Here is a 138,505-nt window from a genome sequence, read left to right on the forward strand (position 1 = left end):
GCTTTTTCCTACATGGAGCTACTTACCTCGGCCAATAGGAAAGTTTTGCCATAAAATAATGATCCATATCCAGTTTCTCTGAGGTTCTGTCTGGCTGATGGAAAGTTCTGAAATTCTACTGGCTACCAACTGAAGTCCATTTTATTTCAATATCCTGTGAACAACCACTAGATTTTCATTACTGGATCAATATCATCAGTATTCTTTTTTATGCCCTGCCTATTAAACTAATAGTGGCAAAGGTTATAGGTTTGGGTTAATTAAATACTTTTTCCTCCTTTCTAAATTATGTATTTTTTATCAGCATCACTGATGAACTGCAGTGCAAATAGTCTTCCCACTTACTCTTATGAGAGTCTATTTACTACAACAGAATCTCGTCGCAGCATTAAAAACCCCAGAGAACGCCTGTATCACAATTCCTTTATTTATCAGTATCAAATTACATAGTAAATTACTTTGGAGAATGCGTTGCTTGAATACTGTAATACAAATAAAGATCTTTCCATTATTTGACGTACCTTATTGTCTTAAAACTGTGCGTTGAAATAAAACATTTTGGCATGTCCCAAAGAAATAACCTGCATGAATTTTCTGTACTCGATTTACACATAATACATTTATACTTTTTTGAGATGCTGCCACGGGTTCGTAAGCAGCCCATATCTATTATGGGCTTTACTTATCATAACATCCAGATCCTGTTCTGGGAAAATGAGATTCCTGAGCCAAAATCCAAGTTAACATGAAGAATGAAAGTCCTACCTCTCATCTGAGGAATCCGTACCCAATTTCCTACCCCAGATCATACAATCTTGGATCACCCCGGAAATCATGATTGTATTCCTCATTACTGCAAGAGGACCAGGATTCAGCTGGGAAGGTAAGTAAACTACACCAGGGATCAAGGCCCAACCCTTAGGCTTGTACCGTTAGTCTACTTATTTCCCAATTGAATTCTCTTTTGGCCGAGGCGAACAGCGTCGGCCAAACTTCATTGGATACCAGAAGGATTTTGGCATTCCCTTGAGATCTCTCTCTCTCTTTCTCTGTGAGATGTACAGGGCACCAGAAACTGCACCCTGGATGATCTTGCAGTCTGAAATGATGATGATGATGATGATGGGGGCAGAAGGGCATCCAAGAGAGATGTCCAAGGTCCAAATGAACAGAAGTACAGAAACGCCAGTGCAGGGTCACGGGTGGGACAGGAAGTAGGCAGAATTTCCTGTTGAGCCCTCAGCTTGTCAGTATCATTTGAAGTCAGGTTTCTCCGGGAAGGTGCAACCGGAACGCTTGATGATCACACTGGCAGCGTAGTGCCCGGCCCGGATACACTCAGTCAACGGCCGCTCATAGACCAACTGAGACAGGAAGCCTGAAGGACAAGATGAAAGGGAGGAGAAAAAAAACAACAACACACACACATAAAAAGCTGAGCACACCTGATGACCAGGGAGGGGAAGTCTGCAGAGCATGGCTTCTGGGATTCTTCCAACCTCTTTGCCACCAGCGGGCAGGGACAGCTTTTTTCGTGTGTCTGCCTAATTTGCTTTCTCCTTATGGTGCATCTCTGCGTGTTGGCCACATACACAGGCTTTGGGTAATGTGGCCAGCCAGATTAGAATGGAGTAACTGGGGGACTTTCTGAGCTACCCAGCTTTCCCTGGCAGAGATGGGTCCATTTTTTAATTTGGCCTTTCCTTTTGCTAGTGTCTTCCTACCCCAGAGTGTAAAGAGCACAAGCAGCTCATCTGGTGTTTCCCAGTACACCAGGGGTCCCCAAACATGGCAGCTTTAAGACTTGTGGACTTCAACTCCCAGACTTGTGGACTTCAACTTGTGGACTTCAACTCCAGCCAGCTATGCTGGCTGGAGATTTCTGGGAGTTGAAGTCCACAAGTCTTAAAAGCTATCCTGTTTGAAGACCTCTGCAGTACACACTTCTACACAACCGTACACACACTTCTTCCTATGGCCACTGCTGGTCAAAGGTTGAGGAAGAATTCCAGAAGTCTTGTTCCGCAGGCATTTCTATTATGTCTTAAATGCAAATGTTCTGTTTAATATAATAAAGAAACGCCAACAGAAGAGATTATTTGTAGCTCAGGATTGAACGGTGGAGTCTGGCAGAGTCTGGCAGTCTTGCTGGCAGACTTTTCATTACCCTAATAGAGAACATCATCAATGCCAGAGAGTGTGGAGTTTGAGCTCTGTTTATATAGAGCCTTGCCAGTGTTGGTTTGTGTGTGTGTGTGTGTGTGTGTGTGTGTGTGTGTGATTTTCCCCTTGGTAGTTCCTTGATTAGGGTATTGTTTTCTGGTTGATTTGTCTGGTGTTAATCCCTGCTCATCTTAACCACACCTCTACAAAATTACTGTATATAAACAGGGAGAAAAACCCCCATTCACTTGCCCTGATGATGTTACCTAGTTTGGTAATGAAACGTCTGTAAGCATACAACAAAGAGCACCAAACCCCCCCCCCACTATTTCTAAAAGGCAGATGTCTCATGGAGCCAAGCCATCTTTTCCTGTTTATTGATGACTTCTTTACTATGATGATCCACTCTGCCGTTATATCGTATTTTAATACCCTTGGCTAAAAATGCTGCAGAATGGGATAAAGTAACTTCTGTGGGGCTAACAACACCTGAATAGGTTTCTTAGATGGACCAATGATGAAATGTGTTTGAAGCCAAAAGAACCCACACAGTGACTGACTGCTAAGTACGTCTGTTCTTAGACTGCACAATTTAAAAATAAAACCAATCTTCCAAGATAGCATTTCACAGTGCTTTACAGCCCTCTCTAAGAGGTTTACTGCCTCCAACAATCTGGGTCCTCATATTACCGACCTCGGAAGGAAGGATGGAAGGCTGAGTCAATCTTGAACTCCTGGCAGTGGGCAGAGTTAGCCTGCAATACTGCATTCAAACCAGGGGTGAAATCCAGCAGGTTCTGGAGAACCGGTAGCAGAAATTTTGAGCAGTTGGGAGAACTGACAAATACCACCTCTGGCTGGCAACAGAGCGGGGTGGAAATAGGGATTGATTGATTGATTGATTGATTGATTGATTGATTGATTTATATGCCGCCAGTCTCCCGAAGGACTCAGGGCGGCGAACACAAGTTAAGAAACAAGTACAATAAAATCCCATTTTTTTTTAATTTGATTTATATGCCGCCCTTCTCCGGAGACTCAGGGCGGCTTACAGTGCGTTAAGCAATAGCCTTCATACTTTTGTATATTTTATACAAAGTCAGCTTATTGCCCCCACAAACTGGGTCCTCAATTTACCTACCTTAGAAAGGATGGAAGGCTAAGTCAACCTTGAGCCTGGCAAGATTCGAACTTACTTTAATTGCAGACAGCTGGTGTTAAATTACAGTGCCTTTGTCTGCAGAGCTATCCAGGCTCCTTTTAAACCAAATAACTAATTAATAGTAAATAATAAAACCTGGAATCAGAGTCAGCCTATTTGTTTGAACAGCCAAGTCTTCAGTTCCCGATGGAAGGAACAGAGATCAGGAGCCGTCCAGAGCTCGGGGGGGGTAATTCATTCCAGAGGGTGGGAGCACCCACAGAGAACGTCCTACCCCTGGGCACAGCAAGACGACATTGGCTCGCCGTCGGAACCCTGAGGAGAGCGACCCTATGTGAGCGAACAGGACGGTGAGAGGCAGGCAGGAGAAGGTCCTGCAAATATCCTGGACCTAAGTCATGTAGGGCCTTATAGCTGAGAACTAGCACCTTGAAGTGGACCGGGAGAACCACTGGTAACCAATGCAGCTCACGCAGGAGTGGTGTTATATGGGAGTAACGACCCGTGCGGCTGCATTCTGGATCAGCTGGAGTCTCCGGGTGCATCTCAGGGGCAGGCCCATGTAGAGGGAATTGCAGTAATCCAAGTGGGAAGTAACAAGGGAATATTTTGCAGTATCCTTCCCCCAGGAGTGGGGAGGGAATGGGGATTTTGCAGTATTCTTCCCCTGGAGTGGAGTGGGAATGGAGATTTTGCAGTATCCTTCCCCTGCCACGCCCACCAAGCCACAGCACGCCCACCAAGCCACGCCCACAGAACCGGTAGTAAAAAAAATTGGATTTCACCACTGATTCTAACCACTGCACCATCAGGGCTCCTGGTTTCTCTTCCTTATATTAACAGTAAGTTTTGGCCAAAAGAGTTAAGTCCAATCAGAAGAAATAAATTAGCATACATCTGTCCCCTCGTTGTATTTTCAAACCTCCTCAGAATATATTTCAGTAGTTTCGTTATATCTTATTATTTCTGACACGATCAGAATTAGGCTCAACTGTTCCTATTCTAGTCAGAGCAAAGCTTTGCTTCAGAAGTAATCTAAGGATGCTTTAAGCCATGTGGACTTCAACTCCCAGAATTCCCCAGGCAGATCTAAGGCACTTTTGCCATCTATTTCCCAAGTAACATTGTACAACCATGCCCTGTTTAAAAATTCCATATTTGGAGTGGATAATACCATAATCCGGATTGTTCCCTTCATTTTATCACTTCTCTTTGAGGCAACTCAAATTAAAAAACCCTCCTTAATGGTGCTTCGAGAAAATTTAAACTTCTAAAAACATCATAAAAGCCACTGCAAAGCTGTTATTTTTTTTTTTTTTGATATGATAGAAATGTAAATGAATACCAAAAGATAACAAAGATGAAACTAGAAAGTCCGTGGGTAAAACGTGACATGAAATCATGCTCCTTATCTCAAAGCTAGTGGACAATTTTTTTTTAAAAAAGATTTTTATTAGTTTATTATAATACAAAATACAAATGAAAATGATGGGAAAGTAGAGGAGGGAAAAGGGAAGAGAAGGTGTAGAGGAAAAGGAAAAAAAAACAACAACAGCATTGACTTCCAAATCTTTTTTAGTGCAGTAGAATAAGATAATAATAGAGTGCTAATTTTGTACTCAAATACTTTGAAACACGTCGAATTTGGTATTCAACGCATTTTGACACAAAAATTTTGTCACAGTACTCATTGTTTGGTACACAACGCACAAGCTAGTGCTTGTTGGTGTCGGCTGCCTTGTTACTCACTACATTATTCCTTTATGGGAAAAAATTGTTTGGTACTCATCGCGCCTCCCGGAACCAATTAATGATGCGTACTGAGGTACCAATATTACCGTATTTTTTGGAGTATAAGACACACCTTCCCCCCCCCAAAAGGGGGTGAAAATTTAGGTGCGTCTTTTACACCGAATGATTTTCCCTCCAAACCATGGAATTTTCTTTCAGTGGGGATGATATATATTTTATGACTATCCTATTTACCATATTTTTCGGAGTATAAGACACACCTTTCCCCCCCCTAAAAGGGGGTGAAAATTTAGGTGCGTCTTATACACCGAATGTAGCCCCCAGTGGTGGGATTCAAATAATTTAACAACCGGTTCTCAGCCCTAATGATTTCTTCCAACAACCAGTTCACCAAACTGCTCAGAAAGTTAACAACTGGTTCTCCCGAAGTGGTGCGAACTGGCTGAATCCCACCATTGGTAGCCCCACCTACCGACTGGGCCCCACCCTTTGGCCTCTGCCTCCCAGCAGTTACCTCCTTGCAGGAAGCAAAAACAGCTCCTTTCAGCTTCAGCACAGCCTAATTAGCACAAGTTGATTGGATCGGCCTCCCAACTCTCAGCTGATTTGCTCTCAGCTCTTTTGTGCAGGGCTCTGCTGCTTGCTGCAAAGAGGTTGCTGGAGCAGATTTTTTTTTTCCTTGTGCTAATCGAGCTATGCTGAAAATGAAAATGAAAGTAAAGCAGGCTGTTTACTGTTTGCTGCAACGAGGCAAAATTGCTGGGAAGCAGAGGCAGAGGGAGATTTCTTTTTCTTCTTTTCCTCACCAAAAAAGGTAGGTGCGTCTTATACTCCAAAAAATACGGTAGTATATATACTCAGCTAGTAGACAATTTTTTAAAGGATGATCAACATAGACCTGCGCAAAAGGGTCTTAAAGTAACACCTAATTGTAGGGAAAGGACAAAGTTTGCTTGGATGATAGAAAGAGAAACGAAGCCAAGGAACTTGCAGAATCAACAAAGGATAGAAATTAGGATGGCTCAACGCCAAAGGCTTCCAAGGATGAATTTAAACCCATATAGAATACCAACCGTAACTGAAGAGATATGGCTGAGACTCATATGGTAAGTCCCATGACTACAGTTTTTTTGGGGGAGGTGTCTTTTAATGACCCCGTAATCCCTTGCATCGGGGTGGAGTCGGAGCAACTGAATGGAGCTGAGTGTTTACTGGCCGGATGCCCTTCCTGTCACCAATACAGAGTTCGCAGCTGGTATTTACTCATTGTGCCCTGCTGCTACCTAGGATCGAACTCACAGCCTCCTGATTGTGAGGCGAAAGCTCCAACTCTAGGCCACTGCACCACTCAAGTCCCATGACTACAATATGGCAGATGAATTCTGCTTCCCAGCGCTAGATAATTCAACTGACCCCAAATAGGAGCAAAAAATGTTAACGATAGGGAGAGGTATCCAATTAGATTGCATTTCATTAATTTAATAAGATCTTTAAGATACCGGATCAAATATCTCTTTGTTATGGGCCCATTGGTTTCATCTTCTTTTTTAAAATGCAACCCTCAATCTGCAACCTGGTCCTCGTTTTAAAACAGATTATGAATTCCTTGACAAGTCTTTCCCAGATCTATGATTGTTCCTCGTATATTTTAATTAGATGCTTAGAATCGTGAACAATTAAGAAACGTAATTTTCTTCTCACACTTTAGCGATGATGTTCTTAGAATTTTGACAACTGGTATGATCCACCAACTTTGGTGGGATTAGCCTGGAGATGCCCCGAGTTCTAATTTTGTAACTATCAGTTTGAGTCTCACTATCAAAGAGATGAAATGTTTGATGAAGCCAAAACAGCAAGGTATCATCACGACATGCACGTTAAGAACATTCGGAGTTTTCGGTAATTAATGTCATAGTTTCAGAAGAAATGTACAAGGACGCCAGGCAATTTCACTTTAATATAAAAAAGGGAAGCAGTTTTGGAAGTTCTTATTATTCAGGTGGAGTTTTGTCAACTCGCCGACTAAAGAAACGTTGGCAGATTTAGCACAGGTTGAAGGGTTCAGATTTTGTTCTCACGAAAGCAAATAATAATAATAATAATAATAATAATAATAATTTTATTTCTATACCGCCCTTCTCCCGAAGGACTCAGGGCGGTGTACAGCCTATTTAAAAACACAAAAAACACGACAACAATTAAAATTTAAAATCATTAAATAATTAGGCTCCAATTAAAATCCCAGAAATTTAAAATACCCCAATTTAAAACATTATATTAATAGCCCTGCCTGGCGGAACAACAGGGTCTTCAGAGCGCAGCGAAACACCCGGAGGTCGGAAATCTTTCGTATTTCGGGGGGCAATTCATTCCACAGGGCTGGAGCTCCCACAGAGAAGGCCCTCCCCCTGGGTGTCGCCAGCCGACATAACTTGGCTGATGGCACCCGGAGGAGACCCTCTCTGTGGGAGCGAACTGGTCGGTGGGAGGCTATTGGTGGCAGAAGTCGGTCTCGAAGGTACCCGGGTCCTATGCCATGGAGCGCTTTAAAGGTGGTAACCAACACCTTGAATCGCACCCGGAAGACCACTGGGAGCCAGTGCAGCTCGCGCAGGAGGGGTGTCACATGGGCACAACGGGTTGCACCCATAACCACCCGCGCGGCCGCATTCTGGACCAGTTGGAGCCTCCGAGTGCTCTTCAAGGGGAGCCCCATGTAGAGAGCATTACAATAGTCCAACCGGGAGGTGACAAGGGCGTGAGTGACCGTGCGCAAGGCGTCCCGATCCAGAAAGGGCTGCAACTGGCGAATCAGGCGAACCTGATAAAAGGCCCCCCTGGCCACGGCCGTCATATGCTCTTCTAAAGACAGCCGTGCATCCAGGAGGACACCCAGATTGCGAGCCCTCTCTGTGGGGGGCAAAGATTCACCCTCAATAGTCAGCGATGGCACCTGCTGACCATATCGGGGCGCCGGAAGCCACAGCCACTCGGTCTTGGAGGGGTTGAGTCTGAGCCTGTTCCTCCCCATCCAGGCCCGCACGGCCTCCAGGCAGCGGGACATCACATCAAGGGCATCGTTGGGGTGGTCTGGGGTGGAGATGTACAGCTGAGTATCGTCAGCGTACAGATGACACTTCACCCCGAAACCACGGATGATCTCACCCAGCGGCTTCACATAAATGTTGAACAGGAGAGGCGAGAGGACCGACCCTTGTGGCACTCCCCATGCGAGATGCCTCGAGGTCGACCTCTGTCCCCCTGCCAACACAAACTGCGAGCGGTCGGAGAGGAAGGAGGAGAACCACCGCAAAACGGTGCCCCCTATTCCTAACCCCCTCAACCGCTGCAGCATGATACCATGGTCGATGGTATCAAAAGCCGCCGAGAGGTCTAATAGGACTAGGACAGAGGAGCAGCCCCTGTCCCGAGCCCTCCAGAGATCATCCACCAACGCGACCAATGCCGTTTCAGTGCTGTACCCCTGCCTGAAGCCCGACTGGTACGGGTCTAGATAGATAGCTTCATCCAGGTGCCGGGGAAGTTGTCGTGCCACCACGCTCTCAACAACCTTCGCCACAAAACGAAGGTTGGAGACTGGACGATAGTTGGCTAATTCAGCCGGGTCCAGGGAAGGCTTCTTGAGGAGGGGCCTCACTACCACCTCTTTCAAGGCGGCAGGAAAGGCACCCTCACTCAGAGAAGCACTTATAATCCCCTGGAGCCAGCCTCGTGTAACCTCCCGGGAGGCCAGCACCAACCAGGAGGGACACGGGTCCAATAAACACGTGGCGGCACTAATCTTACCCAGAACCCTGTCCACATCCTCGGGAGTCACAGGATCAAACTCCTCCCAGATAACATTCTCAAGACCTGCCCCCGTCTCCTCCCGTGGACTCATCCAGTCGGAGTCCAAGCCATCCCGAATCCAAGCGACTTTATCGTGCAGGAATTGCACAAAATCCTCAGCGCGACCCTGCAAGGGATCTTCCCGCACTCCCCCCCGGAGGAGGGAGTGGGTCACCCTAAACAAGGCGGCTGGGCGGTTCTCTGCAGATGCGATAAGAGCGGAAAAGTGGTTAGACTTTGCCGCTTTTATCGCCACTAGGTAGGTCTTGATATAAGACCTCACCTGTGTCCGGTCGGAATCGGATTGGCTAGTCCTCCAAATGCTCTCTAGGCGTCTTTTCCGACGCTTCATCTCTCTCAGCTCCTCAGAAAACCAAGGAGCCAGTTGAGATCGGCATCGGGTCAGAGGCCGCAAAGGCACGACGCGGTCCAAAGCTCCAGCGGCCGCCCTTTCCCAGGCGGCCACCAGCTCTTCAGTCGAGTCGTGTGCTAGGGTCTCAGGACACGGCCCAAGCTCCGTCAGGAACCTTTCGGGTTCCATCAGGCGCCTGGGACGGAACCATCTAGTTGGCTCCGTCTCCCTGCGGCGGGGGGCGGCGGTAGGAAAGTCTAGTTGGAGGAGCGAATGATCTGTCCATGACAAGGGTTTAATATCTAGGTCCCCTCTACCAAGATCATTCAACCACTGACCAGAGACAAAAATCAGGTCCAGAGTGTGTCCCCCTATGTGAGTGGGGCCTTGAACTAACTGGGTCAGGTCCATGGCCGTCATGGAAGCCATGAACTCCCGAGCCACCTCTGACGCCTCACCCGCGGATGGAAGGTTGAAATCCCCCATGACAATAAGTCTGGGGGTATCAACCGCCACCCCGGCAATGACGTCGAGTAGCTCGGGCAGGGTCGCTGCCACGTGGCAGGGAGCCAGGTACGTAGTCAGCAAACCCATCTGCACCCCACGGCCCCACTTTACACAGAGGGACTCACATCCGGCTATCTGAGGAACAGTGGTCTCCCTCGGACAAAGACTTTCCCTAATAATCACCGCCACTCCCCCACCCCTCCCCTGGGCCCTTGGCTGATGAAATGCACGGAAACCTGGCGGGCACATCTCAACGAGGGGGACCCCCCCCTCCTGGCCCAATGGCTTCTGATGATTGAAAGTTTGGTTTTCTCCAGCTCCAAGAAACGCCAAACAATGGGAAGAAATACGGTTTGTCTTTACCGTTCCATACGATTGCTTAAAATTCGATTTCATGTATCGTGTAGGTCATCTGGAAAGTTGTTACTGGGTGGCTGATGGATAGCAAACTTTTTTTTTTTTTGAATTCCATAAATAGGTAGTCATATACAGGTAGTCCTTGACTTATGGCCACAATTAAGCCCGGAATTCCTGTTTGCTAAGCAAGACAGTTACCAAGTGAGTTTTGCCACATTTTATGACCTTCCTTGCCACAGCTGTTGAGTGAATCATGGCAGTTGTTAAATTAGCAACAGGGCTGTTAAATCAATTTGGCTTCCTCGTTGACTTTGCTTGTCAGAAGGCCACAAAAGCAGATCACGTGATCCGTCATAAATACTTGCCAGTTGCCAAGCGTCTTGAGTTTTGATCACGTGATCCTGGGGATGCTGCAACTGTCCTAAGCGTGAAGAACTGTCATAAGACACTTTTTTTTCAGTGCCATTGTAACTTCAAATGGTCACTAAACGAATGGTTGTAAATTGAGGACTACCTATATAAGTACAAAGATTTAGGAATGTATACAGAAGATAGTTGCCTTCAATGGAAAACATTCAAGCGCCAAAGAGATGAAAATGGGCAGAAATGGCCAGGCAGGGGGGGAAAAAATACTCCAGGGGAGAAAATGCCACAAAAATCTCAGTGTTTTGGACATTAAAGATGGCATTTCAAAAGCCTAGCTTTTTTTTTTTTTTTTTTAAATTTGATTTATATGCCGCCCTTCTCCGGAGACTCAGGGTGGCTTACAATGCGTTAAGCAATAGCCTTCATACTTTTGTATATTTATACAAAGTCAGCTTATTGCCCCCACAAACTGGGTCCTCATTTAACCTACCTTAGAAATGATGGAAGGCTGAGTCAACCTTGAGCCTGGTAAGATTCGAACCTGCAGTATTGCAGGCAGCTTAATAACAGGGTGCATTAAACCACTGTACTACCAAGGTGCCTCAAAGCTTGGAAGTAACCAGTGAAGGAGTCTCTGAATAGGTAAAGGCAGGGGTGAAAGGCTACCGGTTTGGACTGGTTCGCCTGAACCGGTAGTAATAACAGCTACCAGTTCGTCCAAACCGGTATTTCCCATAATCAGCTGTGCCGCGTGATTTATATTTGCTAGAAAGTAGAAAATCCTGCTTTCTAGTGAATCTAAATCGTGCGGCACAGCTGTTTCCCCCCCCCTGCCGTTCTACTTACCTTGGAAAAGGCTTCTTAAGCCTCCTTTTTCAATGCTGTGCGGTAGTGCCTGCGGATGAAGGGCGCATTTGGCGCGCACCATGCATGCGCACCCAACAAACCGGTATCAGACTTTGGAGCATTTCACCATTGGGTAAAGGTGCTAAGAAAAAGACTTTAAGTGGCCGTCCAAGAGGATCTCCATTGAATAAAGGAAGATCTCCACTGAATAAAGCTGATCCTTAAAGAGAGAAGGGCCATAAGACTATGCTTATTTCCCTTATGAGTCCTAATGGATCCTGTGGCTTCGGGGTATCCATATGGATTGAGATTTGAACAGGCATCGGTAGAAGAGGGCACCTGTAAGTAGATCTGTTCAATACAAGATACCTTTGAAGCAACTAGATCTGCTAGTCACATATACAGCCTAGGAATGGTAGAAACTGAGCTGTAAAATTCCCCTGCGGATGCTTGCAACATCAACAAGTTCCTACAGCTGGAACCAGCTCTGTGTTTCATAGCTGGATATAATAAACTGCAAAGCTCTGTCAAATTTAGCATCATAGCAAATTTGATGACACATACTTCAAATTCACCCAGGCAGATCTAAAGAGTGGGAAGGGAAGTGTCGGATATTAGAGAGTGTTTGTAACGTTGATGGGTGTATTTGGTTAATTTCTTTGCTCCTGACAATGTTAAATTGTAATTGTTGCCTGCATGCTGGAGTTATGTTAACAGGGAATGAGACAGCCAACTTGCAGATTGCGGGCCAAGGATTACACAACGCCAAGTCTATTGGAAAGGAGAAGTGCTTCATCAGGGTACTGATGACAACTAGGTCCAAGCCAACAAATGATCCTCCTTCTCAATAGCTTCAGAGAGATTTAATTAACAGGGGAGACAAGATGTGGGATTCCCAAGGGATCAAATCCACCATAACCACTTTGTCGTTGAAAAGATGGGAGTAAAACCATCAACAGAGAAGGGTACCTCCAAACCCAATTCCCTTAAGTCTTCCAACTGTTCCTTGGTAGGATGAAGAACAGTACAAAGATACTGTTTTGAAAAGCTCCCAATTCAATCTGAACTTGCTTTGTTCTAATCAGAGGGAGGGGAACCAGACCAGGAGCTGTGCAGAGTTCTAGATTCAAGGAACAGAACGTGATCTAAAGCACATACAGCATCTGCCAGGAATAGCTTTGTTGTTATTGTTAATCGTGAAGTCGTGTCCAACCCATCGCGACCCCATGGACAACGTTCCTCCAGGCCTTCCTGTCCTCTACCATCCTCTGGAGTCCATTTAAGCTCACGCCTCCAGACATGTGTGCACCCCACCCCCCGCGCACCCCTGGCCTGTTTTTGGTCCAGGAGGCTTCAGGGAGGCTTGCTAGCCCAAAATGGGGCATGGGTGGTGTGCCGCATCTCCCCGGCCCCCCTTGTATGCATGCACGACCCCCCATCCCAATCCCCTCTGCAAATGCGCGTGCATCTCCGCAGACCAGTCAGCTGGCCGGCGGGAGGCATGTGCGCATGTGTGGTGGAGCTGACCTAGGACGACGGCTCGTGTGCCCTCAGAGATGGCTCTGCGTGCCACCTATGGCACCCGTGCCATAGGTTCGCCATCATGGCCCTATGACATAAAAATCTTGAAGTAGGAGTTGAGCAGGCTGAGCTGCTGGCGGAGTTAAACGTGTTATAAGTTTGGAATCTTTGCTTTCCCACAAGAGATCTACAGTAAGTCCAGCCCTCCCCCCCCGCCCCCATGAATTCAATTTAGCTTTGACCGTTAGTTTATCAGGATCTTGTGTTTAGGCAGCAGTAATAAACTCTTCAGTGCTTTGAACTCCGTGGATGTTCCTGGTTCTTTGCTTTATTTTATAGGTGACAACTACCCCTTGAATTGCATCTGAAAGTTGAGTGGTAATCAGCAGAGCTCACCAAGCATCAATGACACGAATGATTTTCTGCAGCAATAGTCAGCAGCAATGCTTGTAAGTGAATCCTTTTGATGATACATCTGTTCTCCACCCAAGGATCAGAGTTCTAGAATCTGTTTGGCCAGGATGTGGGCGCAACTTTTTTGTGACTTTGTCCAGATTATGCAAGTCTTTTGTCCTGGGAGATCTCCCTGTATTTCCACCCTTTGTTCAGTTAATTGGAGTTGATTTTCTTTTATATCTGCCACCATATTCAGCAATTTTTAATTAAAATCTTTTACATTCTGTAGTAATTTAGCTAAAAATAATTATTTGATAACGATAAAATTTTTAGCAGTGTTTTCCTCAACTACTAGCACTATTCATGCTTGATCTTCCTGATGTGATATCAAATTTTTTTAAAAGACCGCTATCCTTGATTTAAAAAAAACAACATCTTCAGCCATATATGGCTCTGTGCTTTAAGCTCACTAAATCATGGCAGCAGAAAAAAAAAATCCACTAATTTTGTTTCTGGGACCTTTAGATTTTACACAGTTACTTAACAATGTGGACTGTTTTCTGCGAACATTTTTAAAAAGTAAATAATAAAATCAGCCCTGTGTCAACTCGCGAAGCATTCTTGACTTGCTCTCGAGTTACCATAGGCAGGGGGATGGGGAACCGAGCCTCGCAGCTGCATAAAGGAACTTGTACATCAGTCAAAACAAAGCACATTCTAGCCTGCGATTGTCAAGGCCATCTCCAAGGAGACCCACAGTGGCAGAAGGGAGTGACTTCTACAGCCCGCAAAATTGCTTCGTTGGGGAATGTGACTAATGACACACCTTGGGGAGAAGGGGGGAACAGGGTCAGAGCCAAGGCACGAAGTGAGGTCAGAGTTGGTTCGTGCCAACATGGCGCTCCTAATAAATAACTGGATTTCTTTTGAAGCTTGGCTTGAGGCTCATGATTTAATTAGGGCATCGGTTGGAAGCCTGCCACCCTGGTCACCCAAGGAAAAAAAGTCCACCTCGCAGTCTCTGAATATGCTAGGTTTAAAAACAAGAAAAGCGGGTTGACGTCAGAATCATCCTCCAAGGACTTGGACATATTTACAGTAAAGTCTTTGCTGCTATTGACCCCAAAGGCCCATGGTCAGGTGGGGCCACCTCAGTCATTGTAGGCTGAGATCTATTTAGACATAGCCCTACTTTTCTCCCTTAATCAGCGGTGAGGCAACAATTATGATCTATCAGATTACAGGTAGTTCTTGATTTACGACCACAATTGAGCCCAGAATTTATGTTGCTAAGTGAGAAATTTGTTAACTGAGTTTTGTCCCATTTTACGACTTTTCTTGCCACATTGGTTAAGTGAATCACTGCAATTGTTAAATTAGTGACCCGGTTGTTAAGTAGATGTGGCTTCCCTGTTGACTTTGATTGTCAGAAGGTCGCCGAAGGGGATCACGTGACCCCGGGATGTTGTGACCGTCATAAACATGAACCACTTGCCAAGCATCTGAATGTAAATCACATAACCCTGCGATGCTGCGATGGTCAGAAGGATGAAAAATGGTCGTAAGTCACTTTTTTCAGTGTCATTGTAACTTCGAATGGTCGCTAAGCGAACTGTTGTAAATCAAGGACTACCTACATTCACATAAGAAATCCTCAGGCAGATTCTGGACCCCCACAAGAGGAAATCCACAGTGAGTTGAAGAAAAAGTCATTGTACAAACCAGGGGTGAAATCTAAAATTTGTTACTACCGGATCTGTGGGCGTGGCTTGGTGGGGGGGGGACAATGTGACTGGGTGGGCATGGCCAATCTTTTTTTTTTTTAACTTTTAAAAGCATTTTTTCTACAACCTTAAGTGGTTGCGGTAAAAAAAATGCTTTTAGAAGCCTCTGAGGATCAGGCAACTCAGCTGGGATCGCCAGAGGCTTTTAAAGGCATTTTTTCCCTACAACCTCGCGCAATCATCAGAGGCTTTTTTTTTGTTTTACTCTTAAAAGCATTTTTTCGGCCGAAGAGGTTGTAGAAAAAAATGCCTTTAAAAGTAAAAAAAAAGCCTCTGATGATCGCGTGGCTCAGCTGGGCATGGGTGTGCGTGCAGGGATTTTTGCTACCAGTTCTCCGAACCACCTGCCACCATCGCTACTGGATCGGGCGATCCGGTCCGAACTGGAAGCATTTCATCCCTGGTACAAACCAGGTAGATTGGTGGATGGATGGATGGATGGATGGATGACTCTTTGTTGATGCTCATATCCATAAAAGAATTGATGCTGTGTTAGCTATCTAAGCAGCTCGCCATGCTTGGCTAAAAGTAATTTTATGCACCTAGTTCCTTCGATGTATTGTATTCATTTTTGTTTTGAAACCCACAAATTCGACACAGGATAGTGCCACTGAAATTTTCAAACAAGGCACCCATTTTATAACAATATATTACGTTAAGTGAATCACTGCAGTTGTTGAATTAGTAACACCGCGAAGGTGGCTTTGCTCGTCAGATCACAAAAAGGGAATCACATAACCTCGGGACACTGCAACCGTCATAAATATGAATCAGTTGTCAAGCATCTGCATGTAAATCATGCGACCATGGGGATGCTGCAATGGTCATAAGTGTGAAAAATGATCATCAGCCACTTTTTTCAGTGCTGTCATAAGTTCGAACAGTCACTAAATGACCTGTTGTAATTTGAGGACTACCTGTACAACAAAATTGACTTAACAGTCACTGGGAATCGGGAGAAAGTGGTATTTCTGTCTTTTTTTTTTCCCCCATCTGGAAGCTACATACATACATCTAAAAATATGCTAAAAGGAGCATCGGTGTTTTGTGCTGAATAAAAATGTTCAGATGTTTTAAATTATACCATTTTAGTCTTTAAATAAAATTAAAATAAGCCTTGGCAATTGTCTAAACTTTGGAGCTAAAAACTCTTTTGTTATTTCAGTCAAAAGACTTTCCTTCAGAAGTCAAAATAAGAATAGCGAAGTAATTTCTTCTTAACCCACATAAATAGCGAAGTATTTTCTTTTTTTTTAAAGCCACAAATAAACGAGGCTCCGCTGAAAAGAAAGCTGTGGGGGCCTGCCTGTTTTTAATAAAGAACCTTTCCCCCAAAACTGTACATTTTGTTCCTGCACCTTTGATTTTGCTTCCTTAGGTTCGTTTGCTGAAAGCTAAGAAATTGCCTTCCTGCTCCAGGACCCGTAGCTCTAGCTTAGTGTGCAGGAAATATATCAGAATGATTTGAGTCGTAAAATAAGATGTTTTTTTTAAAGCAGGAGGATATTTTAAAAAGGGAAGGACTGCGCTACCTTTTAATGCACTCGCTGGCTTTTTATGTTCAAGCCCAGCAGCTGCTCAGCGCAGCCAGCGATGTGTTATTTACAGAGGCCCTGCTGTTATATTCAGTCACTGCCCAGCTCGTCGTCAATAATACTGCACTTTTTTCTGAAATATCGCGTGGCTGATGGGAATGCCCAAAGGCTAGTCAATTTCAGTTTGCTTTTGGGCAAAGCAGACACACAGGGCTCTCGCCAGATGACTCACAATCACAACCGAGGAAGACGCGAAAAAGAAGGCTTCCCAAAGATGATACTTAACTCTGTAGCAGGCGACAATCAAGATTTGCAAGGGATTTGCTTTCTTAAAACGAAAGCACGGTTACCTGGGGATGGAAGCTTGTTTAATTCAGAGAGCCTTTCAAGAATAAACTAGACTTTAATTTTGTACTAACAGACATACCACACACTTTCTGCATCAGACCCAGAGAGTAAATTGGTAAATTCTGAACAGAATCTGGGGCCAGCAACATATCCAGCCATTCAACCCTATTTCCTACAGGTGAGGACAGGTTCGACATTTTTTCAAGAGTACAGAAGCTCCCTGGGACATTTCCCCCTCTGTGTGTGTGTGTGTGTGTGTGTGTGTGTGTATCTGTCTGTCGATATCAGGGGTGTCAAACTTGATTACATTGAGGGCTGCATCAGAGTTGTGTTTGTCTTTGGGGGTCTGTTTTATTAAAAGACGGATTTCTTGACCGAGGCATTGTTACGGATGGGACAAAAAGATAAATCAAAAAGCTAAAAAAGGAAACAAAAAAGAGCAAAAACATCTCCTCACCAGCAATCAACACCCAAATGAACACTAGGCCAGGGGTCTCCAAAGCTGGCTGGGGAATTCTGGGAGTTGAAGTCCGCCAGGCTTAAAGTTACCAAGGTTGGAGACCCCTGCACGAGACCAACAACCATGCCGTAAAAAACACCCCAATCAAGGAAACACCAACTCAGACGAACAAATCCAACAGTAAACAACAGCGTAATCAAGGAACCACCAAGAATCACCAACACATGGACGTGGAAAGCCACTTATATATAAACAGAGAGCAAACCTCACTTCCTTCGAGCACTGATCACGTTACATAGCTGGGTAATGAAATGTCTGCAAGAAAACAACCAAGCTCAGAGGACCTCTTTTCTCTTTTAGCTACCGACCGAATCTATCACTCAAGCCACTCCGAGACGGATCTTCTTGAGAACCTTTGTTAGATGCAACTCTGGAAAACAAGCAAAGCAGAAGCATGGGGCCGGACAGAAAATACGGGGCACAGCTTTCTCTCTTTATCCTTGGGGTTCTACGCACCCTTCACCTGCACAATGACATCTTTGACAAGTTGGCCATCTTGTTTCTGCCACAGACCTGGATGTGTGAAAGAGAAAAGCTTCCGTGGTTTTCCAACACTCAGATTCGGGGCAAGTAACATTGTGTTCTGTCCCCGTCCCACACGCACACACACCAACAGACGTTCAAGAGTTAAAGACCAAACCAGCCGGCAAAATCCTTTTCCTTATGATAACGGAACTTGGCAACAACCTAGTGGCTGCCTGCCAAGAGTTTATTATTTACGAAGAGGAGAGATAACTTCTCCCCACTCCTGGTACATCAAAAGAAACAGCTTAATAATTATGGAGTCAATCAAGTCCAGAGATAATCCAGCAAAGTCTATAGCAAAAAGTCCGGCAATGCAGAATGGCGTGGAAGCTTTCAGCTTTGTTCGTCACAAGGTTTGACTGGCCAACACGCTCCCTTTTATATCCTGTGGGGTGTGGTCCAGTGACTCAGCCTAATCTGGGGCACGCCTTTTCTTCTGTTGCGCGCGCTTATCTCTGTGACGCTGGCGTGGATCCAGCCAAGACTCATTACCCTCATCACTGTCCACCTGTGGCTGCGTGGATATGCTTGGCTCCGGCCCTATCTCTTGCCCTTCGGCGGACACCGAAGGCATTGCCAGAGAGGAGGGTCTTGGAGAGGGAGGCCTTGTCAACTCCTCTCCTTCACTCTCGGAGTCCTCTCCTGCCGATGACACAGGCTCAGGTAACGGAGCCACAACACATTGCGTGATTAACCTCCGTGTGCATCATGAGCTGGTAGGATGCGTTCGTGCCAATCAACGTAAGATTGCTTTGAAAAGAAATTAGACAAGTTCACCAAGGACGAGTCTCATTAACAGCTACCGGTGGTAATAATGAAATGAAACATCTATATTTAGGGCTAGCAGGCTCTGAGGACCGAAGAAGACAAAGGAGGGCATTGGTTTTCAACTACATTTGCCTTCCAGAGGGATTTCTGCCATTGCTGATAATGGAGTGCTGGAAGTATCGGCATGTCCAATAAAGATTTGGAAGTCAGAAGTATGGCGATGTGTGAATTAGTAGAGTTGCTTTTCTGGGAGGCTCTGGTGTGAGCATGTTCACAACAGAGGCTCACAAGTTGCACTTGGCAAGAGCTGATCATAGAATCCTAGGGCTGGAAGGGACCTTGGAGGTTTTCTAACCCAATTCTCTGCCCATGCAGTCCTTATACCAGGGCTCTGCAACCTTAAACACTCAAAGAGCCATTTGGACCCGTTTCCCACAGAAAAAAAAACACCGGGAGCCACAAAACTCTTCCCATGCCTGACTATTTTTTGAGAGGCCATAAAACTAGCATATGTAGTTGAGTTAAATGTTCCATTTTCTTCTGAAACTTTTCTTTTCTTGGATTTCTCCATGGCTGGCCTACTGGGGGGTTGAAAAGTTCAATAAATCATGTGCTGGTGGGTGTTGCATATTGGTGGTTGTGATGCATATTTTGAGTGACAGGGAGTTGCAGCAGAGGGGTGAAAGAGCCACATGCGGCTCCAGAGCCGCAGGTTGCTGACCCCTGCCTTATACCATTCCGGACAAATGGCTGTCCAATCACGGCATCATTCCCTAGATTCACATAAAAACAGTTTGCAAACCAGGCATCAGATCCTATATTGTTTTTTTTTTTAATTTTGATTTATATGCCGCCCTTCTCCGGAGACTCAGGGCGGCTTACAATGCGCTAAGCAATAGCCTTCATCCTTTTGTATATTTATACAAAGTCAGCTTATTGCCCCCACAACTGGGTCCTCAATTTACTTACCTTAGAAAGGATGGAAGGCTGAGTCAACCTTGAGCCTGGCGAGATTCGAACCTGCAGTAATTGCAGGCAGCTGGTCTTAATAACAGGGTGCTTTAAACCACTGTACTACCAAGGCTCAGTTTCGGCTCCTGTAAATACTCTTTTTTTTGGTTGCTCCTCTCCTGTTCCTCTTTCTGTCCCTCTTTCTTGCTTTGCCCCACTGCTCTTAAGTCCCCACTTCCCCTTGGAATAAAAATCAACCAGGAGAATCCATATGCATTAAAAGTTACTCCACTGTCACAATTCATCTCAAGCTCCTAATCTGGGCTGCTTTCTATTCCTGAGCTGAGCTGATGAAACAAAGGGAAATGCGGTTTTAATTTTGACTTTGGGTGCAACTGTGGTTTGTAAACCATCTCCTTCCACTTATGACTGTATGACTGTAATTTTGTTGCTTGTATCCTTACGATTTATATTGATATTGTTTCATGATTGCTTATTTGTACCCTATGACTATCATTAAGTGTTGTACCTTAGGATTCTTGATGAACGTATCTTTTCTTTTATGTATACTGAGAGCACATGCACCAAGACAAATTCCTTAGGTGTCCAATCACAAAGAAGAATAAATTAAATATTCTTTAATAGATTAAAGAATAAAGAATTCTATTCTATTCTATTCTATTCTATTCTATTCTATTCTATTCTATTCTATTCTATTCTATTCTATTCTATTCTATTTTTGTGTGAATCCAGGAAAAATATTTTAGTTGTTAAGCCCTGGTCAAGTGCAACTTTTATTACACGGTGGATTTTTTTAAAAAAAATGTTGTAAGCCGCCAGGAATCACCGATGTGGCAGCTATGTAAATTTGTTTAACAAATGAAAGGTTCTGAACCTCTATTGGAGGGGTGTCAAACTCAATTTCATTGAGGGCCACATCAGGATTGTGTTTGACCTCGGTGGGGGGGGGCTTGGCCAGGGTGAACGTGTCCACCTCCTGCCGCCCTCTGCCAGCAAAAACGGAGCTTGGGGTGTGTGCGTGAGGGCCAGATCCAGTCCATGGGCCTTGAGTTGGACACCCCTGTTCTATTGCGACCTGGGCTCCCTAGAAAAGCACACTGGAAAAGCAACAGCCTCATGTGAAGACATTTTCTACTTCGTCCTCCTTACCGTTTCTTAAGAGCTCTCTGTTTTAAGGGCTTCGATTTCAGCCCTTCTGATTTATATCTCCCTGCAGCTTTTGCTGAATCTTCCCCATTTAAGACAGATGGCAAGGAAAACAAAACAAAACAAAACAAAAAAACCTCTGCAGCTCTGCTCATCTACCTTGATGCTAGGCTAAAGACCTGCTTCCCTCAAACCAAGTAAAAATCAATGTGAAGTTTGAGGAAACACATCCATGGCTTGATTAGGATGTTTCGCTTGTTCTGTAACAGCTCCTTGAAGCCGGGGTAGAAATTGATTCGACTCCGTTAAATCTAAAGAGCTGGGGAAAAAGACCCATTGATGCGGCTGTTATAAAAATACCTCCGCGGGAGACTCAGAAGCTGGAACAAACAGCCTACCAAGTGTCAATAATTTTTACTCCATATCTATATTTTTCATCTCTTGAGAGTGGAAGAAACCCATGAGTGTACTGCTTATCAAATACCCCACGTGCTGGCTATTACTTATTTCATAATCAAATTCAATTCCACCACAACATTTTCTTTTCTTTTTTTTTGCAACCCATTCAGTGCATTCATTACAGTTTGCCTAGCTATTCCTAGCCTTCTTCTTCCTGAAGGAGGACAAACATAAACCATAAAAACAGCATAAAATCAAAGGACTACAAGAATGTCTTCTAGCTGTGAATAATATATTTTCAAACACGCAGACACGTAAGTAGAAAAGGCAACAGACAATTAATGGCATTTTTGACCCTAGAATAACCTTAGGGACCTTAGAGGTCTTCCAGTCCAACCCCCTGCTTAGGCAGGAAACCCTACACCACTTCAGACAAATGGTTATCTAATCTCTTCTTAAAAACTTCCAGTGTTGGAGCATTTGCAACTTCTGGAGGCAAGTTGTTCCACTGATGAATTGTTGTAACTGTCAGGAAATTTCTCCTTAGTTCTAAGTTGCTTCTCTCCTTGATTAGTTTCCATCCGTTGCTTCTTGTCCTGCCCTCAGGTGTTTTGGAGAATAGCTTGACTCCCTCTTCTTTGTGGCAGCCCCTGAGATATTAGAAGACTGCTATCATGTCTCCCCTAGTCCTTCTTTTCATAAGACTAGACATATCCAGTTCCAGCAACCGTTCTTTATATGTTTTATCCTCCAGGCCCCTAATCATCTTTGTTGCTCTTCTCTGCACTCTTTCTAGAGTCTCAACATCTTTTTTACATCGTGGCGACCAAAATTGGATGCAGTATTCCAAGTGTGGCCTTACCAAGGCATTATAAAATGATATTAACACTTCACATGATCTTGATTCTGTCCTTCTGTTTATGCAGCCTAGAACTGTGTTAGCTTTTTTGGCAGTTGCTGCACACGGCTGGCTCATATTTAAGTGATTGTCCAAGATCCCTGTGGAAATGCTTGTTTTGAAAATCTCCTGGAGAACAAACACATCTTAGTTATTATTTTAAAGCAGGGGTCTCCAAATTTGGTAACTTTAAGGTTTGTGGACTTCATCATCCAGAATTCCCATCCAGAGGGAGAGAAGAGAGAGAGAGAGAGAGAGAGAGAGAGAGAGAGAGAGAAAGAGAGAGAGAGAGAGAGAGAGAGAGAGAGAGAGAGAGAAAAGAGGGAGAGAAAGAGAAAGAGAGACCAACAAAATCTAATTAGGCATTTTCTGAATTTTTGACAAGCTAAGCCCGAAGGGTTTGGTCATTGCTGTTCTAGAGCATGAGAAAGAAGATAGAGAAGGACTCATGAAAAAAATAGAGAGATTTGGAGAATCAGGAAGAAGAAATAGAATTAAGATCGTCTTTGCCTTACATAGTGGTTTTCTTTTTTCATATTGGAGAATGTGAAAAATATTTTGAAATTATGTGCATATGAAAGAGCAAAGGGCACTATGGTATAATTTGCTATTGAACATTCTCCAGCTAGAGTGTCAGGACACAAAGGTATGTTTTGTGTTTACGGGTCCCACTTAGTATTTGAAAACATGTCTGCAATATTCAAAAAGCTGATACTCACCATTATAACTAGATCAAAACCTGTAAGGCAGTCAAAACATCTCTTTATACAAAGAATAATTTTTCTAATACAATAAGAGGGAAATCCGTCTAATTTATGTTAGAACTCTCTTCCTCCTCCTCCTTGGGGTAGCTGTCAATCAAAAGGCTGAGGAACTGAAAATAGAATTTTCTTTCCTCTGTCTCTTACCGAATTGCAAGAAGAGATAGTAAGGGTTAAACCAGACACCCGTGTGGAGCTAATCTCTTTTACACTTATCTTCGGCTGGAAGGAAAGAGGCAATAGCTAAAACATTCTTCACCTCAACAGTCTTTATTTTTCACTCTGCTTCATTTATAAAGATTTCACAAGGCACCATTCATAAAGCAATGGAGTTTCAGAAAATCAGCTATCTTTTTTTAAACAATGAAGTTACTCTAGCAATCATCTGAGGCGCATATTTTACAGCTGTCAGATGGTGAAGGCGAAAACCAGATTTATCCTAGGGGACAGGGAAATTAGGATAGGAGGTGAGGGAAATAATCTGTGACAGGTATTTTAATTATGATGATTGTCTTACTGTCGTGTTTTTTTATTCCATAAAACTTCCTAAGGCTTGGGGGGGAAAAAGCTAGAGGTATCTTACTTGGTATTGCCCTTGTTTTTGTCTCTCTACCAAAATATAAAATAGAACAATATTGTACATTTCTTTATTTGCTGGTTATTATCATGAAATTCAGGTTTCTTGAAGTAAAGTTGAGGTTATCCAATAGGTGGGGAGATCTTATCACAATTGAGCCCAACATTTGGGGCTTAGATTTATTTTCTTAGCAATATTACATCTAATTATGATAATGGCTTGGAGTCAAAGGTTAAAAAAAAAACAACAACCTGAAATTATGTTCAAACAGAGAGAGAAACGATTGATCAGCAGAAGATCAAGAGATGGTGGTCATCCTATTGGAAGAGGATATATTTTCTGTGAAAAAATGGGCTTCTTTCCAGATGGCCCTGATAGCTGTCACTCATCATGAGAATTCTAGGTGGGAATATGCTGGAATGGGTGTTATAAATGAAGTAACAAAATGGAGGTGGGATGAAGGCAAAATTATGTGCCTATGAATTTTTGAGGAAGTAGAGGCTGTTTTGGAATGTTCTACCATTCATTTTCCAAATATTGTATGACATGACATGATAGCAGTGTTCCAATATCTAAGGGGCTGCCACAAAGAAGAATGGATCGACTTATTCTCCAACTGAAAGCAGGACAAGAAACTAATAGGTGAAAACTAATCAAGGAGAGAAGCAACCTAGAACTAAGGAGAAATTTCCTGTCAATCTGAACAATTAACCAGTGGAACAGCCTGCCTCCTGAAGTTGTTAGGTGCTCCAACACTGGAGGTTATTAAGAGGAGACTAGACATCCATTTGCCTGAAATGGTATACGGCAGTGATGGCTAACCTTTTTGCCATCGTGTGCCAGGAGCGGGGTGGGGGATGGGGGGTGTCGCGCACATGCCCACACCCATAATTCTATGCGTCCTGGCCCCGCACATGCGTGCACAACCCCCCACCACTCCTGGCACGGGATGGCACAGTAGGCCCGTTTTTTGCTCTCCCCAACCTCCAGAGCCTTTCTAGGAGTCTGGGGAGGGTGAAAATGGCCTTTCCCACCCACCCGCAGAGGCCCTCCGGAGGCAGAAACAATCTGTTTCCCTACTTCTGGTGGGCTCAAAAATCAGCTGGCCGGCATGCGCATGCACACCGGAGCTAAACTCTCATGCCCACCGATATGGCTACGCTTGCCACCTGTGGCACGCGTGCCATAGGTTCTCCATCACGGGTATAGGGTTTACTGCTTGAACAGAAGGTTGGACTAGAAGACTTCCAAGATCCCTTCCAATGCTGTTGTTCTGTAATTCTGTTCTTCTATTGCTCCTAAAATTTACTAGCTCTTTGGAAATTGGTATATTTGGAAGAACAGATATGCAGCAGCAGGGGGACAAATTAGATGCAGTCAGTTATAGCCAGCTCTATCCCCCCTTAACGTATCTCCAACTAAATCTTGCTTTCCTCAAATTACATCAGCCCCAAACCTGCCACTAAAATTCCTAATAAACCATCTACTGGATGGCGAGAGAGAAAAAAAATTATTTCCATTATTATGCTATAGATTAGATTTTGTGCATGAGAAGGAAGTGGAGGATTGACGGGAATCTGCTCGAGAAAACAGTTACTCGTTTTTGTTCAACTTGGGTTTCCAGGCAGCAAAATACAGGTAGTCCTCAAATTACGACCACAATTGAGCCCAAAGTTTCTGTTGCTCCGTGAGACATTTGTTAAATGAGTTTTGCCCCATTTTACAATCTTTCTTGCCACTGTTGTTAAGTGAATCATTGCAGTTGTTAAGTTAGTCACACAGTAGTTAAGTGAAACTAGTCTCCCCACATAGCTGGGAGTTGAAGTCCACAAGGTTTATTAGCAGTAAAGAAATTCAATTGTTTATTCTAGAATTAAAATCACCAACCTTGGTGGCTTTGCTACACTTTCCATTTCTTGACTTCTGCTTGGTTCAATCATGTTTTCCTATAATCAAGATTTTTTTCTCCTATTATTTCTCCTAATCTGTCTGGGTTTTTCAAAGATCAGAAACTTGTGGTTAAATGCAGGAAATAAGTTTTAGGTTTGCAACTCGTGATGGAGGCAATGTTGTCCTCAGACATCCTGTTAGATGAGGCATATTTCTGTCTCTACTTTTAGTTCTTACTCAGGATGCGGCCGGTCCTCACCAAGTTTTACCCTCTCACGCACAATCTGCCAGAACTTTTTCTCTCTAGCTCTCCTACTTAACTTTCTTTCTGTGCCATCCCTGAAATGTAGAGACAGTTCTTTCTCCTGAGTCCGCCTCACACAAAGGAAGAATGGAGAATTTGTTCCAGCAATTCTCTTCTTTTCCAAACAGTCCAACCCTCCAAATATTCATTCTTAAAAAACAAACAAACAAACAAACAAACAAAAAACAACAACACCTATTTGGTTGCCAGCAAAATATTCAGACGCAAGCACACAGAACTAGGTAGATTTTCTCTGCTACACTCAGTGCCCTTTATGTAAAATTGTTGCTTTCCATCTGTTAATGCTATGTAAATATTGTCCTTTGGAAGTTGGATCTAGAGAGGTCAGCTCTCCGTAAGCTACACAAATTTCGCAAGTCCATTAGGAAGCCTCCTACTGTTTACCTCCAGGATGGAGTTTGGCTGAAAATGCATTCAGAACAGAACATATTTAGAAATCAATCCCAACTCCTTGTCTGGCTTTAGCCTTTTCTAATTGTAACCTCAAACAATGCTTTTGAGGGATCAAAAATGCCTAGATGTATGGAAGAGAGCTTCTCAGTTCAGGGGTGAAATCCAGCAGGTTCTGGAGAACCGGTAGCGGAAAGTTTGAGCAGTTCGGAGAACCGGCAAATACTACCTCTGGCTGGTCCCAGAATGGGGTGGGAATGGAGATTTCGCAATATCCTTCCTCCAGGAGTGGGGAGGGAATGGGGATTTTGCAGTATCCTTCCCCTGGGTAGGGTGGGCCACGCCCACAGAACTGGTAGTAATGGAATCTGGATTCACCATTGTCTCAGTTCCACTCAGAAGTTAGTTCCTCAAGCATAATTTTGTCAGATTTCTTAAACTTTTAAACCTGGAGTGGAGACGGAAAGATAATAGCTAATGCTGTACAGACCAAGATCAAAGCATCTGAGACAGGGACGAGCCTAACATGAGAAGAATGGGGGAATCTATGATTCCATCTCCCCAATTGGTTCTCATCGTGTCTTTTCCTTGATACAATGCTTAGGGAATAGAATGAGCTCATCATCTGATAATACAGGTAAATGCTTTTAGGATAACTTCAACCAACCGTCCTATGGTCAAGAGAAGGAGGGAGGGGGAGGAGGAGGAAGAAGTGGAGGAAGAGAAAGAGCAAGAATGGAAGGAGGAGGAGGAGAAGGAGGAAGGGGAGAATTCTGTTTCTGTCACATTTGGGCTAATGCCCAAACAACCACCAGAGGGCGGCCAGATTTGTGTTTTCTGAACTGTGTTGTTACCACCTAGGGACAGTCTAGAGTTCTGCAACAAAAGTGCGTATAGTCAAGGCTATGGTTTTCCCAGTTGCAATGTATGGCTGTGAAAGTTGGACCATAAGGAAGGCTGAGTGCCAAAGAATTGAGGCCTTTGAACTATGGTGCTGGAGAAGACTCCTGCGAGTCCCTTGGACTGCAAGGTGATCAAACCGGTCAGTCCTAGAGGAGATCAACCCTGACTGCTCTTTAGAAGGCCAGATCCTGAAGATGAAACTCAAATCCTTTGGCCACCTAATGAGAAGGAAGGACTCATTGGAGAAGAGTCTAATGCTGGGAACGATTGAGGACAAAAGAAGAAGGGGATGAGGTGGCTGGATGGAGTCACTGAAGAAGTAGACGTGAGCTTAAATGGACTCCGCCTGGGGGAATGGTAGAGGACAGGAAGGCCTGGAGGAATGTTGTCCATGGGTCGGACACCACTTCGTGACTAACAACAAGAGTTCTGCAACGCAGACCTGATAGTACAAGATTGGTGGCTCAAGATAAACCTAGATTGTAACATACTTGAGCCAAGAAGTGAAGACTCTCATATATTCTCTTCTTCTGATGTGGCAACAACAACTGTAGTCATACAATAAGAACAAGTCCTGTATTTTGAGAAAAATAAGGAAAGTGTTTAAGGCTTTTAGCACGACCATTTTCAAAGTGAAAGAGCCTGTGGTTGCAAGATGCAGAGATTTATGTTCAATAAGGTAACTTTGCAGCTACACAAGGTTTTGATTTATTTGAGGCATTTTAAACAATGGAGACTGAGAGTTGTATCTTTCATCCCTTCCCAATATTAAAAAAAAAAAAAAATTGAGATCAGATATAAATCAGAGCAGATGTTCTGCTATTTCTGACTCTTAAAGCCTATCATTTGGGGGAGGGGCATTTACACACCATCAGCCTAGGAAACAGATGCGCTAAGGGAAAAAAAAAAGTTTAAGGTTCAAATGTTAAGTTATTTTCATACTCTGCAATATTCACCACAACCTGCTTTTAAAAAAAGAGCAATGTGCTTAGATTTTAACACCAGGGTAGAATTTGGAGGACTGTAACAAAGCATATTTGAGGCAGTTCTGTTTATGCAACATTCTGACAGGCACAATTAATCTTGTGAAAACAATGTAGATGTTGCTTAATAGCACATGATCGGTAAAGGTACCAACACGTTTTCCCCCCCGAGAGAATTAACAATCCATTAAAACAGACTCTTAGGATGCAAATGAAGGCTTGCAAAGAACAAGCTTGATGCTCTCTGATGGGAAGAAACAACACACCAACCCTTGTCATCGCATTGTCTGATGAAGTTGCCGGATGTTGTGGCTCCGTTACCTGAGCCTGTGTTATCGGAGGGAGAAAGCTCCGAACATGAAGGAGAGGAGTTGGCCAGGCCTCCCTTTCTAGGACCCTCCTCTCTGGCAATGCCTCAGGTGTCTCCTGAAGGAGAAGAGATTGGCCAGAAGCCAGGTATCTCCTCGCAGTCGGACAGTGATGGAGATAAGTCTTGGCTGGATCCACGCCAGCGTCGGAGAGACAAGCGCGCGCAGCAGAAGAGGAGGCGTGCCAGAGATTAGTTTGAGTCACTGGACCACACCCCACAGGGGATAAAAGGGGGTGAGGTGGCCATTCAGACTCTGTGACGGACAAAACAAACTACTACCGAGTCACATTGTATCTTTGAAACAACATTATCTGCCTTGGATTTAATACGGACTGGACTTGACAATTCTTGAACTGTGTGTATCTTGTTTGGGTTTATCTGTCGGAGGAACAACCCCTCCCTCTATGACTAAAGTTCTTGGCAAGCAGCTACTGGGTTGCTGCCAAGCCTCTTATCGAAAGAAATTGTTGTCTGCCAGTTTTATTTAAAACCTGACTATCTGTTTGTGTGCGTGTGTGAGACGGGGACAGAACACCGGATAAGGAGAGGAACGGGGAAGAACAGGAAGATCTCCAAACAGAATCACATACAAAAGGTACTTACCACCTACAAAGGCATCTCCGGCTCCATTAGTGTCAATTATCTCACTCTGGTCACTAATTAAGACTGGGAAAACTCTTACTTCATTTTCTAAAAGGAAAGAAAAAAAAAACAAGCCATATTTTATGACATGATTTTATCACATTCTGAAGGGCTGCTCTCACTTTGTAAGTGGACTCAGCCAAAGAGTTGGCTTTTATGGCCTCCTAACTGGGGCCTTTCCTGGAGACAATCATGAGCATGACACCCAACCAAAGACAGTACAACCCATTGCAAGTTGAGCATTGAAAAAAGCAGGAATGGGAAAACTCCAGAAACTCCAGGTGTTTCTGGTATCTGTAAATCTCAACCAGTGTGGCTTATGGTTAAGGAAAGGACAACTTTGGAAGAACCACAGGTCCCTTCGTCCTAGAAAGAAGCGCTTGGAATTGACAAATACAAACGAAATGTAGAGGAGAGGAGGAGGAGGAGAAGGAGAGGAGGAGATGGAGGAGAGGAAGAAGGAGGAGGAGATGGAGGGGGAGGAGAGGAAGAAGGAAAAAGAGGAGGAGGAGGAAATGGAGGAGGAAGAGGAGGAGGAGATGGAGAGGGAAGAGGAGAAGGAGGAGAGGAAGAAGGAGGGAATGTAAAAAAAAATCCCCTAAATGATAGCCATTTTCCTTAAAAAAAAAGAAGAAGAATCTGGATGGTAGGTTTTCTTTGGCATGGTAGATTTAAAGGAAACGTTTTCTAGTTTTGCTTGCATCCTTTTTTTTTTTTTTTGCAATTCTGCTCAATTTCCAGGAATTCTTTCAAGGGATTTAAAAACGTTGTATTCAAACATGCCATTATCCACGTAACTCATAATGTATGGGGAAATGGGTTTAAAGTCACAGAATAGATGCACAGCCTTCATGAGTGGCGATGTTTTTTTAAAGGGCCTGATGTCATTAACACCTTTTTTGATGTGCGAATTATGAAAATTAAAAAGCCTGCATGTCAGACAACACTCATACTGTATAAATTACAATAGTCAGATGAAGGAATAAACCTATTGTAATAGGTGATCCAAAAAGATTTACAACAACTGTGTTTATTTTTAAAATCTAAATAAATAAACAGGGTAATGTAATAGGGAGCAACAAAAGAAAGAGTTATCAAAACGTTTATGGAAACTGTGTAAGCAGCGTGTATGTGAGGGCCAGATGGATCCAGGCTGAAAACAGTCAAGGGCCCTACAGTAACCATGGCCAGATGTTGGCCGCTTTTCCCACTAGGAAACTGAGTCTCGGTTCATTTAGGTGCTCAGGCAGGACTTGAACCTGGGCCACATATAAATATGAGCCAAAAACTGCAGAAACTCTGTTGTTTTCTAATGTGTGTAATAAAACCAGTTTATCAAAGAGCTGTGATCTTGAATCTCTCTGCCTGTGAAATTACAAGTTCAGGAACATGTTTGGATAAAACCCCATTGTTACAGATAAATATAGGGAGATCCTCCATTCATATAGTATAGGGAAAGCAAGAATAGAATAGAATAGAATAGAATAGAATAGAATAGAATAGAATAGAATAGAATAGAATAGAATAGAATAGAATAGAATAGAATAGAATAGAATAGAATAGAATAGAATAGAATTCTTTATTGGCCAAGTGTGATTGGACACACAAGGAATTTGTCTTTGGTGCATTTGCTCTCAGCGTACATAAAAAGAAAAAAAATACATTCATCAAGAATCATAAGGTACAACACTTAGTGATAGTCATTGGTTACTAAATAAGCAATCAAATCATACTAGGAAACAAACAGAACAATATAAATCATAAAAACACAAGCAACTTAGTTTGGCTCTGTCATCAGTGCAACTATTATTTTTATTGTGAAAGAGTAATTTATTGCATAGCCTATTGGTTGCAGTGTAATGTTGACGTACATTATAAACCTGCTTTAGGCCTGAATATTGTATACCTTTCTACAGATAGTCAATTTAAATCATTCATTTAGCAAATGTTCAAAGTTACAGAAAACTGGTTCTCACACATGGTCACGTGATTGTGAGTTGGGTGCTTGGCAACAAGCATGTATTTACGATGGCTGCAGCTTCCCTGTCAAGGTGATAATTTAAGAGCTGACCAGCTCATGCAATGAGGGGAGTGAGTCAGCAGGGTCTTTGGCTGTTATCCCTTTAAGAGCCTGTGTAATAAGAAGAGGCCCTGTTGGCGTGTTGGTTGATTCGTAGTGTTTCTTCCCTGCTGTAATTGCTGTTTGTTTAGATACTGCTTGTAGTATGTGTATGTATAGTATTCCTATATTCCTATTGTAGATAAAAACCACTATTTGATACAAACCACTGTTGACTGTACTTGTTCCCAGTTTGATACATGTGATAGACCTGTGCATGTTCTGACATTCCCAAAGTCAAATAAATTTGCATTTGCAACCTTTCCAGCTGGTTTCTGACAAGCAAAGTCAATGGGAGAACCTGGATGTGCTTAATGATGAATTATTTTAACAACTGCTGTGATTTGCATTAACATAAATGTCATAAAATTGGGAATGACTCATTGAACCACCACCTTGTTTAGCAACATAATTTCTGGTCCTCATTGTAGTTGTAAGTTGAGCATTACCGGTAGCTCTGATGATAAGATTTCCTTAAAAAAAACAAATATCTGCTATGTGTTTGCATGCATGTGAACAGACTACAGGTGCAAAGCGAGCATTATAGGTCTCTCAAATAATTTCTTTTCAAAAACAATCTTTCAAAAGGCTCATGGATCCAAACATTTTAAAAGTGGGCCCTGGTGGCGCATGGAGAAATGAGAGAAAATTAAAATGTGGGCATGAATTGAAGGCTGGCTACAGGTGCACAGAAAATTAAAGCACCGTTAACTAACAGATTAAACGACGGTTCTTTTAACTAGTTACAAACTGAATCATGCAATCCACTTAAGGTACTAATATCAAATTATCCTCCTCTATGTGTGCTTCTATTATTTCTCTGTAATTTTCAAGGGCCGTGGCTCCTCACCCTGCTGATAACAGAAGCTGAAGTACTTATGCTGGTTTTCCCACCCACCCCTCAACATAAATTGTAGCACTGAATAAAGCTCAACTGGACATACGTGACTTCCAAAGTGTAAAACAGGACCATTTATACATCACTTTCCGTCTCAGTGTGCCATTTGCAACAAAATGCAAATGGTAGAGGTTTGCAAAATGTAATGTATTATCTTACATCTTGAAATTCAGAGTTTACATTTACTTTTGTTCACGGTTATGCTTTGCTGTCACAGTAGCTTAACCATGTTTTCTTGTTAGACTTTGGAATATAACCTTAGAACAGGAGTGAACAAGATCAGGATCTATAAGGGAAATACCAATCTCTCCCAGTAGATCCCAACCCCTAGATTCCTGGCTTTCTTGCTTGCTTGCTACATGGGGCTCCCCTTGAAGAGCACTCGGAGGCTCCAACTGGTCCAGAATGCGGCCGCGCGGGTGGTTATGGGCGCACCTCGTTATGCCCATGTAACACCTCTCCTGCGCGAGTTGCACTGGCTCCCGGTGGTCTTCCGAGTGCAATTCAAGGTGTTGGTCACCACCTTTAAAGCGCTCCATGGCATAGGACCAGGATATCTACAGGACTGCCTTCTGCCACCAACAGCCTCCCACCGACCAGTTCGCTCCCACAGAGAGGGACTCCTCAGGGTGCCATCAACCAAGTTATGTCGGCTGGTGACACCCAGGAGGAGAGCCTTCTCTGTGGGAGCTCCTGCCCTCTGGAATGAATTGCCCCCGGATATTCGTAACATCTCTGATCTCCGGGTTTTTCACTGCGCCCTCAATACCCTACTGTTCCGACAGGCGGGGCTATCAAATTGATTGATTTTAAATTGGGTTTTAATTTTGGGTTTTAAAATTCGGCCAAAACTATTTAATGATTTTAATTAATTTTAACTAGATATTGTATATTTGTATATTTGCATTTTAATTTTGGCTGTACACCGCCCTGAGTCCTTCGGGAGAATGGGCGGTATATAAATAAAATTATTATTATTATTATTATTATTATTATTATTATTATTATTATTATTATTATTATTATTGCTTGTTTTGTAAGCAGCAGCAGTCTATAAAACGAAGATGAAAGGCCGTTTTACTCCTTTTAGCCAATGAATGAAGGTTGTGCACACTCTCTGGAGAAGGTGATTTTTCTGACTTTCTAAACATCTTCAAGAATTGGACAATGGACGCAGATAAAATCCATGTTGCATACTCTACAAGCTAGACCAGTTTGACTGAGCCGTAGAGAGTGGTCTGTAACAATCCTGCAGAATAGTCCAGTGTTATTATTGTATTGCCTTGTCCATCTTTTCTTAAAAGGAAGAGACTGTGTTGAGCTGCAGCTGACTGCAGTAGAGGGTGCAAATTTAGGAAAGACTGGATGGGTTTGAATACACATCATCAATAAAGCTCCATGCTTTGTCTTCTCTTGCAAGCAATGTGACCTCTGGTCATCAGAAAACAGGGCTCTCTCTAAGATTATTTAGTATTTATCTTAGAAGAACCACTGGAAACGGGCCCTGAGTTAATGGGAGTAATAGAAGAATATGGGCAAGGTGCAGGATTGAAAAATAATACAGATAAAACAAAAATTTTAGCTAAAAATCTTACAGGATAACAGAAGAGAGAACTGACAAAGAAATTAGATTTACAAATAGTTAAGAAACTTAAATACTTGGGAATATATTTAACAGCAAGATGCGTTACAATCAAGGAAGATAATTATACAAGACTGCTACAACAAATTAAAGCAGATTTAGATAAATGGAAAAACTTGCACCTATCAATGATAGGGAGAACTGCAACTATAAAAATGAATATCTTGCTGAAGTTCCTGGTTTTGTTCCAAACGATTCCCATAAAAATAGGAAAAAAAAATACTTTGATGAACTAAACACTGTAATTTTGAAATACATTTGGCAAGGAAAAAAACAAGAATAAGACTGAAAATGTTGCAGGAGTCCAAAAACAATGGGGGCTTTGGACTACCAGATTGGGAGCTCTATTATCATGCAGCTGCACTAACATGGGTGAGGGAATGGATAACGTTTGGACATAAAAGATTATTGCTTTTAGAAGGCCATGATCTCCAATTAGGATGACATGCTTTTTTATGGTATAACAAAAGCAAAATTCATAGATATTTTCAAAGACACTATATAAGAAATGCTCTACTTTCAGTATGGGAAAAGGTGAAAGCAAAAGCTTACATTAAAATTCCAGTTTGGCTCTCAATAATGGAAGCATTTATACATCCAAATGTAGTAAACCTGGAAAAAATATTAACCTATAAAGAGATTCTAAATGTGGAAGGGGAACTTAAAACCCAACAAGAACTACAAAATCAAGATGTGGGTTTATCATGGTGGCCGCGTATGCAAATAAAATCGAGATATGAGAAAGACACTAAGGGTTATGGTTTTTACAAAGAACCTACAACATTTGACCAAATAATGCTAGGAGTAGATGAAAAATTGATAAAGAAAATATATAACTTTTTGCTAAACTTAAAAATGGAAGATGAAACAATGATAGTATGGGCAAAGAACTTTGGATATACTATAGACTTAAATGAATGGCAAAAACTTTGGGAAAGAAATTGTAAATTGACAATGGCAAGTGCATATAAGGAAAATTTATATAAAATGTTTTATAGGGTTGCATTTATTACCGGCAAGATTAGCAAAGATGTTTAAAAGTATGTCTGCCAAATGTTGGAAATGTAATCAGACATCGGATTCACTTAACAACCCTCTTACTAACTTAACAACTGTAGCAACTAAAGTCAGATGGTGGAGCAAAACTCACTTTAACAACTGTCTTGCTTAGCAATGGAAATTTGGGATTCAATAGTGGTCATAAGTCAAGGACTACCTATACTCTCAAAAGTCCTTGAGAGTCCCCCATAAATTTGGATGACCCTTGCCAAGGGATAACAATGTTCTGTGCATTCAATATGAGGTATGATTAGTCATTTAGGATAAAACCAGTGGTAGGTTGCCCCCGGTTTGGACCGGTTTGCAAGAACCGGTAGTAAAACCGGCGGGAGGCTCCGCCCACCGACCCGGATGTCATCATAGGCGATCTGTGCATGCTGTTGCGAACCGGTAGTAAAGGTAAGTAGAACCCATCCCTGGATAAAACCCTGCATAAACTCAAACTGTGAGTGAGATTTATGCTCAGTTAAACCTGTAATAGTTGCACTCCTTAATTCTTTATTTATGATTTAGGAATGAATGAATGAATAAATAAATAAATAAATAACAGGTTCCACCAATTGCTCCCCATAGACTTTAGAAACTCCCCCCCGGCCTTTAGTTACATTCTTCAAAGGTTTCTCATTTTGGCTGCTTCTTACACTGCTGTCTTCTTAACTGGGTTTTTATTAAGAATAATGGGTTTTTAAAATATCTTTCTGAGGCACAATGAGATTTGAAATTTATGCTAATCTCCAAAGGTTACATTCTGTTCTTAACTATACTCATGAAAATACAGGATAGATCATACCGCTCTCAATGGAATTATCTTGGAAACACGACGGCAGCAGGAGAAACTACAGCAGTATCAGCCTCTCCAAATGAAATAAATTTATTCATCCTAAATGAGTTGTTGATTGTTCCTCTGATAATTAAGTACACAAGTCTATGATCCTTTAGGATCATCCAATTAGTATCCACATAATTTCACTTAATTGCCACCGTAATTGGAATGTATAGGATTTACCCCCTTTCAAAATAATTGCATGCACATTTTAATATAAATTATGTAACGGTTTAGTTTATAGATTATTTTCCACATATGGAGCACAACTCATTAGGATGCCAGTTATTATAATCGCAGTTGTGACAGGCATTTCCTACCCAAAGCTTCTGAATCGCATGTTTGCATACCAAACCTTTAAAAGCGTGACGTGGAGATAAAGATACTCATAAAAAAAAAAGAGAACATGGCTTAGACACTCACTGTCATCTACAGTAGGCAAAAAATAAAATAAAATAAAATAAAGAACTCTAGCTATAAAGAACAGCTCATTATGAACACAATAATAAACATGCTAGAAGGCATAAATGGAAAAAAAAAAATATCCATCCTGCATATTTCCTGAACGCTGTCAGGTTTATGCCACAACTTGTCATTTTTAATTACTTTTCTTTGAAAGCTTTCCTGGGCTCATGCTTTGTTTTAAATCTCCAAAATAAAATATTTCAGGCAGTTAAAAGGACAAAAAGGAAAGAGAGGAAACATTCTGGCAAACACCCTTTGCCGCAGCTCTAGAAATTCTTTCAGGCTGAAAATCGCAAATTATTATATTTTTGGGAAAAACAAACCCCTAATAAAAATGGATCACCCGTGCAAGCAGACCTCCATTATCTGGTTGCATTCAGAAGCCAACAGAACCGTATCCTTTCATTTACAATGGCTTCGTTGTTGACTTAAATAGGACTTACATTGGCCAGCTATTGAAGCCTAAAGGAACTGAGATGATATTTTGCACACCCAAAATCTAGACAAATGTACCAAAAACCCCTAAAGTTGACTACAAAAATAATGGATTTTTGTAATCAACTTTAGGGGTTATTGTTGTGGCTCCGTTACCTGAGCCTGTGTCATCGGCAGGAGAGGACTCCAAGAGTGAAGGAGAGGAGTTGGCAAGGCCTCCCTCTCCAGGACCCTCCTCTCTGGCAAGGCCTTCGGTGTCCGCCGAAGGGCAAGAGATAGGGCCGGGGCCAAGCACGTCCACACAGCCACAGGTGGACAGTGATGAGGGTAATGAGTCTTGGCTGGATCCATGCCAGCGTCGCAGAGATAAGCGCGCACAACAGAAGAAAAGGCGTGCCCGAGATTAGGCTGAGTCACTGGACCACACCCCACAAGGTATAAAAGGGAGCGTGGTGGCCTGTCAAGCCTTGTGAAAGCTTCCACGCCATTCTGCATTGCCGGACTTTTGCTATAGACTTTGCTGGATATCTTTGGACTTGATTGGCTCTGTAATTATTGAGCTGTTTCTTTTGATGTACCAGAAGCGGGGAGAAGTTATCTCTCCTCTTCGTAAGTAATAAACTCTTGGCAGGCAGCCACTAGGTTGTTGCCAAGTTCCGTTATCATAAGGAAAAGGATTTTGTCAGCTGCTTTAGTCTTTAACTCTTGAACGTCTGTTGGTGTGTGTGCGTGTGGGACAGGGACAGAACAGTTATAAAGGAGAGATGGTTGTGTAAACGACATCTCCAAGAACTGTTTAGGTGAAGAAGAAACTTGTCTACAGAACAAGGAGAACAGACTCTGTCAAAAAGCTGTGTGAGATATGTACATCAAGACGGAAATGCCAGATTACACTAGATCCATGATGGCGAACCTATGGCACGCATGCCCGAGGTGGCACGCAGAGCCATCTTTCCGGGCATGTGAGCTGTTGCCCAACTCACTTGCAGCTGCGCATGTGCGCACGCCCCAGCTGGTGTTCGGGCCTCCGGTGCACATGTGTGCAATTCAGGGGACCCAACTGGTCTTTGGAGCTCTCCTGAGCATGCACGCACGTTTGTGCATGAGCGTGAGAGTACTTGCATGCAGCATGCGCATGCCCAGATGGCGTTCATGCACATGCATTGCACATGTGAAAACTGTGCGCATGTGCAGATGGTGAAATTGCATGTGCAGCACACGGAGCTGTGCAAAAGTGCAGATGTTGTGGTTGACGCGCAGCGCACGGGGGCGCATGAAAGCCATGCGCATGCGCAGATGGTGTGGTTGCACACACGGATATGGGGGAGGAGCCACGTGTTAGCACTTGGGGAATAAAAGGTTCGCCACCACTGCCACCACTAGATATTTGGATGAAGCTGTTATTCTATGGAGGTCTGGAAGGGAAGTCAAACACGCAGTGATGGAAGGATGATCCATCTCTTAACAAAGCTGAGGGATGAATGGGAATCTACAATTCACTCAGATACATGGCCATCAGAGAGGCCACCTTCAAGAGGGAACAATCTCAGGACTGAAATGGCAGGCATATGAAACGGGTTATATCTGACAGATGCTAAATCTAATGGGGGCAAAAAATGATAGGAATGGAGCATGAGATAAGATAATCCCTAGAGAGACTGTCTGGCCAGAGGATGAGAAAACAGGAGAGTAATCAGCCTGGGAACCGGCCTGCTAAAATCACGGGTGAACCAAGAGCTTGAAATAAAATTACCTATTGACCTGCTTAGGTCCCCAGGATAGATTAGAACATAAGACCCACTTTAAAGCATTTTTGCTTTTGCATTTATTAATTGAATAATTAACCCTAATTGAATCATGCCTGCTGCAGCAGTGTGTGCCTGATGTAATGTTCCCCATTACATAATCAGATTCTCCATCCAGAACTTCATTTTTTAAAAAGGGAGGAAGAATTCTAACTTAAAAAAATCAGAGATATAAACTTCTTTCTCTGGACAAGAATAATTTCTCTTTTAGCCTCGCAATGGAACTAGAAAATGACAAGACCATTTGTTCCACTTGTGGCTTCTTCTTAACCTCCCTCTTATTCCTTATTTTGCCCAATGAAACATGTTAGTGATTTGCAAACTGCTCCCTATTAATCCTTAAAACTCAGATACCAACTAACCACACTGGAAGCAAATTATCTGATCTTGGAATTGAACGAGACTGCAGAGCCCTAACCCCGCTTCATGCCAAGGAAAATAAAATTCAGTGGAATAAAACACTCCCCAAAGTGATTGCCAGACTATCCAGCTCCCACAATTGCTTAGCTCGCAACGTATGGACCAGTTTTTCGAAGCAGCTTGGAAAAAGTGAACTTGGGGAGAAATTGGCATCTTGAGGGAGAAGTGGTCAGAATTTAAAAGCAAGGATGGGACTATAGACTGCCTTATATGTCTGAATGATCTCTATTATTCTTCTGCATATTTCCAAGCTAAGTGTAATTTGTGTAACTCTGGCAAGACGTTACATCTGCTATTTCACGGATTGCTTCCTGAAGCTTGTTGTTCAGAACAGAAGCCTCTGCTACCCGTCTAATGACACCGCTAACTTTTTATTCAGCAATTTCCCTCAGAAGCCCTGAACAATCCGTTAGCCCCTCAAGCCATTTTCACCTAGTAAAATTTGCCCAATATTAAGATTACGTTTTTCTCCTTTTGTTGCAAATTAATAAGGCAGACGATCTTTTATTATTGGCCACAGAATTTGGGAAGGCTCTCATTATGGACATTTCCCAGACTCATACTCAATTTTGCTTTTAATTGTGTATCACAATCGTATTTCAACTATCCTCAATATTTAATTAACTGCTGCATTATCTTGCTTTCAATGGACATTTTATCTCAGTAGTTGTTGCTGGTAGTTATTCTGTATTTTGAATGGTGAAGTTCACCATTTCATTTTTCGTCAGCCAACTTGGTTTTATGTAACAGAAAAGAATACAGTCATCAATTTCTCTACAGAAGGGGACTATCTCACCTGATTTCATGGTTATCAATTGAACCAACCAACCAACCAACCAACCAACCAACCAACCAACCAACCAACCTGCCAGCCAGCCAGCCATCAAAAGTATGAAAATCACATGAATCAAATCACATGAATCAAATCAAATCAAATCAGTCTTTATTTCAGCCATTGATCAGCCTAAGGGGGGACAGTTCAGCCATTAGGAAACAACATGAAAACATTCAAAGTAAAAAAATACATGTAAGTGACATAGAACAGGGATCCCCAACCTGGTCCGTGGCCTGTTAGGAACCGGGCTGCACAACTGGAGATGAGTGGTAGGCGAGTGAGCGAAGCTGCATCTGTATCTGCAGCTCTTCCCCAGCGCTAGCATCACCGCCTCAGCTGCACCTCAGATCATCAAGCGTGAGATTCTCATAACGGAACAAACCCTACCGTAAATTGTGCATGCGAGGAAGCTAGATTGTGTGCTCCTCCTTCCCCCTCCCAAATCCGTGGAAAAATTGTCTTCCATGAAACCGGTCCTTGGTGACAAAAAGGCTAGGGACGGTTGACGTAGAAGGTATAAAAGAGGTATAAATGTGACTCTAAAGAGGAGAGATAGGAATACAAGATAGGGCATAGGGAAGATGTATGTATATAGATTTATGTATAAACTAGAGGCCTACTGAGTTGAGTCTACAGTCTTGAGTCACAAGCAGAAGCCCAAACTCTCATCCAATGAATGTTGAATGCTGCTGTACAGTAGTTGGAAAGCATGTAGGTTGCAACAGGGTTTAAAGAATTACGTGACGTTTGATATGAGAACACAGAATTCTTGTGAGGTAAAAAATTCAGCCATTTCCCCCCCTTTAAAACTGAAGGACAGTAAGTGCCATCTAGTGGCATTAAAGCTTCTACAGCGCTCACGCGCACCAAGTTGCTGGTCCTCAATGATCAGATAATTTAGCTCCTCTCATTCCCTCACACAATTCACCTTTCCAAATATGCAGCAAAAGGCACATAATATATTCACAAATAACCACTGAGATTATTTATTTAGGGCACATTTTATTTTCAAGTTTTTAAAGTTTAAATATAGCTCCTATCTTGTGTAAGCAAACGCCTCAAATATAATGGTTAGGATCTTGACATATTTAGAGTGTATTAAAATCCACAGTTAACGCTGTAAAAAAAAAAAAGTCACCGCAATTGACAAGCAAATATTCCCAGTTGTCATCAGAAAGACATTAAAAAGGAGTGAGCTGAATAGTTCGCTGAAGTGCCCACAGATGGAGATACGAACAAAAATCAATCATCTACAATAGATACTCAAATCTAATACATCATAATTATACAATTATTGATGGACTGCCTCTTGACAAACAATACATGCATTAGGGTGCTATTCTTTTCTTACACGTGATTAAGAAGCTGTTTATCCCTCTTCGGCTACATACTTGGCTAATAGGTTCGGCGCTGCGGATGTTCGTGTAGGCAGCCCTGATGTTTAATGGTGCATGATGTTCTAGGTGGCTTCCCATAACCTCGCTTTGTCTGGGATGAGCTTAGTTAATTGATAGGATAATAAAGATAGGGCACTACCACAAGCTGGGTTGGGTGTTCCCAATTCTTCACAGCGTTTACATTTGCCATTATTTGATAACCGATTGCTTGCAGAATTCTTCCTCCATTGGTGGGGACAACAACCCACAAATATTATATAGCACCATCAAGTTTGTGCAGGAGGAAGGAAGAGCATGGAATAATTAATTTATTGCATTTTTGTTATTATTGATATGTATTGAATTCCGCTACTTCTTCTGAGAATCGTTTCTAACATCCAATGTATTTATCATTGGACCTATGAGGATTGAGCAGGCAAGCACTGGAATGAGGTTTAGAATATGCTTTCCCACAAACAATTCACTCTTGAGTTTAAATCAAAGAATTGCCAGATTACAAATCATGGGCCGGGGTCTATTTTCAGATAAAATTAATGCAAAAACGTCTAACATCTGTTTCAGTTCAACAGACACGGCTCTGTTTTCTTGCTCTCCACCCAAAGTCTCCGGGACCGGAGTAATGGCAGTCAAATTCCCCGCCAGTGTGCAAACTGAGACATAGAAAATAGAGGTCCTTTGAGGATTCTGAGTTCGAAACAAAATATGTGCGTTTGGGGAGCTTTGTTTTGAGATGAAATCACAGTTGGAGCAAAATGCGACATTTTAAGCACCGCTTTTCCAAGTGCTTCACTATACAAAGCAACTCTAAAAGGGACATTTCAGCTGCAAATGTTTGAAAATGTAGGCCAATTGCTGAGTGCTGACTGTGTGTCCACTTCCCCGGCCATCAGAATTTTTGAACTGGGTTGTCAGTACTTTGGGGTGGGTTCGTCGTAATTTCAAAGTCACTAAGCAACTGATCATAAATTGAGGTTTACCTATATTCAAGGAAGCATGGCATAGGTCAGGAGTGTCAAATTCAAGGCTGTAGGCCGGATCCAGCCCGTGGGGTGCTTAGAAACAGCGAAAGACTGGCCCATGGTGCCTCTGCCAGGAAAACGGAGCTGAGGAAGGCCGCAGGCAGCCCTCCCCAGCACCGTTTTTGCTGGCAGAGGGTTGCAGGAGGCAATCGCAGCCAAAATGGAGCTTGGGAGCCCATTTTCGCTGGCAGAGCACTCAGGCTGCCACAGGCGCCCACAACACCAGTGATGTCGAGCTGGTCACGCCTATCCCAGTCCCCGGTCATACACAACACTGATGCGGCCCACAATGAAATCGAGTTTGACACCCCTGATCTAAACGATTGTAGGAAAATGGACTGTGTTCTGTTTATAACCTATGTGATGGAGATACCCGACTTGTATTTCTATCTGGAACACAGAGAAAAGGGACTGTTTACAGCCATGGAATTTAAGGCTTTAAATCAGTTATTTCTCAGATTATTGTACAAAATTGATCCCAAAAAAGAGAGGAGAAAAGAAAAATCAGCTCAGCAAGATTAGTCTGATGTAAAAATAATTTATTGCAGTACAGAAAAAAGAAGAGGAAAAAAAGAACTCCAGTGAATCAGGGAGCTGCCTGAACTGCTTCTGAGTGTTATCTGGATGCTCCAGACTTAAAAAATACTTTAGCCCCCTTTGACTTAAACAATGGAGCCTGTGGATCTCTATCAGGGCCATCTTCCTCCCTCTATACACCAGGGATGTCCACCACCCTTGGCAACTTTTAAGATTTGTGGACTTCAACTCCCAGAATTCCCCAGCCAACATGTCTTAAAGTTGCCAAGGTTGGACACCCCCTGCTCTACACCATTGTTTAGGAGCAAATAATGTCATACACAACAAGAGCCAATGTGATGTAATAGGTGGAATGCTGGAATAAGACTGGAGAAACAGGGATGGCCAGGTCCCCTTATTACCGTATTAGTATTTTCAAATTACTGTTGTTTTGCATTGTGAGTTTTTAACTCTTATTTTAGCCACCTAGAGTTGCTATTGTAAGATGGGCATCCATCCACATAAGTAGAATTAAATAAATAAGTAAATAAGCATTATCCTGAGCTTCTGAAGAGTATAAAATAGCAATTAAAATCAATAAAGAATGAAATATATTCAAGATACATGGATATCTGCCTTCATTGCCCACTGTATATCAAAGATAAATTAAAATGCCTATCTATCTATCTATCTATCTATCTATCTATCTATCTATCTATCTATCTACCTACCTACCTACCTACCTACCTACCTACCTACCTAAAGCATCTGATGATTCATTCATGACATCGTATGCTCAATACATATTTTAATTTTTAGGAGCCATAAGACTCTGTCAGTTTGCTATCACAAATGAACATGCTAAATCTGTTATGATAAATGCTAACTGAATTTTTAAAATTCATGACGACTTGAGCGAAGAGACACTTTGCTTAATAGGATGACTACTGATTCCCATGGATTAAATCCAAGACAGTAAATAGCTATCTTCCTGAATGTATGTGTGAGACAATCATTTGAAACTACACAATTATTTTACACTAAGCCTTCATAGCGTGGGGTGGTCTGCTTAATCATGGCCAAATCATAATAATCACGCATCTCAAGGCCAAACAATATTGCAAAATACCTCAGACTATTAAATTTTTATTTTTCAAATCTTATTAAATATTTGCGTGGAAGAAATAGACTAAGAAATCAATTTAATGGCTTGCCACAAGGTCTACATCCAGAAATGGCCAACATTGCCAAAAGCTGCAAGTGCCTTTAAAAGTTTTGAGACCCCCCTCAAATTGTCCCTGAATTCTAATCTTTAATAGGATAGGGCAGGGGTCGGCAATTTAAACACTCAAAGAGCCACAAAGGTCCTAAATGGAAGCCCCCCATTCAATTCTGGAGCCGACCGGAAGTCCGGTTTCCCCACCATAGTCTCCTCCTAGTGCGGCATCCTTTTTCCTCTGCTGACCGGAAGTCCACTTCCCCTACCATAGAGTCTCTTCCTAGCATGGCGTCCTTTTTCCTCTACCTCTCCTAACCAAAAGCCCTATGAATTGTGGAGCCGACCAGCAACAGGGAGCCACAGCAGAGGGATGAAAGAGCCACATGTGGCTCCAGAGCCACAGGTTGCTGACCCCTGGGATAGGGTAAGATGATGAAATATGTCGGAGGGAATTGTAAAATGTTAATAGTACGTAAGGTTGGCTTTGCTCCTTGCTAGTCTCATTTTCTGCTCTTTGTCCGCTGGTTTAAAACATTATGAAAAAGGGCAATAATGTTTAGGAAAGGGTGTGTGTGTGTTTGTGTGATAAAAGACAAGATGGTGGCTGTGGTCACATAATCAAAGCTCCGCCCCCATCACACATGTAACACAAAACATGACATAACTTCAACTGTTCAGTTCATGGCTGATTTTAACTTTTTTGACCCCTGCACAGATGCCCCTGCAAGGGTGCGCCATGGTTAATGATGCTTAAGAACCGGAAAAGTAATCTAGATTGATTTGGTTTGACCAACCATGGCTTGCTTGCACAGTTTCATACTGCCTTCCCTCATCTTTATCCGTTTCGCTCTGAGGCAACCCAACTTCTATCCTGTTCCATAGGCCATGACTCAGCTTGGACTCTAACACTTAGCGGCTTCTTCCAGGCCTCCACATTCAGGATGTATCCTTTCTCTGACCTCAAAAGGCAGTAATACTAGCAGCTTCTCCTGCACCACTGCAGGAAAGTTTGAAGGATGACTCTGTCCACCTCTTCTGTGATGGGACTTGGGTCCCCTTTTCTCACTTACCATCTCAGAAACTGTCCTGGCCATCAAGTCCAGGAAGAACTCTTGATTTTGATGTCTACATGGCTCCCCTGGCAGTTTCTGAACCCTCGGCCAGTGGTGAAATTCAAATTTTTTTACTACTGGTTCTGTGGGTGTGGCTTGATAGGCATGGTATGGCTTGGTAGGCATGCCAGGGGAAGGATACTGCAAAATCTCCATTCCCACCCCACTCCAGGGGAAGGATACTGCAAAATCCCCATTCCCTCCCCACTCCTGGAGGAAGGATATAGCAAAATCTCCATTCTCACCCCACTCTGGGACCAGCCAGTGGTGGTATTTGCAGGTTCTCCAAACTACTCAAAATTTCCGCTACTGGTTCTCCAGAACCTGTCAGAACCTGCTGGATTTCACCCCTGCCCTTGGCATATGGAAGAATCCAATTTTATGGATTGTCTTTCAGAAGCCAAGCGTTTCTCCCAACCTAGGCCACTGAGCTTCTGTAAGAAATTCCAGTCATTGTACTACATGGCAAATTAAGACACATACATCTCGTTTTCATTAAATATTTTATAATAAATGATGTGTGAAGAGAAGGATGCTTGATATTCCAGAGTGGAAGGATCTATAAGAACATGGCAAAAACAATAATACTCGGGTACGTCTTCTGACAACTACCCATGGGCCATACATTTTTACATTCTTAATCATTATTAAACGACTTCATGTCATACACTGCCTGGTGAATAGCTGTATCCTGATACAGAAATGAATTATAAATGAAATGAAAGATCAAGCAGTCTTAGAAGAATTACCTCTGGGAAATGAAAATCTTTAATTCTCTTTTATTATTGACATTTATTTGGCTACCATGAATAATAATACAGCACAGAGATTCAGCTAAACTTATGTATGAATAGCTTTCCTGGACTCAAAGTCACTTAACATTTATGTTTGCTTATGTAACTGACCTTGTAGTGTAAGCTCTTCTATCTTGAATTTACTAAGCATATAAATCAACACATCTCCTAATTTAATTTACACATGGAATCAAAAGTGCAATCAGTCCTCAAATAATTTCCTTACCACACAAAAACCTCTAAGATTTGATAGTTAGATTAGCACAGGGGTGTCAAACCCACGTCGTCATGTGATGTATCGGGACTTTCCCACCCTTCGCTAAACCGGGCTGGGGGGAGGGAGCACATGACGCATCTGGCCCGTGGGCCGCCAGCTTGACACCCCTGGATTAGCAGCTTTACCGTGAATGAAAGCAAAATATCATAGAAGCCATTGAAAAGTACGCTCAAATGATGCGTCATCATTTTAACATTCAGCTATGTGTGCTTAAATCTTGAGTTTATTAAAATTACGTCACCAAGTTTACAGCCTTTTGGCAATTGACAATAAAACTTAAAATTAAAACTAAAAACTGGGATATTGAAAACAATTTAGAGAAACAATTAAAAAGTATTAAAACCAACTACTAAAAACTATTTTAAAAGGTACGTTTTTAAATAGATTTTTTTTGTGATTACCACTGTTATCTGTATTATTATAATAATTATAATAATCATAATAAAGTATTTTATGTAATTTTATTGCATTTTTATATCTTTCTCTTAAAGTTTAACTACTAATAATTACAGGTTTATGCATTTTATTGTTGTACTCTCTGACCTAAAGACTGTAATAAAGGTTTGAGTTGATCTGATGAATAGATTTTAATTTATCAACTATATGGGATTTTTGATTGTTGCTATAAGTTTCTTATAGCAACTGCTGACAAACTTGTCAGACAATTTCAATGAACAGAAGTGGGTTGTGGGAGGAACAATTTCTTAAATACTTGGAGCAAAGCTATATTGGAGTTTATAGTTAACAGCTACTGGCATTTTACCCAAAAATAAACTGGCAGCCAGTGCAAAACTTCTAACACCGGTACAACAGGGTCCCTTTGGGAAACCAAAAAGCAACCTGGCTGTTAAGATCCCTAGAAGTTGGTGAACTATAATTCCCAGCAACCCAAGACATAAGAAATAAAGGTTGAGTTAGGATGGGCAGGATCACAAAGGATGACGTCACTCTTTGAGTTTCCATGGATGAGAATGAACTGGGACCTATTTTCCCAGAATTAACCCTACACATTTAAGTCCTATTCCCCTACCCTACCCACACTGTCATATTATGGAAGAGAGCATTGTCTCCTCCAGTATGATCAGGTTTCTCTGGAACTCTTTAATCAGTTGGTTGATGGATGGCTGGGACCACAGTAGGTTAAGAAGAGTATGAAAAGGACTATTCTTCTACAAGTTCCTTCACTTGATTTGACTGAATCGATTTTGCCACTCTGGGCATGCAATCAATGGACAAGTTTACCAGGCTTACTGACTGCTGTTCACAAGTTCTAGAATATTTGTTTGCAAAGCCACATTATTTAGGGTTCCATAATGGTCATGAATAGGAATGCGGTGGCTCAGTGGCTAAGTCGATTGAAAGGTCGGCAGTTCAGCGGTTCGAATCCCTAGTGCCGTGTAACGGAGTGAGCTCCCATTACTTGTCCCAGCTTCTGCCAACCTCGCAGTTCGAAAGCACGTAAAAAATACAAGTAGAAAAATAGGGACCACCTTTGGTGGGAAGGTAACAGCGTTCTGTGCGCCTTTGGCGTTGAGTCATGCTGACCACATGACCACGGAGAGGTCTTTGGACAGCGCTGGCTCTTCGGCTTTGAAACGGAGATGAGCACCGCCCCCTAGAGTCGGGAATGACTAGCACATATGTGCGAGGGGAACCTTAACCTTTTTAAAGAGAAGAACTAGATGTAGTACACCATTACATATACCTTGGCCAATGGATCTCAATGGAAGGTGATACAATAAAGGAAATTGAATGGTGTGTTTAATATGGTTGACAGACATTCGGCAAGCTAAGCATAATTTTCAAGAACAACTTCCCCCTATGCCTGAAGAGAAAAGTTTTGGATCAGTGTGTGCTACCTGTTCTAACATATGCCAGCAAAACCTAGCCTCACAATCGATACAAAAGCTAAGAGTGGCACAAAGAGTGACCACGGGAAGATACATGCTCGGCATTACAACACAAGATAGAAAGACCTGCACATAGATTAGAGAACAAAGGAAAGTATATGATATCATCAAAAGAGTAAAAGAATTGAAATGGAAATGAGCTGGTCGCAAAGCAAGAAGAACTGATGGCAGGTGGATCAAAGGGAGTTGTAGAACGGATCCCACTCGATCAAAAGCATGAAAGAGACCTAAAACAAATTGCAGTGACAATGTCAGCAAGTATTGTGAGCCCAATTGGTAAAAGAAAGCTCAAAACTGTATAGGTTGGAAACATGTACAAGAGACCTTCGTTCTGCAGTGGATAGACAATGGCTACAATGATGACCATAAGAAAAACCATAAGGAAGGCTGAGCGCCGAAGAATTGAGACCTTTGAACTCTGGTGCTGGAGAAGATTTCTGCGAGTCTCTTGGACTGCAAAACGATCCAACCAGTCAGTCCTAGAGGAGATCAACCCTGACTGCTCTTTAGAAGGCCAGATCCTGAAGATGAAACTCAAATACTTTGGCCACCTAATGAGAAGGAAGGACTCACTGGAGAAGAGCCTAATGCTGGGAAAAATTGAGGGCAAAAGAAGAAATAGACCACAGAGAACGAGGTGGCTGGATGGAGTCACTGAAGCAGTAGGCGTGAGCTTAAATGGACTCAAGAGAATAGTAGAGGACAAGAAGGCCTGGAGGAACGTTGTCCATGGGGTCACGATGGGTCAGACACGACTTCGCAACTAACAACAACAGAATGATGAATGGCCATGAAGACATACATACTTTGTTAAGTGTTGATTTCTCTCCAAAACAAATAAACAAACAAAAAACAGCAGCAGCAGCAGAAGATGGGGATGGCCTAAATAATCTTAAGATTTTCCATAGAAAGCTAGAGTTCAACACTCAACGTTACGGATCCTGCAAATGACCAGTTCAACATGTGGAGGAATCTACTGCAGGATTCTTGTGAGGCCATCCAACTTCTGCTGAAACTCCTTCAGAATCCACACTGCCCAAGGCCCTTTGTTCCTATGATTAGGATTATTTTTCCACAATGTCCGCACTCGTTACGCACGGTCACTCATGCCCTCGTCACCTCCCGTCTGGACTACTGTAACGCTCTCTACATGGGGCTCCCCTTGAGGAGCACTCGGAGGCTCCAACTGGCGCAGAGTGCAGCTGCGCGGGTGGTGATGGGAGCGACGTGGCGCTCCCATGTAACGCCCCTCCTGCGCGAGCTGCACTGGCTCCCGGTGGTCTTCCGAGTGCGCTTCAAGGTTTTGGTTATCACCTTTAGAGCGCTCCATGGCTTAGGACCTGGTTATCTACGGGACCGCCTGCTACCACCAATAGCCTCCCACCGACCAGTACGCTCCCATAGAGAGGGGCTCCTCCGGGTGCCGTCGGCCAAACAATGTCGACTGGCGGCCCCCAGGGGGAGAGCCTTCTCTGTGGGGGCACCTACTATCTGGAACGAGCTCCCCCCCGAGATACGGAGGATTCCGGATCTGCGTACCTTCCGTCGCACGCTTAAGACGTTCCTATTCCAGCAAGCCGGCCTGACCTAAACTTCTCCGCTTTTAAATGGGAATTTTAAATTTGGTTTTAAATTATTGGGGTTTTAAATATGGTTCAGCCAAATTTATTTAATTTGTTTTATCTCTATTTTAAATTTTGTATTTCCATGTTTTATTTTTATGGCTGTTCACCGCCCTGAGTCCTTCGGGAGTAGGGCGGTATATAAATTTAATAAATTAAATAAATAAAATAAATAAATAAAAATAAATGTCCGACTGAAATCTGCTTATCATTTAAATCCTTATAATTTAAACCAGTTCTTTCTTGTCTTGTCTCGTGGAACAGCTCTGAACAATTCTGGCTCATGTTCTATATGACAGCCCTTCAGGTTCTTAAGATCGCTATGATCTGTCCCTGCAGGCATCTCCTCTCCACCCTAAACATACTCAATGTCTCCAAATCTTCTTTGTAGGTTTTTAAACAAAAACAACAAGACACTGTTGGAAACTGTAAGCGTTCTGACAGTTTATTTGCGTCTTCTTTGTAAGGTTTTCCTTCAAGACCTGTTTACTGATGTTCTTCCAAAAATAGAGGGCTTAGAACTGATGCACTTTTCTCCATCTAGTCTGACCAATGGAGAATTAAGATAGACAATGAATTTTCTTAAGATTGACTCTATACGTTTGCTGATGCAGCCAAGAACTCTATGGGCTTTGTTTGCAATGACAACATGCTGCTTCTTGTGCGTGTGATCTGTTGCAACTGTTGTCACATCCTACTGTTCATTGAGGTCTCTTCCGTCTTTGATTTTTCCTATCCAAAATGCAGGACCCTGCATTTCTTACTGCTGCATGCTGCTTAGCTTCTTTCTAATCTTCACATTTTCCTCTAAGATGCTACTCCCCATTCCCATCTCCCCTATTCTCTGCAAATCTGACAAATCATATTTTCTGACCAAGGTCATTGGTAAATATATTGAACAGCCCCAAAGCCAAGTAATATGCCGCTCATGACCTTCATATTTGATCTATGGGCACTCGATGTGATTGTTCAACCAATTCTACACCATTGTCCACCCCACATTTTGCCATCTAAAGATCGTATTATGTGAGGCAGACTAGACCAAGAAATAGATCCACGTGAATTATGGAGGTCTTTGCCTGAGCCATTTTCATAATCTTCTCCCATTGTTTGGATTTAAGCTATGTTTTCTTTTTGGTTGCTTTTGTACTGACCTAGGCTTCCTTAGAAATTAAACAGCACAAACTTAGTCCTGGCAAACCTCTTTAATTCATACGGCTGTAAATTACTTTCATTTACAGTCCGCAAGGCTTAGTAAACAGTCTTTCAGAGGAAGGTTATCAACACCCACCTATCTCACGTGGAACACTGCCAAAGAGCTAATTTCCAGACGCAGGGCAAGGCCAAACTTGGCACAGAGTCACAAACAGAATTTTCAAATCTTGATTCGGCCAGATGAACTAATTGCTTCCTGCAAAAGCTCACGTCCCGTTCGCTTCTCTTTTATATCTTATGGGAGGGGCCAATCATCTCCAAGCCTTACTCCCAAGTCGACCCTGTCTCCTTAATTGTTCCTGTCTCCTGGCAGCTCTGTGCAGGCACACACTGGGAACAGGCTCACGCTGTTCTTCTGCCTCGCTGATGTCAGACTCCGGAAACTCTCGAGGCAGCAAAAAACTGTCAGATGGTCTTAGCCCCCTCTCTGCCTCTGACTCAGAGACATCATCCCAGCCTTCCCCAGACTCCAGGACTGGCCCACGTTTCTCCCCAACCTCCTCACTGTCTGAATCTGCTGCCAGCTCTGCTGGCCGCTGGCGGGCCACAATAGCTTTGTTAATGGATCATCCCTCTTTCCATCAAGGTCATCCGCTTGACCCACTGTACATGCTCAGCTAAAGTAGGCACATTACTAAGAAGAAAATCAGGGTAGTTTATCCTGGTTTCTTTGTGGGGAAGCCAGCTCCCTCTAAGCTATGCCTTCCTTTCTAAACGTTCATAAACCAACACATTGTTCCAAAGTTTTGTCCATCACTGGCATCTCATTAACCCATCCACAAGTTTCTTGGGTCCTCTTTTCCTTCTTTTGAAGAAAGGAATATCATTTCCCCTTCTCTAGAACTCTGCCATTAGGCCCATCTTCCATGACTTTTCCAGGTTTCTTCGATAGCGATAGCAATAACATTTTGACTTATATACGGCTTCATAGTGCTTTACATACCTCTCTAAGCGATTTGCAGATCAGTCTATTGCCCCCAACAATCTGGGTCATTTTACCCACCGCGGAAGGATGCAAGGCTCAGTCAACCTTGAACCAGTGAGACTTGAACTGCCGAACTGCTGGCAGTTGGCAGAATTAGCCTGCAATACTGCAGTCTAACCACTGCACCACTACGGATCTATTTTTTTCTGAACACCTATATTTTTTCAAGTTAGCCAGATATTCTGTAACAGAGGTGTGGGAAACTATGGCCCTTCTTTGACTTGTGGACTTTAACTCCCAGAATTTGAAGTCCTCAAGTCATAAAAGGGCCATAGTTTCCCACCCTTGTTCTATAGCCATCTTTACCTTGGGTTACCTTGAGTTTCTTAAGAAACTCTTTCTCTGCTCTAATTCTCACTCAGATTATTTAAATGTCCTTGTCTGGATGCACATTCCTGAAATTAAAAATACCATATTTTTCGCACTATAAGATGCTCCAGACTATAAGAGGCATCTAGCTTTTAGGGAGGAAAACAAGAAAAAAAATTGGCCTCCCGGAATACCGCTGATCAGCTGTTCCAGGTTGTGGGCATAGGTACCGCCCATTGCCACTGTCGCCGCCCATTGCCACCCCTTATTGCCACGTCTGTGAGTCCCATTTTCGGCCTCCATGTGTCTGTTCCAGGCAGTGGCAATCGAGCAGAACAGGCCGAAAATGGGACGTGCGGAGGCGGCAATGATCCCCGCAGTCTGGAACAGCTGATAGGTGGTATTCCAGGAGGCCGCTCCAACCGCCAATCAGGTGTTTGTGCTAAATCAGGCTGTGCTTAAGCTGACCAGGCTGTTGCTGCAAGGAGGCAAATTGCTGGGAGGCAGAGGCTGAAGAGTGGGGGCTGGTGGGTGGGTGGGGCTTCGGCAACATTCGCTCTATAAGACGCACAGACATTTCCACCCACTTTGGAAATTGCGTCTTATAGACTGAAAAATACGGTATATGGCAGAATCATAAAGCTGTGAGGGGACCTTCTTGCTCAAAGCTTCTTAATATTCAGCAGCAAGATCAGTACCGGGCTTCTATACAGAAACCGATGAAGCAAATTAATATGAATCAGGCTGACATCTATGGTAGGTGATTGCAACTTGTTCCTGGGCTCATGGGAACGGTGGATTACATTGTGATGAGTTCAGATAATCCCAAGACCCCTGGGAAATATATCATCTTGGCTAGATAAAACTATACGCATCCCAACGATTGTGAATCATAATTACCAGCCTGGTGGTTCTCTCAATAATTTGAGAGAATTATTGGTCTCTCCCAAATCAGGAGCCGATTTCTTTCTGTATGGATATAAAACCAAACTCTTAAATGGCAAGAGTTCTTTATATTTACTATCCATATGGCTGAGATCGAAGGTTTCTTGTCAGAAAGAAAAAAGAGAGGAAGGAAATGGCATTATGGGAGGAGAGGGCTTTCTACCCCTCCCCATCTATTCCTCCATTTCTCAATTTTCCCTCACCTGCTCATATTTTTTTTAAAAAAAGATTTTTATCCCACTTTTTTCATATATACCTCAAGGTGGTGAATGTACCTAATGCAACAACCCTGTGAAGTGAAGTTGGCTGAGAGAGAATGACTGGCCCAGATCATCTAGCCATTTTTTCATGTCTAATGTGGGACTACAACAACTCACAGTCTCCTGGTAATTGGCCCAAAGTCACCCAGCTGGCTTTCCTGCCTAAGGCAGGACTAGAACTCACTGTCTTCTGGTGATTGGCCCAAAGTCACCCAGATGGCTTTCCTGCCTAAGGCGGAACTAGAACTCACTGTCTTCTGGTGATTGGCCCAAAGTCACTCAGCCGGTTTTCGTGCCCTAAGGCGGGAATAGAACTCACTGTCTCCTGGCGATTGGCTCAAAGTCACCTAGCCAGCTTTCATGGAGAAGGTGAGGCTAGCACTCACCATCTCCTGTTTCTAGACCAGCGGCTTCCAACCTTTTGGGCACCAGAGACTGGTTCCACAGAGAAATGTTTCTCCACAGACCAGAAGGAGTGTGGTTTCATGTGCGGCCTGCATTCTGCAGACGGGGCTTCACTTGTATGCATGGACTGGTTGCTGTCATGCCGACTGGGGCCGGTCCACGGACCAGGGCTTGGAGACACCTGTTCTAGACCAACAACTTCATCACTACATCAAACTGGTCGTCTTTTCTGGGCGGATGGAGCAAAGTGTGCCTAGGCTGGCCAGTCTTCTTTTCATGGGCTCTTTGGCCGAGGAGTCTGTTGAGAAGTTACTTCTAAAAGACTGAATGGAACCTCCAACCGGACACTTTTATTATTTATTTATTTATTTATTTATTTATTTATTTATTTATTTATTTATTTATTTATTTGTTTGTTTGTTTATTTGTTTGTTTATTGGTTCAATTTATATGCCGCCCTTCTCCGGAGACTCAGGGCGGCTTACAATGCATTAAGCAATAGCCTTCATACTTTTGTATATACCTGCTTAGTGGGGCTTTTTGGACCCCCCCGAGTGGTGTTCTTTTTTATACAAAGTCAGCTTATTGCCCCCACAATCCAGGTCCTCATTTTACCTACCTCGAAAGGATGGAAGGCTGAGTCAACCTTGAGCCTGGTGAGATTTGACCTTGCAGTAATTGCAGGCAGCTGGTGCTACTTAATAGCATTTTAGTCTGCTGTGCCACCAAGGCTCTTGAGAGAAAACTACAGAATCAGGGGCATATTAAAAACCAGCCAATTTATTAAGGATTTTGTGAGGTAACTCCACAACTGCCTAGTCCTTATTCTACAAGAGATCCTGAACACTTAAGCCAAAGTACACTTATGTATGTGGCAATGATATCTGTGAACAGGAAATACGGCACTGAATATCTCAACCCTCTCTCAATCTCAAAAAACAACTCACACTGATATGCAGTTGGCTTTGAATACAACATAGCCCATTTTGCCACTCAGCTCAACAAGCAATCATAAAGTCTCGTGCAGGGGAGAAAGGATAGTAGAGTTCCAATATTTGAGGGGCTGCCACAGAGAGGAGGGGGGGGTGTCAAGCTATTTTCAAAGGCAATGGAAAGCCAGACAAATAACAATGGGCGGAAACTGATCAAGGAGAGATTCAACCTGGAAATAAGGTGAAATTTTCCGACAGTGAGAGCAATCAACCAATGGAACAGAAGTTGCCTTCGGAAGTTGTGGGAGTTTCATCACTGGAAGTTTTCAAGAAGAGATTGGACATTTGTCAGAAATGGTGTAGGGTCCTCTTGCTTGGATGGGAGTGGGTGGGGTTGGAATAGGTGACCTACAAGGTCCCTTCCAACTCTGTTAATCTGTTAAAGTGTGGTTTTTGGGAAATCCTCCCCTCAATATATCTTGGGCAAAGAATAAAAGAAATGTCTCATCAGATATCTACTAGAAGGACTAGGCATTTCTGCTGTGGAGGGAAACAGCTGTTGGAGACAGCTGAGATTCAGATTCAAACTCCTTCAGTGTGCTCTGATGAGGTTACCTTGTTTGGTAATGAAACGTCTGCCAGAAAACCACCAAGCTCAGAGATATCACATTGGCTATAACAACAGAAACTTACAGGTCTGGTTGTGCTGTAACTCCCTGCCCATTTCTTATACTCCAAAGAATCATGTTATGAGGAATTAAAAAAACCTTTCAGACTCCTTTACCTGAGTGATAGTTCTTACGTATTTTTATTAAGATAATTTTCCTCAGTCTTCCCACCATTCCTTCTACATGGCATCTTCCATTCCATTCCTCAAGATGGCACCCATACAATCCTTCCCTCCAGGATGATGCAAAATCATGTATAGGCATTAAACAAGTTCAACCAGCTGCAAATTCACAGGACTATCTAGCCAACATTTTTCCATTCTTGACCTTGTAAGAGATCTTGCCAAATGCTTTATTGAGGTCAAAGTACTGTACAATGACAGTATGTCCTTGGCCTGCTAATTAATGGAAGGAAGGGAGAGAGGGAGGGAGGGAGGAAAAAGAAAGGAAGGAAAGAAGATAGAAAGAAAGAAAGAAAGAAAGAAGGAAGGAAGGAAGGAAGGAAGGAAGGAAGGAAGGAAGGAAGGAAGGAAGGAAGGAAAGAAAGAAAGAAAGAAAGAAAGAAAGAAAGAAAGAAAGAAAGAAAGAAAGAAAGAAAGAAAGAAAGAGTTTGTTTCAAACCCATGCTGGCTCCTGATATTAGCAGAGTTCTTTCCAAAACATTTGCAGACCTGCTGGTTGACAATCTGTTCCAAAAGAGACTTTAGCTTAAGTTCAAAGCTATGGAGGAGGCAGTAGAGAACTGAATTAAGTATGTTGCTTTAGACAAAAAATGCATGATAGATTCCCCCCCACCCCCCACAAAAGCCCTATTTAAATCAAGAAATGTAGACAATGTGTCCAACTGCAGGAAAAGTCATATTTTAATGATTAAAATGGCATATCATAGATCACTTCATTCCTACACAAGCTCCTTTTTCACTTTTGTTCTCTAAGGACCAAAAGTTTTCAAGTGGGAAAAACCAAAAGTGGAATTTCCTGCTGTATTAAAAAAAAAAAAACAGCTGGAAATTCACTTCACAGTATATCAAATTTTGTATTCTCTGTTACAACTTACATGAATTTAATCCTTACAGCATCTGTTACTTGGTGAGCTTTGATACAGATAATCAAGTAGAAACAACTCAAGAGAAAATCTAAATGCAAGTTAAATAATTTAAACCTTTTCAAACACAGTGCATATTAATGCATAGGCATCAGATGAACTAGAAAATATATCTTTAACATTTTGGAATCATATCAATGTGTAAAATTATGTTTAGACCTTACACCAGATAAATAATTATGTCTATAATCCCTGGAGGGTTGGTTGCTAATGTAACAAAATTGATAAAGAGAACATTTTACGGTATCAAAATATAAAACACATTTCTATTCAAATGGAAAAGTGACTTTTATAGTCATTCTGTATAAGATCATGTAATGTTTCCAAATAATATATTGGATAAGTATAAAGTTAAGCCAGGCTTCTCCTAAACACAAATCCAAATGAACAGATGCTCAGATATGAAAACCCTATAAAAGCAGCCCAATCCATCTCATATTATCACACTCCCTGGGAAATGCATGCACAAAGGTTTTCTTATTATCAGCAACTGGTTCTGCCTACTGCCCTGTTCTTTTTACCAAATTCACCAAATGCACTTCAACCTGCATTTAGTGCTGACACCAGGATTACTCACACAGTACATTCTCTTAAAACCTTTTTGTTGCTTTATTTGACTCTCATTTGCTAAGCCTCATCAGAAGCACACCAAGAAAACCGAATGCCATATTCTTAAAGCTATTCTTTTAGGGTTGTAGATCTTAAAATATCAGAATTAGACAACTAGACACAAGGACAGGTTTTTCCCCCCAATGCCGTCGCTTCTGCTAAGCAACTAATTCCCACAACACTGTCAGACTATCTAAAAAGGCAGTATTGCCATCATTATTTCTCATCTTCCCTATTACCTGTCTCCTTATGACTATAACTTATTGCTTATATCTTACGATTTAAATTGTTTAATTAGTATCTTAGTATGATTAATGTTGATTGCTTATTTAGTATCCATGACTATCGCTAAATGTTCTATCCAGAGGTGAAATCCAAAATTTTTCCCTACCAGTTCTGTGGGCGTGGCTTGGTGGGCATGGCAGGGGAAGGATATTGCAAAATCTCCATTCCCACTCCGCTCCAGGGGAAGGATACTGCAAAATCTCCATTCCCTCCCCTCCCCTCTTGGGGGAAGGATATTGGAAAATCTCCATTCCCACCCCACTCCGGGGCCAGCCAGAGGTAGCATTTGCCGGTTCTCCAAACTACTCAAAATTTCCGCTACCGGTTCTCCAGAACCTGTTAGAAGCTGCTGGATATCACCCCTGGTTGTATCCAATGTTTTATGATGAATGTATTTTACAATGACAATGTTAATGATCTATCATAGGGGTGTCAAACTCGATTTCATTGAGAGCTGCATCAGGGTTGTGTTTGACCTCGGGGGGCTGGAGTGGGTGTGGCCAGCTCAATGTCATTCATGTTGGGGACGCCTATGGTGGCCCCAGCACTCTGCCAGAGAAAACAGGCTCCTGAGCTCCATTTTCGGCTGCGATGGCCTCCTGCAACCCTCTGCCAGAGAAAATGGAGCTCCTAAGCTACGTTTTCACTGGCAGAGGCACCACAGGCTGGTCCTTCGCTGTTTCTAGGACGGTCCCGTGGGCCAGATCTAAGGACCACGTGGGCCGTTTCCGGCCCCTGGGCCTTGAGTTTGACGCCCCTGATCTACCACTATTGTTGTACGTACATTGAGAGCTTTCGCACCAGAAACAAATTCCTTGTGTCCAATCACATTTGGCCAATAAAGAATTGAATTGAATTCTATTCTATTAAATTTACTTTTTAAAAAAGCATGTACCTGTGGCCATGACAGTGTTATCCTTCCCTTGGGTAAACACCACGACCCGCTGTCTTTTCGGATTTGCTTTTTTCAGCGCCTGAGTCTTTCGGGCGATCTCTTCAATGTCCTCCGTCTTGGAAGAGCAAAAGGGAAAGAGAAAGAGAGAGAGAGAGAGAAAAAAGAAGAATCTTGAAAGCAGCAGCGTTGAGTAATCAAAGACAGATCATAAACTTTTCAACAGATTGCAGAGGGATTATTTTTAGTTGAACATGAATGTGGAGCACTGATGTCAGAATGAAATCACAGCTTGACAAGCTACTTTGATTAGGACAAATTAGTTTCTCCACGATCGAAATTATCACCGAACGAGGGGATGAGGAGAAATGAGACTGTTGGGCAGTTATTTTTCATTTAATTCGCCTGGCTAGTAGCAATGGGAAATGGATAGCTTGATATGATTGCTGGGGCAGAGGTGAAGTTAAAAGCCGCCTCTGTCGCCTATATCCAATTTATACCAACAAGGTCAAAATCTGCCCCAAACCAAGTCAAAGGAAAGTTCTTTTGAGGTTCTTTCCTCCTCATATTTCCCTTCCTTCCTTTGGGAAGAATTTGAAGAGACCTCCAAATATCAACCTCCTCATCATTTCTGGAGCAGCTCTTACTATCCGTCCCAACCTCTCCATTATCTAACTGTATGGACCCAGAAGAGGAGGATTCCATGGCTTCAGCAATTTCTCTACATCCCAGGAAATAAGAAGCTTCAAAAAAGTCCAATGGCTCTTCAAGAGCCAGAGTCACAGGGATCTCTGTAGGGACAGGGCCTGTATCCCTCTCTTTTATCCCTCTTTTTCTGGTTTATAGATCACTAAACCGACCTTAAGTGGCTTATGTTCCATGTAAAGAATGTAATTCTTCTTAAGGTCTTCCGTGGCCACAGACTGATACTATCAGAGTAGTTCTCGTAGAGAGAGCTAACTCAAGCTTCTTGTACATAATTCTCCAAGGAGATGGATTCTATCTAGGAACCCAGAATTGCTGAAGGGTCATCCACTATCTGTAAATACCAGTCGACACCACTTCGTGGGAGTCCTCAGACAAACAACATTAAGGACAAAGCTATCTGCCCGCCTTATCTTACTTGAAGAATTTGGAAGTGGTCTTTTCTCATAGCAAATTCCCGAATTCAATTTACAGGTTGATTTAATCCCCCCCTCCTTTCCTTATGACTGTATTACCCAAATTATATGGAAATGCTGAATTACTAGAGTGCTCCATACAATACAACAAGCTATGCCTCCTTTTTAAAAATGTTATGCTAAACAAAACTCTACTCAATTCTTCAGGTTCAATTATGTATATAAAGGTTAGTTACAACCACATTGACCTGCCCTGAAAAAAAATACACACTTTCATACATTTTTCTCTGGATATCTCACTTTCAAAAGGCCCTTTTAGCCACAATGATGCTCTCCCAGCATCTTATTATTCTCTGGTATTGTTATTCTTTTTAATCTAAAAATCTGTATCTTTTTGCTCAACATCTCTTTCTGAATGACATTTTGCAGGAGATTACATTTTTCAAAGTAATGAGGAAGGGATTTTTTTTTGCACATTAAAAGAAAGTTCTTGCTTAGAAAATTGTGGAAAAATAGTTACGGGATCTTTTTTTAAAATCTGTGAGAACGTTAGGAAAGATAACTTCATGATTCATGCTGAAATTGTTTTGCTCCAAAAAATACTTCCAAGGTGGCTTCCCCATACAATTTGGGGACTTCTACTTAAATATAAAACATTTAGTCTTCTGGCTAAGAAAAACAGCTCTCATCTTATAAAGAATAGGTATCATTTAATTCAGAGTTTCTAAGGCTTTAGTGCAACCATTAAAACATTGTCTGAACTGAACTTTTACAGTTTCTAATACAGTTCCCACATAAGTGTCATTTAAAAAGCCTTGTTCCATCTTAGTTTTCCTTTCAGTTTGTACTCTAATTCAGTCAATGGTGGTAAACTTTTAATTAATTGAAATTAAATCATTGAATTTAATCTTTAATTTTTGTTAATCCACTTTGCAGATATCCTGATGAAGGAGAAAAAGTATAAATGGTCTTCTGGATGGATCAAAATGAAATGGATCCACTGCTGGTCAGCAATGGAAGAGAATCAAGCGAGACATGGATGTTAAAAATTACGTTAGAAAATATTTCAAAAGCTGCTAAGGGAAAAGGTAAGCATGATTTTGTCATTCTGTGTGAATTTAAATCAGACTTGTTCCACATTCCTAACTCAAGGGAAAAATGAAAATATACACCACCTGCGCTTTTCTTTGATTAAATTATGTTAATGCTAAGCTAGGTTATACAAAAATCTAATTGCAGAAAAGAAAAGTTTTCCCGCAGCCTTGGTTTCATAGAAGTGTCCATCGCAATTCAGAACACACCACGAAATGACAAAGCCTACAGCTTAAAACACGTACGGGACAGAGGGGCATGTTTTCGTGTTATCTTGAAGCAATTTAAATTGGGGACACATACACTCTCCAGATGTTCCTCCCTAACTTCTCCTTTGTACTTGAACAAGCGCAGAGGAAAGGCACAGACTGGCCTACGAGGTCTCCCAGCTGTTGAGGCCTGATCAATGCAGAGGGGATCCCTCGCTTTCCATTTGTCTTATGAACAACCCCTTTGAGAAGGGAGTAAAGCAAATGAATTTAAAGAGGGTGTTGTTATTGCACTTGCTACCAGACCATAAAGATCTAAAAGAAATTGGTTGTTAACATTATTGTGTTTGGGGCAGCCCCCGCGTCCTATAATTACTAATTCCTTGGATCAAATTGTTTGGATGTAGCACCCACCCACCCACATCTCTAGAAACGGAGACCCTTTCACAGGAAGGCAGTTGACAGGCTGAACAAAAGAAGGGAGCTTCTGTGTGTGTCTGTGTATGCACGTATGTTAAGAGGCGGACCCAGATGGAGGGGAGGAAAAAAAAAAAACAGCCCCTGGACAGGTTAACAAAAGAACAGCCCACTCCCCAGAGAGGCTGGGGGACTCCCGCTAATCAGCTGTTAACAATTCCACACGCCAAAGCATTTGCATCGGGATAATCGGCGTTCAGCACAGGTCCAGGTTACTCAAAATGGCATTCTGTTCCTGAATTCTGCCTTGCTCGGCCCTGGCTTTTTCGCGGAGGGTCTTTATATAAGAGTGTAATTCAGCTAATGAGGTGGCTTTTTAGCGGAACCGGCTGGCAGGTTCCGTATCTGCAGAGGCAGCTTGAAGCTGCGCCCAGCCTCTCAGCTTCCCGAGAGGCTTTTCAAAATTCAATAAATAACATCTGTAGGCGATGTTGGGTGCAGACCTCGCAGAGTGCGTCATAACACTGAGCTGGCAGAACAAAGAAACCATGACGACTGCCAAGTCTCTATGGCAACCGCAGCGAAGCTTGGAGAGGATAATAGCACATCAATCACTGTCCAAAAGAACTTCATTATCAGCAACGGGAAAAAAAGAAAAACCCTTTAGAATCTGTTTAGCGTGTAATGTAGGCTTACTCACCTCAAAGCCTTGCTCTCGAGCAAAAGTGGCAGCTTCCTGAAATAATAATAACAATAATAATAATTAAAAAGCAGCAGTTAATTATAAAGTGCTAGATAATAAAGAAATAACATATTTGGAAGGTGCTTCAGGCGACTGTCCCCTTTTACGGAGTTATCTTAATCTGGCTGCGGCCAACTCTTCAGTTACCTGCATTGAAATGACCCCTGGGTGCAAGGACGTGTCAACGCCTTTCACACATGATGGAAATAAAATGCAGGTTTTCCCCCTCATGGGCAACGTCAGGATGGACAAGTAGGATTAACCACGTTCATCATGGCTAATCATAACAATGATGCTTCCCAGCAACTGTAGCTGGGAATTTGCAACCCAAAGTTGCAACTGTGGCTTAAATCAATTCAACCTTACGCAGTTTAGAGTCACAATCTGATCTTGTATCGTCACTACGGTATGAGTTTGGCTGACAGCAACCACGTTGGGCGAATGACCGTGGGATGACAGCACAAATCAAGGAAGATGACCTTTCATGTCCAAATATTTGTAGCTGTGATCCAGGACAATGCGTCCCTGCTCAAGGCTTCAAGCTCATATTGCAGAGAAAAATACCCGCTGTGGAGTTACAGATAAAACCATGCAATGGAAAAATGCTCTCGTTAGATAGTTAAAACATCCAACGGTGATGGCAGGAGCAACAAATTTAGCAAACTTTCCTAGAGATGTTTGGAGTGTATGTTTAAACATTTCGAGATATCCTCCTGAATGGAAACTGCTCCCTTGGAATCTCCTTCAGTGCATCAGAATTCCCAGGTTGTCAAGTCAAGAAGGCGACACAGGTGCCGGCAATCAAAACATTGTGATGTTGTTTCCAGAAGAAGAAAATAAACATGAAAGCTTCCACACAGATTGTCTCTGTACACCGGGGGGGTGTCAAACTCGATTTCAATGAGGGCAGCATCAGGGTTATATCTGACCTCGGAGGACAGGGGGGTGGGTGTGGTCATGGTGGGGCAAGGCTGGGGTGGGTGTGGTCATGGTGGGCATTTGACACGGGCTCAAGATGCGCTTTTTTCTTTCTCTTATTTCTTTCCACAGTACTCCCCAGCCTCCAGAAGCACTCTGCCGGCCAAAAACTGTTTTTGGCCAGCAGAGTGTTTCTGGAGGCTGGGAAGGCCAAAAATGGGCCACGTGGGGCCACACATGGCCTCTACGTAACCCATTTTGGCCGGCAGTCCTTTGATATTTCCAGACCAGCCCCGTGGGCCAGATTTAAGGACCCCGCAGGCCAGATTCGACCCGCAGGCCTTGAATTTAACACCCCTGCTGTACACAAATGTTTTGCCTATGATGCAAATGCATGTGAGTCCCCCCCCCTCTAGAAATACCAGCACTCCAAAATCTAACTGTGACCTACAATTAGAAGGAGTCCATTCAACCAAGGATGACTATTCCATTCTCTACAGGTTGAGAAAGCAGGTTTCTCTTGTTTTAAAATAAAACAGATTTTAAAAACTAGGGAAATGTAGAAGATGGAAGAGAAAAAGGATATTATAAAAGGGCGAAAGTGAAAGGCAACAACAAGAACAACAACAAAAAAGAAAAATATCTAAAGAAGCAACTTTACGGGTCTCTTGACCAACCAATGGCTTAGAGAAGTATAAGCAGCTCCTCTCAGCCCCAGCCACTGTAACAAATAATTAGGGTTGATGGGAATTGATCAAAGAACTAATCAATGGGCCAAAGAAGTATATTCAATATATGCAGGGTATTGATATCTTTCCTGCATAATCCCCATTTAATGAAATAAATAGCTTTAGGCAAAACAATTGCTTTCTCTCATCATCCCTCATGGTATACAAGCACAATATATACACAACGTCACCACATGCCTTTGATAAAATACAACGTGGAGACATCCCTGTTGTCCCTTCCTAAAATCCTCCTTTTCTTTTTGCCACTTCGGAAATTCTCATAATTGAAATTGCAACCTTCCAACCTTTTACAAAAAAACCCCAAACAACAACAACAACAATAAAAAAACTAGTTAATTAGCAACACTGGACATTAAAAATGGATTGTGAAGTTGCAGCTACACTACAACTACACTCAAGGAGTGCATAATGTGCACTGTAGAAATAGCATGTAGAGAGTGAGCAATGCTGAACTGCTTTCTGTCATGTAGAGATTCTCCATCATCCAGGTCATGGTTGTCCCAAAGCTGCTTTTTCAGGAGGCAACTGGACTTCCTTGTTTTTTCTTTGAAGATGTTTCGCTTCTCATCCAAGAAGCTTCTTCAGAGCTAAAGAAGCTTCTTGGATGAGAAGCGAAATGTCTTCAAAGAAAAAATAAAGAAGTCCAGTTGCCTCCTGAAAAAGCACCTTTGGGACTGCTTTCTGTCACGTTAACGCATTCTTTTGTATCTTTACAAAAAATGCAATTACCAATTAATGAGGGAGGATCTGGTTTTCTGAATCTGGTGTTATATCATCATGCTTATCTACCGCCAAGTATGAAATGCAGGAAGCCAACAATTGGTGTTAGTTTTCTGATTTGGGTAACTTTGACATATGCATACATAGGTAGTTCTCACTTAGTGACTTTCAAAATTACAACAGACCTACCTTGGGGCTACTTACAACCTGAATTCAAAGTTCTGAGGGTCGGGCCACCCAGCCACATGACTGAACCTCAGGGGCTCAGCAACAATGCTGCAGTCACGTGACTATAATTTCAGGGCAGTTTTGCTGAAAATTTGCCATTTTTTGGTTTACGGAAAAACTGCACCCGTAGTCAATCATAGGTTTACTTTACGACTATGACTTTTGCTTAACAACTGCAGTATTTGATTAGCCACCGCAAAAAGAAAAAGAAAAAAAAAGATCGCAAAAGTTTTACAACCATGATGGGCAGCCTGCATTAAGGCTGTTTAATCGAGCACTTTGGATGAGCCTGCGCTGTCTCCGACGTATTCTTGGCATCACCTGGCAGGACAAAGTTCCAAACAGTGCAGTCTTGGAACGTGCTGGAATTTCTAGCATTGATTGATTGATTGGTTCGATTTATATGCCGCCCTTTTCCGGAGACTCAGGGCGGCTTACAATGCGTTAAGCAATAGCCTTCATACTTTTGTATATACCTGCTTAGTAGGACTTTCAGCCCCCCTAAGCGGTGTTCTTTTTTATACAAAGTCAGCTTATTGCCCCCACCAACCAGGTCCTCATTTTACCTACCTCGGAAGGATGGAAGGCTGAGTCAACCTTGAGCCTGGTGAGATTTGAACTTGCAGTAATTGCAGGCAGCTGGTGTTACTTAACAGTGCTTTAGTCTGCTGCGCCACCAAGGCATGTATACACTATTGAAACAGCGACGATCCGAAAGATCTCCTGTATGGAGAATTAGTGCAGGGAAAGCGCCTCAGAGGGAGACCACAGCTGCGATATAAGGATATCTGCAAGAGGGACCTAAAGGCCTTGGGAATGGACATTAACAATTGGGAAACCTTGACCTTCGATCGTTCAGCTTGGAGGCTAAAGACGCAGCATGGCCTTCTCCAATTCGAAGAGACACTTGTTCGGCAGGCTGAGGCAAAGAGGCAGTCCCGAAACCAGCAAAATCTGGGGGCTGGGCAGGGGACAAAATGTATCTGCCCTCAGTGTGGAAGGGATTGCCACTCTCGAATTGGCCTTTTTAGTCACACTAGGTGCTGTTTTAGGACCTCTTTCCAGAGCACAATACCATAGTCTTTTGAGATTATTTATTTATTTATTTATTTATTTATTTATTTATTTATTTATTTATTTATTTATTATTTATTTATTTATTTATTTTATTTTAATTTGTTTTATTTTAATTTAATTTAATTTAATTTAATTTAATTTAATTTAATTTATTTATTTATTTATTTTTTAAATTTTTATACCGCTCCCTCTCCCGAAGGACTCGGGGCGGTGAACAGCCAAAATTAAAAACACACAATACAAACATTAAAATACTTTAAAACGAAATTAAATTTCTCTTTGGCTTCCCCAATTTAAAACCCCTTACCCATAAAATTCCCCAATTAAAAGATTTTTAACCCATCTTAAAAATTGAAGGATTAAAAGATTGAAGGATGCCAATGATGGATGAGCAGTATTAGATCTAAATATTCTAAAGCTCTGATATCTTTGGAAATAATTCTGTCAGTTAGAAAGTTATTGAAAGTTATCTAATTTAAAAAAAAAATCCTTTTTCCCATGCCAAATTGACTTGACGGGGAAACCCAACTTTGAAAGCTGAGGGTGTGGGGGGGAATGACAATATGGAAAAACGGGATGAATAGTGAGGTATAGATTTTGGACCAACTGACCGATGATGAAGATGAATTTTTAAGATACTCTGTGTTAAAAGGTAAATATCATTTATCCGGTATAACCCAATGGAAATATTTACAATTGCAACATTTGCTAACAACATTGGACCATCAGCACTTTCAACTTCTGAAACACCTGAGATACTAGAACAACTTGGTAAATCCTTTAAAATGAAAAAAAAAACAACCACTATTAGTTTTTATAGATACTTGTTATAATAAATCAATTTGATATGCAGATATTCAGAATTGAGTGGAATTAAAAAATGGAGAAAATGGTGGATTATATAAATATGATTATCTTATCGGTTTTTCCACCTTCTCAGCAGCTGCTTCAGGGGAGCCCTCAATCCTCCAGAGAAGATTTTCTGGTATGAAGAACTTCTGTTACTAACTATGTTGGTTGGTCTATCGGAATTATGCTCACACATTTCTACACTAGCAGAAATTCACTAACAAGGTATTAAAATCTTCTCTGCATTTCCAAAAATGGAGGATCTTCCAAATGCCTATTTAGTTTTATCATTCTGAAAAAGAACCTATAATGATGCCATAGATCAGGGGTGTCAAACTGGATTTCTTCAAGGGCCTGATCAGCATTGTAATTCGCCTCCGCAGGCCGGCTGGGAGGAAGGGGAGAGATAGGACGGACGCCTCCTGCAACACCCTGCCGGCCAAAATGTGGCGCAGTGGGGCTGTGTGCAGCCCCACCCCCAGTGCCCCGTTTTTGGCCTGGACGGCCTCCTGCAGCACTTTGTTGGCCAAATGGGGCACGGGAGGATCCGGGCGCACTCCGTTTTGGCTGCCAGAGGCACTGCAGGCCAGTCCTTTGCTATTTCCAGGCCAGCCCCGTGGGCCAGATTTAAGTACCCCATGGGTCAGATCCGGCCCATGGCCCTTGAGATTGACACCCCTGCCATAGATGGAAAGCATTACCTATAATAACATAAGGGCCATGAATTATTCTGGGCTTATTTTTCCCTCCAAACCATGGAATTTTCTTCCAGTGGGGATGATATATATTTTATGACTATCCTATTTACCGTATTTTTCAGAGTATAAGACGCACCTTTCCCCCCCACCCCCCTAAAAGGGGGTGAAAATTTAGGTGCGTCTTATATACCGAATATAGCCCCCAGTGGTGGGATTCAAAAATTTAACAACCGGTTCTCTGCCCTAATGATTTCTTCCAACAACCAGTCACCAAACTGCTCAGAAAGTTAACAACCGGTTCTCCCGAAGTGGTGCGAACTGGCTGAATCCCACCACTGGTAGCCCCGCCCACCGACTGGCCCCCACCCTTTGGCCTCTGCCTCCCAGAAGTTACCTCCTTGCAGCAAGCAGCAAGCAAAACAGCTCCTTTCAGCTTCAGCACAATCTAATTAGCACAAGTTGATTGGATCGCCCTCCAGACTCTCAGCTGTTTTGCACAGGGCTCTGCTGCTTGCTGCAAGGAGGTAAATTGCTGGAGCAGATTTTTTTTTCCTTGTGCTAATCAAGCTATGCTGAAAAAGAAAATGAAAGTAAAGCAGGCTGTTTGCTGCAACGAGGCAAAATTGCTGGGAGGCAGAGGCAGATTTCTTTTTCTTGTTTTCCTCACCAAAAAAGGTAGGTGTGTCTTATAGTCCGGTATGTTTTATACTCTGAAAAATACGGCATTTATTCCGTCGATGTCGATAGAATAAATTGATTCAAAATCAATTTTGAAATTGATTCAAAACACTAATTGATTGATTCAAAACACTAATATTTTTGTGTTATGTGCCATGTTGAAAACACTGAAAACATTATGTGAAGACTATCTGGCCTTGATTTCTCTTCTATTATGGATTCCTCAGATGAAGAAAAAGAATCTAATGCAGGGGTGGACAACTATGGCCCCTTTATGATCTGTGGACTTCAACTCCCAGAATTCCTGAGCCAGCATGGAGGACATAGTTGCCCTCTCCTGATCTAATGGGTAGACAGCCTTCTACGGAAGAGAAATCTGACAGCTAAACTCCTTATTACAACCAAAGTGTTGAGCAGTTTCCTGTTAATAAACACTTCTCTCTCTTTCTGAAGGAAACACAGTATTAAGAGACATTAGTTGAGAGTCAAGACCAAGAAACAGATGATAGATAGCTGAAGAAAACATCTCAGACATATCAATGTTTTTTGTGGATTCTGGAAAAGAAGATAAGCCAACTTTTTTCCTTATCCTTCTTGACCAGGAACTGTTGTGGTCCGCCAGCAGCCTGAGGAGCTGGCAGCGGAGTCGGACAGCGATGAGGCTGAAGTAGAACAGGGGCCAGTCCTGGGGGCTGGAGAAGGCCCGGATGAGGACTCTTCGTCGGAGGCAGAGATGGGGCCAGGGCCATTGGGGAGTGATGTGCAGACTCCGGAGCCTCCAGAGGCTGACAGTAGAGAGGCAGAGGAACAGGAGGAGCCTGTTCCTAGTGCACGTATCAGAAGAGCTGCCAGAAGGCAAGAGCAGCTAGATTAGGGCCAACAGATGATTGGCCCCTCCCATAAGGCTTAAAAGACCAGCAATGGCTCTTGGGCTCTTTGTCGGAAAACAACGTTGATAGACTTGTTCTTGTCTTGCTGCACTTATCTCTGGTCGGTATCTTCTGCTTCTGAACCTTTGCCAAGAGAAGCCTTTGACAGTTTACCTAATTATACCAAGGTTGGTGGACTGAAGAATTTGTGTTAAGAAGAATTTGTTTTAATTTAGTTTGGACTACGCTGAGAATGAGTTAATTCTCAGCTGTTCTAATAAAGTCTGTTTGTTTTGGAACTGTTTGCGTCTAATACTACCTATTTGGGCCTGGGTCACAACAGTAACCAACCAGAACAGGAGTGAAACTGTACATATGTATGTCTATGGAGATTCTCAATTATCCGGGTCATGGTTGTTCCAAAGGTGCTTTCCAAAAGGCAGCTGGACTTTCTTGGGTTTTTTTTAAAAAACAAAACATTTCACTTCTCAGCCAAGAAGCTTCTTCAGTTCTCAACTGAGGAAGCTTCTTGGATGAGAAGTGAAACGTTTTCAAGGAAAGAACAAGAAAGTCCAGTTGTCTTTTGGAAAGGACCTTTGGGTGTATACATGTATTATGCATGCATCAGTGGTGGTATTCAGCCGGTTCTATCCGGTTCGGATGAACCGGTAGCGGCGGCTGCGGGAGGCTCCGCCCACCCACCTGCACATCATCACGTCCTGTTTGGTAAGTGAATCTCACCCCTGGCATGTATGTGTGTGTATGTGTAGGCTCTTTAATGAATCTGAATTCTGTTTGGAATATACTCTCTTATGCTCCAAGGTCATTTTCAACTTTCTGGATATATTTAATTTTTATCCCACCTTTATATTACTTTATAAATAACTCAAGGGCTTCAAACATACCTAATATGCCTTCTTCCTCCTGTTTTCCCCACAACATCCAAACTGTAAAGTGAGTTGGGTTGAGAGAGAGGGACCGGCCCAAAGTCACCCACCTGGCTTTTGTGCCTAAGGCAGGACAATATCTATATAGTTCTGGACCATGGATAAATTCCCAAATATCTTATATACTGCCACTGAAATATACATGTCCTTTGAAGCGAGTATTGATTCTTGACTATTATTTCCTCACTCTTGTTCTATCTGGCATAATTTCTGGACTGAAGCATGAATTCGTAGGTAAGCATCGTTTAATAATATACTTTTTCAGCCTAAGGTAGAATAGAAGTATCTGTCTGATTTCCCTAAACGTAAATTGCTCAATAAGTGATGAAAAGGTGATGACTGGAGAAAGTAGAACATGCTGTTAACATGCATCAAGCTGTCAGAGGATGAATCAACTCAGAGGCAGTGGTGGCAACTCCAGAAACACCACTAACCCAAAAATCATATGCAGGAAGCTTCCAGATCTCTTTAGATCCCAGAAAAACAGTATCTGCCTCTAATCAAAACATAGCTGGGCATTTTTCAAACTAACTTTCTTCTGACTCAGTACTGGACCTTCTCCAACTTCTCAACTGCAGAGATTGGAATTAAATTCCATCATCAATTCATCAAAGAGTTGGAATGAAGATGCAGCAACAGAAGCTTGCTTTCATTATTCCAGCTTCACAAAACACAGCTTTGCTTGTTTCAAATTTGTGTTATCCTTGTTTATGTTCCAAGATAATCTTTGGAACTCCAGATTAGCCAACTAATGCATCTGATTTACAATTTGGCTCAAATGTATCTTACTCTTCACTCCATCTTGATTTCAAGACACTGACTACTGGCATCTTAATGAAATTCTGACCTGCAGTTCTAACCCATACATTGCTTCAAGATAAAATAACTGAAACAAGAAAATGAACATTACATTCGCAATTGGCACACTAATGGAAATGGACCCCTTGACAGATTCAATCTACCATTTTTAAACCATCCCCATAATATCTGTGACCTTAACTGGAAATGGTAAGGCTTCACCAGATAGCATGTAGCAATAGCACTTAGACTTATATACTGCTTCACAGTACTTTACAGCCCTCTCTAAGTGGTTTATAGTCAGCATATTGCCCCCAACTATCTGGGTCGTCATTTTACCGACCTCGGAAGGATGGAAGGTTGAGTCAACCTTGAGCCGGTAAGATTCAAACTGCCGAACTGCTGCTAGCTGACAGTCAGCAAATGTAGCCTGCAGTACTGCATTCTAACCACTGCGCCACCACGGCTCTTGTGTTGTTTCCAGCTTTCCTGGCATAACGTCCTTGGCAAAAGGATCTCAGGCCTAAAATCTTCCAGACAAAGGTTCTGGATTTGATCAATCCAATACTACATAGCCCTTTCCTGCATGATTCTGATATATTTCTAAACTAAATGAGGCTTGTACTATATACAGAAGCCTTCGTAAAACTTGTCATGGTGAGTCATTCCAGAAGGCACTTCGGAGACGATGCTACCTAGTTGATGGTTACAGGACTAATTTGTGACATGTCCAATATCTGAACTAGAATAAAATGGAAGCTTTAAGGTCATTTCCAGGAGGCTCTGGTGCAGGGGTGTCAAACTCAATTTCATTGAGGGCCGCATCAGGGTTATTTTTGACTTCTGGGGGCTGGGGTGGGCGTGGCCAGCTCTACGTCTCTCGTGTCGGGGGCACCTGTGGTGGCCCGAGTGCTCTGCCAGTGAAAAGGGGCTCCTGGGCTCCGTTTTTGGTTGCCCTGGCCTCCTGCAACCCTTTGCCTGTCAGTAAAAATGGATCTGGCCTGTGGGGCCATCCTGGAAACAGCGAAGGACCAGCCCGCGGTGCCTCTGTCAGTGAAAACGCAGCTCGGGAGGATTGCAGCAGGCTGTCGCAGCTGGAAATAGAGCTTGCGAGGGCCCTGCGCGGTTCTCCTGAGCTCTGTTTTCGCTGGCAGAGGGTTTCAGGCTGGGGCAGCCAAAAATGAAGCTTGGGAGCCTGTTTTCGCTGGCAGAAGCACCATGGGCTGGTCCTTCACTGTTTCCAGGGCTGCCCCATAGGCCAGATCTGGCCCCCAGGCCGTGAGATTGACACTCCTGCTCTGATGGATAGATTCGTAAACTTCAGGATCTGCATGTGGCTCATTTGCTTCTGCCTTGCAATCATCATCTGGAGCGCTGGGATTTGATGCCCTGAATCAATATAGGATTAAAATCCAGCTCTCATAATTTCCATTGCTCTTCATGGAAGAACTAATGCAATTGGATGGAGCTGGTCTTCACCTTACACTCAGGGAAAAAACAACAACACATTAAAGACAAAAATGTTGGGGAAAAGTCTAATACATAAATAGAAAAATATATTAAGAGCCTTGGTAGTACAGTAGTCTAAAGCACCCTGTAATTAAGAACAGCTGCTTGCAATTACTGCAGGTTCGAATCTTGCCAAGGCTCAAGGTTGACTCAGCCTTCTATCCTTTCTAAGGTAGGTAAATTGAGGACCCAGTTGTGGGGGCAATAAGCTGACTTTGTATAAAAAATATACAAAAGAATGAAGGCTATTGCTTAGCGCATTGTAAGCCGCCCTGAGTCTCCGGAGAAGGGCGGCATATAAATCAAATTTATACACACACACACACACACACACGGGCCTAAAATGTTTTTTTTTTACCCCCCCCAGACCTGTCCAGCATCACTGAAAAGGGCTCAAGGCAATACAGGAGTATTTATATAATTATCAAGATTATGTACTCTCTTTTAATGTTAATCGAGTGGGGAGTGTTATTAAGAGACACAGAGTGAGCAACATAATCGAGGATATTACCCCTGGTATCACTTTCAAGTTTAACACACCATGAAAAATCATTAAAAGAGGTTTAGAAACTCTTTATCTGCGCTTTTGTTATGCGGCTAGAAGAGGTGTGGCAGTTCTAATTACTTGCTTAGGACTCTTTGGGAAGATTTATAATGGCTACAGGCTAAATAGGTGCTGCAAAAGTAACTTAGGATCTGTCTAGTGGCGCAAAAATGATAGGTCTCATTTTTAATTGATTTCCTAGATAAGATCGTTTAATACCAGAACTGTCACTGTTGGAGAAGATTTAATGAAATGCTCAATTCTAAATAAGGCAGATTTTTGTTTTTTTTTTAAACCAATGAGGCGGCCAAAAAAACATGTGGCACGGTAACAGCTCTCTTAAACATGATCTGCTTGCGGTAGCTTAAATCCAAGCATACCAAAACACACAAGCATCTCCCGTAATGCTGTTCCTGTTCCTGAATTGATCTACTTAGAATATGCTTTGTTGAAAAATAAGTGACGATTTCTCTTTCAATTGTTTTTCTTTTTCTGATCACGCACCAGTTACTCTGCTTTTTAAACAAATTCTAATCCAGGGATAGCCTGACAGATTAAGTGCCCAATACTTTAATGGATTAAGATTAATTAATATTAATTAAAGCCATTGAAGACGTTGTGTTGCCAACACCCTGGAAAGAATTTTAATGAGGAAAGCATTGATCCCCCTTCTAATTTAGTAGAAGATGGTACTTAAGTCTGGGAAGCTAAGGAGAGTCAGGTCTGGTTAGTTGCATAGGAGGCTTTTCAGAATTCCTACCGGTATTAGTTAAAAAGTCAAGCTAACAAACCTCACAGCAGAAGATACTAGTAAAGCATAGCCATGTTGCTAGACTCATAACGTCAGATCTGCCATTTTCAGCTTTGTGGCATCCTGCCATAAAATGCCAGGTGGAACGGGGGGGAGGGGCCAAAGGAATATAGAGTAGTAGTCTGAGAACAGAAAGACAAATGGCAAAGGGGGGGAGGAGAAAGACACTCCCGACAAACCAGAGGTGGCAGGACCAAATCAAACTGGTCTTCAAGGGAATCCAGGATGAGAACAGAACCACCACACAGTTCCCAAAACATCTGGCTGGCCTGCTATTGGACACTGATTGACTGGTCAAATGGGGGGGGGGGAGAGAGGGCCAGGAACCGGGGGGGGGGGAAGTGTAACTTTTGTGTGGGAATACTCACACCAGATCTAGCCTTTCTTTTCCTGCAACCACTTAACCTTAGTAAAAGAACCTATCACTTCAACCAAATGAAGTCAAGGGTCTTTCTTTCCTAAAGACCTGAGATGAGGCAGGCCTGACACATAGAATCATAGAGCTGGAAGGGATCTCAGAAGTCTTCTAGTCCAACTCCTGCCGAAGACAGGAGTCCTTACTCTATCGTGGACAAACAGCTGTCTGATCTTTTCTTGAAAAACTCCAGCAATGGAGTATCCAAGATTTCGACAGGCAAGATGTTCCACTGGTTAACTCTTCTCACTACTAGGAAATTCTTATTTTCAGATTGGATCTCCCTCTGGTGAGCTTCTACCCATTGCTTTTTGTCCTTGTTGTGGCCCGCCAGCGGCCTGCGTGGATCGTGGCTGATCCCGACGAGGAGGAGGCTGGTGTGGTGTTGTGCCAGCAGCCTGCGCTCGTGTGGACAGCGAGGAGGCCGAAGAGGGTGTGATTCCAGAGGCAGAGACTCAGCCAGGGCCTTCAGAACCTCCAGAGGCTCCTTCCAGTGGAGAGAGAGCGAAGTGGAGGAGCCTCTCCTCAATGCTCGGGCACGCAGGGCTGCCAAAAGGCAGGAGTGGCTAATCAGGAGGAGGAGGTCTCCTCGAGAGTAAGGCTTGAGGATAATTGGCCACTCGCTTAGCCTATTTAAGTCGCACGCAGCTAGTGCTTTCTTGCTAGAAACAATGTCTCATTACTACAGAGCATCTTGGAGAGCGAGCGACTTCTCATATCTGGTTTTCTGGGCTGGTTGCCAACCTTTGTCGGACTTTGTTCTTAATAACTTTGATAAGGACCCTTTGCACGGGAAGCCTGCATTCTTGAAAGGGGTTTGTTTGGAATTAAACAGTGTTTGCGAAGCTTGGTGTGTGTCACATTCTGTGGGAATCCGAAGCTGGGGCAGAACAGTCCTGTTCTCTGGTGCTTTGGAGAATAAGTCGATCCCCTCTTCCTTGTGACAGCCGTTCAAGTATTAGACGACCGTTATTTATTTATTTATCAAATTTATAAATAAATATAAATTTATCAAATTTATCATTATCTCCCGAGCCTTTTTTTCATTAGACTAAACACACCTAGTTATCTCAGCCGTTCATTGTACAATTTAGTTTTCAGACCTGTTATCATCTTTATGACTCCTCTCTATACTTTTTCCAGGGCTTCAGCATCTTTTTTGAACGGTTGTGACCAGAACTGGACGCAATATTCCAAGTGTGGAGTAAAGACACACCAGTATAGAGTGGTACTATTAGTTCTTGTGATCTTGATGCTATCCCTCTTTTGATGCAGTCCAGGACTGTATTGGCTTTTTTGGCAGCTACAGCACACTGCTGGCCTACACTTAAATGGTGGTCCATGTTCTGACCTAGGCTTCCTGAGAAAGCATATATCACGATTTTAGTCCCAAAAACCTACTTTACTGAGATGGCTGTGAATTATGGTCATTCACAGCCTGTAATGATTCACAAACAGTCTGTGAAGATTCCGACAGATGTCTGCTCGAGTTGACACAGTCTTTCAGGGTAATCTTGATAAGCACCCACCTTTATCTCCCTTGAAATGCTGCCAGGGACCTAACCGTCAATTAGTTTTGCAAGGCCAAACAGAGCACAGAGTCAAACAGACTTCTCAGAGCTTGAATTGACTATATGAACTAATTGCTTCCTGCAAAGGCTCATGTCCGTTTGTTCCTCTTTTATGTCTTATGGGAGGGGCCAATCATCTCCAAGCCTTACTCCCGAGTCGCCCTTTTTTTTTCTTATTTGTTCTTGCCTTCTGGCAGCTCTGCGCATGCGCACACTGGGAACAGGCTCACACTGTTCTTCTGCCTCACTGATGTCAGATTCCAGAGGCAGCACATAACTCCCAGATGACCCTGGCCCCCTCTCTGCCTCTGATGCAGAGCCCTCGTCTGAGCCTTCCCCAGACTCCAGGACTGACCCACGTTCCTCCCCAACCTCCTCACTGTCTGTCTCTGCTGCCAGCTCTGCTGGCGGGCCACAATAGTCCAACAAGACATCTACTCCCCTCCCGTAAATACTATCACCATGACTGGCTGGGGAATTCTTGAAGTCTGCACATCTTACAATTGACGAAGTTGAGAAACATTGCTATCAAGCAATCCCAAAATTGTTTCCCTGCAAAAAGATTAAAAAACACTTAATTTCTCTGGTGTCTAATTTATGAAGATCTCATTGTTTTAAATACATTAACGCCATCAGGTTTTTTTCCCCGATTGCTCTATTTTGGAAAATTCCTTTTTTTTTTTTAACCAATCCTTTCTAATTTCCTTTCTGTGGGATTTAGTCAATTTAACAATGCTTTTATTACTCTAACACTGAAGGTGCCCTTATTACACCAACATTACTCAGCCACTTCCCTGGGGAAGCTGAAATGGCATGATTTTAGAAATTACAGCAAATGCATTGTTTCATATTTTGATATTTCTGATAGGGCTTTTAAAACATATGCACTTCCTTCTCGATTACAAAAAAAGGAAAGACTTTTTGGCAATAAACTCAGCTTCTAGCTATTTTCTTTTAGGTCTGTCTGCAGTCAAAAACACAGTGTGCAAGTAAATTATTGGTGGAGATTACAGATACTCAATAGCAATCAGTTTGGCCGTGTTTCTTAAAATATATGTTTTTTTTTAAAAAAAACCTAATCTGTAGAAGTATCATTTAATGTTGGCTAGAGTGCACAGAATAAGCTATGCATGCTCAATTAATTGCTAGCTAGACTTCAGAGGGAAAATGCATTTATATTCATATCTAGCTGTGATGTGATAAGACCAGGGAAACTGAAGGGCATAATAGCTCACTTTAATGATGGTGGAGATCGTTCTCTTTTTGGATACAACTGGATTCACACAACCGGAAAAAAATGGATTTTATTGGAAAAATAATAATTTAGAGGAGTCTGTGCATGCATGCATGTGTGAGTGCATGCATGTAAGAGAGAATGTAAGAAAGGCATCAGAATGCCTTAATCATATATACTAGCTATTGTTTTAATGTGCGCAAACATCTTCCAAATAATAAACATGGTTAGCTAATAATTTCAGGGAAACTTTTTATGGTTCCTCTCACCAGGATGGCAAAAAGACACATTGAAAAGACAGCGTTTTCGCCTTTATTTACACAGATGAGAAATTAAACTAGCAGAACTGGAAGATGTTTAGAAAGCTTCTCTCTTGGTTTTAAGATCACATAAGAATCGCAACAAAGATTCTGCCTAATTGACATTAAGGGCCTTCCACGGGGCAGGCCATGACCCAGCGTAAAATCATCCAGGCTGTGGCAAAAAACTTCCAGCTGGCTTCAAAATGCCAGAACATACTCAGCAGGTGAACACGTACAGGCTAAAAAGATGTATGTCTAGGCATGTACATCTGTGCATTCATTGGCATGATTTCATTCTTTCCTCTAGAAATCCTGCCACTAAATTGTTATCTGCAAAAGCTTTTTATAATTAGCTTCATTTAATAAAATATTTAACATGGAGTGCTGGAGTCCCATCAACGCTGACACTCTACTCCGAATGAGTAAAACATTCCAGCACTCCAGGGAATCAAAGTAATTGCTAACATATAGAAAACAGTTCAAATACTTTTTGAGTTCCCTCATATTTTTTGAGAAGAGAAGTATATTAAATTATATGCCACAATTTGTATTTTCTTCATGACTTGCCCAATGATATTAGATCTTAGAAAGAGAAAATGAGATGCCTCCAGTTGTAACATACCAAAGAGACAAGACATTTTTATGTTTGCCAGTTGATCCCTTTTGCCAATAGATAAGCCAAATATAGCTACGCATTGAGTATAAAGAAAACATAATGCAGAATATGGACAAACCCATACACCTTATATATCCCTTGACAGTGCTGAGGAAACCATCCACAAAACGTTGGCTTTTACAGGCAAAGGAATCAGATGGACATGTTCCTCTGGAAGAATATTATTTATTTTAATGTATAATAAAATGGAAAAAAAATATGTTGACAAGGGGAAAGGTAGGTTAAGTAAAGGTAAAGGTTTCCCTCGCACATATGTACTAGTCGTTCCTGACTCTAGAGGGCAGGGCTCATCTCTGTTTCAAAGCTGAAAAGCCAGCGCTGTCCGAAGATGTCTCCGTGGTCATGTGGCCGGCATGACTCAACGCCAAAGGCGCATGGAACTCTGTTCCCTTCCCACCAAAGGTGGTCCCTATTTTTCTACTTGCATTTTTCACGTGCTTTCGAACTGCTAGGTTGGCAGAAGCTGGGACAAGTAACAGGAGCTCACCCCGTTATGCGGCACTAAGGATTCGAACCGCTGAACTGCCGACCTTTCGATCGACAAGCTCAACATCTTAGCCACTTACAAACTTTAAAAACTGCTAAATATTACTGGAGCCATGAAACCTACTAGGATCGACATTTTCTTCATTCCAGAGAAATATATTTTATTATTTGTTATCAACCCTTTCTGTTAGTCTGGATTATAGATATCCAGATGTTAATGTAAGAATACAAATTATATTTCTGGGAAACCCTGGAAGTACAGAAGGTCTCCTATTGCATTGTATCGAAAATGCACACGGCACGTTTATGGCTAGTTTTCCAGGTTTCCATGTTCCAAAAACTAAGGTTGTCACAATCAATTATTTTGTGTAGTATAATTACGGTCACCATATTTTCGTGGAAAAGAAATGACGGACAAGATGAAAAAGGGGCAAAACCTGGAAAAGGCTCAACAGAGTAGATACTTTTGCTTTACAGAGCAAAACCAAGAAACACATTTACAAATATTCGCATATTCAAATAAAAATATATAAACAGAACAACATAGGTAAATTTATTTTAGAAAGAGAAATTTAATTTCCATATTATTCACATAAATATGGAAGACTGACACTAAACGGTACTGTTTTTATGGTAAAAGTTAAATGACCAACCAACCAACCAATTAATCTAAAGGACAGCTTGCTAAAATAAAGGACTGTCCTATATAATAAAGGACATATGGTCACAAAGTATAATGGAACCAGTGGTGTAAGGTAGACAGACTGCTTTATACGGACTGGGAAGATCCAGTTCAAACCATGTTTACAAACTGTCTTGCGCAGCAACCACTCAAAGTTACAATGACATTGAAAAAAACAACTTTGCAGTCAAGGTCTATGACTTTCACAATGTCTCCCTCTTTCATGAGTTTGTCATTACAGTCAATGTTGTCCTGTTTCTGGCCCATCTCATCCCCTGCTCACAAAACAGAGAGATTGGAGAGGAAGGGATAAGGCACACAATGGGGAATACTCATAGAAAAGAATGGGCTAGGGCAGGAGTCAGCAACCTGTGGCTCTGGAGCCGCATGTGGCTCTTTCTCCCCTCTGCTGTGGCTCCCTGTCACTCAAAATATGCGTCACAACTGCCAATGTGCAATATCTGCTGGCACACAATTTATTAAGCTTTTCAACACCCCCGGTAGGCCAACCATGGATAAATCCAAGAAAAGAAACGCTTCAGAAGAAAACAGAACGTTTAATTCAACTACATATGCTAGTTTTGTGGCCGCTCAAGAAATAGTCAGGCACGGGAAAGGGTTTTGTGGCTCCGTTGTTTTCTGTGGGAAAAGGGTCCAAAAGGCTCTTTGAATGTTTAAGGTTGCAGATCCCTGGGCTAGGGTACTCAGGGAGCACGAAGTTGGTAGACAAACAGTTGGCGCCAGTACATTACTTTCAATATGTATTCTCCATAGCGTGTCTGCTTACTCTCTTGTAATCTCTTCCTCTCCAATGAAAGTACAAGTTGTCCTTGACTTACAACAGTTCATTTAGTGACTGTTTGAAGTTACAATGGCACTTAAAAAAAAGTGACTTATGACTATTTTTCATACATGATCATTGCAGCATCCCCATGGTCATGTGATCAAAATTCAGGCGCTTGGGGGACTGATTCATGACGGTGGCAGTGTCCTGGGGTCATGCGATCGATTTCCTTTTGGGCCCTTGTGACAAACGAAGTCAACAGGGAAGCCACTTAACAACCGTGTTGGTAATTAACAACTGCAGTGATTCACTTAGCAACTCTGGCAAGACAGGTTGTAAAATAGGCAAAACTCACTTAACAGCTGTCTCACTTAGCAACAGAAATTTTGGGCTCAATTGTACATGCAAATAGCAATTCCCTTCTTGCTAATTATCCCAACACTTAGGGTGTCCCTTGCAAAGGCTGGGGCAGTGGGGAAAAGCAAAGCCTAGCCATGGGCTTCTTTCTTAATGACTGCTTCATTTAATGACAGAGCTGCTACTCTCAATTGCGGCCACTAAATAAGGACTCTCTGTGCTTGAACATGAACTTTACTGGCTGACTTTGAAGTAGTCATTCTTGTTCATTCTTGGTGGTGGTTGTTGGGATAAAATACACATCAGTTAGCATTACATAATCCTTCCAGAGTACATCATAAAAAGGAAGACTATAAATACAAGTGCATCAAATAAATAATTTTTTGCTCAAATTTTTGACATCATTATAGTTTCTGCTGGAACTTCAAAAAGATCAATTGTCACAGCTGGGATATACAGTAGCTGGGATAGTCATAAAACTCAGCTGTTCTGACATCTCATAACCGATGAAATTAATAAAACCCATTACAAAAACTGTATTTTTCCTCGAAACTGGACAATCTGAACTTTCTCTCCAGTCTACCTGTCATATTTTTTCACCTAAAGGTTACTATCAACTTCAAATGTCCCTAGCAACAGGGAACCTTTTAAAAACCAAGGTAAAGCATAAAAAAGGAAATTTTGGGGTTTGAGTAATACAGCTGAATAAAATAGGAATTATTTAATAAGAATTAAATATAATGCAATGCTAATAATTAAAAGTAATAAGAATTTTAAAAGCAAGAAAACACGAAACAAAAAAAAATACAGACTTACAGCCTTAACAAGTAATAAAATTAGGACTGGATTGAAATGGATTCATTTCAAAAGAACTTTATTAATCATTTCCTTCCATTGTTTCTCCTTTCCTTTTATAGCACATTTAATTTTTGATGGATGGCAATCTATGTCTTTTAGACAGCTTTCCATCAATCATGAAAGCGTATGGTTGCAACATGATCATTTTCGAATTTATATTGTAGAATTATATCCTGAATGTACACTGTAATCTGATTCCAGAATAGAATCTTTCATTACAAATAAAGGGAACAAACATGAAATGTCAGTCAGTCTATCAACTGTTGTTAAAGCAGTAAAGACCCAGATAGAAAATGTTGACTGTATATTACATTAAGGCCTATTATTTCTCTTCACATTTAGACAAGCTATTTTAAAAAACGCACTTTAATATTTTCTCTCTTCTTAGAAATGCATTAAAGATCCCTCAATAAATTTAGCAAGAGATTTTAAAATAGGAATTTAATGTCTTATCAATATGCACTGAACGAAGCTCCTTTTAACTGTACCAAATACAGCAACAGCAATAGCACTTCAGACTTACATACCGCTTCACAGTGCTTTACAGCCCTCTTTTAACTTGTTTACAGAGTCAGCATATTTGCTCCCACAATTTGTGTCTTCATTTTACTGACCTTGGAAGGATGGAGGGCTGCGTCAACTTTGAGCCAGTCAGGATCGAACTCCAAATATGCTTTGTATATTGTTTTATTGTGGTTTTTTAAAAAATAGGCCATTTGTGCAAATTAGAAAATGACCGAGGGGAATTCCAAAATTCTAAATTTTATTTTCACACTGATGGGAGAAAAACTTTAATTGGATCAAATTGGAAAATAATTTCTTCTTCAATTATGAAGAACAGATAGTTATTATGGACAGTTATTATGAATTAGCTGCCTGTATACAAAAGGCTTGTAACCAGGGTGGATTTGATTTAAATCGAGTTGATTTAAATCACAATTTAAATCATGATTTAAATCACTAGTAAAAAGGCTTGATTTAAATCAACTCAATTTAAATCATAATTTTTAAAGAGCAACTGTCATCTCTGCTACTCCTTTGACCCACTGTTGACTCACCGATAGTCCCAGTGTTGCAGAATATACAGCCTCATGCTACATAACTAAGCTCCATTTCATGCTGAATAAACTACATTATTTATGTATCTTAAATAGAAAACTATCTTACGATAGATTTTTAACCCCAAAAGTTTTTTATTAAAATAAATTTGATAAAAATCAAAAAAATCTGATTTAAATCAAAAAAATCCGATTTAAATCAAAAAAATCCGATTTAAATTAAAAAAATCTGATTTTTTGGATTTTTTAAAAAAAAATCATTGATTTTTATCCACCCTGCTTGTAACCCTTTAACTGGTGTTACAGTAGAAGGAATAGATTCGTCTGAACTGAGAAGGTCAGTGTAAGAAGTGAGTTGGGGCTGGGACAGTATGCAGGAGAAATTTGGTTCACAATCCGTTGGCTCAGTCGTGGTCGGTGATTGAAACACATAAGGGAATATCTCTCCCGCCACCTTGAATTCAGAAGCAGTTCCATATGTGGAAGGCGTAGACATTTCGGTGAGGTAGGGACGTTTAGTACTGTAAGGAGCCCCAGACTGCCCCTGAGCGAAGGCTGCCAGTTAGACCTGAGTTAACGGAATGTGAGGCAACTGGCAGTTGGAACTTTTCAGGTAGGACGTCTAACTCTTTAGCATCAGAGCGTGTTAATATACTGTATAAGAAATACTAATGATCTGATGGTCATTTTGAAAAATCCTTTCTTAGTGAGTGCCTAGAAGCCAAGAGGAACATATGTGCCAAATTTCAAGTTTGTAGGCTTTACAGTTCTGGAGATTTCGTGATGAGTGAGTGGATTTTGCTTTTATATATATAGATTTCTGAAGTACTTCCCCTGGGAGAAATCACCCAGAATGACGTTATAGTTGGTTAAAGGCTGCTACACTCCCTTATCTTATCTCTTGGCGAGGCCCATCATCTACCAAGGTGAGAAAGGCAATTTTTCTGCTGTATCCCAAAGACAGTGGAGAAATGGCAGTCACATGGACCCACACATTAATGGAGGACTCTTATTTGAATATTCAGTTCATTTTCTCTCTCTCATGAAATCTCTCCCCGATGGATAACCCTCCAATAACGACTGTTTCTACATTGTAATGGACTCAAATCTCCAATGGAAGATGAGAAAAATTAAGTAAAAAGAAATAAAATGTGTAGCTTCCTCTTGAGGTTTAGGAAATTATATTTGTGAATTATTTTGTGAAATGCACCGCTGCACTGAGATCCGCAAGAAATCATAAGAAAGGGTTCCCCTGCTATGAATATAATGGAGGATTTTCTATCATTATCCCTTTTAGAGAGTTATGAAGTAGTTGCTCTACGCCCAGAGAAATGCTTACTGTATTCATTATACACCATTGTAAAATAGTTATGTTCATTGTGAAATGACTGTTTTACTGAAGACAAAAGAATATCAAAACAAAGGTAACTCTCAAAATACACTGATTCCCACTAATCTCCCAATTTCTGCCCTTCGAAAAAAACTATTCAAGTATGTTACAAATGTCTTCAGATTTCTGTCTGGTTTCCTTACATTTGGATAAGAGGGAACGCTGAACAGTCCGGTATCGTATTTCCAATTAATGTTGAAGGAGTCTTTCCAATTACATGATTTAGCTTCACAACCATTTTACAAATTGGCTTAGGTACAAAGATAACGTAAATCCTGCCAGTAGGTTTTATTTATACACTCTCAGAGGCCAAAATGAAGTATTTTCAGAGTATATGGAAGACGGTGGGCTCTGCAATCCTCAGCAGAAAAGGAAGTCAGAGGCCCCGTTCCCCATTATTTCAAATACTTCACTATTTCCAAGAAAAATAAGTTGTAAATGGCTGAGGCAAACCTTCTAAATGTCTGTCTCTAGAAAAAACACCCTCACTAATTAACTAATGTGGTGTTCCTAAACCAAGGCAGAATGCTGGTACACATTCTTTATCGCTTGTATTTACAGCAAATTTAAATGCCTAGATAAATTATGTAAATTATTAAGAGTGGTAGTGAGGCAGAGCAAGCATTAGGGTATTCTGGTTCTGTTCTCACATTGTTTTCCTTGAGTTTTTGTCGTCTTTTTTTTTTTAGAGAATTCAAATGTCTCCACTAACTTATGGTGCACATTTTGCGGCATCTAACTTTTTGAATACTGAAATCATTTTGGAAATTGGTCAGTATTTAAACTGGGGTCTTTCCTTCCTTCTTTCTTCCTTCCTAGCATTGCTGACGGACTCCGAGTGGTTTATAAACCTGCTGTACGCAAACATGATTAAAACAAACAAGGAAGAATGTAAATATTTAAAATAATGACTACTGCTCTTCCATTGAGGGATGAAGGGATCTTGGACTTGGGCACAATCTTTATTAAAGGTAAAGGTAAAGATTCCCCTCGTACATATGTGCTAGTCATTCCCAGCTCTAGGGGGCAGTGCTCATCTCCGTTTCAAAGCCAAAGAGCCAACGCTGTCCGAAGGCGTCTCCGTGGTCATGTGGCCGGCATGACTAAATGCCAAAGGCGCACGGAACGCTGTTACCTTCCCACCAAAGGGGGTTCCTATTTTTTTCTACTTGCATTTTTTTCATGCTTTCGAACTGCTAGGTTGGCAGAAGCTGGGACAAGTAACGGGAGCTCACTCCGTTACGCAGCACTAGGGATTCGAACCGCTGAATTGCCGACCTTTCGATCGACAAGCTCAACGTCTTAGCCACTGTGTCCCTCGACTTTATGATCTTTATTAGATCTAATAAAGATCTTTATTAGAAATGCTTTATTAACAGAGGTTACTGGAAGACTGGAAAACAGATGAAAGATGACACAAAATCTATCAAAAGTAGGAAAACAGAATGAGTGGTCTGCAGCCTCACTCTCACTTGGGCTCTTGCCTGGAGACTTGCCTGGCCTTCTTTTCTTGTAGGAGAAGAAAGAGATGATGATCTGGATGTCCTAATCAAGTTCTCTCAACCTCTCTTCTTAAATATCTTTTGCATTGCCAACAACTCAACTAAAGAGGCAAAGTGGGAAATGTCATATTTTTCTGAGTAAATCTGGTGCTAGAAGAGGCTGGGCTCCCTTCTTTTACAGTGAGGACCAAGACAGGCCTAGGCTCTGTCATCCAACACCATATTAGGGACTTCTTTCTCAGGTCTTACTGGCACAATCCCCTTTTTGTGACTTTTTTGTTTTGTTGGGGGCAATCTTTCCTATAGGTAGTCCTTGTGTAAGGACTGCCTTGGGTAGCTACTGTTTGCAGTTAGGAAGGCGATATAAAAACAATTTCGCAACAAAACAACAAAAACCTTTAGTGTGAAACTGATTAAGGTCTTGTCAGTTTCAGGCAGCTGCCAGCAGGCCTGAAGGTTCTAATTAAGGTTACAGAGCTTTAGCTTGTTAACTAGCACTTAGGGAAGCTTTATATTGGGCAGAAGAGCGGTTCAGGAAGACAGTTTCTTTAAGCAATCTCTCTGTGTTGCAAGGGGTCAAAAAAAAAGGGGGGGGGGAAATGGGTCACTGTAGAAGAGAACTTGGAAGGAGACAGGAACAACCAATGATCGTCCCAGTGTCCCAGTGTCCCCCTCTTTCTCTGTCAGTCACATGATTCACTTAATGTCACTTAGTGACCACTTCACCAGAACCAATTGCAGCCACTAAACCGTATAGTAAATGGCGCTCTTGTTACTGGTGGCAAGGCGTCTTGCACCTGTTGAGAAATACGAGACAGAACCTGGGCCAGTTTCTGTAAATCTTGTGTTATATTTGTCTCTCCTTCATCTCTTGATATTGACTGGGATGAGAAAGGTCTACCATATAGAATCTCAAAGGGTGACAGTTTTCACTGTTCTCGAGGTAATGCCCTGATTCTGGTTAAAGCAATGGGCAAGGCAAATGGATCTCCTGACGTAACTTGGCTAAATCCCTAAGTATTTACTTAATCCTGTAATCCTGTATATTAAATAAAAATAAGGTCAAAGGGCAGACTCAATGGATCATCACTAGGTCTTTTTCTGCTCTCACTTTTCTATGTTTCTAAATATATTTTTAGAATATATTTAGAATAAATGTAGTGTTTTACCATTAGTTGTGGCTTAATTTAATCAGGTAGGCCTTTAATTTGCCCTAGATCTCTGACCTGAGCTTGCAGCTATCAAGACCAAAACAACAAAAAAAGCATCAAACCATAAAAACAACAGTAAAACGTCTTTTAAGTCCTATAAAATAGTAACATATTAAAATAACTCTAAGTGTCATTTTTAAAAATGTAATATGATTTTAAAAAACAAAGGACTGTGATTCACATCACAGGCAAAAGAGCATTTCACATTCTGGATGGATGGAGAGAGAGAGAGAAGGGAGGGGGGAGGGAGGGAAAGAGAGAAAGAGAGAGAGAGATGACTTCTATAAGATGCAACTTGAATGAAGCATCAAAAATCTTGTCTATAGATTTTTTTTTTACTCACAAATTCCTAGGCCAATGATTTAAATACCTGCAGAAGAATTTATAGTGCCGCTGTCAAGGTAACACCGATAAATAGAAAGATTAATTGAATCAGATGAATCATGGAAAGTGTGCTATTTTATAAACAGCATGATTAATTCCAGTAATTTAGAGAGTTTCCAATAACAGGATTTTTATCAATGGGGGCTTCAAGCCAGAGCTATATTTTAAAAGCATTTTATTTTATTAAAGCTTAGCTTTGAAGCTTGCTGAAGACAAGGAGGAAAGAAGGAGAGTGAGGGTGGAAGATTTGTTCAGCAATGGAGCTGCCCAGGTTATCTCAAAATCCTTCCTCTTACACATCGGAACATTATCCTGGTGCTACAGCGAGCAACTGATCGGGGTTGAAAGACGATTTGGGGTGAAGTGATCCATGAAAACTGAAAATTCCCCTCCAACAGAAATAATTTATAATCAAGACTGAAGATTGGAACAGAAGAACATACTTTGGGCGTTGTTCTGTTCTCACACCATTTTCCTTGACTTGACTTTTTAGAAAATTAAGATTCCTCCACTGACTTCTTATGGTGCCCATTTGGTGATCTCTAACTTTTGGAATACTGAAAATACTTGTCCCAAAAGTCCTTTTCCAAAAGGCAATTGGACTTTCTCGGGTTTTTCTTTGAAAACGTTTCGCTTCTCATCCAAAACACCTCTGGAAGGAGGTTTCGACGTATTTCTAGCAGGACTACAGATTCTGTAACAACTTTGTTCCCTAGGCCATCCGTCTGGTAGACTTTCAAGATTCGGTGCTCTCGCCATAACATCTCAACTAGACTGTGTTGTTTCTCTGTGACATATAACATATAGGGAGGGGTATATGCATAATTCTGTTTGTTTGTTTGTTTGTTTATTTATTTATTTATTATTTATTTATTTATTCTGTTATGTAGTGTATATAAATATAATATAAATATAAAAATATAAATCGAACCAATAAATAAATAAATAAATAAATAAATAAATAAATAAATAAATAAATAAATTGGAGGTGGTGTCCCTTTGAGAGCTGTATGCAATGAAATTTCACTTTAATGTATGCCGATTAGTGTACATTCAAACTGACAATAAAGTTATTATTTTATTCCATTCCATTCCATTCCATTCCATATTTTCTGTTCTGTTCTGTTCTGTTCTGTTCTGTTCTGTTCTGTTTCATCCCATCCCATCCTATTATCTGGCATTTGGGTCGCATTCAGAATCTGTATCCTTAGACAATATAATGAGCTGTGATAAAAGTAGAGAAACTTAAAATTATGCAACGAACATTTACTTATTTAAGGTGAGCAGTTCTGAGGTGGATTAAGCAGAACTTGTGACCAGGCACTTATCATTGGGAGATAATTGACCTTATTTAAGTGTTAAATGTCCTGAGGGGAAGCTGAGTGTGCTTAAATCCTAGCAGGTTAATTATCCAGTGATTACAATAAACTTGAAAGGTATTACAGCTAAGAATCATTTGCACAACGATGCTATTAGAAAACTAAATTCAGCGATAATTAAAAGAAATGACAATAATAAACTTCTCCAATCATGGATTCCTAGATAATGACTGTCGAATGGCAAAAATTGGTTAAAAGCATTAATTGCTTCTACTAAAAGTGCTGAAGTTATTGTGTGAAGCCTAGTTAATAAATACTGATGAGGTAAGCAGAAACACTAATTTGCAAATATGCAAATTCAGTTTGGATGAATTTGGCTTAGGACCTGGTTATCTACAGGACCGCATTCTGCCACTGATTGCCTCCCACCGACCAGTAGACCAGTACGCTCTCACAGAGAGGGCCTCCTCAGGGTGCCGTCGGCCAAACAATGTAGGCTGGCGACCCCCAGGGGGAGAGCCTTCTCTGTGGGGGCCCCGGCCCTATGGAATGAATTGCCCCCGGACATACGAAGGATCCCTGACCTCCGCGCCTTCTGTCGTGCTCTGAAGACCCTATTATTCCAGCAAGCCGGTCTGACAGGATAAAGGATTTTAATTGGGTTTGATAGGGGTTTTAAATAACGATTTTAGCTGGGTGTTTTAAATTTGTCCAGTGATTGAATTATTTTAATAAGTTTTTAAATTTTTTGTCTTGTATACTGTTTTTACTATGGCTGTTCACCACCCTGAGTCCTTCGGGAGAATTTAATTTCCGGGAGAAATTAAATAAATAAATAAATTTCTGGTTTGTAGGGAGCAGAAGTCAGGTGCACAACAATCAACCAAAACCTTGGTTCCTGCTTCCAAAATTCCTCCGTATTTTACCCTCACGTTGAAATACAAAAAAGAAAAAGAGATTATTAAACAAATTGTCTCCATCGATTTAATTTACTTTAAATAGTTTTAATATGTTTTCTAGTTATGCTATTGTTTTATTTAGAATGTGGTCTTTGCTTGCCAAATGAATGAAAATAAAGAAACTGGCCAGAAATAACCTTTGCTTCTAGGTTAAACAATGAGAGACTAAGAAAGAGTTCAGATATCTCCATGAGGTATGGTGTTGTAGGAAGTTAAAGCCCACCCCTCTCCTAGAAAAATGAAATATTTTAAGAAATATGAAAAGGGCAGAATATTTCCCCTAAAAAGGAGGCAGAAACTCGGTCCCCCCCACCTTTGTCAATGGGCCATTAAGGCCTGGGCCAGTCTATTCTACATAACAAAGATCTACCTCCTTCAGGCAGAGCCATTTAATTGCCCTTCACTGCATCACCCAGCAAGATTCAACCAAATTTAACACACAGACAACCTAAAAAACTAGCTATGACCTCTGACAGCAACCAATCAGGATACTCTTCCTGTGCCTCAGGAAGTTCAAAGCCAGAGATGGTATATAACCCAGGGACTCTCAGCATCTCTTCCCTTTTTTCGCCCAAGATCTCCAAGGCATGTGATCCTGTTCATCAATAAACCTTCTTTCCAAATAACTTCCATGAATCCAGTGTCTTTTTCCCCATTTGGAACTGAACCCAGAAGGATATTTCTTCCGACAGTATCCAAAAAGTTAAGATGCAATGTAGATTTTAAAAAACAACAGGTGGAGCTTCAGTCACACTATGACTGCCATCTTGATTTTTTGGACCATAGCCTGTGCAGAAGCTTCTGGGTTATTGTTTAATTTTATCCACAAAGAGAGAGAGAGAATGAATGTCAGGAGTCAGGACCCCTGAGAACAATTAAGCTTGATATTAGAATTGCCTACAAAAAGGCCATAACCCTTAAAAACACTTATTATCAACCCAAGCTTGAATCCTTTGCAATGGGAAGAAGGCATAATCAGCATCCAGCCAGTTGCACCTCTTGTCTGACCTTGCTTGGTTGTGTTTATTTATGTGGTGGGAAAAATAATGTCTTCTCTGCATAACTTAATGTCAGTGAAACGGATAGTGAGGTGCCAGGGGGCCTGGACTGGGGATGGAGAGGCTTAGAGGTCCAGCTTAATGAAGGTAAGGCCCTGAGATGCCTTGCCTTCAGGAGGGAGGCCAGAGATGGGATGAGCTGGGAGCTTCTGGCAAGAGGAATTTTCCTGCACAGGGGGGTTTAAAGATACTGGAATGGCTGGCCAGAAATGGTCTGCACTCCGGCAGTTCGAGACCAGCTCTGCAAGACGGAGTGAGCTCCTATCGCTCAATCCCTAGCTCCTGCTCACCCAGCAGTTTGAAAGCATGCAATATTGCGAGTAGATAAATGGGTACCACTTCGGGGGGAGGGGAGGGGGAACTTAGCTGAGCTTGTGTGTGTGTGGAGAAGAGAAGCCAGCAAAGACCTGTTTTCTTTCTCTCTTTGCTGAATACCTAGTGGTTGCCCAGAATCTCCAGCCCAGATCTGCCACCCTTACCACTTTACATGCCAGCACAGTATTAAAACAAGGAAACTTCCAAGAAGCTCTTACTGTTTCATTCCCAAACAGGATATCAACATAAGGCATGACTTCCATCAGTTGGTCCTTGTAGAACTGGCTAATGAAGGGTGCAGAAAGATTTAAACTGAAGATCTTGTTGTTTGCAGAAGCTTGAGTTGCGACTTTTATTATGGATTCTGGTGACACCGTCAAGAAGAAACCCTGCAAAGAAACACAGAATAAATTGCTATGCACAGAGGGTTTAAGAAACATTGCTGCTATTAAGTGGAAAAAGAAATCCACATAAAAACAGATGCCAGAGACACACAATTAAAGGTAAGTGAAGGAAGAACTCAAAAACACCTATCCAATATGTCTATGGAGTTTCTCAGCCATCCCGGTCATGGTTGTTCCCAAGGTGCTTTTTCAAGAGGAAACTGGACTTCCTTGTTTTTTCTTTGAAGACGTTTCTCTTCTCATCCAAGAATTTGGGATGAACAGCCTTTGAATGGTGAGGACACAGATAAATCTCCAAGTGCTTCAACGACCCTCTAAGACAGTGGGTCTCAACCTTCCTAATGCCGCGACCCTTTAATACAGTTCCTCATGTTGTGGTGACCCCCAACCATAAAGTTATTCCATTGACCATTGAAAATATGTGTTTTCCGATGGTCTTAGGCGACCCCCGTGAAAGGGTTGTTCGACGCCCAAAGGGGTCCCAACCCACAGGTTGAGAACCACTGCTCTAAGAGGATGCAAATGACCAGCTGTCTGCAAGGAATATAAATCCTTCCATTCCCCACTATCCTGTCAGAGCTGAAGAAGCTTCTTGGATGAGAAGCAAAACATCTTCAAAGAAAAACCCAGAAAATCCAATTGCCTCTTGAAAAAGCACCTCCTTTGGGACACCCATCTAGGGGTGAAATGCTCCCAGTTCGGACCGGATCACCTGATCCGGTAGCAAAAATCCCTGCCCCCCCCCCCCCATTACCCAGCTGAACCGTGCAATCATCAGAGGCTTTTTTTTATTTTTAAAAGCATTTTTTCTACAATCTCTTTGGCCAAAAAAATGCTTTTAAAAGTAAAAAAAAAAAAAAGCCTCTGATGATTGCGCGGCTCAGCTGGGATCATCAGAGGCTTTTAAAAGCATTTTTTCTACAACCTCTTCAGCCGAAGAGGTTATAGAAAAAATGTTTTTAAAAGGAAAAAAAACCCTCTGCCGATTAGGCAAGTCAGCTGGGATCGTCAGAGGCTTTAAAAGCATTTTTTTTTACAACCTCTCCAGCCGAAGAGGTTGTAGAAAAAATGGTTTTAACAGCAAGGAAAAAAAAAAGTTGGCCATGCCCACTCAGTCATATTACCCCCCCACCAAGCCACACCCACAGAACCGGTAGTAATTTTACATTTCACCACTGCATCCATCCAATATCCTGAACATGAGAAAACAAAAACAAACAAACAGGCAACAGTTTTAGCTGTGATTACTACAAATGTTTAAACATTTCACAAGTATATTATCTTTTTGATTACCAATGGCTGAAGGGGAAACAAGCAAACAAGGATTTGTCAATAAATATTAGGTGGAAAACTATTTTCTAGTTTGTCACAACCATCACTAAGGCAGCAACCTTAGGAATTTGACAGCATAAACCTATATTGAACAGAAAAAGTGTCAGCAATCCAATGAGAAACATCTTTGAATTTCTCTTCTACAAACAAACCATTACAGTATTAAGCAGTTCGCCTATTATCACCTTTTCGTGAATAGTTGTTTAAAAAATTCCCAGACGATATAAAATATTACATTTCTTTTCTATTTTAAGGTGTTCAAATCAATCTCAGATAGTATAAGTGGTCACAGATGGTACAAACATCTGGTCTACCAGTAGACTATCTGGTGCATTTACCTGACGTGGATTTAAAATGCTGATTTTGACCTTGCAAGCCTTCTATAGCAGTGCCCCCCCCCAAATCTTTTGAGCACCAGGAACCGGTTCCATGGAGAGAAGTTTTTCCATGGACCGAAGGGGGTGTGGTTTTGCATGCTGCCTGCATCCAGCGGATGGAGCTTTGGTTGTTTGTATGGCCTGGTTGCTGACATGCCACGTACCGGGGGTTGGGGCTGGGGGACCCCCGTTCTATAGCTTAGACACCACACATCTAACTGCCTCTTTATGGATCATATTTTATCGAATGCCTTCTCTATGAGAATTAGAGAATTTATCTATAGGCAGAAGATTAAGGTGGACCTAAAGTTAAACACAGTTATCTGATCAATATCTTGGGAAGTTGGACTTACATTTATTCAATGTGATTCTTTGAATCATATGCTGTTTTCAATTCTCTTGAACTATATTGGCAATGTCGGCTGGCGACCCCCAGGGGGAGGGCCTTCTCTGTGGCAGCTCCTGCCCTCTGGAACGATTTGCCCCTGCAGATACGAAGGATATCTGATCTCCGGGTTTTTCGCTGTGCCCTAAAAACTTTTCCATCAAGCAGGACTGGCGTGAAACCCCCCCCTTTTTCTTAGTCTTTTTTAGCTTTTTAAATTGTCAAATGGGTTTTAGTTTTCAATGTTTTAAATTTTGGGGCCACAGTTATATAATTCTTTTAATAATTTTTAAATTTTGTATTGGTATGTGTTTTAGTTCTGGCTGTGCACCGCCCTGAATCCACTAGGAGAAGGGCGGGTTATAAATTGAATGAATGAATGAATGAATGAATGAATGAATGAATGAATGAATGAATGAATGAATAAATAAATAAATAAATAAATAAATAAATAAATAAATAAATAAATAAATAAATAAATAAATAAATAAATATAGAACACGGGTGTCAAACTCGATTTCATTGAGGGCCGCATCAGGGTTGTGCTTGACCTTGGGGGGGGTGTGACAGGGTAGGTTTGGCCAGGAGGGGCGTGGCCAGCTCGATGTCACTCCTGTTGGGGGTGCCTGGGGTGGCCAGCGGGCTCTGTCAGTGAAGACAGGCTCTCCAGCTCTGTTTACAGCTGCCATGGCCTCCTACGACACTCTGCCAGTGAAAATGGACCTGTGCCGGATCTGGTCCCCGGGTCTTGAGCGTGACAGCCCTGATATAGAAAAATGGCATAAATTCTGCAATAAAACCTGTTATTATTTTTCTAGTATTAAAACAAAAGTAAAAAATTATGAATTATAAAAAGTTATAGTTTTGAAGTTAATTAATTAAATTAAAAAGTTATATAAACTATATAACAGTTATAAATTATAAAATTTATTTTAAAAAGTAAAAATTATAAACGCTTATGTTATAAAAATCTGCATTAAACATGTAGGAGCATAATTCTGTGTACATGCCTGCTCAGAAGACAATCCAAGGCATTTAATGAAATTTACATCCTGATAAATATGTTTGTAAGATCACAGCTGAAAAGCTGCTTTGGGAGTTATTGGAAAGAAGAGTCAACAAACAAAGAATCTCTCTCTCTTCTTCAAGCTTTTAATAAAAGTTCAATGATGCATTCTGAATCATTTTCATAAGATATAATTACGATTACTATGAGTTTTGAATGTGTGTGTCTATCTCTTAATGCATGTTTCTTTTTCATATTTGTTGGGCTTTTAAGTATGCGCTAAAGAGCGAGTAACTATGGCCGACTTTGGTGATTATATACTTATAGACATTTATGTGATAACATACTAATTACATTTTAACAGCACGTTTTTCACCTTTTTTTAAAAAAAGAAGAACAGCCTCAGTTGCTTTGACTTAATTATTGAGCATAAATGTGCAAAAGCATGTGCTACACTGAGATTTTGAAAGGAGTGCTGCATTAAGTAACATAAAAACATTAGAAGTTATGAATAATGCTCACAACATTTATTATTCCTGAAATCTGCATGGGCTAAGGCTGAATATGCCAAATATTTCTCTTTCAAAATGTGCTACTAAATATATAATTAGCTTGTTTTCCATATCTACAAAGTGCTATAACACCTCTCAACTACAAGATAGTAACTGCAATGGGAAATAAATGAGAACTGAATGAAGTGTTTAAATAATTTATGTGAGTACTGAAATAAATGAACATTTCTCAGGGTTCCCCCCACCCCCCAGGCCCTATTTAGAAATCTGAAAAATGTGATCTGTTCTTTAGATTTTGTGAGAGGAAATAAAAAGGGAAATGACATATAAGTGATTGTTACTTACAATGTCAGTGTCAGCATGGACAAATAATTACTGATGGTTAACGGTAAATAACATTTATTCTAAGGGTTACGAAAAGATTCCCATGTTGACATATAGAACTATGCTTTGATATCACCGAGAAGTCAAGGGGAGATCATGTTTCTACCGATTCCTCCTTGTGATGTGTATATGATATAACCAGTAGTGGGATTCAGCTGGTTCAGGCAAACCGGTAGTTAAATTGCTGGCTGGCCCCTCCCTTCCCCACCCTGGCCCTTCAAGGAGTCCCCAGGCGCCCCATTTTTGCTACCAGGAGGCTTCAGGGAGGCCTCCTAGGTCTCAAATTGGGTGCGGGGTAGTGGTGTGCCCCCCTGTGGTCCATTTTCGGTCCCAGGAGGCTTCAGGGAGGCCTCCTAGGCCGAAGACTGGGTGCCAGGTGAGGCGGCGCATCCCCCCCACGGCCCGTTTTTGCTCCCAGGTGTGTGCAGGAGGCCGAGTGCTGCCTGTCACACCCCCTGGCCATACCCACCCAGCCGGTCATTAGGGCAGAGACCCCAGTTGTTAAATTATTTGAATCCCACCACTGGATATAACTTATCTGGTATTAATATTTCTTAACTAGTTATACACATGGTTCTTAAGGATATTTGCCTCTTCTGGAAAAGTGAGGGATTCTAAAATATGACACTGTCTATTTTTCAAATCCTTCTGTTGCACAATTACATTAAAGCGAATTCTACTGTCAATTTTGTGGCAACGCTAAGTTTATTTGAATGAGGTTTTCTGTTGTTCATTTACAAAAGAGTTAAGGCACTTTTTTTTGCCGTTACTTTTGTTCACACATTACATTCTGCAAATCATCTTTAGTGAGTTACCTCAAGGAATTTTTAACACATGAGTGGCATCAGAATTGATCAACTGCTGAATCTGTTCAGTGAAAACAATTTTAAAAAGTCAAAATGAAATCTTACTGTCATCCTCTCCCCCACTTAGTTATCTTTACTGGCATTTAAACTAGAACCGAGGAGCAGAAGGCAATTTGGGAGTTGATTCTCCACAGAGATGCAGAACAACATAACTTTTTCTGTTTTCTGTGGCTTGAAACATCTGTTGTTCCAAAAGAACTATAATGCTGCCCAATGCACAAAAACATTAAAAATTAAACACTCAACTAATAATCTTAAAGGTTAATGTCAAGATAGGTGATGGTTGAGAGAGCCAATTTGATGAGGGCAACAGGCCAAACCAGTTGGTTGACCTTGGGCCTGTCAGTCTCTTTCAGCCCTAGGAAAGAGGCAATGGCAAATTACTTTTGAAATGTTGCCAAGGAAATTGCAGGGACTTGGCCTGGGAGGTGCCAAAAATCATTAATAACTCAGTTACCACCCACCCCCACAAAAGATGATCACATCACCCACATGAGTCAGTCAACATGAGGTCTTGAACAAGAGGGTTCAAGAAATGTGGAAAATATTTTTAAGAAAGCAGAGTGGACCAAGCCAGCATTATTCGCTTTAATGGCATGTTTGAACCCGTTTCTATCTGCCAATTCTCTGCTAAAATATTAGCTGACTGTTTTGGATTTTAACTTATTTAATCCAGAATGTGCCTGTTTTCAAATGTGACTGGGTTACGATGGTCAGAAAACAAAAGAGACCCTTTCCCAACGCTTTGAATAAAGCTTTTTGGCATTCTGCAATTTGTATTGTTTATTTTAATGGAAACAGAGCTTCATAAGTGGAAAATGACTAAGATTTCAGCTATTGTTTTATTTCAAGTGGGCAGTTTTCCCATTTTTGATGAAAGCTAAATTTCAAACAGCTTTTCTACTTAAGTAAAAAAGCTGAACTGTCATAGTATATGCTTATATTGAGGCTGACATTTTCTTTTAAATTAGTTCCAACATGTGAAAAAGAGAGGACTACTTTAAGACTGGAACAGTTTCACTAATGTTAAAAAAAAAAACCCTCTTAATTGTTGCCACATTGATATTTATCATTACAACAGCTGCAAAGCAAGTTACAAGATAAAGTAATGAACATTAATAGCTTTAGAGCTGACCTTAGGCATGTCAGAGATTATACTTTAAAAATTAACATCAATTTCTAATTATTAAATGTCATGGCCACTACCCAGACAAGAAGCTTTATAAAAATCCAAGACGTTTCTGCCTTGGAAACGGATCTTGGCCTCCGGGAGGAAAACATAGCCAACATTATTCATAAAAATAGGTCACAGCTATCACCAAACCTAAAGTCTAAAATATGTTGGGAACTAAAAAGGTGGATTTAATGGGCTCCTCGGAGCCTGGGAAACAGGATCATGATTTGCATGGCATTATAAGCATAGAACATCTGCACATTCTTCCTTTATCAGGAAAATATGTAGCCCATCTCCCCAGGTACTCTAACAGGTGGCTAGCCGGAGGATCAAGAAAGCTCCAATTTAGGAAAACTAGAGATATATTGGCTGCTAAAATAAACATATTCAATTGCCAAGGTTTCTGTAATCTAATTCCCTTTTTCCCCCTTCAATAAATCTGTTTAAAGAAGATTCTGAGAATCTAACACTGGGAGTAGAAAACATGCTAAGGATGTGACAAGAAGGTCCCCAAAGTAATGGCCCTCAGCCTGTCTCCTTGATGGCTAAAGGCTGGGATGGCGAACCTATGGCACGCGTGCCACATGGAGCCCTGTGGACACGTGAGCCGTCGCCCAGCTCAACTCCACCCTACATGCATGAGCGCCTCCCGCCGGTCAGCTGATTTTTGCTGCTGAGCATCCGCGGGTGGGGTGGGGCGCATGCTGGAGACGCGCGTGCATGCCAGGAGCACACATACACCCCCCAGCCCATTTTGGGCCTAGCAGGCCTCCCTGCAGCCTCCTGGGACCAAAAATGGGTTGCGGGAGGGCACCCCAAAATGGGGCGGGGGGTTCGTGCGTGCATGCGTGGGGGGGGCAGGGGTAGCACACAGGGGGGTTGTGCTTGCATTGCATTATGGGTTTAGGCACACGCATGCACTTTCGGCACATGACGACAAAATGGTTAGCTATCACTGGCTAAAGGGAAGGGTACAACCTGACACAGAGCTTGAGATAAGTCAGTAATTTGTTATCTTTAGATGATCCCGCAGAGTACAGATTTATCCTGCTGACAGTGGATTGCCTGATATCTGGCTCAATATCCAACACATCTGGTGTTACTATGAAGTCAGCATCATAAGAAATCCTCATGACTGCAAGAAAAGTAAAAGCCCTGAGATCACAACCTGTGTCCTTGTCATGGTCTGGTCTCAAAAGCTTCCTTAGATGAGGAAGAGCACAACAGAGAATCTGTGTTACCAGAATCAGTGATGACGCTGAGTCAACTGGTCCCATTCTTCCAGACCAGGAGCCACCTCCATTATCATCATCATCATCTTTTAATGACCTCATAATCCCTTGTGAGGTGGAGTCTGGGCAACTGGATGGAGCTAGCAGAGTGTTTAATGGCTTCCTGTCCCCAATGTGGAGTTTTGTTCAGCAGATATATTCTCATTGTGCTCAGAGAGAGAAACATCTGCCTCTACCTAGGATCGAACTCACAGCGTCCTGATTGTGAGGCGAGAGCTCCACCTCTAGGTCACCGCACCATTCTGGAGCCGCCTCCATCCCATCCTTAAAAACACGGGTACCGGAAGAGTATGAATCATATAACAAAGAGGTTGAAGTGTGCTCCTCCATGCCAAAAGGACCCTATAACTGAATAAAAGAGTCCACATCTAATCATGGCAGCTTGCGCCTGGGTAAGGTCCAGCAATCTGGGCTTGGAAAGATCACTGGAACAATGATCTACCCTGTGAAGGCATCTTTCAACTCCTGGCTACCAAGAGCTTTTCCTGGGATCTGACGTTCAGTTTCTCTCCCTACTTCTTTTTTGAGTATTCTGTCCATGTGTGCAGGAAACCTGGATTGAATTTAGTACTTCAAGATAAGCTTGGCAGATTTATAATTTTAAGCCAAGATAAATGCTGTTTAGGAGGCCAGACTAATTCCTAGCTGTTATTTTTTTTTCTTTTTTCTTTTTAAAAAAAAAACACACCAAAACCCACTTGATTCTCAAGAAAGAATGGTCAACCTCACTCCCCAGTGATTCCTGCAGACTTTCAGGAGGGACTACAAACTGGTTTTTATTGCTCGGTATTGGGCAAAAGAGACAGGCTACTCACAAATTTCCCGGCTGCCTAAACAGGCTTGCTGCTGTCAATCAGTCTCACTGCTGGAACTGAAAGCAGCAGTCCAGATGTAAAGAACTGAAGCATATTCACATAGCAGGAAACCTTAGTTTCCTGTTAAGTCTGTGCTGGATCTTGTAATTTGATCGCTGTGGATACACGAATTCCTCGTATCAAACATTTTCGTTAGAACGCAGTCTATGAAATTGAGAGCCGTGGAATCTCACTCAAAAGCGTCTTCTCCCTAGGTAGGTAATCATTTTTGATCCCACCCAGGTTGCCAGGTCAATGATGATACACAGCCATGTTCTCACTCACATGTGCACCCCTTCCTTCACCTTCAAGAGTATTTTTAAAACATTAAGAAGAAAAGGTAGCTGCATGGATCTTCACCTTCTCCCGAGGTTCAAACAGGGGAATGCAAGTACTGCGTATCCTTGAACAAAGTAATACCCTCCTATTTAGGACGATCTCTTTCTTCCATTCAAGGTGCAACCTCAAGAGGGGTGCAGAGGGAGCATGGAAGGAATTAATGGACACCCACTTAGCTATCCAAATCTTTCAAATTAACCTTCAATAGGGTGGCAGGTATCACAGCCATGTCAACCTCACGTCCAGGATAGGAACATTGAGAGTAGTCAACATAGAAGATGGTGTGAAGGGTCCATACAAACCCTACTGCTCTTTTATCAGGTCCGCCTGATTCGCCAGTTGAGGCCCTTTCTGGATCGGGACTCCTTACACACAGTCACTCAGGCGCTCATCACTTCCCGCCTGGACTACTGCAATGCTCTCTACATGGGGCTCCCCTTGAGGAGCACCCGGAGGCTCCAACTGGTGCAGAATGCGGCTGCGCGGGGGATTATGGGAGCGAGGGGGCACTCCCATGTGACACCTCTCCTGCGTGAGCTGCACTGGCTTCCAGTGGTCTTCTGGGTGCGCTTCAAGGTGTTGGTTACCACCTTTAAAGCGCTCCATGGCATAGGACCTGGGTATTTGCAGGACCGCCTTCTGCCACCAATAGCCTCCCACCGACCAGTACGCTCCCACAGAGAGGGACTCCTCAGGGTGCCATCAGCCAGGCAATGTCGGCTGGCGACCCCCAGGGGGAGGGCCTTCTCTGTGGCAGCTCCTGCCCTTTGGAACGATTTGCCCCCGGAGATACGAAGGATATCGGATCTCCGGGTCTTTCGCGTGCCCTGAAAACTTTTCTTTTCCATCAAGCAGGGCTGGCGTGACCCTCCCCTTTTTAGTCTTTTTTAGTTTTTTAGCTTTTAATTTGTCAATGGGTCTTAATTCGAATTGTTTTAAATTTGAGCCAAAGTATGTAATTCTTTTAATAATTTTAAATTTTGTATTGGTATGTGTTTTAGTTCTGGCTGTGCACTGCCCTGAGTCCACTAGGAGAAGGGCGGTATACAAATTGAATAAAATAAATAAATAAATAAATAAACTATACGTTTCAAATTTTCAGCCAGAACCTACAGGTTTCTATAGTATGGCTTATTGATCCATTTGTTTAGTTACAGGACTCATAACTTGCTCCAATCAAAGCGACTCTGAGCACCAGACCTGTCATGTATCTGTCGGAGGCTGAATTTGCGGAGGAGGACGAGCTGGAATCCGAGGGATATCGAGGGGGTGGCTTCGTTGGCTTTGGAGGAATGTGGGGAGGAGCAGGATGAGGCAGCCCAGGGCCCCTCAGGATTGGGATGGCTTGTTAGCAAGGAGGAATGGGGGCAGGATGACCGAGAGAGGGCAAGCAGTGGAAATGAGAAGTGACGGAGCTCAGGCTATGAGCAAGGACCGCCCCCTCCTGATCCCCGAGCCCGGAGAGTGGAGAGAAGGCGGGAACAGCACAGACCGACCCAACGACTCATGAGGAGAGCACCCCGCCCCTCTTCACAAGGCACATTTGGGGACTGAGATTTAAGGAGATGCTTTGGGGAGGGATGTTTGTTGGGAACGAACGCTGAATTTGTAGAGTTTTGTGTGCCGTTGAAGACATTTGGAGTTTGCAGGACTGCTTGCTTCTTCCTTGCTTCGTGAACTCAGAGCCCTATTCCTTACTTCGTGGACTTATTGCTTCTTCCTTGCTTCGTGGACTCATTTCCTGTTCCTTTGTTTTGCTGGACTGGGCGCAGCCAGAGGCTGCCGTGTGTGTGTGTGTGTGTGTGTGTGTGTGTGTGTGTGTGTGTGTATACACACTTTGCTCTGGGACTTGCCAAGAATGAGGGAGCGTTTGGGAGGAAATTTGGAGCATTAAAGGTGAGTTTGAACTCTCAGCTGGCTGTGTGACCTTCGTGCCTTGTCCCAGGACATCACAACCCTAATCATTTGCCAACTTGGGTTACAAGCAGAGAAGATAAATAGACAAGATAATACAATAACTAACATAATCAAAATTAAAAATACCACCATAAATTGCAATACTGCCATATAGAACCTGGGAATCTAAATACTCAAAGCCCACAAACCAACTCATTGTGCCAAACAACAGTCACAACAAGCCTGCCTCCAAGGTTTGATGGAGACACCAAATTTTTACAGCTTTCCTGGAGGGAATTATTTCAACATCCTCCAATTCCGGTGAAGGAAGGCAGTGATTGAAAACGGGGGGGGGGGGGGGGAATTGCTATAAGCTGTTAGAATTCATGCAGATTTAAAACAAGAATACTTAGTAAATGCCATCTTCTATCTAAGCTCACTGTAAGTGTCAAGTCTAATTATGTATTTTTATCAAAGATGTCACATTCTTATGCTAAATTTCATACTGTCTGACACAGCCATTCTTCAATTTTTCTTGTTGTGAATAGTTATTACTTGTATGTCATCAAAGACAACAGGAGCATCCGTTTTACTTTTCATGCTTCTTGTTGAAGTGAAATCAGTTCATTTGTTCATTTACATCCACTATTTTAGCAGAAAACATTAGACAAAAAAAAAAAAACCCTTCTTTGAGAAGTTAAAATTCCCTTATATAAGATGCTCTACTCTCATCCAATAAGAATCTACAGCAGTGATGGCAAACCTATGGCACGCGTGCCAGAGGTGGCACAGCACCCTCTCTGCGCGCATGCGAGCCATCGCCCCAGTTCAACTCTGCCGCTCATGTGCGGGCACTTCACACCTGCCAGCTAGTCTTCGGGTCTCTGCCATGCATGCGCGGGGGGCGTGGCGCATGTAGGGGCGCCGTGCACACATGGACAGGGGGCAGGGCACATGCAGGGGGTGTACGCTCATTGCATTTTGGGAGTTTGGGCATGCATGCACGCATTCACGCGCACTTTGGGGACTACGGAAAAGGTTAGCCATCACTGACCTACAGGCTACAAAGACAAGACAATTATCTGTTATCTGCTTCAAATAATTTAATCTGAGATACGCCCTGAATTTTCTTTTATGTAGAGAAAAAGAGAATAACTAAGATAAAACTTAGTACTAGATATCACAAGTGAGCAATGATTTTTTTCACCCCTTTGATATCGTAAAATGATTAATTATGCCCTTTGGTCCAAGCATACAGAAATAAATATGAGCTGAGCAACATGCTAGCACTTTCCACAGCTCTGCGTGCATTACCTAGAACATGATGTCTCTCTCTCTCTCACGTACTTAACACTCGATAATGTGGGACATTTTGAAAATTGCTGCCAATTATTTCTAAGAAATCATCCTGTTTTCGTAACCATTTTCTTCAAGATTTAAGTAACATTTATCCAAACAACTTTGGAAATGCTTCTAAAATAGCTTTGTAGCTAAAAAGGCTAATAGCCCTGTGCTTCCGTGTTAAGTGACATGGAAGATTGAGCTGCTAATAGACAAATATATGTCAGAGGAAGAATGGCTGGATGAGGAATCTTGGTGTGAAGAGAATTCAGGGCAGAACTGGGCCTTCTACTTCTTCTGAACCTGCAATCCAGATACCTGACCATGAAGGCCTTTCTTGACCCTCAGAAGGTCCTGAGTGGTGTCGCTCCCAACTTGCAAAACAATATGCCCAAGGCTTCAAAAGATGGCTCCTTAGGAGGAAAAAATACGAGATAATCAGGTATTTTCCCAAAGTGCTCCAGAGAATTAATGAGTCCCAACTGAGTTTTGATGGAGCTCTGGGGCTTCTGCATAATGAGCCTTGTCTTGAAGGCAATAAATTATTGAAAACGTCTATTTGTGTCCCTAATACCGGATATAATAAATAAACTAAAGTCTGACCAGCGCAGGGTGGTAAAAATGAAACTATTATGTCCTATTAATAGTCCATTATACTTGTGGGGATGTAGCATAAATACACACTGCCTTTTTTGAGGTTACAGATATCCTCTGATAACCTTCACTCTGTGAAGTTTAACATATTTACATAGGTGTAAAATTAAGGGATGTGGTGGCTTAGAGGGTAAGACACTGGGCTTGTCGATTGAAAGGTCGGCAGTTCAGCGGTTCGAATCCCTAGTTGTCCCAGCTTCTGCCAACCTACCAGTTCGAAAGCACATAAAAAATGCAAGTAGAAAAACAGGGACCACCTTTGGTGGGAAGGTAACAGCGTTCCGTGCGCTTTTGGCGTTTAGTCATGCCAGCCACATGACCACAGAGATGCCTTCGGACAATGCTGGCTCTTTGGCTTTGAAACGGAGATGAGCACCGCCCCCTAGAGTCAGGAACGACTAGCACTTATGTGCGAGGGGAACCTTTACCTAAATGGTGAATTCCTTCTTCTCTCAGCTCCATTTGTAGCAACTTTTTTCTTTGACCTTTGATAAATCCATTTTAAGATTCCAAGAAAAGACGTGGCTGCTTTAAAGAGTTGAAGGCTGCATAATGTTTGCTCCCTGTATGCTCCAAAGCACCAGATGGGAATTCAATGTGAAGCCCACCACAGCCCTAACAAGCATTGTTGTTGTTGCTAAGGTTAGTTTTATTATTGTTCTTAAAATGTATATGCTGTCCAACAACTCCCAGAGTTTAACAATCTTTTTGTTTTCTAATGTTAAATTTTATGCCACTTTTTCCTCCACCAGAAACTCAAGTGGCATACATACCAGCTTCTCCTCCAGTTCTTCCCACAATAGCAACTGTGTTGTTTGGTGGTCACAGGGAAAATGTTGGCTCCGAATCATCCAATAAGCTTTCTTGGCTTGAGAATGAACTCAAACATTCTTCTCAGCTCCTTAATGGCGACATAATACCAGATTTAAATCTATGCCTTTGAAGAAGAAGGTACTGGTCAACAATTATTTACTCTTAAGAGCAAATAAGGGTCTGATAACAATAAGTAAGGGACGCAGGGGCTCAGTGGCTAAGACACTGGGCTTGTCGATCGAAAGGTCTGAAGTTCAGCGGTTCAAATCCCTAGTGCCGTGTAATGGGGTGAGCTCCTGTTACTTGTCCCAGCTTCTGCCAGCCTAGCATTTCGAAAGCATGTAAAAAATGCAAGTAGAAAAATAGGGACCACCTTTGGTGGGAAGGTAACAGCATTCCGTGTATTTTGGGAAGTGTACAATTAGGTTGTCTTCTAATACAGCAGCATAACCTTCTCAGGAAAGATGCCCAAATCTATTTTAAATCCGGAAAGGCATCTTCCTCTGTGACAAGGCAAGATATCTCTACTTGCTCTATATTGAAGGTCTGGTAACTCCGTGGTAGGCAGCAAAGCCATCGCCCATTGCATTCGTTTGCTTTGCAGCTCTTCTGGGGCCTTGTTGGGCATCACGGAACTCCTGAAGACAACTGTCAGAATATTCATGAACTGGCAGAGACATGGTAACAAGGACAGCCAATGAGGCTTATTTGGAAACAGAAACTTAAGCAAGGAGTCGGGTGTGGCTTAGCTCTGTGCTCAGCTCTAGAACGAAACTAGTCTGGTCTTGTCTGCTATAAGCAAGTACAAGCAAGTTGGGAGAATCTGCTATTGGTATTGTAAATTTACTTCATGTGTTGTTATTATGTATATAAAGGGAAGTTAATACGTCCTGCTGAATCAGTTATCTGTGTGTTCTTTCTGAATTTGATTTTTGCAACAAACTCTGACAGAAACATAGCCCTTTGACAAAGCAGATCATGCCATTGTGGTAAAAAATGTTATATCTCTGTAGAGTGAAACATCCCAGCCTTGCACGGACTACACCACAGGTCTGATGTTTTCAACAGAAAAAGCAGGAGATACAAAGCTAAAAGTAATCCGTCTAGCATAACTACTTGATTGATTGATTGATTGATTGATTGATTGATTGATTGTTTATTTATTTATTTATTTATTATTTATTTATTTATTTATTTATTTATTTATTTATTTATTTATTTATTTATTTATTATTTATTTATTTATATGCTGCCCTTCTCCGGAGACTCAGGGCGTCTTACAATGCGTTAAGCAATAGCCTTCATACTTTTGTATATACCTGCTTAGTAGGGCTTTCCCCCCCCCCAAGCGATGTTCTTTTTTATACAAAGTCATCTTATTGCCCCCACAATCCGGGTCCTCATTTTACCTACCTCGGAAGGATGGAAGGCTGAATCAACCTTGAGCCTGGTGAGATTTGAACTTGCAGTAATTGCAGGCAGCTGGCAGCTAAGTGCTACTTAACAGCACTTTAGTCCTGTACCACCAAGGCTCTATGTTGATCAACATTCTTTCTTTAGACCAGGTATCTCCAAACTTGGCTACATAGCTGGCTAGGGAATTCTGGGAGTTGAAGTCCAGAAGTCTTAAAGCTGCCAAGTTTGGAGACCCCTGCTCTAGACTGATCCTTCTTGTAGGCTTTTCCCCCCTACTCATCCATCAGCCCCTTTTCCTTCCTCCAGCAGCAACCATCCCCTACAACCAAATCTTTGGGGCCAATTTTCTACCCTCAAAAACTTCAGATCCTTTCTCTTTTTGCCTTTCTAATAAGGAATTTCAACTCCTTTTTTTTGGGGGGGGGGGGTATATATATATTTATTTTTTAAGTATACATCCATATTATGTGTGAACAGTGTTAGGGATTTCAATTCTTTAGCGGCAGTTAGCCACTACTGTTGATTTTAAATTTTTGATTTTTTATATTGTTCAGCGCTTTCTAAATTTTGATCACCTATGTCAAACTGATGTCTCACAGTCAATGTACATTAAATATGATTTACATGGAGGTGCATATGTAGGTTTGGTCTAGTTCCAAACCAAACTGGACTCATGTTGAGACGAGATGGTTGAATTAATATGGCAGCCCTCTTCTATATTAATTCAACCTGAACCCTCTCATTGTATTGTGAAGCCAACTTAAGGATTTACACCAACCCTTTCTGCTACCCAGAGATGTTATTTAGGGAGTAATTGGAGGAGACCATTCATATACCTTTTCTTTGAATTCCTGAAGGAAATAAAGAAATATAAGCCTTTTAAAAATAAAATAACCACGCAGGGACAAAGTAATTCTATATAAGGATAATTTCAGGGAAGGGAGGGGGAGTCGAAGAGACCACATCCATGTTGCTTAGTTACTTATTCTAAGAAATAGGATATAATTTAGACCAATAAAATGATGCCATAAAATTCAATTTCAATCACACCGATCTATTAAAAATACTACAAATTACGACGGTGTAGCAAACTTTCAAATAAGTAAAGCTTTCTCTTTGCACACATGCTGAACAATAACTGATGGAATTTGTTATGAAAACAGTAGTAATACTTTGAAATGGAGAACTGCTTTAGTGCAGAAAAGCAGAATTTCGCCTGGCCTGAAAAAAAATTGTTCAGTGACTTCATTGCTGAGGGAATATAAAAGTGTTGACTTCACTGCTGGCTGTTTTTCCAGTCAGCATTTATATGAGGAAGGAGTGTGTTATTAGAGCTTAGTAAAATATCACATAATTCCTTTGCATGAAAAACGTCTTTGCTTGATAGATTATAACTCTCACCCAGCATCCACTAAAGGAAAAAAAAGGAAGGTATATTTTTCATTCACCAGATCTACAAGAGAACAATTGTTTTCCAATGCCTATAAAATGGCTGGGTGCCTGTTTGCTCTAATTGAAATAGCAGATGCCCTTTGGGGGTAGGAATGGCATTCGTAGCATAGAAGAAACTGAGATTTCAAATAGCGAATATCTCTATAGCCCAAAGAGAAAATCAGATGTTTGGGTTTATCCCTAATGTTTCAATATACCAGTGTTGAACAAAGCAAGACGAAGTTTCTAGTTCTATTAATGTGTTGAGTAATAAATGAAAACAATAAAAATACCGGTAATAAATAACAAATGATTTAAAAGAACTATTTTAAAGCGCAGAAAAACAGATTTCATGTCACATTAGAAAGGAAGTCACTAAAAAAACATGGTAAGGAATGCAATGTTTAAGAGCCATTCTTAAAAAACAATGTTTTCCAGACCAGTATTGTTGTCATTTTTGCAATCCAGGGAATGGAGCTGCACAACTAGCTAGATTTGAAAAGGAAGACAGAATATAAAAAGTGTTGAGAATTGCTGTGTCACTTGCTGGGCTCAATTAGCAATCAAGACCCATTTGATTTAAGAAGGGTCCATTAGATGCGAACGTGGACACTCTAAATCCCCTTTTCAGACTAAAATCCAGGTTACTGCAATGTAACCAGTGTTCTTTCTTTCCAAAGGGGAGCCCAGATGTTATGGTATCCATATGAGGTTAGTGAACCAAATTACCACTTCATGCAAGGGGGAGGATTACTAAAGAGAATTGAATTCAAATGGTTCTGAAGAGGAATAGAATAGAATAGAATAGAATAGAATAGAATAGAATAGAATAGAATAGAAGAGAATAGAATAGAATAGAATAGAAGAGAATAGAATAGAATAGAATAGAATTCTTTATTGGCCAAGTGTGATTGGACACACAAGGAATTTGTCTTTGGTGCATATGCTCTCAGTGTACAAAAAAAAAATACATTCACTGAGAATCATAAGATACAACACTTATTGATAGTCATAGGGAAACAGTCAATAAAAATCATAAGGATACCAGCAACAAGGTTACAGTCATACAGTCATAAGTGGGAGGAGATGGATGATAGGAACGACGAGAAGATTAATAGTAATGCAAACTTAGTAATTAGTTTGACAGTGTTGAAGGAATTATTTGTTTAGTAGAGTGATGGTGTTGGGAAAAAAACTGTCCTTGTGTCTAGTTGTTCTGGTGTGCAGTGCTCTATAGCATTGTTTTGAGGGTAGAAGTTGAAACAGTTTATGTCCAGGATGCGAGGGATCTGTAAATATTTTCACAGCCCTCTTTTTGACTCGTGCAGTATACAGGTCCTCAATGGAAGGCAGGTTGGTAGTAATTGTTTTTTTCTGCAGTTCTAATTATCCTCTGAAGTCTGTGTCTGTCTTGTTGGGTTGTAGAGCCAAACCAGACAGTTATAGAGGTGCAGATGTCAGACTCAATAGATGACAGAAGTTGAAAAGGGTGATTTTTTGGGGGTGAAGAGCACCAAAATGGTTTTCCCATTATGCTCATTGAGAAAGGGGAATATTTTTCATTCTTGTAGAGTTTCTCTACCGGGGTGAAATCTACTTACCTTCCTTATCGGTTTGGAAGTGTGTGTGCGCCATCATCATGTGTGATTTTGGACCCTCTACGCATGCGCAGAAGGTCAAAAACTGGTTATTTCCTGGTTAAAGCCAGGAAGTAACGATGTCCGGGCGGGTTGGTGGAACCTCGCGCTGCTGCCGCTACCAGTTCGCCGAACCATGTGCTGTCACCGCTACCAGTTCACCTGAACCGGTGTGAACCGGTAGCATTTCACCACTGTTCTCTACCCACAGCAGTTAAGGTCAATCTTCAAAATGTCTTCTGCTATTCAAACACACACATACACACACACACTCTTCAGAAATTATTTATATATTTTTGCTTTTTTTCCTCAATGGAAAAGCTAAGGGGTCATTGGAAACAAACCTACCACTATCTCCCGATCCAAAGTACAAGGGAGAGGCAATGGTGCCAACAACAATCGACCTTTCCCCACTTGTGTCTCTGCACAGATACACACAATGGATCATTACTGGTCACTGGGGATGGCGCTGATGCATCACTCCAACAAAGCATAACGGCAAGAAACAGAGAATCGGCTGAGGTGGGATTCCTTCTCTTACGACTGGAAGAGCTTTTGTCAAGAAGACACAAGCAGACCCACATGAGCAGTGCCAGATGTCTATAAGGTACACTTAGATTAAAGATTGATTTGAGAGAAAACTGGATTGATTTGACAGGATGGCTGACAAGGAGAGCTGCCCACGGAATCTGTTAGGATATGGTTTGAGCCTAACAAGTTGTCCAGGCAATATATGTGTTCTGTGACTTTAATGTGAATATGTATTGTGTGACTTTAAAGTTTTCCTGCTGATTCATTGTAATGCTGAGTCATGCTGTAATTAGTTGTGAACGTATTTAAGAAAGGTACTGTAATGTATTCAGTTGATGATAAGCTACCATTGTGTGTGGAGTTGCAACCATTGTGCTATCATCAGTTGGATGGGTCTGCTACCATCGTGGTTTGTGAACCAGAGTGAGTTTCTTATTCTAACCAACTACTGTTTGTGTGGTAAGAAGAGCTTATGTATCACTGGACTGATTTAACTGGCAAAGACTTGGATTGATTTAAAGACTATGAGATTGTTTTTTCACTATAAAGTAAACTTTTGATAAACCAGTTTGCACATCTCTTATTCATTGTTCTCAGCAATGTTTCTCTGTGCTCTACACTCTGCTGGTTGGTAACACAACAACAATATCCTCAACAGAATCTGAACCCACTTTTGAAAGATGCTCATAACCGAAATGGCCAGTTCACACCATCACTTCCCAACAAAAGCATTCACAGTCATAAGACAGAGGTAGAAAAAGAAGGGAAGAGCCAGTTACAGTTCAGCAGCCCTTCCTTATTCTATCTGGCTGAGGTCAAAGGAGGAAGCAGCTCTGCAGCAAAGTTACTGAGCCTCAAGGATTTTCCTAGGTGGACAACAAGGAACTGAGGGGATTTCTGTATACTTTGTTTTAGGATAGTGACCTATCAACGTCACCAAGACGACACACAGAAAAAAGCCAGTCAGCCAAAATGAACAGTGGGGGAGACATTGTTTACAACAACAGGAAAAAAAACCTGTCACGTTTGCAATGGTATCAACAATGGAAATTGATTGAGAGAGTATTTGTGGTGAAGAAAGTCTGTTCCAAGACCTCACTCAGTCTCAGATTCAGGTTTTACTAAGACTTGACACAGATTCTTCATATTTGGGTCCAAATCCTTTATTATTTGTAAGCTGCTTCATAAGGCTACCTCTTTGTGCGATGCAAATACGCCGAATGACTAAAACAAATGTTAAACTCACTTGAAATATATTTTAAGCTTCGTTCAGTTTATCTGTGCTATGTTTTGCAAGTTGAAGTCATGATCTAAAGGTTAAAAGGTGATTATACAGTAAGGAAATATAATTACATTTTAAATTACCCTTACATTATCCTCAGAGAACATTCTGAAATCTTTTCTAATCTTTACACTGTGGTGTTTAAAACATGCAAGTTAAGGTGACAGGTTACAAAGCTAGTAAGAATCTCAAGATTTAAAGCAGACAGAGGCTTTTTAAACTGAGGCCCTTCGGCTGCTCCAGCTAATCTGTGCAATAACTCAACCACCAATCTTCCCAATTGCTAACAGATACCATATGCAACTTTTCATAAAAGCTGTTTGCATCAAAGTATCTGTATCAATCAGATCATGTTATTTATTGCTCAATGGCTCATTTAATTGAAATTATCATGTATCTAGAAAAAGGCACGAAAGTAATGCTGCATCTCTACACCCAGACTGTAACTAAAGAGAAACCTCCAGAAAATCCCCTATTTTTTTAAAATCCATATGTTGGTTTCCGCCCCCCACTCCCATTTTGTATTAGCACACATAGACTATAAAATAGCCTTCTGACATACTTCTCTCTTTAAAGCAGGGGTGTCAAACTTGCGTCATCACAGCGGTGTCACATGACCAGTGGTGGGATTCAAATAATTTAACAACTGGTTCTCTGCCCTAATAACCGGCTGGGTAGGCATGGCTCAGTGGTCATGTGACCGTGTGGGTGTGGTCAACTCAACATCACTCATGTCGATGGACGCTTCGCCTTAGCTGTTACAATGTAATAAGGGTCAACCAGAGAGGCAGTTTCTGTAAGTAGGGCAATAAAGATTAGGCTACAAACAACACCAGAATGTTTCCTTCCTGCCTTCCTTACAGGATTAGCCCTGTAAAGTGGAAAAAAAACAAAATAAGATTTCTTCCAACAACCGGTTCTCTGAACTGCTTAGAAAGTTAACAACCGGTTCTCCCGAAAGATGCAAACTGGCTGAATCCCACCACTGCATGTGACGTATCACAACTTTTTTTCCCTTCGCTAAACCGGGCGTGGCCAGTGCATGATGCATCTGGCCCGCGAGTTTGACACCCCTGCTCTAAAGAGTCACTTTATTGGTGAGATGGATGAGACATAAATTTAATTAATAAAAAAAAAAAGGGGAAGAATTCAGGCAGAGATTTTATCTTATCTGATTCATAACACTGCTCAGTTTTGAACATGTATGAGTATCTTTCCATATGTTCATACATCATCTTTCAGAAAATGAACTGATCTTGTGAAGAGACAAGGCCAAGGTTATAAATCACGAAGTGATTTTACTGAAATAAAAACAAAGTTATCTCTTGGATAAAATATCCGTTTTTGTGACTAAAGTCACATATATCAGTGCCATATACTAGAAAAATAGAATGTTGTAGTCCGCAAGCAGCCTGTGGAGCTGGCAGCAGAGTCGAACTCTGAAGAGGCTAGGGAGGATCATGGACCAGTCCTGGAGTCTGGGGAAGGCTCGGACAAGGGCTCTGAGTTAGAGGCAGAGAAAGGGCTATCTGGGAGGTACATGCTGCCTCCGGAGCATCTGGAATCGGACCTCAGCGAGGCAGAGGAATAGGGGGAGCCTGTTCCCAGTGCGCGCATGTGCAGAGCTGCCAGAAGGCAAGAACAGCTAAAACACAAGGGACAACTCGAAAGTAGGGCTGGGAGATGATTGGCCCCTCCCATAAGACTTAAAAGAAGAGCAAAGGGACCTGGGCCTTTGCAGGAAGCAACGTTTGTTCATTTGGTTCAGCTTAAAGCCTGAAGCTCTGTTTGATTCTGGACTCTGTGTGACTTTGCCAATTAGGTCTTTGGCAGCGTGTCAAGGGAGCTAAAGGTGGGTGATTACTCTGAAGGACTTCTCCCAAAGGACTTCTCCCGAAGGACTCTTTATAACTAATTGGGACTCATCTGTGAATGAACAAAATTCACAGCTGTTCCAATAAAAGAGGTTTTTGGGATTACTCGTGTGTTTTAATGACTCAGGAAGCCTAGGTCAGAACATAGAAGGGACTTCTAGCAGCATCTGCAAGGGGTAGTTGTAGCCAAAATGGCAACCACAACAACATGCATATACAAGGGTGATGGAGCTTTGACCAGACAGTTCAGATGCCACTGGTGACAGTGTACATACCTACGAATTAATTGAAACATTACTTGTATAATGATACAACAATATTTTTAGCCTCACTGAATTTCCTCTTTCTATACCTAATGATCACATTTTATGGCAGTCAGAGCTCAGTTAACATACACTCAAACCAGCAAACATTAAGGCTTGGCATAAAGTCCATCAATCCAATACAAATGTCCCGAAATAGCATTTATACTTTAAAACAGGTTTTTAATCAACAAATGGCTTCCTTATTCTAACAGATCCTAACAGGAGTCATCCTTATATCCTTCTTCTTTTTCTTTCTGAAACAATAAGGTTTTAATAAATTGCCTATTAGCTACCCATGGGGTAAATGCATATACCATAATTACAGTGTAAGTCCTCATAAAAACCGCTTTAACAGAAGGATACTTCTGCTGTGGGAATCTTCATCCAGAAAGGGGGCCGTTCCCAACATTCCTCATTATTCCTAACGTCTAAAACCCGAACCATGTCTTTGTCTGCTATATGGCCCTCTTTAGAAATGGGGCCTTCGGTCCAATAAACCAGCATTTAGAGATCATTTCACCCAGCAGCTAGACAGTCTGAGAACATGTTTGAATCCTGGAGTATGTTTTGCCAGAACAAGAAGGAGAAAAGGTTGCCCAGAGTTATGGAACAATCAGGGGACTTAAACCCTTTGCAAATGTTCATGTGCTTTCCATCAGATTTCATTCCAGCTGAGATTTGCATCCTCCAGTTTCATGTTACATAATCAAATTTAATTCTGTACGAAAGATGACTGGATAAGTGTGCGGCTGCCCAGATTCTAGCACGGAATGCGATGCTGGCAGAATTAATACACAAAGAACCAAACATTTGGGAAAAGAAACCAGGAATTATCAAAATAAGCTGGATCAATGCCCTTACTATTATACTGGGGAGGGGAGCAGACACGGTGGTTGGTGGGGCCCAATTAATGGTTTGGAGCAAATAATATAAACGGAGAGGTAAAAATAACATGTATAAACATTTTTTCTCTCTCTCATTCTGGAGTTTGCTTCATGTTTTTCAGCCTTTCAAACTATATTAACTCCTAAATGCATTTCAGCATTTAGTTCCCCGACTCAAAATGGCAGGAAACTTAAAATTAGATCCTGCTGTTGGAAAGGGTTACAAAAAGAGGGAAATGAGCCAGACTTGTGTAGTCTTTTTGTGTAGTTTTAATATACAGTGTGCACCAATAGCAGGTGCTCAGAAAATGTTATTACACCAACGTTTTAATTCTTGCTCATTTGGTGCTTGCAGAAATAGAAGCTGAGGTGTAAGAAATAACTCACTTATGTTGACCTTGAAAATTGATCTTTTTCAAAAGCTCTTTTAATGTTAGTATGGAAAATAAGCTCATGATAAAAGCTTAAAGCTCAGCTATTGAAAAAAACAGGGACAAACATAGAAGGAAACATCTCACCAAATCGGCATAACTCCAGAATTTATACAAACCTAGGATTTCTAAACGTTCCTAAAACTCTAGATTCTATAAAAAGATAAAGGTTCCCCTCGCACATAAGTGCTAGTTGTTCCCGACTCTAGGGGGCAGTGCTCATCTCCGTTTCAAAGCCAAAGAGCCAGTGCTGTCCGAAGACGTCTCCGTGGTCATGTGGCCGGCATGACTAAACGCCAAAGGCACAGGGAACGCTGTTACCTTCCCACCAAAGGTGGTCCCTATTTTTCTACTTGCATTTTTTATGTGCTTTCGAACTGCTAGGTTGGCAGAAGCTGGGACAAGTAACGGGAGCTCATCCCGTTACGTGGCACTAGGGATTCGAACCGCTGAACTGCTGACCTTTCGATCGACAAGCTCAGCGTCTTAGCCACTGAGCCACCGCATCCCTTTCTGAAGTGGTTACCATACAGCAAATTATGGATTTCGGTTTGCAGAAAGGAAATCCATGGAACTTCCCTCTTTTGGCCCAGTGGTTAGAGTGATGAAGTGGTTAGAGTGCAGTACTGCAGGCTACCTTTGCTTACTGCTGGCTAGCAGCAGTTTGACAGTTCAAATCTTACCAGCTCAAGGTTGACTCAACCTTCAGAGGTGGGTAAAATGAGGACCCAGATTGTTGGGGACTTTGTAAACCGCTTAGGGAGGGCTGTAAAAGCACTGTAAAGTGGTACATAAGTCTAAGTGCTATTGCTAATTTGAGGAGACACCAGCATACCCACTTCACAAAACCCAGTTGAAATTTTGGACCACGTGCTGTCCATAATGCCAGTTTTATGATCAAATTCATCCCCGCCACTTCCAAGCAATAATCTCTGGCAGTCTAGAAAAACCCTATTTTTAATTTTCTTTTTTCATACAGACCATAACAGTGACGTCATCTTGAAAGTGGCCCAATGTTGTTCCAGAGTTTGCATTATTAGAAAAATAGTTGAACTTGACAATATTCAGACAGGCTAGAAACAAATGATGTAAGTTGGCAATGGCGCCTACATTTTTGTGCTATTTTTGTAGTGCTACTTTATTTTTTCCTCACGGGGAATGATTTTCTTTTGTATTTTTACAAAGTGGTTATTTAGTGATTTAGTATGAACTATTTATTTATTTTTTGTATTCTGGTATTTGTACTTATTACTATAAAGTGCCACAATAATGATATTCTACATATAACTCTAGCATCGTTTCTTCTCCTCCTTCTCTTCCTGGGAAAGTAGAGGGCAGGGCTTTTAAGTTGTTTGCCTACCCCACTCTTAAAATGCAAACGCAGTTCCTCCTTGCTGTTGTATATACCAATGCAAGTCTTCCGGACTACAGCTTTACTCTTTAAGTTGCTTCTGATTTCCAGGGTGCTTAGTGTTGATGGCATCACTTGGCTGGCCACAGAGCTGTCCTTGGATATGGGTAGTGTGCTTGTTGGGTCAGTAACAAACCAAATGTTATTGTTACTGCATCCTACTAGTATTATCATTAGCTCAGGGATGAACTCCAGCAGGTTCTGAAAGGTTCTGGAGAACCTGTAGCGGAAATTTTGAGCAGTTCGGAGAACTGGCAAATACCACCTCTGGCTGGCCCCAGGAGTGGGGAGGGAATGGGGATTTTGCAGTATCCTTCCCCTGAAGTGGGATGGGAATGGAGATTTTGCAGTATCCTTCTCCTGCCATGCCCACCAAACCACACCATGCCCATCAAGCCACACCCACAGAACCAGTAGTAAAAAAAATTGGATTTCACCACTGTGTTAGCCATGGCAGTTTATTCCTCAGAGTTTATACTACAGCTAACCATTACATCTAATGGGCATCCTCATTCAAGTTCACTTTGAACCTTGCCTTTGCCTTTAACTGATTATACATCCTTCGTTCTTTTGTGATTGGCTTAGTTCAGGAGCATTTCTTTCTCTCCTTCAAGCAAGTTATTAATCAATATGTTGAAGTGCATCCTTTGGCACTACCCTTGTTACCATTCTCTAGTTCAGGAGTCTCCAAATTTGACAACTTGGCTGGCTGAGGAATTTTGGGAGTTGGAAGTCCACAAGTCTTAATTGCCAAGTTTGGAGATCTGTGTTTTAATTGTTGAACAACCATTGAGGAGTAAGTACCCTTTGAATATAATATTTCAGCCTGGTGTGCAGCTATTTACTTGTAAGCCCATCTAGCTTATCAATAATGAACTTCCTAATCAGAATGTAATAAGTTACCTTGCCAGGTTTTTCTTGAGATCAAGATATATTATGTGTACCATGTTTCCCCAATCTACTAAACATCTAATTTATTTCCTTTAAATGTGGTATAATATTAACTTAGCAAGATTTACCCTTAACAAATTCAACACTTAGCATTTCAGTTTAAGAATTGGAAATTTCTGTCTTCCCTGCTTCCATTCCAACTTCCAGCTAAGCATGGTCTGTTCTTGGCAACAGAGTGGAGAAGAATTTTAAATTAAAGGGTGGCTAAGACGCTGAGATTGTCGATCGAAAGGTCGGGAGTTCAGCGGTTCGAATCTCTAGTGCCGCGTAACGGGGTGAGTTCCCGTTACTTGTCCCAGCTTCTGCCAACCTAGCAGTTTGAAAGCATGTAAAAAATGCAAGTAGAAAAATAGGGACCACCTTTGGTGGGAAGGTAACAGCGTTCCATGCGCCTTTGGCATTGAGTCATGACAGCCACATGACCACGGAGACGTCTTCGGACAGCGCTTGCTCTTCGGCTTTGAAACGGAGATGAGCACTGCCCCCTAGAGTCGGGAACAACTAGCACATATGTGTGAGGGGAACCTTTACCTTTACCTACTTCAACCTTAGGGGATCTAAAGAATGCCAATCTGCTGTAGTCAGAATAATGTTTATAAAGTAAGAACGTCCCTTCAAGTGATCTTTCCTCACACAAACACTTTTATTGAACTGAGACCTGCTTCCAATCATTGCTGTGACAGTGTGACACACTGTAGGCTTCAAAGGTAACCATCAAGAACTTAGTGAATTGTCTTAGAAGGGAGAAATCCTAGTGGATGCATGTAATCTCTTGGCAACTGCCTTTACTTTGATTGCAGAGAGGATGATAACCAGGGGTGAAATCTAGCAGATTCTGGAGAACCGGTAGCGGAAATTTTGAGCAATTCGGAGAACCAGTAAATACCACCTCTGGCTGGCCCCAGAGAGGAATGGGAATGGAGATTTTGCAGTATCCTTCCCCTCGTCACACCCACCAAGCCACACCATGCCCACCTAGCCACGCCCACAGAACCGGTAGTAAAAGAATTTGGATTTCACCACTGATGATAACCCTCCATTTTGGAAAAAGTACTTGAGAATCACGCATCATGGAACTGACTCCCAAATGCATACAATTTGCCTCCACTTCAGAGGATCAAGAGAACATGGATGTGAATTCAAACTAGGAATCGAGATTTAATGACTGTATAAATACTGTTTTATGCATCAAGGTGTAATTTATAAATACTGTGCACTAAATTTTATTGGAATATCATCTTATTTCCTAAATTTTCTAAATTTCCAATGCAGTTTGTTATAGATGGGATCGAAAATTATCCTGGGATGCATCAATAGTTTTAGGTACATCCAACACACCCATTTCTAGTGGGAAGTTCTTGAGATGAATACAATAAAAAATGTGACTTAGTTGAATACTTATGTACTTGTATTTAAACTTGAAAAGACAATTAAATTCTAACAACTCCATGCCAACTCCTTGCCAACTTATATAGAACAAAAATAACTGGCACAGAATCGTGTGATATGATTCTGGAATTTCTATGCATAATTTGATACTAGGTATTTTCAAGTCTAGATATTGAATACACACACACACACAGACACAGACACAGACACAGAGCAGACCGGAAGGGGGCTGTACTCTCCTCTACTTTGGTATAGGTATATACATTTAAAAAAAAAAACATTTCTAGGCCTGGAAACACCTAGAATCCTATGCACAGATATGGCTAGAATCATATCACAGTTGGTAAGTCAGCTGCTCCTCTTCTGTGTGATTAAAGGCACACAATGGAAAAAAGAAATGAGTAGGCCATATTTTGAAATAGTTGACATAATGATGACAAGACAGATAATGAGACTTACAGGTATACAAGATTACGAGAAAACTACAAGAAGGGGGTCACAATCTGGCTTTTGATTATGGCCAGAATGTAAAATATTTATTTATTTTATTTATTGAATTTATATTGCCACCTATTCGCCCATGGCAACTCAAGGCGGCTTACAGAATATAAGACCACATTTAAAATAAAAACTAGCAAAAAGAATCAAATAAATGAATATAGTACAATATAACAAACTCATTTAATAGGCTCCATCCTGTTCTGGGTTCCCCAGGCCCGCTGGCAGAATCAGATCTTCAGCGCCTTCCGGAAGAGTATTAGAGTGGAGGCTGTTCTAATCTCTGGGGGAATGATGTTCCAGAGAGAGGGAGCCACCACGGAGGAGGCCCTTCTTCTGGGTCCCACCAGGTGTATCTCCCTCGTGGATGGGACCCACAACATTCCCTGCCGCCCCACTCTGATGGGTCGGGTAGATGTGACCGGCAAGAGACGGTCCCTCAGATAACCTGGTCCCAAGCCATGAAGGGCTTTAAAGGTGGCAACCAGCACCTTGAATTGCCCCCGGAAGCAGATCGGCAACCAATGCAGCTCCCACTGGAGAGGTGATACATGTGCACACCGGGGCCTGCACAAAACCATGCGGGCCACTGCATTTTGCACCAACTGGATTTGTTAAAATATATTAAAGCTTAAAGGTTACCAGAATACTTGAGTTTCTGAGGAACCTTTACAAGAGACAAGCATCTTTTGTAAGAACTAAAGTTTGGAAGAAACAGAGTAGAGTAGATCAAAATGAGGCAAGGATGCCCATTGTCCTCCTATCTTATACAGTTAATATGTTATCAGAATTTTGAGGCTGGGAAAAATGACAGCTGGTATCAAATTAGTTGGCCAAAACATTGTTTGAGAAATGGTAGATGACACAAAGGACAAGAAAGGTCAGCCTCACTGCAGCCGTGGTCTGTTCCCTTGTCAGGTATAGCTGTGAATGCTGGCTACTGAAAATGAGCGAAAGAAGAGAGATACTCTCTTCAAATTATGGGTTCAGAAATGATTACTAAGGGCGCAAAAAAGAACCAGTTAATCTTGGATTAAATAAAGATTGACAGTTCTCCTGATGAGACAGATGATCAGTATGCAGAAACTCACACAATAGGTGAGGGTTTCTCCGTGCAGACTTCAAGTCTAACTTGATGGCATCTATCAGACCATCTAATTCCAATATTATCATGGTTCTGCTACAATAGCAGCTACTGAAAGTCATCAGAAACGAGACGAAAATCAAGCCTTAGGTAGTAAAGGTAGTAATGAATGAGAATTCTTGGATGAGAAGTGAAACGTCTTCAAAGAAAAAGCAAGAAAGTCCAGTTGCCTCCTGAAAAAGCACCTTTGGGACAACTATGAACTGGATGACGCAGACTTAAAGGCAGTGGTTTAATCCAAATTCTTTTACTACCGGTTCTGTGGGCGTGGCTTGGTGGGCGTGGTTTGGCTTGGTGGGCATGGCAGGAGAAGGATACTGCAAAATCTCCATTTCCACACCACTCCAGGGGAAGAATATTGCAAAATCCCCATTCCTGGGGGAAGAATATTGAAGAAATCTCCATTCCCGCCCCACTGTGGGGCCAGCCAGAGGTGGTATTTGCCGGTTCTCCGAACTACTCAAAATTTCCGCTACCGGTTCTCCAGAACATGTCAGAACCTGCTGAATTTCACCCCTGCTTAAAGGCCTATAGAGAGACCTCTACAGACTTAAAGGTTCAACAATTAACTTCCAAGCAGTACCCAAACTTCAAATGAAAGTATATATAATTGAGAGTAAGTGATGAAGAGTTCATTCAGTTTTTTTTTAAAAAAGACATCAACTAGCCTATGTCAAAACTCATTAATATATTAAGCCGAAATGACATTCTTCCCATTAGATAGGCTGATAATCAGTTCAGCATCTAAACTAAGAGTGATTATCGTGATAACCCAGAGCAATGAATTGCTACTTCAAAGCTCTGCTTTACAAATGAAAAATCAACTCTGCTTGTGGAATTAAATTAATATCTCAACAGGAAATATTTCTGGGCTGAATCTGGTTTTCTGCTCTCAAAAGCTGGCCATAAATTTCAAGCACTTCCTGGACTTTAAAGACAAGACAGGAAAAAAAAAAGAGAAATGACTGTTAGAACAGCCCTTGTCATGAAGAAAAAATGCTATTTCCTGGAGCTTTAAGAGCACCAAGCTCCAAAATATTGTTCAAAGTTTCATTGAACAAGTACAAAATACACCATCATCATCCCATCTAATAAACCACATTTTATATCATTCTACTTGGGAAAAAATAACATCTTCAAAGAACCACCATTAAAACAAAGGAAATCAACCCCTCTTTTTAATTGCAAGGTAGTTCGCTATCATTAAATAGACAGTGCTTTTGATTCCTTGTTACACAAGTTGGCTCTATTAAATTTCCTTGCAAACAAGTAAGATTGTAAATGGAATTCGCTGTAATCATGCAGTCTCCAGACATTTCAAAGCTCTAACTTTATTAATGCGAATGAAGCAACGGTCTGCAAATTTACAGGACTTCATTTCTTGATGTGCTAAATTTCTGTTCTGTCCGAATCAGCCAACTCTAGGTAGGACAATAGCAATAACAATAGCACTTCGAGTTACTCTTGTTTTCCCGAAAATAAGACCCTATCTTATATTTTTTTGAACCCTGAAATAAGCGCTTGGCCTTATTTTCGGTGAGGTCTTATTATTTTGGGGCACGTGGAGCAAGACGGGGTTCCTCTTGCCATTTTACCTGATTTCCAGCTCTGTCTCCTTAACCCTAAACCAGAGGAAATGGCGGGGATCGCCTGTGCATGCTTTTAAATGTTTTCGGGGAGAGCTTATTTTCAGGGGTGTGGGTGTATTTTAGCACATGCACTCAAAAGTCCGATTGGGTTTATTGTCCAGGGAGGTCTTATTTTTGGGGAAACACAGTATATACTGCTTTACAGTGCTTTACAGCCCTCTCTAAGCGGTTTTACAGAGTCAGCCTATTGCCCCCAACAATCTGCTCCTTTACCCACGGGAAGTATGGAAGGCTGAGTCAACCTTGATCCTGGTGAGATTTGAACTGCCAAATTGCAGGCAGCCGGCAGTCGGCAGAAATAGCCTGCAGTACTGCACTCTAACCACTGCGCCACCGCAGCTCTTAGAAGAGACAGGAAGGACAAGGCCAGAGAAAACAGCCTGCCCATCAGTGGGAACAACACTTTGCTCCCATTAGCAAGAACCACTCCTCCCCAAAGGAAATAAATAACACTTTGGTCTTTTATTCTCTGCCTTTCCCCATCCAGCATATTAGGGAGCTGGTGTTAAGATTTACCCCCCTTTCTCGGTGGTAAAGTCAAATGCACATAAAAAGGTTTATTATTTATTTATTTATTAATCAAATTTCTATACCGCCCTACTCCCGAAGGACTCAGGGTGGTGAACAGCCAAGATAAAATACAGATAATACAAATATTAAAAAAAATCCCTTAAAATTATTAAATATTTCGGCCGAAACACAGATTAAAACACCCAATTTATAAAATCACAAATTAAAAAATTTAAAAAATTTAAAAAATGGGAGTTAGGCCAGGCCAGCTTGCTGAAATAGAAAAGTTTTGAGAGCACGGCGAAACGTGCACAGGTCCGGGATCTTCCGTATCTCTGGGGGGAGCTCGTCCCAGATGGTAGGTGCCCCCACAGAGAAGGCTCTCCCCCTGGGGGCCGCCAGTCGACACTGTTTGGCCGATGGCACCCTGAGGAGCCCCTCTCTATGGGAGCGTACTGGTCGGTGAGAGGCTATTGGTAGCAGAAGGCGGTCTCGTAGATACCCCGGTCCGATGCCATGGAGCGCTCTAAAGGTGGTAACCAAAACCTTGAAGCGCACCCGGAAGACCACCGGGAGCCAGTGCAGCTCGCGCAGGAGGGGGGTCACATGGGAGCGCCACGTCGCTCCCATAACCACCCGCGCGGCCGCATTCTGGACCAGCTGGAGCCTCCGGGTGCTCCTCAAGGGGAGCCCCATGTAGAGAGCATTGCAGTAATCCAAGCGGGAAGTAACGAGAGCATGAGTGACCGTATTTAACGAGTCCCAATCCAGAAAGGGACGCAACTGGCGAATCAGGCGGACCTGATAAAAAGTCCCCCTGGCCACGGCCGTCATGTGCTCTTCTAAAGACAGCCGTGAGTCCAGGAGGACACCCAAGTTGCGAACCCTCTCCGTGGGGGCCAGTGACTCGCCCCCAATAGTCAGTGATGGCACCAACTGACTATATCGGGATGTCGGAAACCACAGCCACTCGGTCTTGGATGGGTTGAGCCTGAGTCTGTTTCTCCCCATCCAGATCCGCACGGCCTCCAGGCACCGGGACATCACTTCAAGGGCATCATTGGGGTGGTCCGGGGTGGAGATGTACAGCTGAGTATCATCAGCGTACTGGTGGTACTTCACCCCGAAACCACGGATGATCTCACCCAGCGGCTTCACATAAATGTTGAACAGAAGGGGCGAGAGGACCGACCCTTGTGGCACCCCACATACAAGGGGCCTCGGGGTCGACCTCTGCCCCCCTGTCAACACGACCGGTCAGAGAGAAAGGAGGAGAACCACCGTAAGACGGTGCCCCCCACCCCTAACTCCTCTAGCCGGTGCAGCATGATACCATGGTCGATGGTATCAAAAGCCGCTGAGAGGTCTAATAGGACCAGGACAGAGGAACAACCCCTGTCCCGAGCCCTCCAGAGATCATCAACCAACGCGACCAATGCCGTTTCCGTGCTGTACCCAGGCCTGAAGCCCGACTGGAACGGATCCAGATACGACGATTCATCCAGGTACTGGGGGAGCTGTCGCGCTACCACACTCTCAACAACCTTCGCAACGAAGCGAAGGTTGGAGACTGAACGATAATTTGCCAACACTGCCGGGTCCAGGGAAGGTTTCTTGAGGAGAGGCCTCACCACCGCCTCTACCAATGTATAATGCATTGGTAGAAATAGATTCAGAAACGGAGTTAGTTAAGGACTGTATGATAAAGTGGGCACAAAATATTGAAGAACCAATAATGATGGAAACATGGGAAAAAATATGGGTTAGAAATGTGAAGTTCACGCAAGCCCAAAATTTAAGAGAGAATTTTTATAAAATGTTTTATAGATGGCATCTGGATCCTAAAAAGCTAGCCTGTATGTATCCAAGTGTGCAACCTAAGTGTTGGAGATGTGAATGTGATGATGCCACGTATTATCATATATGGTGGACATGTAAAAAAATTAAGGCCTTTTGGATAAAAATATGGTGGATTATTCAAAATATTCTCAAAAAGAAGATAAAATTTACTCCACGGTTCTTTTTGTTAGGCATAATTACAGACTGTACTGTTATAGAGACTAAGTTGATTTTAAATTTAATAACAGAGCCAGACTCTTGGTGGCACAGTACTAGAAGAAGGAAGACTTACCTACTATTGAAGAATGGACACTAAAAGTAGTGAACTTAGCAGAGATGGCTAAAATTTCAGCGTATTTGAAGGACCATTCAAATGAAAGATATATATTGGAATGGAGAAGATGGATTGACTATATTCAAAACAAATATCGGACTAAAAAGTTTCAAATAGCTTATGAATGAAATCTATATTTTCTTTTTGAATATGTTTAGTTAATTGAAAGGGGAGTTAAAGAGCAAGGGGGAGTTTGGAGACCATAGAAAGTTAGCCTATTTTAGCTTATGTTTGTTATGCTATACCCTGTTTTTGCTCTGGGAAGTCCGGGGGGTGGGTGTCGGGGGGAAGGAGGGTTGGAGGGAGAGGGGGGATGGGGGGGGGTGGGAGGGGGAAAAATTGTTGTAATGATTGTTAAAACTTTTTAAATAAAAAAAAAAGATTTACCCCCCTTTCTGGAAGGCTGGTTTCAGAGATTCTCAGTTATCCAGATCATGGTTCCGTTCCCCACTATCCTGTCAGAATTGAAGAAGCTTCGTGGATGAGAAGCAAAACTTCTTCAAAAGAAAAAAAATAAGAAAGTCCAGTTGCCTCCTGAAAAAGCACCCTTGGGACAACCATGACCTGGATGACTGAGAAATTCTCTATAGACTTTTAGCTATACAATTTGGGATAAACCACCCTTTGAATGGTGTGGGAGTAGGAATGGATTTCCAGAGGAAAAACTGCGGACTACAGGAGCCAGGAGCACCACTGAGGACACAGATAAACCTCCAGGTGCTTCAATGATCCTCTAAAAGGATGCAAAGGACCAGCTGTCTGCAAGGAATATAAATCCTTCCATTCCCCACCATCTAGTTGGAACTGAAGAAGCTTCTTGGATGAGAAGAGAAACATCTTCAGAAGAAAAACCAAGAAAGTCCAGTTGCCTCTTGAAAAAGCACCTTTGGGACAATATTGTGAGGCAAAGGTTCCCCTGCATGAGGGCCATTTTTTTAAAATTTTAAAATTTTGATTTATATGCTGCCCTTCTCCGGAGACTGAGGACGGCTTACAATGCACTAAGCATTTTACTTCTGGTTTCTGGCAACACAAAAAACAAAAAATCCACCCACTGCAGACAATGGGTTTTCTTAATGACTATGGTGTTTGCTTAACGACTGCAGTGTTCCCTTTCGACCACCCTGTTTGCTTAACGACTACCGTGTTTCCCTGAAAATAAGACCCTGTCTTATATTTTTTTGAACCCTGAAATAAGCGCTTGGCCTTTTTGCCATGCACTCAAAAGCCCAATTGGGCTTATTATCAGGGGATGTCTTATTTTGGGGGAAACAGGGTACTAAAAAAAAAAAAGGTTGCAAAATTGGGCACAATCACATGACGACCTGCTCAATTCCTCAATTATGGTCCCTAATTCCAGAATTTCCTGTAAACTCCGTATGAGATAGCCATGTTGTTGAACATACATGTAAGATTCACAAGGAACCCAGCAGTTCCCATGAAGGACCTGATAAAGCACAGCTGACAGTTAAGGGAGGGGAGTTACTTATAAACAGGCAAACTTAGAAGATATCTGTTGGCTGGGTGGATTGGCAGTGCCCTCAAATTTCCAGGTGGCAGAAGCTTGGATGGAACATCTTTTATTGGTTTTCTTGATTATTCCAACCAAGAGAGAAAACCAATTAGTGTGATCTGTTTTTCACCCCTAATGTTGTAGTCCGTCAGCAGCCTGCAGAGCTAGCAGCGGAGTCAGACAGTGAGGAGGCTGGGGAGGACAATGGGCCAGTCCTGGAGGCAGGGGAAGGCCCTGACGAAGGCTCTGCGTCAGAGGCAGAGATGGGGTCAGGGCCATCTGGGAGCAATGCACGGACTCCAGAGCCTCCAGAGGCAGACAGCAGAGAGGCAGAGGAACAGGAGGAGCCTGTTCCTAGTGCGTGCATGCGAAGAGCTGCCAGAAGGCAAGAGCAGCTGAAGCAAAAAGGACGACTCGGGAGTAAGGCCAGAAGATGATTGGCTACTCCCATAAGGCTTAAAAGAGCAACAACGAGCCGTTGGGTTCTTTGTAGAAAGGCAACATTGATTCCTGTGCTTCTTGTCAGCGTCTCTTGAACTTTGTGGGGGTTTTGCCAAGAAAAGCCTTTGGCAGGCTGCCAAAGACATCAAAGGTTGGTGATAAGGCCGACGGACTGGTTATGAAGAATTTTGTTTTGGACTAAGCTGAGAATGAATTAATTCTCAGCTGTTTTAATAAACTAAGTTTGTTGAGGACTGAATTGTGTTTGGTAATCACTACTTGGGTCTTGGTCAAAACACCTAAGTTACCACAAAGTACACTATCTAAATTAATAAATAAATCAAGAGAATATAATAATGAGGTTGCCTTTCAAAGGATTTGAAGTTCTAGCTGCTACACAAAGGCTCATTCATCAGAAAAAACTAGTATAATCTCTACCATGGAATCCTGCATTTACTCGTCCTATATGAACTTTTCCTGCACTTCAAATTCCTTCTCCGTAAATTCTTTCTCATATGGAATCAATTGTGGCCACTATGAGAAGCAGAAACATACTCAATGTTTCAGAGACTTCCCTTGAAAACTTTTATGCTTTCCAAAGAAAGTCTTTAGACCAGTTGATCGGATTATTATTATTATTTTTCTACATTTGCTTATTATACTTTGGATTCAATTTATATTCCCATACTTCAGTAAGTCAGAGATTGCATGTGGCATATGAGTAGCCTGCCAGAGACCACATATCTGGTCAGGAGAGGACTGGATAGGGACAAAGCAAACTTTCCATGGCAGAGAGATCAAAAAAGTAAGAATCGTGGCCTCATATAGCCGCAGCCAATACTTTCTCCACAGATTCATTGATTCAACTGGATGTAATATTGATTTAGTGAAATATTTTAATATCACTGGCCCATCAGTTTAATAATGTTTCCCACTCACCACATTAAAACAATATATTTGTGTGAGGACTTCTGGAAGAGTGTTAAGAGTTGCACCATGAACCCTGAGGCACTTTGTGCAGCATAGAGTTTGAGATAGTAGATGTAGGAAAAGAGCAGGCAGAGCTGGGGGCCAGAGGTGGTATTCAGTCGGTTCGGTCCAGTCCGGTCGAACTTGTAGCGAAAATAGTGGGTGGGCCCGCCTACCCGCCCCAGCTCTATTCTGTCCTATTTAGGCACATTTTTGAGGCCAGGCGCATGCGCGGAAGGCCGGGTACATGCACGGAGGTGGCTCACATTTTTGGTGCTGGGCGAACCAGTAGGTAAATTATGTGAATTCCACCCCTGCTGGGGGCGGAGTTAAGTGCGTCATCAGCTTGGAGTTGATGGTCCAAATCCAACCCTCCTTGAATTCCATTGACTGTTTTATGGCACCAATTTACTGTATTTTTTTGAGTATAAGACACATCTTTTTTCCCCCTAAAAGAGGCTGAAAATTTGGGTGCATCTTAAACTCTGAATGTAGCTTTTTCGAAGCTTTTCTTCAGCCCTAATGAGGCGCTAACAAGGCACTAGCGAGCGATCTTTCCAGCTTTGCCTGCTCCCTCCACTCTCCATTGTGCTTTAACAAGGCGCTAGCGAGTAAAGCAATCTCCATGCTTTGCTCTGACTCTCAGCTGTTCTTAAGCTTTTTTTCAGACCTAACTAGACGCTAGCTGAGTGAAGCGATCTCCCCGTCCTTTGCCTGCTTTTCTCATTGCTGCTTCCTCTCAGCTGTGCCTTAGAAGCTGTTTTTTATCCCAAAGCAGGGGATAAAGAAACCAGCAAACTAATGTGCTGAAACTGACCAGACTAAGGACACTAGCCAGATGAATAGGTAGGCAGATTCCCCCCCCCCACATTTTCCTCCCCAAAAACTAAACTGTGTCTTATACTCCGAAAAATACGGTAGTATTGAACCTTAGTTGACTAGATTCTTCTGTAGTCTTGAGCAATAAATCTTTGAACTGCAACCTCCTAATGTATGGTCCTGACCCTTTCCGCCTGACATTAACCTCCTGTCTTATTCTCACCGGAGTTGTGCATTTACAATCAAAATTTTTGACAGTGCTTTCAAAGTCATTATGACGTCCATCCCACAATAAATGCTGAGGATGTTGAATGTTACCTCAGAATAGGAATTCCCACTCTTTTCCTGCCTTTTCTAAGAGATGTCAGCTTTTATTGATCTAAAAACAAATGTGCTTTTAGTTCTTGAGAATGACTGCACACCCACATACAAACCATAGGCAGGTTTACGTAAGTGTTATAGACATAGAGAAAGCTTCAATGTTAATGTCTACTTTTTTTCTATAAGAATGGGCGCTAACAGCCATCACGGAACAAGGGAGAGACTAAGAGCAACTCTCTCTAATTCCCCAGAGGAAGTAGAGACAGCCCATTAAGATCAGTGGGTTTCTCCATAGGATCACAATACTGACAACCAATCAGTCAAATCCTGTAATGTCTTGCTTTACAGAAGGCAAATTAGCAAGTCAGCCCCCTGTTGACAGGAGTGCAAAAGTTGGAACTTGGAATCAAGCCAAAGAAGTGCGGTAGTTGGCACCGCTGTCTTCTTCAAACTAAATGAAGGACTTCCTCCCCATTGACTCTCCTACATGCGCACATTTCTAGACACGAGGTGGGGGAAAAAATGGTCAAGCCTATTTATTACACTGATAGTTTTAGGTCAAAGTGTACCGGAGTCCATAGCCGGATTCTCTCTGTACCAGTTACAGCAGGGGTGTCAAACTCGATTTCATTGAAGGCTGCACTGGGTTGTTTGACCTGGGGGTACCAGGGAGGCGTGGCCAGGTTGGGTGTGGCCAGCTCGACGTCACTCCTGTCAGGGGCACCTGTTGTGGCCCGAGCGCTCTGCCAGAGAAAAGGGGCTCCTGAGCTCCGTTTTCGACCTCCAGGGCCTCTGCAGCCCTCTGCCAGTGAAAACGGAGCTCGGGAGGGCCGCACACGGCCCTCCCGAGCTCCGTTTTCACTGGCAGAGGGCTGCAGGAGGCCCTGGCAGCCGAAAATGGAGCTCAGGAGCCCCTTTTCCCTGGCAGAAGCACCACGGGTTGGTCCTTTGGTGTTTCCAGGGCAGCCCCGCAGGCCAGATTTAAATACCCTGTGGGCCGGATCCGGCCCCCGGGCCTTGAGTTTGACACCCCCGAGTCACAGAATGAAGTGGAGCATAGAATGTTCTGTAAAATTAATTAATAACTTAATTATGCAATCTGACAGGTTCAAAGTTGTAAGAGTTGCAAATACGAAGTATGTGTAACTGGTAAATTCCCGTCACGTCCTGCTATGCTGCCTTATTGGGAAGTCCATCATGCTGGGAAAAGTGGAAGGAAAAATAGAAAGAGGAAAACCAGGAGCAAGATGAATGGATTCAAATGTAGTAGTGATGGGTGCCGTGCTAGAACTTTTGAAGGCCCAAATCAGGGATAGAGCTTACTGGAGAAAATTCTTTATTCTTCGCTGTTTCTAAAAGAGTATTGTTAATGAATATGGAAAGGTCTCAAGCCTGTAATTTATTGTGTGTAATAGATTCTAATTTATTTAATATCATTTAATATTAAACAATTTGCTATTATTATATTAAATTAATATTATCAAATATTCTCTGATTTGTCAATTATTATTTTATTCGGATTTATGAAAGTGTATTGAACGGATGCAGCTTCCAAGGTACTGTTTTGATTTATATTCTAGTTTTTTGACTTAATATCTTGTCTTCCATTGTATTTTGGTTTTTTTTTTTCTTTACTAAAAACGGTGCACTTCTTTTCATTCCACTACCTCAATACAACCCTAAGTGGCAGAATCTTTGTGTAGTGGTGCATTTTTAATTCAAAAACATCAATGAAGGTCACCACAGTTGATGCCAAACTACCTCCATCTTGAGTGAATGGAACTTGAGCTGAAAAAAATTGGTCTGTAATATGCTGGCTCAGGAATTCTGGGAGTTGAAGTCCACAAGTCATAAAGGGGCCATCATTCCCATCTCTGCTTTAAAGCCTTGTTGCACCATGACACTAATGTAATAAAAGAGAGGTAGAATCTAACAAAAAAGAGGCAACTGGAGAAAATTTAGCTAATATATCAAATACACAGATGTTCATTTATCTAGATAAAAGCAATGATAATTTATGGAGAAACAAGCAAAGATAATTTATGGAGGAAGAATGCTTATTTAAATTATTTTTCTGTGATTTAATGAAATCACTCCATTGCGCTATATTTTGCTCCTTTATTAACTGCTGCACTAAATTACTAAGGTAAATGAAGCCAGTCCTGACAAGCTCAAAGATAAGCAAAATAGTACTACAGTATTATCTAAATGTAAATTTTTTTTTACTGAGTTATATTTATAGCACTTTAAGGAACATTCACAGCATCTGCTGGACAAAATAGCTGGGCAGATCATTTGGAAAGAAAGGGACCTTAGAGGTCTTCTAGCCCAACCCTCTGCATAAACAGGAGACCCTATGCCATTCTGGACAACTGGCTGTTCAGTCTCTTCTTGAAAACCTCCAGTGTTGGAGCACCCACAATTTCTGGAGGGATGCCATTCGACTGGTTTATTATGAAACCACTGGGTGAGGTCATTTGCAGGTACGGAGTGCAATATTACCATGATGCTGATGTCACTCACTAATACATCTGTGTCGATGGATGGCTGATATTGTTATGGTGTTGACTGATGCCTGGCGGTTGTAAGGGTTTGAGGGGGAACTGTTCTGTCCCCGTCTCACACACACATACAAAGAGCCAGCCAGCCGGGGGTTAAATAAACTGGCAGACAACCAATTCTTCCGATAAGATCCTTGGCACCAACCCAGTAGCTGCTTGCCAAGAACTTTACTCATAAAACAAAATACACACAGTCAAGAATTGTCCAGTTCGTAAAATAAATCCAAGGCCGATAATGTTGTTTCCAAAGATGCAATGTGACTCGATAGTAGTTAGTTTTGTCCGTCACAGAGTCTGAATGGCCACCTCACCCCCTTTTATACCCTGTGGGGTGTGGTCCAGTGACTCAGCTTAATCTCTGGCACGCCTTTTCTTCTGTTGTGCGCGCTTATCTCTGCGACGCTGCCAAGGATCCAGCCAAGACTCATTTCCCTCATCACTGTCCACCTGTGGCTGCGTGGACGTGCTTGGCCCCGGCACTATCTCTTGCCCTTCGGTGGACACCGAAGGCATTGCCAGAGAGGAGGGTCCTGGAGAGGGAGGCCTTGCCAACTCCTCTTCTTCACTCTCGGAGTCCTCTCCTGCCGATGACACAGGCTCAGGTAACGGAGCCACAACAGGAACACTCAACCGTGACATGATGGAAAGGCTTTGGATCTGTGGCTTCCCAGTGTCTGACGATATGCCATCTTGGACTTTGAATTGGATGGCGTTTCCCCAAGACAGAGCTGCCGCACAATTTGGGGATTGACCTAGACCAGGGGTCAGCAACCTGAGGCTCTGGAGCCGCATGTAGCTCTTTCATCCCTCTGCTGCGGCTCCGTCGCTGGTCGGCTCCACAATTGATAGGGCTTTTGGTTAGGACAGGTAGAGGAAGCAGGATGCCGCGCTAGGAGGAGACTCTATGGTGGGGGAACTGGACTTCTGGTCGGCAGAGGAAAAAGGACGCCACACTAGGAGTCTCTATGGTGGGAGAACTGGACCTCCAGTTGGCTCCAGAATTGAATGGGGGGCTTCCGGTTAGGACCTTTGTGCCTCTTTGAGTGTTTAAGGTTGCCGACCCCTGACCTAGACTCACAGTTACTGCTCAATGAGCAAATGGTGGCCGTAGCTGGGCGGACCTTCACGGCGAATCATCCTGTGTCCCAACTGCACCCTTTCCTGAACTGACGGCTCATTCATGCCTTGGTCACTTCCTGCTGGGATTACTGCAACACAATCCACATGGAGCTGCCCTTAAAGACCACTTGAAAATTATAAGTGGTCCAGAATGCAGCAGTGTTGGGCACTCCTAGGTCTGCCCATATTACACCCCTGTTAAACGAATGGCACTGGCTCCCAGTTCCAGGTACAATTCAGGGTGCCAGTTATCACCTCTATATGGCAAGGCACCAGGTTTACTTATTTATTATTCATTTATTTAATTTGTATCCCGATTTCCATTATTCTTACAAATAACCCAAGGCGATGAACATATCCAACACACCTTCCTCTTCCTATTTTCCCCACAACAACAGCTTTGTGAGGTGGGGTGGGGTGGGGTGGGGTGGGAGAGAGTGACTGGCCCAAAGTCACCTATCTGGGTTTCATGGCTAAGGAAGGACTTGAACTCATAGTCTCATGATTTCTATCTATCCTGGTGCCTTAACCACTAGATGAACTAATCCGCCTTTTCCTGAGGTACCTGCCCATCCCACCAGAATGGATAACGTCCAGGTAAGGTCCTTCCCTTAAGCATTGTTACCCTGTGGAGGGATGCCTTTTTCATTGTGACTCTTGCAGAACAGAACACCTTCCTACTGGAACTGGCAACCTACTCACCCCTTTTAATCTTCTGGAGACCATACAAGACCTGGGCAGGAGTGAAATGCTACCGGTTCACTCCAGTTCGGGCGAACCGGTAGTAAAAAAATGCTTTAAAAAAGTAAAAAAAAACAGTTCTGACGATCACAGCTGTGCTGAGCGATCATCGGAAACCTTTTAAAAACTTTTTTAAAGCATTTTTTTACTAACAGTTTGGGCGACTAGGTAGTAAAAAATGCTTTAAAAAAGTAAAAAAAAAAAAAAAAGGTTCCGACAATCGCGTGGCACAGCTGTGATCTTGGGGACCTTTTAAAAACCTTTTTAAAGGATTTTTTTACTACCAATTCGGCGAATAAGTAATAAAAAATGCTTTAAAAAGTTAAAAAAAAGAATTGGCCACGCCCACCCAGTCACATGACACCTCACCACCATCAAGCCACGCCCACAGAACTGGTAGCAAAAATGTTTGCATTTCACCACTGGTGAATTTCACCACTCCTTATGATGCGGACAGAGCCGCATCATAAGGAGACAATATGTGGTTGTAATACCAGGTTTTTCTGTTTTTCCTTTTAGTGTTTTCATTTTAGTTGTATGCATGGTTTTTATTGTTGGGTGAAAGTTGCCCAGGGCTTGGTTTTAAGATGAGCGGCTATACAAATATTTGAACAAAATGACAGAATAAAACATATTAGAAGTCACTTTTATTCTATATTTTATAGGACAGTGGGATATCAATACTAAGAACAATAGGTCAATTTATATCAGTAAACGTTACTGGATTATGTCTGAAGAGGCTGATATGAAAAGCCAGACTTCATATTTTAGAAACTACAGTAAAAATTTAGAAGAATTGTATTTACATAAACAATAACGTCTACAATGAAAATTGTGTGAAGCAAATATGATTAGAAAGTTTGCAATTTTATTATTGGATAGTAAATGTTTTTTTAACAATTAGTTTTATTTTATTCCTCATAAAATAGGCACAAAAACTTTCGAGTGAAACCTTAAAAGGTTTCTCCTTGCCTTTGGTGCCTGAGTATTAGTTTTAGTGTCAATTTTAATTTTAAATGTGATTTTTAATTTATTATCTTAATATACGCTTATGAACCATTGTTATAATTTTGGCAGCATACTTCAAATATTGCAAAGATGAATAATGATCCTAGCAGGGCGCTGACATATTGTTGGGTTAAAAACATGGCATCTATCAGATATGAATTACATTGTTGGTTTGTTCTCTAGTTTCAAATATGAATTTAGCAATGCACCTGGGACTAGGTGGAAAAAAAATAACATTCACATCATATGAAATATATTAAATTCAAGAGGGATTCAATAACTTTCAACTTTTCATCTTCCCTGGGAACATATTATCATGGGAATATTCTTCCCCAAATTTTTGCAATATTGTCAGTTGATGAGATGCTCACTAATAGTGATCTTATATCTAGGTTATTTTAATTTAATCCTTTATTTGAACTGAGGAACCAAAGTACGCAATATTATTCTGATCCTTTGCGGTGCAATTTTTCTTTTGATGGGTTGGCTTTGAAGAGTAGATTTCTTCATTTTAATCAACTCACTTTAAAATTTCACTATGTGCTGCCATTACAACTTGGAACAAGTTCTTTTTCAGGCTCAAATCATCCTACTTTGGACACTTTATTCGAAGACCCCACCCTCTAGAAAAAGCTTGAATGCCGGGAAAGATAGAAGGAAAGAGAAGAGGGTAGCAAGATGATGTCCTCAGTTACAGTGGCTGTAACTATTGGGGCACCATTGGAAGACCTAAAAAAATCCAGTGTCCAATGCTTTAAAACCCAGTGTGCCTCAGTCTTGGCAACTTGAAGAGATGTTGACATGCAGGCTGAGGAATTCTGGGAGTTCAAGTCCACATCTCTTCAAGTTGCCTCCTTTCAATACTATTGAGGATGATTCCCAGAGTGTTATTTCCACTATGTGATGATTTTTAAAGTTAATTAGATAACGGAATTGGTCTAGGAAGCAAAAAAAAAAAAAAAAAGGAAAGAAGAAGAAATACGTTCTGCTTATTTCATTGGTAGGACTGTTCTTACTCTTCAATATCAGCCTACTGCAGAATCATGAAGTTCTAAAGTAAAAGGAGCCACTGAGGTCATCAAGACTCAGTCCTGCTCACTGTAAGACACCCACATCAACTCTAGCCTCCCCCTGAAGACACCAATGAAGGAGAGCGTCTGTTTTCTTCTTGGGTGTCCATGCATTCTTACAACCCAAGAAGCGCCAATAAAATACATGAAACATTAGACTGCTAAATTCTCAGGGTTTAATTTAGTCTAAATATGACAACGTTGTATTTTTTCCTAAGTAAGAACATGTTTCTACTTATAAGCAAAGTAGTTTGAAGGTCACCTGTGCATTGGCCCAGTGTTTATTCTGCAGGTTCTTTTCCTCGGGTGGCCTTTCCTTGAGGTTGGATTGCTCTCGGAAGAATGAATGGAAAGGCAGAAACACTGACAATTGTTATTGAATACTGATGTTATAAAAAATAACCCACACTAAACAAGTGTTCCAATGTAAAACAAATCCAACCTCCCACAAGGAGCTGGGTAAGAACATTATTCAGGTAAGTACAAACACATTACATCAACTCAGAACACCGGAAAAAGGAAACAGCTCACCTATACAACAGCTTCCAAGAAAATGGATACCCACGCTACTTTCTTAAAAAGGTGCCTGATCATTCCACCCACTATAACACAACCAACACAAGCTATAAAAAGAATAACATTATAGTAGATTAAAAACATCTCAGAAACCACCAGACTATTACAACCACGTGGCATGACCGTAGCATGCAAACCAACTAAATCCCTCCAAAACATCATATATAAACCAAAAAATCCAATAGCCCAAGAAGAACAAACGGGGGTCACTTACAACATCCAGTGTAAGGACTTAAAAGCCACTATGTAGGACAGATAGACAGAAGACCAGCAAAGCACATTCATGAAAACGAATTAGTTGTCAGAAGATATGCTGAAAGCTCCTTAATCAAACAATACATGGACAGACTCAACCATAGTTTCAACTGGAAAGCTCAGAGCATCCTAAACCAATCCAAATTCCAAAACGGTAAGAATTTCCTGGAAGCATGGCATTCAGACAAATCAGTCATCAATTGGCCGTGATGGCAAAACTGTGGCATGCGTGCCAGAGGTGGCACGCAGGGTCCTCTTTGTGGGCACGCGTGCCATCGCCAGTTGGTCTTTGGGTTTCTGGTGCTCTGGCACGCGTGTTCCGGTTTGGGTGCTCGGTGCCGAAAAGATTCGCCATCACTGATATATAGAGATAAACCACATTTACAAACCATTCAAAAAAGACAATAAAAATGCCAAGAAGGAAACAAAAACAGCAGAATACATCCTCTCCAGCAGCCAACCCCCAGATAACCAGGCATTAAGACTAGACAAACATTCAAGCAGAAAGCAATATCCTAATCAAGGAATTGCCAAGGAGAAAATCACACCTACAGCAATACTGGCAGGGCTAGCTACTATAAATAGGGAGCAAGCCCCACATTCACTGATAATGTTACCTAGTTGGGTAATGAAACCTCTGCATGTAAAGAAGCTCAGAGAGCACCAAGGACCATACAGTTCAACCCAGAGATACACATATTCTCTTCCATTGGAACTGATTATATTCCTTATCTTTTTGTTTGCATAAACACTCAGTCAGTAAAATATCAATGAGTTCTCCCAGTTGATTTACTGTAAGTAGAGAGGGATTACAAAAAAAAACTGGCATTTACTCCTAACTGCCTCTGGAATATTTTCTTTAGCATGAGATGCTCTCTGAACAAAACCATCTATTTCAGTAGAATTATTCCCCAAATTTCAAATTCACTGAGAATTCTATGCTCTTGACTATCTTTTTTCCAAACTCATTTCTACTAAAAAAAACAAAAACAAAAAAACCCCAAGACCATTTTACCTGTATCAGATACCAAATAATTTTGATTTAGGCCTCAATCAAGAAAAGACAACCAACCAACTCTGGTTCTACCACGCAAAGAAGCTTTTGCTTCAAAATCTGAAAGCATATTCTGCCTCAACCCAACTTTATTTAATCAGTTTATTTTATTATTTTTTTCCTGCAGAGGGGAAAAAAAAACAGAGCCGACATATATCCATATTCATTCACGCGGCATGTTTTTAGTAAGCAACATTATAGAGTTCAAAAGCAACTGAATTATCTGAATTTCAAAATCTTCTCCGAAAGATAAAGAGAGCCTGGCCTTCCACTCGCCTCTGGGTGAGTGTGGAATATATTTATTTATGCCCGCTCGGAAAAAGACACGCTGGATCTCCAGCCATTAAGCCAGTAAAAATTACACGCTGTGCTCATCTGTCTGTTAGGTATCTGTCAAGTGCAAAATTGTACATAACCATTTTCAAAGTAATAACGATGTTTTATCATTTTAATTACAAAGCTTTGAAAAAACATTCCCTGAAGGAGGTGTGTTGGGGTGGTCTAAATTAACTGTAGCGCTATCGCCCAAGGGTAGCTGAAAAGAGACGGAGCTACCAAATTTCATAGCAGTTAGAGCAGCTGTCTTCTTGCCTCTGGGATGCCGGGGTATTTAACAAGCAGACAGCCTGGCACTGGCCTCTGATTAGCAACGTTCAAAGATGGCTGGGCAGAATTTGCGGAGGCTCCATTGTTCAGCATTTGATTAAACATCTGGAGGATTTTACCATTATGCTCTTCCCAAATATTCACTTCGAAAAAATTCTTTGCAAGGGCTGTCATATGTGCTTCCCGATTTGACCGTCAAGGCACGGAATCAAATTCCACCTTGCGGTAAAAGCAACCCTTTTAATAAAAGGGGGAGAAGGAGGGAGGGAGGGAGGGAGGGAGGGAGGGAGGGAGGGAGGGAGGGAGGGAGGGAGAGAGAGAGAGAGAGAGAGAGAGAGAGAGAGAGAGAGAGAGAGAGAGAGAGAGAGAGAGAGAGAGAGAGAGGAGAAACTAGTTTACCAAAAAGAAAAAATTGCAAAATGGGAACGCAAACCCTTCTAATTTTCAAATCAAAAGACTGCAAGGGGAGAATAGAAACTGCAGGACTGGTTTTGCTGCAGCTTATACTAAAACAAAGAATCTAGAAATTAAAAAAAGAGCTAACACTTCGGCACCTGCATCTAAAACATTTCAGGAATATACTCTTTAGGAAATCTGTCTGTCCTATCTATCTACCTACCTACCTACCTACCTACCTACCTATCTGCATCTATCTATCCATCCATCCATCTATCTATTGGTATCTATCTATCTATCTATCTATCTATCTATCTATCTATCTATCTATCTATCTATCTATCTATCATCTATCTACAGTATCTATCTATCTATCTATCTATCTATCTATCTATCTATCTATCTATCTATCTATCTATTTATCTATCTATCTATCTATCTACATCTATCCATCCATCCATCTATCTATTGGTATCTATCTATCTATCTATCTATCTATCTATCTATCTATCTATCTATCTATCTATCTACATCTATCCATCCATCCATCTATCTATTGGTATCTATCTATCTATCTATCTATCTAATCTATCTATCTATCTATCTATCTATCTATCTATCTATCTAATTTTAAAACTCCTCATCTCTTTCATAGATAATAGAATGCTCAAATAATGCTACTCGAAGGGCAATTTCTGAAGGAGAGGAAAAAAAAAAACCCTCCACATTGTGTGTTCACACACTCTTATTCTTCCCCTGCCTTCGACTATCTTTAAAAAAAATAATAATAATAAATTGTGCATCAACCATTATTGTCAAAGTAGCCAGGTAGGTCTCTGCCAATGGCCTTCTTTCCTCCGGAAGCGATGTTCTCCCTACTCTACCCCAATCCGTCTGAGGGAATAAGAGTGGATGTTTTGTTCCAAAGAGCCGAAAACAATAGGTTAATGCAAAATGGCGGCCCTTGAAAACGCATCTGTCGGTAGGGATCAGATTGCAGGCGAGCGCCTGGTGGGCCCGGAGGGTTTCTGCGTTTCCACAGCCTGGGCGCATGCATGTCTTTAAAGGGGTGGGAAAGGAGCTAAGTATCTGCACTAACCTCCAATTAAAGTCAATCATAAAAACAGCCTATTTAATGAGTGCAGATTTCTTTGGGTAATTATAATGCCAACCACTTTTTTCCCCTCTTTTAAATCTGTAATTCTGTCTTCTTCTTATTGCTTGCTTTGTCATTAATTGCCTCAGGACCTTGATTTCCTAGCAACAGACTCTGCCACCAAACATTTGGCTCCGGTTCAACATTTCCTTTGTGAAAAATCACATGGTGGTTCCTGGGCAGAGCAACCAGGACTTTGCTGTAAATGCTCTAATCGGGCTGCTTTTTCTCGGGAGCCAAAGGAAATTTAGCTGCAATTTCAAGGCTGTAGAGACGGAAGGGGGGGGGGGGGAAACAAGAAGCATCTGGTAATTTCTCAAGACGCGATCAATAGCGCCAGTGGGCGTTTCAAGCTAAGGAGGCCATTTCAAACGTTTTGATAAATAAATAAATTCCAGCTCATCACAGATCAAAATGGGTTCCGTTCCACCTCCAAGGCAAGATTCTTGAATGCGATTTGGGGGTAGGGTGGGGTTGGCCTTAATTGCTTCTCTTGTTTTTGTTCCCCATGTTCCAAAGGTATATTTTATTTTATTTTTAATTCCTCGTTTTCACATTATCTTGAAATTGTCCATTGCCCAGAGACGCATTTGTGAATTTGGGGCAGCCTTATCAATCTAACAACAAACAAATAAATATATTTTTGAAGGATTGTTTCACGGGCTGTAAGTGGGGCGACAAAGAGAGTCTAAATGTGATAAATCGGGTTAATATACAGAAAAGTAGATGTAGATGTAGCTTATTGTATTATTCTTAGGCACCACCAGGAAGAGACAGCCTGGCAAACACTTCCATAAAGGGACCGAAAGAAAAGCCAATATCAAGGAAAGGAAATGGCCGATGATGTCCCTCAAGATCTAAAGAGTCAGGGCTGGTCTTTGTGAACTCCTTAAGATTCATATATCATTCAATTAAATTCTAAGACGTTAATCCAGCAGCAATCTCTGAATGACCTCATTACTGGAAGCTGCCTGCATCACAAAAATAAGACATCACTGGGGGAAAAAAAAAGCACAACAATGCCTATCAGCAAGAGATATTAAGCATAATTAGTTTTAGTTGATTGAGTGAGCAGGCCTCAAGGGTTCTGTTGTCCCATCACGGAAGCCTCATCCTGACTTGCCCAACCCAGAACAAGCATTGTGAAGAAGGTGTGGAGTCAGGTATATTCCCACGTTATACTGTTTTGTGTAACCCTTTGCAAGCAATTTACTTGATGGATTGTAAAGGGATG

At 41.9% G+C, this 138,505-nt stretch overlaps 1 protein-coding gene across 1 annotated transcript; it reads right to left on the minus strand.

The window, feature by feature from the left end:
- Positions 1-406: 406 nt before the first annotated feature.
- LOC139326284 (adenosine kinase-like) lies at positions 407-97,511 on the minus strand. Its single transcript, XM_070956444.1, has 6 exons — positions 97,446-97,511; positions 89,740-89,910; positions 61,524-61,559; positions 57,988-58,102; positions 28,969-29,055; positions 407-1,378 (listed from the first exon to the last, which is right to left on the minus strand). The coding sequence occupies exons 1-6, from the start codon at positions 97,509-97,511 to the stop codon at positions 1,254-1,256; spliced, it is 600 nt and encodes a 199-aa protein (XP_070812545.1). The 3' UTR covers positions 407-1,253.
- Positions 97,512-138,505: the final 40,994 nt, after the last annotated feature.

The sequence above is a fragment of the Pituophis catenifer genome, unplaced genomic scaffold (genome assembly GCF_029215685.1).
Source record: "Pituophis catenifer annectens isolate HBS135680 unplaced genomic scaffold, rPitCat1.0.hap2 SCAF_29, whole genome shotgun sequence".
In the NCBI taxonomy this organism is placed as follows: domain Eukaryota; kingdom Metazoa; phylum Chordata; class Lepidosauria; order Squamata; family Colubridae; genus Pituophis; species Pituophis catenifer.

Coding starts and splice junctions, on each gene's coding strand:
- LOC139326284 (XM_070956444.1), bottom strand. CDS start 97,511: ATGGAGGCGGCTCCAGAATGGTGCGGTGACCTAGAGGTGGAGCTCTCG. Junction 89,911..97,445: donor CGCCTCACAATCAGGACGCT/GTGAGTTCGATC, acceptor GTTTCTTTGCAG/GGTTTCTTCTTGACGGTGTC. Junction 29,056..57,987: donor TAACACTGTCATGGCCACAG/GTACATGCTTTT, acceptor CTTTCCTTTTAG/AAAATGAAGTAAGAGTTTTC.